A 143882-nucleotide genomic window follows, 5' to 3' on the forward strand; every position below is an offset into this window, starting at 1 on the left:
GCATCTTTGGCATGTGTGGGAGAAGAGCAGCTGAGGTTTAGGGTGAATACAACACTTGCAATGTGAGGAGAAGCCTCAGGTGGAGATAGCTTACTAACACTTTGATATTAGAGTTGCTCGTGGAACTGAGGAAACAGATCTTTGCTGTTGACGCCAACCCATCCTGGGACTTGCCTGTAGAAGCCTTGGCAAATCCACACAGGTTGATTTTGCTTATTATCATGTTCACAGGCTCCAACACTGAGTAGGTACTCAATCAATACATATTAACCAGTGAGGCGAAATGCTGGAATTTGGGTAGAGGTCACAGGTGTTGTTTTGAGTTTCCATCAGCTTCTTTCTTTGGTGTGCAGTCTCAGTCATCCAGAGCCCTGCCTTCTAGATTCAGGACCTAGAACATGGCTTCTCGCCACTGTGCCCTGGGATATTTACTATTTTAGGATGAGCATCGATTTGTGAACTGAAAGTTAGACATGAGGCATGGGGTGGGGGGGTGTCTAGAAGATTGTTTTTTTGGGGGGCTACATATGTGTGTATAGTGTAGTATATATGTGCATGTGCATGTGGGGACAACAGTCAATGTTACTCTCTCCCACTCTTGTTCTCCACCTTACCTTTTTGAGATGGGGGCTCTCATTGAACACATGGCTCACTGGTTGGCTAGACTGGCTGGCCAGCAAGCTCTAGGAATCCTCCTGTCTTCCTGTCACCCTAAGGTTAAGGTTACAGATGTGCACAACCACATGACTTTTACATGGCTATCTGGGATCTGAAAATAGGGTGTTCATGCTTACACAGCAGGTGACTTATGATTAGCGCCATCTCCCAGGCCCAGAAGAGAGGATTACCTCTCTAAAATAACTTGTTTATAAATTAGTTGTTTCTGTTTCTTAAGAAAACTTGAGAGAGGGCAAGTGTCTAAGGGAAGGTAGCGGTGATGTCTCCGGTGTGTTTCCTTACAGCTGCTTCCCAGTGGCATTTTTCCTTTAAACTATAATGTAACATGCCCCCCCCCCAGGACACAAGCTGTGCTTTAGTAATAGAATAGTTACATTAATTGGCCAGTCTAGTGTTAATTGATTTAATTATTTCTCCTATTGTTTTGGCATTTGTGTGTGTGTTTAGTTATAAACAATACTTCACCGAGTATCTTTGTATATCAAATATTTTCAGCATTTTGAATCATTTCTTTTATAGTGAGTCCCAAAGGTGTGATTTCTAAATGAAAGAGTATTGTCAGGGTCATTTACCAAAGGCCTTCATCCAAAAAGTCAAGTTTTATATTCCCACTGGCATAATGAGACCATGAATATCCTAAGGCTGTGGTGATCTGCCTGTCCCAGGAACAGGAACAGCAGAATTGTCTTCATACAACCAATGGATGGGGCATTGGTGGTGAGCTCTGAATCAGGGATGCTCTCACCTTTACCAGCATCATCCCACAATGCCCATTTGGAAACTGACCATCTTTGATGCCTATTCTTTGAAGGGATAGTGCTCCAAGGAGGGGGCTGGCCAACCTGCTTCCTTCTCCTTTCAGGACCTTCAGAGCATCACGTCATCTTTCTTTGGTTGCACCTCATCTCCCCCACTCTTGATTTCTCAATTTCCTTCTTAAGATCTTTCCAGAAATGGTCTTTGGCAGTTCGGAAATGAAAGCCACCTGGTAACGAAACAAACAGATACCATTATGCTTAGAAACCATTGTTTCCCAGAATGACCCCTTTCTTAAGTTACTTTTACTATTTCATTGGAAAGCTCCCATAACTCAGGGTTTTCCCCAGGAGACAACATTTAAAACTGCTAGAGCTTAGAGCACATGGGCCTTCACCTCTCACCAGACCCTCAGCTTCTCATCGGCAGGTCGATTCTTAGAGTAAGACCATTATGGACTTTGGGAAAGATCCAGTGAAGAAAGACAAGTAAGGCTGAAGCAGTAGCTAGGGTGTGCATATCTCTGGCATAGAGCCTTGCCCTATATAGGAGGCCAGTCCAGGGAGCAGGCACCCATCTGGTTCCTCAGCTTATGTCTTAGGACCCCAGGTGTTTACCTTCCTGGGGTACTTGTATGGAGCAGTCACCTTCTTCACATGCTCCTGGAGCTCCCGGGTCAGTGCTTCTGGGTCATGAGATGTGTAGGCTGGAGAAAGGACGATAAATGCCTTCACCACCTGCAGGGAGGGAACCCCAGAAGGCATCAAGCCCTCAGGAATGATGCTTTTCTTCTCAGGCTAGCCATGTGCATATGTGGCTACTTATACTATCCTATCAGGAGGGCTCCACTCGTTTCTACTGGTTCTGCTGTTGCTTGAGCACAGCCAGGGAAGTGAATGCCACCCATTTCCCTATTGTCTGCCTGTGAAGAATAAACTACTGAAGAGTTACTGGCTTTTGTGGGATCATTTTGGAGCCTCGTTTCCTGTGCTACTCGCCATACTTGTAATGACTCCATTAGGAGCCAGCGTGGATTCCCCTAAGATGCAAACCCACTGGGGGCCATAACTTTACAACATCAATGGCCATTTACTTCCAGATTTTCCTGTAGGAAGACAGAGGCACATGGGCTTGTCCAGGCAGAAGAAAACACAGGCCTGCTCAGGGGCTGCTGGGTCATTGGAGCATGCCTGTGCATTTCCCATCAGCAAGCATGGAGTTACACTGTTTCTGTTTCCGTCAGTCCAGCTGAGGTTCTGCACCTTGGTTTTGTCTGCCTAGGTTTCTCCTACAATTTGCCTCCTGATAAAGAGGCAACGATTGCTCAAAATGTAATTCCTTGGGCTGGAGGTGGCTCCGAGGGTAAGCACATTTGATGCTGAGCCAGATGACCTGAGCTCATCCATGGAGCCCACATAGTTTGTCCTCTGACCTCCATGCATGTGCTGTGACACACATGCACATTTATTCACACACACACACACACACACACACACACACACACACACACACACAAATAAATAAAATTTAAAGTGCCTTCAAATAGTGCCTCCTAATAATGTCAGAAATTACACCCACAAAGTCTCACCAATATGGCTGCCTCAACATGGGCTGAACAAGGATAACACCAATAGAAATGCCAAAGTGGATGGGGAAAAGCCACAGATGTCAACTCTACACAAACAACTACAGGCAACCAGGGAATTATGAGAATGGGAGAAATAGTCCTCCCTAGGGAAAATGATTGGTGTCGTCCAATACCAAATGGTCAGCCCTGAAAACATATATACAAGTAACATTTTACAGATGGAACAGGTTATATTTAGGAATATATATGTAGATACATATATACATGTAATAACAATTAATGGAAAAGAGGTCACAAATTTGAAAGAAGGCAAGAAGGCTTTGGAGGGAGGAAAGGAAAGGGAAAAATGTAATATTATAATCTCAAAAATAAAATAAAACAGTTTCTGATAGCAATGGAAGAGCCTAACAGGCACTTGGTTTCAGGTCTACACCAACATTCAACGACAAACTCTCTTTTGTTAAGGGATAGTGTCTTTGCACACTTCCAGAGGTGTAAACTCACTATCATTTTGTGTTCAGATAAATCTGGCTTTTAAGAAGAGCCGTCTCTTACCATGTTTACTATGAAACATTTATTGAGCACCTGTTATGTGCCAGACTGTGTTCCAAGTACTCCATAGGGAATCACTTGAGGGTGTCTGCTTATCAATGCTCTAGTTAACCCACAGTATTCATAGCCATGTATTCCTTTCCATGTCTGATTTCCCCAGTACATACATGAAAGTCACACTTCTCTCTTCCTATATCAAACTCAAATTTTAGTGAGGAGTTGCTTGGCAAAGGGTTTCAGGCCAAAGCTGGTGCTCTGGACCCCCTCTCCAAGCATTATGATTCAGCAGACCTGACTTGAAGCCTAAAAATCTGTATTTTAAAGAAGAACTTGAATAAAGCAACCATGAATCATTCTGGGACCAGACTTGGAGAATCGCTGGCCATAAAGTTTCCAAGAACACAGACTGATAAAACTCCAACTTTACAGAGAGACTGCTTCTCACTAGGACCATGCTGGAGCCATGGATCATGTTTGAATCTAAAATGTCTGCCACACACAGTTTGAATGCTTGTTGCCCAGCTCCTGGCACTATTTTGGGAGGTTCTGAAAACTTCAGGAGGTCGGGATTAGTTGGTGGAGGTACGACACTAAGACCATATATATATGGTCCCTTGGTTCCTGCCTGATTGTCTACTTCCTGGCCTGCTATAATATGAACAGCATCTACCACTCACTTACACCCCATCCCCAGTCAAACCATGGACTTCATTGCTCTGCTTTCCCTTCCCACTACAAAGAACTAAACACTATGACATTGGGAAACAACTAAGGCTTCCCTTCTTTTCGTTGTTTCTGTCAGATATTGTGGGTATAGCTGTGCCTAGAGTCTGCTCTTTCCTTTCTTTTGGGACCCACAGAAAAGGAGTTTGCTTTTGTCTTGTGAAAACTCATTAAATTTGGCTCATCTTTCTACCAAATCAAGGCCACTTAGAAACATTCTGTCATCCCTCAAGTTGGCCATCCCTTCCAGCTACAGCCCATCAGTAATGTTTAGTGAGCTTGCTAGGTCTTCACCTGAAAACAGAAAAGAAGTTTTTTTTTGTTTGTTTTTTTGTTTTTTTTTTACTGGAGAGGATTAATGGCAGTCTGTATCTTCCCTTCCACTGAGATCTCCTGATGAATCAGCAGCCTCATTTGGATTGTCTGGTGTCCAAGTAAAATTACACTTTATATTTTCCCATCTTGTCTTTGTAGAGTGCATCTACTATTTAAAGGTGGTTTAATCAGAAGCAATGAGTGGCTTCGGTTTTGTGATACCAGGGGTGGGGCTGAGACCAGAGGAGGGACCTAGCATTCCTGCTTGTCCACTGGGGGGGGGGGGGGGGCTACTAAGTAGAACACAATGCAGTTATGTTCTTGCCTGACTGCTTACCTCTCCCCGAATGGGATCTGGGCTGCTGACCACAGCACACTCAAGGACAGCTGGATGTTCCGCAAGGGCACTCTCTACCTCAACAGGCCCGATCCGGTAGCTGGAAGAGAAAAGAAGCTTTTCCAAATGGCTTTCCTTCCCCTGTAGAAACTTGAGAAAAGGAAAGAGCAAATTGCCGACCTTGAAGAGTTGATCACATCGTCATTTCTCCCTAAGAACCAAAAGTAGCCATCCTTGTCCATGTGGGCTCGGTCCCCAGTGATGTAAAAGTCTCCTTTCTCTGATGAGGCTGTCTTCTCAGGATTGTCCTTTAAGACAAGGGAAGACCATGAAGGATCATTTGGGCACAACCACTTAGGCCAGCCCCTGCCTGGGGATCCCACACTGGAGGCCAACAACCCTTCAACAGGTAGCCTATTGGTTCTCGAGACTCAAGCTGTCCAGAATTTCCTACAGGGCAGGAGGCTGGAGTCCTGAAGATTTGTGGCTTCCTCTCTTTTAATTGGATGAGAGCTTCCAGGTGGGATCTAGAGCAAATGCCAACGAGCACCCTTAGAAGAGTTGAATTCAAGGAGGACACACACGGGGCAATTGGCTCTGGATAAGCGAATACACTGAGAGTAGAAGATATGAAGTAATGGGTTGCCTTGAACCCCCATTGATAGGAGGCAAGGGTAGAGGGTAGAAAAAGTCAAGCCATGATTCTAAAAATTAGTGTGTGTGTGTGTGTGTGTGTGTGTGTGTGTGTGTGTGTATGAATATGGACACACTAGGGCCATGGCACATGTGCTGAAGTCAGAGGACAGCTTTTGCTGTCAGTTCTTTCCTTCTGCTTTGTTTGAGACAGGTCTTTCATTGTTTATGTGCACTGCATGCTCCAAGCTGTCTGGTCTTTCATTGTTTATGTACACTGCATGCTCCAAGCTGTCTGGTCTTTCAGTGTTTATGTACACTGCATGCTCCAAGCTGTCTGGTCTTTCAGTGTTTATGTACACTGCATGCTCCAAGCTGTCTGGTCTTTCATTGTTTATGTACACTGCATGCTCCAAGCTGTCTGGTCTTTCGTTGTTTATGTACACTGCATGCTCCAAGCTGTCTGGTCTTTCAGTGTTTATGTGCACTGCATGCTCCAAGCTAGCTGGCCTGTGAGCTTCTAGGGATTCTCCTATCTCCAACTCCTCTTAGGAGCTGGGATTTCAGACGCTCATGCTACTCTGGCCAGCTTTTGGCCAGTTCTGAGGATTCAAACTCAGGTCCTAACACTTGCATGGCAAATGCTTCATTCACAAAGCTGACTCTCCAGCACCAAATTTCCAAATAAATAAATAAATAAATAAATAAATAAATAAATAAAGGAAAATGTACTATTTGTTAATAGAAAGAAAAAAATTACTAATGCATGCAAAAATATGGGTGACTGGCAAATAAATTATCCTGAGTTTAAGATACACAAAAATGGATCTTTTATGACTCCACATATAGTTTTTAGAAAGGAAACAAAATTAGTATATAGTTGTTGTATACAGTATATAATTAATATATAGTATATGTAATGCTATATAGCAAGAACAATTTACCAACTGCCTGAGGTCTCAGGTAAAGAAGGTTGGATGTAAAGGATCTCACAGAATTCTTAGAGGTGATGACAATGTTGCCATCTTCACTGCAGTGGTGGCCACATAGGCACACACGGTTGCCAGAAGTCACTTGCCGTGGATGCAGTTTTTCACAAGTAAATATTATCTCCATTCAAAAGCACATTTTGAGGAAAGGCTAAGCTATTAATAAATATCTAAGAATGTATCTTAGCAAAGGTCTAAAAAGTAGAGCCACAGAAGTCTTACTAATCTATAGAACATTAGAGGAGAGAGAAACAAATTGAAAGATAGGAAGAATGAGTAGGAGCTGCTGAAATAGTGGGTAGTTGTGTATGCTACCAAGTCTGATGATCTGAGTTCAATCTACAAACCCACATGGAAAAAGGAGAGAACTGACTTCCCCAAGCTGTCCTTTGACCTCCACACATATCCTGGCGTGCATGTACACACACACACACACACACACACACACACACACACACACACAATTAATTAATAAAATTAGAAAGAATGGGTGAAGCATCAGCTTTCTCTGGGTTGATTTACAGACAAAGTAAAATCCAATTAAACTGCTGACAAATGTTTTTACGGATCTTGACAAGTTGATTCTAAAATGCACGTTCAGTCGGCTTAGTGTATGAATGGCATGGTATCTCTGTGAATGAGTGGTTCTCAATCCTTGGCTGCACTTTTGAGTTACTCAGAGGCTGGCCCTCATCATTCAGAAGTTTAGTTGATTTGGTTTAAGTGGTGTGTAGGCATCATAATAGTTGAAGCTTCCCGGGTGTTTCTGATGCACATCCTGGTTTGACAGTTTTATAGAAAAAAAAGTCTGAAGAGGCTCTAGCCAAAGTATGTCTGGAGGAGAGGTAATTACTGTCTTATTTTGGAACTTTGGACTGAAATTCCAGGGTACAAACCCAGCCAGCAAACCAGAAAGAAACACCCTGAAAACTTGGCTCTGATACAAATTTACAGTTGGCTCTTTGGTAAGAACTTTCACTTCCCTGAACCTAGTTTTCCCTATCCTTTGCCATTATGATTAAGTCGGCATGGGTTTGTGCTCTCAACACACTCTTTTTAAAGCCTACGACCTTGCATATTAGTTGCGTGACACTGGAGAAGTCATTATACCTTTGTAGCTTCCTTATCAACAACAGAGTTCCTGATCAATAACAATAGCAACCCACTTTCATGCAGTTACTTGCAAGGTTCAAATTATAGATATTTACAAAACGTGCTTCTCAAAGTTTGGCATGAATGATTGCTGAGACTTCTCATAACTGATCCCTACCTCTTACCAGATAACTGTTGAAGAAACAGAAGGGTCTGGTGGGTTTGATGCGGACAGCAACATTCCCCTCTTTTTCTGGAGGCAGGACATTGCCATCCTCATCTACAATCTGATGGAGAGATCGCATGGCATCAGAGCATCTTTTACACAGTTGTAGTACCCACCAGCCTACACTCCCCAGCACATTGAGGGCTCCATGCACAGGGGGCAGAGGCTGCCTACCTGCACATCGTAAGGTGGGCTTGCTTTCCCCATAGATCCAGACTTGATTATCGAGTCTCTTGAATTGCCGCAGATGAGGACCTGGAGAGAAATCAGTGTCCATGAGGGGGGCCTCATCCTCTTGTTTCCTGCTTCAGGCTTGCTCTTACTACCATCTATTCTTTTCTTTCTTCCACCATCATTCTTTCCCTCCCTCTCATCCTTTTCCCTCCTTTCCCTTAATTTTTCTTTATCTCCTTTCCATAGCCAACACATCTTTATGTGGAACTCTAATTAGTATTCATGGATAGAGACCAAATTATATCATTAAGTTCACAGACTCACTTACCCCCATATCTTGTCGAGATGGCTGAAGAGGTCATTGCTTAAGATTTTACTAAAAATACATCGTAGTCTATTCTTGGGATGATAATTTCCTTGAGCATTATGAGTATTACTCTTCATTGTCAACTGGATTGAATTTAGAATCATCTAGAAGGCTGGGTGTCTGAGAAGGGAAGACCATTCTGAACAATATCAAGATGGAACCTCTTCCATCATGGGCTTCCAGTGCCATAATGTTCTTCAAGATCAAGGGACCAAGTGATCACAACTGGACTCTCTAAAATTATGAGCCAATGCTACACAAAAGTAATCATGGTATCAGGAAGGCTGTTGTGCAGGCCATGGTGTATGTGAAATTAATTACCCAAGACTGCTTTTGAACCAAAAGGAAGAATGGCTAATGGCATCTCATTGCCAGTTTTCCCTAGAGCCAAGGCAATTTCTGGCAGGCATTGGGGAGAGGTGAGTAACTGCTATAGGTCAGTGATCCCCTCCGATGGGCTGAGGGCTCAGATGAGGTGGCCTGGGACACCAACTCACTGTTTCAGATTGTCCGTAGCCTTCATGGAGCTCCAGGCCTGTCTGGCTCTTCCACTTGTCCCTCACATCAGGGTTGAGGGCCTCTCCACCAGTCAAACAGTGTCTCAGGCTTTGAAACTTGTACCTTTCTCAAGTAGGAAGACAAGGACATCTATGTCACAAGCATTTCTACACACCCTCTGGCATTGCTAGAAGTTCAGAGCCCCAAAGACATTAGAGAACAAACTCCCTTCTGTACCACAGTCAGCTCCATGTGGGCCAACCTCTCTCTGCAGATATGGTCTACAGAACCAAATCATTAAAGCAAATCAATCCTATCTAAATTTGGGATAAAATCAATTGTCCAAATTAATTTACCTATAAAAATCTGATAGATAATAAATCAGTTAAGGTAATGATCTGACTCAAAGTAATAAATCAATTAAAAAATTCTAAGAGATTAAAAATAGTCTTCTAAGAATCCCCTAATTCTGAAGATTGGATCTAAAATTTCCAAAGATATTAAATAAATAACAAATCTGCCTCTCAGTTCAAAAATTATCCTAAGTATAAATACATTTTCAATAATTTTCTCCTCCTGGTTAGAGCTCACTGATTCAACTGAATTACTTAGTATTGCCAAGCAGCAATACTAATTGGTCTTCAAGAATTACCTCTAATTGGTCTTCAAGAATTACCCAAGGACTGCTTCTAGCCAGAATTACAATGTAGAGATATTCACAAGAATTGAATGGGATGTATTATTATATTTAAAGGAATACACTCAAAGCCATGTAAGTCCTCCCTTCTTTGGGGTATTCCATGGCCAGGGAGTGTGGTTAAGGAAGATGAGAGGATTTGAAGAGCATACCTTGGGAAAGGATAGAAAAGGGAGACATGGGTCAGGATTAGTAAGTTACTGACCGATGAGGGGATTCATCTAATACCCTAGCAAATAGTCTTGTCCAACTAGTGGCTATTGCTTTGGATTTGCCCAGGATAAGAGCCATCTACAGAGTGTTGTCACCTTCCTTTGGGTGTTCAAAGACAGATACCCAGGAATGCCTGGCTTGGGTTAATTTGCATGTGGAAGATATAGAGTATACTGTGGTAGAGCTTATTAGTCTAAGCAAATGAAATATCCTTGGCTACCAACCTCACTCTATAGATGGTCAGTAGAACTCCAACAATTTCTGTGACAGAAGTTACAGACACAATGTTAAGGTACTAACTAGCCTGTAGGTGTGGTATATGGTGGTGATGAAGTTTACCCCGAGTGTTGAAATTTTGGATTGCCTTAAATCCTTTCCATTTTCTTTGGGTATGAATTAAAATCATCTTTAAAAGCTTTATGTAAGGTATGTGGGAGTGTTTTGTGTGAAAGACAGAAGATAGTGACACAGAGAGACATATGAAGACCTAGAAAGAGACAGAGGTGACTCAAGAGAGTCATAGGAAGACAAAGATGAGAACCACGGGGAACAAGAGTTGGATTAAGAAGGTGGATTTGCACGTACATCCTCATATGGGAACCCCAGAAGTGCCAAGCAAAGGCTGTACCTTGTCAGATCCTCCTGTACAAGCAGCCGGAAGAGGGTTGGGACACAGCACAAGGTAGTTATTGGGAACTTGCAGAGAGTCTAAACAAAACAAGGGGTTTAGAGACACTCAGGTGTGATGGGATGGGTGAATTAGATATTTGTAGTCCCATTGACAAAGCAAGGAGTAGAAAACTAAGCATGGCATCCGTCAAGATGATCTCCATGACCTCTACCTGCTGGCATTTGTACCCTTATGGAGTCTCCTCTTACACTACACCAAGGTTGGCCTGTGGTACCAATAGCATCCTGTTGACCTGGTGTGAGTCACTTAAGATTAGATTACAGGAAGAGGAAAGCTTCTGTCTTAAATGCTCTCACTTCTCTCCCTCTTTCGAGTGACTCACTCTGGAGGAGACAAGGTACCAGACTTTGAGTACATTCTAACTGCCCTTGGGACGAGGGTACACAGTAGGCCAGTATTCAGTGCATACTGATAAAAACCACAATCCAGAAGTGAAACAGCTTACCCAGGCTTCACCCTACACTGAGAAGACTGCATTCCTAGATGATAGCTCTGTAAAAATTATTATTAAAGCTCATGGGAGATGGCTCAGCCAGTAAAGTGCTTACAGTATAAGCATAAGAGCCAAGTTTGCTCCCCAGAACACAACCCACGAGAAAGAGTCAAGTGTGGTAGTATATGCTTATAAACTCAGCACGAGGTGGCAGAGACAGGTAGATCCCCAAGACTCACTGACCAGCAGTCTAGCTCAATAAAAAAGCTTCAGGCCAAAGAGACCTTGCCTCAACATACAAGGTGAATGCCACCTGAGGAATGCCATTTGAAGATGACCACTGGCCTCCACACATAAATGTACAGTACATGTACACACACTCCTGCACACATTCATTTGCCTGCACTCATGTGAACACACAGAAACATAAATTATCCTTAGAGATATATGTCATACATTTCCTTATATCACTCACTTTGAAGGTGTTTTTACCATGTGGCACCATCCATCTCCAGAATTATTTCATCTTTCCAAATTGGACTGTGTCCCCATTATGTACTAAATTCCCATTACCTTCTTCCCAGACTCATGGTAACCACCATTCTTCATGAACATGACTATTCTAGGTACCTTATATAAATGGAGTCATGTAATATATGTCCTTTGTCCTGCCCTCTTTCACTTAGTATGAGGTCCTCCAGAATCATTACTCATATTGCAGAGTACCAGAATTGGCTTCCTTTTAAAGGATGACTAGTGTGTGTGTGTGTGTGTGTGTGTGTGTGTGTGTGTGTGTGTGTGTGAGAGAGAGAGAGAGAGAGAGAGAGAGAGAGAGAGAGAGAGAGAGAGCTGTATTTGGAATCTTGACCGCAATCTTACAAGGCTTCTTTTCTCCAAGACCACCTCATAAAGCTGTTCCCAGATTCCCAACCATAGAAATTTGTGAGATAATAAATGCTTGTGTTAAAGCTGCTAATTTTAATTTACAGTATAGCAACAGATCATGAATATAGTGCTATGACTTGGGACAGTGAAGAAATAAACTGCACATGTGGCCGACAAGTCCAACCTGAACAATGACGATGGGGAGTTAACAACAACGAATGCATTAGGGACCTCATTTCTTTCCATTATCATGACAACTGTATGAACTTTCCTTCAGAGATAAAGTAGGACTCAAAGAAGTCCAGAGACTAGGGTGAGAGTCCAAGTTTGACCAATGGTGAAGTCCATGCTTCTAGCCACATATAACCCAGCTTGTCTCAAAGAGATGGAATGGGGAGGTAGGCTCATTGATGTCTCAAGAACTCTCATTTAGAGGAGAGGATAGACCAAAGGTACTCAGTGTCTTCACTGGAGTGGTCAATCCTCCTACCTCATGAGAAGACTCCAGAGAAACAAGACAGGAGGGGCCAGGTGCATGGTAGGGTGGAAGCTCATGATAAGGTTTGGGGACAGCAGCACATGCTCCGGGGAGTAGACTTTTGATTTTACCTAAAGTCTTGACAAATAGCTTGTGCTTTGACAAGAACACAGGGAAGAAGATTGTGGAAGGAGAGGCATGGCATGTAGTAAAAGGCTTTGCTAAGGTTTGCAGAGATGAAATTCTCTAGTGCCTAGGGATTTATATTGAGCATGAGCAATGATTAAAGTTTGCCAGGTGGACAGGAACCAGATTACGGAAGGCTTTGAGTGAATTTGTCATCAGATTCATACATTTTTCTCATGCTACCTTAAAGCATATGTTTCACTCATCTCATTTACACCCAGGACACAAAAGGTGTTTCAGAGCTTGGCATGGTGGTATACACTTATAACCTCAACCCATGGGACTCAAATGCAGAAGACCTCTGGTTCAAGGTTGTTCTGGGTTATATAGTATGACTGTTTCAAAATGAGGGCTTAGTGATGGGGCATCTACTCAGTGTGTGCAAAGATCAGGATCCCAGCACTGGGATTTTTTTTCTTACATTTAGGATAGTTTTGGCATCAGCTCGGGGCAGCTCATGCACAAAAATGCAAGCTCCATTGGACCAGGCAGAGAAGAGAGTCCAGGCTGCCTTCACCCAACCAGTGTCAGTTGTGTTCCAGAAGATGTCAGATTCAGTCAAGGCCATCCACCTCCTGCCAAAAAAAAAAAAAAAAAAAAAAAATGAGAGGAAGTAAGAGCATCCTCGTCAATGTCTCCACCTTTAGAATGGATTTCATTATTCACGTAACATTATTTGGAGCTCAGACCACAGGAGGTACCACTCAAACTTGTCAAATTGACACAAGATCCATCAGCTCAACTACTATCTCAACAAACACTCATTCAACACTTTCTCTGCATTTGGTCCTAGGCTAAGAAGACAAAAGTAAAAGAACAGGTCCTGTACTTTCAAGGAGGTCACCATTTAGTGAGAGCATTTGCAAGGGAAAATTAATCTCAGTACATTCTGATAAGAGTGTTGTTTTCTATTCCATGCTCATTTAAATTAGTCTGGAGTTAGCCATAGGGATGTAGAAGTAAATAGTCATATTTTGAAAAGCTTATAGTTTAGTAAGTATAAGCATCCAAGAAATCCTGGGAGAGTACATTTTTAACTTTCTTTTCATGTATTCTTTGTGTCCTTCACATCATGCCTCTTGATCCCACCCATCTCCCCTATCACCCAAAAAAAATTAAGAGAAAAAGGTGGGGAAAAGGAAGAAAGGGAAAATCTTGTCATGGAAGCTGCAGTGTGACACAGTGAGTCATGCAGTAAACCCCTTTATCCATACATTTTTACATGCAGGCGTTCATCACAAAGAATCATTGCTCTGGTTTGAGGCTCCTAATCTCTGCTACACCATCAATGCCTCTTGCTTATCTCTGCAAGGGGTGAACTTGCCAGGGCAATGCTAGAGAGCTAATGGGCTGACCAACCCTGCAACTATCCAGGCCCAGAACCAGGGTTATGTGTTGTGCCACCCAAATATCCACCCCATCTGTGATCTACTGGAATTGTGGGAGGTGGTCAGTCCTGCAGATAGGGGCTGAAGGATCTCCACGACACAGGGCAGCAATGGATGTCCAGGAAGAATCTCAGTGAGGACCCAGTGTCAATGGGAGAGTACATTTCTAAGAGTTAAAATCAAAGTCTTGTACAATAACAGAATAAACACCTAACTCAGAGCAAGGAGACCATTATCTTGACAAATTCATCTTTTAAGATTTATTCCTGTTTTTCATGGGGTCCATAGTGAGAGTGGAGATGGGTCTGAGAAATGCTTCTGAAGTGGGAATAAATTTTGCATAGGCATCATTGATGTGTAGGAACCATGGTGGTAAAACAGAGGAGGAACATCATAGGGAAGGGACACAATGTCTGCAAACACAGGATATAGACAAGCTGTTGTGATTGCCTTTGGGTTCCAGGACATACTTTCTTCTGGTCCTCCTTATAAGTGGTTCCCCCTAAGTCAGCTTCTATTCCTCCCTTCACTGCAGAAATATTCTGCGTTCTCTTCAAATCTCACCCAGCCTCAACATATTAACTATCATCTGTATACTGGTACCCTGAGAGGAATCTCATTACCTCTGTATATGTACATCTATACTCTACCTCTATATCTCTACTTCAGTTAAGAGAATGGAGATGTTAAATAGACCCATTGAGTTTGCAATGCCAATGAATAACTCTGGGTTTTCCTTCCTCTGCCCAGCTTATTCCTTAGTTTCCTTACTATTATTCTTGGGAGAAAAAGCCACATAACACTCACTCCATATCAAACTGTCAGAAAGTTTCATTAGATCTGTGTTTAAATTGTTCATAATCTCTTCACTCTTGTCACCTCTATTTCCCAAGACAGGTCACTATGCCTTTTGTTCTAATGTAGTGTTCTCTTTCCTAACTCTGCTTCATTCCTTGATCCTTACTATTTACTATCAACCCAGCATCCTGAGGGGCCCTCTACAAACTAAATTGGATCATGTCACACCTCTGCTCAAAATATCCAATATTTCTTAAGTAAACCAAAACACTTAACATAGAATTGTCATATGACTGAGCAATTTTACTTCAGAGAGACAAAGAAGTAACCATGGGTACAATATAGAAGTAACCCATAACAGTTGAGTGTATCTACCAACAGTTGAGTGGATTTGAAAATGTATTATGTATACAATGGAATCCCTTTGAATCATAAAAGGTAGGGAGAATTCCCTGAAATTTTTATTTTTCTGTACAGTTGAATAAAATACCACTCTGAATATGTGTCACATTTTTTTATTAGCCATTCTTCTGTTGATGGGTGTATAGTCTGGTCCTGTTTCCTTGCTACCATGAATAAAATGGCAGGAAACATGGATGTGCAAAGTATTCCTGTGGTAGGATATGGAGTCTTTGAATATTTGCCCAGGAGAGGGATAACTAGGCCACGTGGCAAGAAAATGGATGGATTTGGAAAATATATTAAGTGAAGAGACTCAATCTCAGAAAGAGAGAACCCACATGTTTTCTCTCATATGTATTTCCTAGCCTGTGATGTATACATGTATACACATAAGTATATGTGAAACCTGCCAAACTAGAAATGACAACAAGAGGATCTAAGAACAAGTGACGAGGGGGGATGGGAGGTGGGCAAAAGGACCCACAGCCAGTGACAGGGTGTTGCAGAGGTAGCAGGGGTGGGGGAGGTGAGAGAGGAGGAGAATCTACTGAAACACACTGTGTTTGAAAAGGCCATCATGACATCCTGTACCTTGTAGGCCAATTAAAAAGTAAATGTAAGGAAAACTCAGAGAAAACGGATGAACCCTGAAGACGCTGTCCTGGAGAAAGGAGTAAATTTCAAAATCGTGCACTGCTCACAGGAGGTGTCTGGAGTACTCAGATTCATAGAGATGGAAAGCAGAACAGGAGTTCCAGGAAGGCAGGGGAGGGGGGGGATGGGAGCTTGTTATATAAGGGATCCAGATTCTCTGCTTGAAAAGATTGAAAGTTAGTTCTGCAGAAGAATGCTGGGGATGGGTGCACAAAAATGTGAGCGTGTAGAATGCTATTAGACGATACACTTAAACTGATGAGATGTCCTAAGAGAAAGGACCTCGAGGGTTTTATTTTACCACAGATAAAGGACCAGTCTTTGAGGACATGAGTAGTTTTACCATGACTTAAAGCCTGTATATCACATACACGTTTCAAACTGTCCCACGGTGTTCTATAACTAGGAACAATTTTTATATATCAGCTAGAAAGTTGTTTTTTTAAGAAAAATGATAAAAGAAAATGTGTTGTATATTTTGATATAATTTAAAAAATATCTAACAGTTTTTATCATCCTCAGAAGAAAGCCTTCAGGCCTTCCTGACTTACCCTCTGGTTGCCCTCTGACCTCCATTTCTAGCTCTTCCTCCTTCACTCCCTCCGCTTTGCTCACTCACCCACCTTGGTTTTGGACCTTCTAGACAAGTTGTACCAATACCTTCCACTGGCCACAAAACCCAATCCATAGCTGCACTGGGAATGTTCCACCATCTTGGGGGCCCCTGTGGTTCCACTGGTGAAGTAGATGGCCACAGGATCTCGGCTCTTGGTTCTCACACAGTTGTGCTCTGTAGATGCCTCTCTGGAAAATTCGAGAATACTAGGTCACACTGTTAATATGAAAACACCAAGCAGTGCCAAAGCTCTCGCAATGGCAGGACTGCCATTTCAACATGCCATGCATGAGGTGCTGTGTGAACACTATCTGCATACACCTTAATAGATAGACACTAGCTCTACAACAATTTTATAGCCAAGGAAATTGAGGCTCAAAATGCCCAAATGCCTCATTTGAAAGATCCACAAGGTTGGGTGAATAGTTCAGTCAGTACAGTACAAGGGGCAGACATGAGTTTAAATCCTTTGCACCCACATAAAAGCTGCTTGCATCTGCAATTTCAGACTTGGGAATGCAGAGGCAGAGGGTTCCTGGAGATCACTGGGCAACCATTCTGCCTAGCTGGTGAGCTCCAGGTTCAGTGAACTCTGTCTCAAAAATTAAGGTGGTGGAGAATGATAGAGGAAAATACCTGGTGGGAACCTCTGTCCTGCACATACGTGCACACACCTACATGAACAAGTACACACACACTCACATACATACCACATAATACAACAACACATATGTACACACACACACACACACACACACACACACACACACACACACACACACACACACACCAGATCCCTATATTCTTTGAGTGGGGTTGAGGAGTTTGTGGTAGAATACACACATTTTCATGTGTGTAATTCTGTTCATTTATGAATAGTCCTATCCCTAACTCAATTCTCAATGTAGAGATATTTTTCTAAATGTTTTCTCAAAAATTAGGGTTTTGAAATTAAGTGATTTCCCAGGTTCTGTGATTTGAAGACTCGGCTAGCTCATGGGTCTCAGCCCTGGCTGGGTCTTAAGATCTCTGAGTTAAATTTTAAAAGAAATTCCATTACTTGTGCTCCACCTTGGAAAAAATGAATCAGAACTCTGATTATTTTTTAACCTTGGGTAATTTTAATGACAACTGAAATTAAAAGGATGTATCTAGGTTAACCTGACTGCTCCCCATAATGTCATGGGCTGATCTTTAGAAATGAGGACTCCTCTGACATCAACCCATGCTATTGTTTGCATCTTGAAGTCCCCCAAAGGCACTGTTCTTGGTTCTCAACTTGGTTCTATCCAACCTAGTGTCAATCATTAGGAAGTGGACCTCATAGAAGGCCTTAGACCAGTGGGAACATGTCCTTGAAGGTGCTTGTAAGCTTTGTTCTTTTCCTCTCTCCTCCCCTTCTTGTTTCTTAGCTCTCATGATGTAACTGGTTTTGCAATGCCACATGCTTTGGCCATGATGAACTGCCTCCTCAAGGGGGCAGTCAATCATGGAATGAAACCTTTAAGACTGAGGCAAAATAAATCTTTTCTCTATGTAAGCGGGTGGGGGGGGGGATATGAGGACTCCTAGGATCCTGGTTCAGATCTGTCTGGCTAAGTAGGCCAGATGCTAGATTGCACAATTTGTATTTCAAATACTCAGGTCCATCTGGTCCATTCCAGGCTTAAGAGTCCAGCTCTCAGTGGCCTGTTTTGGATTATTCCTCTCTTATTTTGTTGTTCTTTTATTTTGTTTTGCAACAGGGTCTGGCTCTGTAGTTCAGGCTTGCTTCACACTCACAATCCCATCTCAGCCTCCCGAGTGCTAGGCTGACAGGGGTGAGTCACCAGGACAGGCATTCTGGTCTCTGATCAGGACAAAAATCTCAAACCCCCAGGTAAGTGTCTGCCACACCACGTCCCTGTCACAGGGCGGCAGTCTTGACCCCACCCTAATTCTCACTTTATTCTTTTTTGGCATTTCAGGTGAGTCGCTTCACTTTTCCAACACTGTTTTCTCACCGGTAAAAAGAAGATTACACCTTGCGGGGCTCCTTACAAGGATTAAACAAGGTGATGTCTTCCTTGCCACAGTGTCCTGTGCACCAAATCCCAGAGCACCAGTGTTCTGAAGCACAGAACAGGCCTTATTAAATCCTTCTCGCACACATGAATGTAGGCAAATGCTTATTCAGCACAGTGCCTGGCAGACAGCAAGCACTGATAAGAAGGCAGCTATTTCACTGTCCACAGCCTTTTGTGAACTAAATGTATCATAAAGTTTAGCTCACATGCTCTGACTAAGAATTCTAGCAATCTTTGCCAACATTTAGTAACGGAGTGACCTTGAACACTGAGGTGGTCACAGGATGATGTCTCTGGCCAGTATCTCTCTGATTCAGTCCCCTCATGCTCAATCCTGTTGATGAAAAGGAAAATACCCAAAGCCCATCTCATTGCTGCTCTCCTGGAGAGTCTCAGTTTACCGAAGGAGTTCCCGGAAATTGATCCAGCCCGGACGACTGGTGTCGGACACCAGAAGCTTGGTTTGGAGGGAGGGGCAGTCAGCACTGATGGCATCCACTTGAGGAGCGAGGGCGTCGCTGGTGATGATGGACTTGGCCCTGGCTGCCTGCAGCCGGTACCTGAGATCCTTTGCTGTCAGCTGGGAGACACCTGGAATCATGACCACACCTTGGGCCACACAGAGAAAGAAGGTTGTTAGAGAGGAGAATGATTCTAATGTAGAGGCCAGAGAAATGAGTGGCTGAAGAGGGTTGGAACATCTGAGGGAACAATAATAGTAACAACCAAATGAAAAAGATGTTGCCTAAGGTAAGAACTTTTCTGACATTATAACATTACTTCACTTAGTTCTCGTGATGCTCAGAAATGCATGCTATTGTGATAAATGCTCCGTACATTTGTAAAGAGTATGGGTCTTTAGACTTTTGTGCCTTAACTAAATCAAATGGTTTGCCTAAGAGTACATAGCTAATGTGTAATAAAGCCAGCACTGTGAAGCTAAAGCAGTGGTAAAACCTGTTCCGTCTTGGCTAGATTTAAGTCACCTTGACACAAGCTAGAGTCATCTGAAAGGAGGGAACCTCAGTTGAGAAAATGCCTCTATAAGATTCAACTGTAGGGCATTTTGTTAATTAGTGATTGATGTGGGAAGGCCCAGCCAGTTGTGAGTGGTGCCATTCCTGGGCTGGTGGTCCTGAGTTCTACAGGAAAGCAGGCTGAGCAAGCCATGATGAGCAAGCCAGGAGGCAGCACCTCTTCATGGCCTCTGCATCAGCTCCTGCCTCCAGGTTCCTGCCCTGCTTTAGTTCCTGTCCTGACTTCCTTCAGTGATGGACCACAATGTGGACATATAAGCCAAATAAACCCTTTCCTCCCCAAGTTGCTTTTGGTCATAGTGTTTCATCATAGCAATAGAAACCCTGACTAAGACACTGAGAGTCCATGATCTTAAATATATTATACTGTATTGCCTTAGCAACTCCGTAGTTCCATTGTTTTCTATGCCTTTTAAATAAAATTTTGCAATAAATCCTTTTGTTGTATGTGGATCACTTGCTGATAAAGGGGGTATAGCAGGCAGGGACTCCAGAGCCCCCACAGTGCTTCAACCAAAGCTGTGCTGAGGGTGGCAGGTTCCATTCACCTCCAAGGAATAAGGACTGGGCGGGGGGTGGGGTGGCAAACTTGACATTTGAAAGCCTTTGATATCTCATAACGCAAATTATTAGTATTTTCTCTCAAGTTTAAGGTACTCATCTCACAGAGGAAAACATCTAGTGAGAACAAGAGGCAGGGGGAAAGTTCAGTTCAGCACAACACCAGAGCCGAGCTCATGTTCTCACTGCTCCTTGCCCCATCTCCCAAACGCTTGCACAATTTAGTGTCCAGTGTGAGCACTCTGAGTTGGATGGTGTTCTTCATTTATGTGTGTTCATGTAAGTGTGGGTGGAATGTATGCACGTGTGTGTGGAGGATGTAAGAAGGCAACCTCAGGTGTCACTCTTCAAATGCCATCTATCCTGTTTTTGAGATAGGATCTCTCACCGCCTTGGAACTTGCCAAGTGTGCCAAGCTGGCTAGCTGTTGAGCCACCTGTCTTTGCCTCCCTATGAACATGATAAGATAAAAAGGTCAAGTATTGAATCTACTTTTAAAAACAAACTACTTGTTTTAAATAGGATAAGTAATGAAATTTTTTGTCTGAGTTTATCAAATGTTACTGGACTGGACATTGTTAATATATATAATGGAGTTTTTTGTCTGAATCTGTCAAATGTTAATGGACTAGACATTGTTAATATAATTCTTGACTGTATATATTGTATATACTTATTGGATATAGTTTTTCTTGTATTAGTTATAAGCTTGTATTAGTTACAAGCTTTTTTTAATTTTAGACAAAAAAAGGGGAGGAAATGTGGTGGTTTTGTGTTCCCCAAAATATTGTGCACTCTAATAAACTTATCTGGGGTCAGAGAACTGAACAACCACAATATTAAACATAGAGGTTAGGCGGTGGTAGCACACGCTTTTAATCCTAGCATTCCAGAGGCAGAGATCTGCCCGGATCTCTGTGAGTTCAATGCCACACTGGAAACAGCCAGGCATGGTGACTCAGGCCTTTAATCCCAGGAAGTGAACCTTTAATCCCAGGAAGTGATGGCAGAAAGCAGAAAGGTATGTAAGTCATGAGGACAAAGAACTAGAGGCTGGTTAAGCTTCTGGGCTTTTGAGCAGCAGTTCAGCTGAGACCCATTCAGATGAGGATTCAGAGGCTTCCAGTCTGAGGAAACAGGATCAGCTGAGGAATTGGCAAGGTGAGGTGGCTGTGGCTTGTTCTACTTCTCTGACCTTCCAGCATTTACCCCGATACCTGGCTTCAGGTTTGATTTTATTAATAAGACTCTTTAAGATTCATGCTACATCCCTATAGCTGAGATAAATATGAACCATCATACTTGGTACTTGGTATATATTAGCATGGCTTTTGGGGCTTTTTTTCTTTTTAATATGATTCTGGGGGTCAAACTCAGGTTTTTGTGAGATATTCCCGCAGCCCTGAAATGCTTCTTGATTACACTTCTCTGTTATCACATCCCATAGAAGTTAATCGTTGGTTATGATTTAGGGACTGTACTTAAGTTTGGAGTAGGTGTGGCCCTGTTGGAAGAAGTGTGTTACTGTGGAGGAGGGCTTTGGGGTCTCATATATGCTCAAGCTACTACTCAGTGTCTGAGTCCACTTCTTGTTGCCTGCATATCAAGATAATGCCAGCGCCATGTCTGCCTACACACCTCCATGTTTCTTGCCATGATGATAATGGACTGAACTTCTGAACTGTAAGCCACCTCAATTAGATGTTTTCCTTTATAAGAGTTGCCGTGGTCATGGTGTCTCTCTACAGTAATAGAAATCCTAACTAAGGCAGAAGATGATTGACAGCCAGAACTAGCAATAAGAGAAAGTCAATCACTATAACCTAACAAGTGCATATCAGAAAAATCTAGAGATGTAGGCCTGCATTGACTTCAGATTTGGTATCTTTTGCAGTGTTGGAGTGGAGGCTATACCTCACATCATAATGTGAAATGTAGTTGTGAGTTATTTTATTTGAGTATCAATAAAAGATATAGAGTATGCAAAAGTGAGATATTTGGTAGCAAAAATAAACAATACTTTAAACAAAGTTTTGATTATGAAAAATCTCTTAACACAGTGCCCAGCACATAGTAGGTGCTTTAAAAAAACTGCAAGGTCTCCTTACACGTCTATCCTTACTAAACAGTTGACTTCTTTTTAAGGTATTTTTTATGTAAAAGATTTTTTTATTCCATTTTACATACCAGCCACAGTTCCGCCTTCCACCTTCCCTCCTTCCCGCTCACCCCCGAAGTCCCCCCCCACTCCCATCCACTCCTCAGAGTGGGTAAGGCATCCTATGGGGAGTCAACAAAGTCTGGTATATCAAGTTGAGGCAGGACCAAGCCCCTCTCCCCTACATCGAGGCTGAGCAAGGTATCCCTCCATAGGGAATGGGCTCCAAAAAGCCAGTTGGGATAAATCCTGGTCCCACTGCCAGTGGCCCCACAAACTACCCAAGCCACACAATTGTCACCTACATTCAGAGGGCCTAGTTTTGTCTCCTGCAAGTTCCCCAGTTGTCAGTCCAGAGTCAAGATGCTTCAACTAACTCAGGTCAGCTGTCTCTGTGGGTTTTCCCATCATGATCTTGACCCCTTTTCTATATAATCCCTCCTCCCTCTCTGACTGGACTCCAGAAGCTCCACCCAGTGCTTAGCTGTGAATCTCTACATCTGCTGTGGATATCGCTCTGTATAAATAAAGCGCTGATTGGCTAGTAGCCAGGCAGGAAGTATAGGCGGGATAAGCAGAGAAGAGAATTCTGGGAAGTGGAAGGCTGAGGCAGAGAAATGCTACCAGCCACTGCCATGAGTACCAACATGTAAGATACTGGTAAGCCACGAGCCATGTGGCAAGATATAGATTTGTAGATATGGGTTGATTAAGATGTAAGAACTAGATACCTAGAAGCCTGAGCCATTAGACCAAACAGTTTAAATAATATGAGTCTGTGTGTTTATTTTATAAGTAGGCTGAGGGACTGCTAGGGCTTGGTGGGAGCTGGAGAGAAACTCTCCAGCTACATATATCTGTTTCTATCAGTTAACAGTTGACTTTTAATTATCATATCATTGTCTAGCCTTTGCAAGCAATCAGGTTTGTGACTGCTAGGCAAAGAAAAAGTAAACCCCCTATGGGGTTCTCTTTGTTCCATCCTCCAAATCTTGTGGGAACTGCCAAGCTCTGGTGGTCGGCACCAGTCCCACCAATGAGCCCTAACCTTGCTCACTGACCTGTTCGCATACAAGCCACGCTGCTCAGCCACCAATCTGGGAGTCGTGGAAGCACCAGCATCATTCTGTCTCCAGGCTTCAGGCCACACACACCCTCTAAGACATTTGCTGCCTTCCTGGACTGCTTCCCCAGCTCCTCAAAGGTCCACTTGACTTCTGCTCCTGAGCCATTCACCCACCAGAACGCAGGATTTGGTGGCCGGTTCCCTGCCTGGACAGTGGGTACAGCCAGGAAAAAAAAATAGAAGCCATTGTTGGGTGTTTTTGCTCATTTGTTTTTAAGAAATCATATTTTTATAATAGTTAGGTGTTCACCGAGTTCAAAAATTAAAATGATGGGCCAAGGATATAACTCAATCAATGAGTTCTTGTTTACATGCACAAAGCCCTGGGTTTAGTCCCAGGACTGAGTGAACCAAGTACTGTGTAGCATGCCTGTAACTACTCAGGACTTAGGAGATAGAAACAAGAGGATCAGAAAGGCAGGACCATCTTTAACTACATAATGAGCTTAAGGCCAGTCGTGTCTATATGAGACCCTCCCTCATAAAACTAAAAGCCAGCCAGCCAAACACGAAACCAAAGGCTCCCTCCTTGTACTTCGGAGAGTGGCCAGTTTTGTTATGACATATTCTCCCAGTGTTGAGTTAGGCAAACTTAAGCAAATTTCACATATCAACTTTTTGAACGTAAAAGGTAGGATGATTTACGCTGTCCTGTGTCTCTCCCTGTTTAATTAAAATGTTACTCACATCACCTGCTAATTACCACATAAAAGCACACAACACATTGGTCTTTAGTGTAGTCCCATAAGTTGTATAGCAGTATCACTTATCGTTGCTTTGATTAAAATATAAATGCCATGACATTTCCTTAAGGCATGCCTTCCTTAAGGCAACTTCAGGAAGAGTTCATTTTGACTTGATGTCTAATGTCGATGTCTATGATGGTGGGGAAGGCACGGTGGCAGGATCGCTGATCCAGGAGTGCACCTCATGCACAGAGAATACAAACTGGAAGTAGGCAAGGCCGTAAACCCTGAAAGCCTGCCCAGGGCTTTGTCATAGTTTTTTTCCGGCACATGCATGACCCTGGCAATGCTCGAGGATCTAATCCCACAGTTTCGGAGATGCTCTAGAGTGTACCGGAGCCTTTCAAAGCCCATGTGCCTTTCTCAAGCCTAGCCTTTCCTTTCTTTTGCTTCTCGGTTACTCTACTAGCTTTTGGCCTATTTTTCTTTTCCCATGTGGGCATCTAACACTTCCTCTGCTTCATGCAATCACAAAGTTAAACTATTTGCCTACAGTTGTTTTTTGACAAATGGCTTCCTGGGACTAGACTTTTCTTACTGGTTAAGTTCCAAGCTGTGTCAAATCTAGACAGCCTTGCAAAAGTAACAATAAGTCAGTTGGCTGTGCAATACCGGATGGTCACCCCTGAAAACATACATACAAGTAATACTGTGTAGACTGGGAAAGTTATATTTAGGAACATATGCATATACATATATGCATGTAACAATAAAAAAAGAGGATATGAGTTTGGAAGAGAGCAAGGAGGGATATATGGGAGGGTTTGGAGAGGATATGTAACTATATTATAATCTCAAAAGTAAAAGAACAAGATTGGAGGAGCAACCCCAAACAGTAATTATTGGAAATGAAGCTCTGAAAGAGCTCTGGCACCAATCTTCACCTTCTGAGGCTGCCAGGCCCCACTGGGGACAAGGGCTGCTGTTTTCCAGGGCTTCTGGGTGACTAGGAAGTTGGGTCAGGACAGGGAAGCTTAAAATGGCTCCAGGCTCCCTGTTCAGGCTGAGGTTCAGGGACTGCTCTAATGAACACGGGGTTGCCAGGGCTCCGCTGAGGTCTGGAGATGCAGATTCTTAGTCTTTCTCAGCATTGTGCTTGTCACTGTGGCTTTCAGGAAGCCGAGAGCGTTGGGAAACCCCATTTCCTTTTTATGACTTACTCCTGCATTTTTTGTTTTTATGCTCAGACAACCTCTAAGAGGTCAGGTATTGGGGCAGATAACTTTAATCTCAGCAACTGGGGAGTTAAGCCAAAGAATCGTTAATTCAAGGCCAGGCTGGGCTATGTAGCAAAAGTCCTGTCCCAAAGAAAACAAGACAAATGCCAAAACAAAACTCCAAATTCGAAAGCTAGATAAAACATTGGCCTAACAGGTGCAAGGCTCTTGACTTTACACTGGAAAAGAAAGGCAAAGAAGGGAAAGAAAAAAAAAAAAAAGAACTCACTCTTTGCAGATAGCTAAGGATGGAGCATTCTGGCTATGAGTCACAAACACGCCTCGTTTATCACTTGCTACAGCTTGGGGTAGCAGATGCCTTGATTCCTAGTTGCAGATGAGAAAGTCAAGGCCTAGAGATCTCAGGGACCTTGCCCAAGTGCACACATAAGTATGTGGATAATGTATGTGTGGTGACTTCAAAAGGCTGCTTCTGAGTCTCATTCATCCTCGCCCTGTGGTAAATTTACCGATTTACCATATTCAGTGGCAGTGTGGTATTCCTGCCTCTGGTGGTGGCAGAATTGACAAGGTTAAAAGTAACACAGGTAAGATAGGAACAGTGGATCATGCCTGTAATCGTGGCACCTGGGAGTCTGAGGCAGGAGGCTTGCTGTGAATTCAAGGCTAGGTTGAACTACAAGTTGGATATAGTTCCAGGCCAGCCTGAATTTCAGAATAAGACTATCTCAAAAACAAAGAAACACACTCTGGAGGCAGGCAGGCAGATCTCTGTCTGTTCAAGGCCAGCCTGGGCTATATAACAAGTTACAGGCCAGTCAGGGCTACATAGACCTGTTTTGTTATTATTGTTGTTTTTTATTTGTTTTTTTCTTTTTTAGAGCAAGCAAATAAAATTAACTCTAAAATTCCTTTAGAATCAAAATTTATATTCTCTTATTACCAATAAATCATTAGTATCAAATATAATACAGAGAGATATCCATAATAGGCACATATAGAAGAGAAAATAAAGAAGCGCGTGCAGATAAGACATACAATGAGCAGGGCGGTGGTGGTGCATACCTTTAATCCCGGCACTGGGGAGGCAGAGCCAGGCAGATCTCTGTGAGTTCGAGGCCAGTCTGGTCTACAGAGCAAGATCCAGGACAGGCAACAAAACGACACAGAGAAACCCTGTTTCGGGGTGGGGGTGGGGGGTGGGAAGACACACAATGGAATATGTTTGTTTATTTGTTTTTGTTCACATTTAGGTGAAAAGCTTTGACCTTGAGCTCCTGCTTCTCCTGCTCAGAAGGAAAGTGTGTATGAGTGAGAGTTGGAATATCATCAAAGCAGAGCCCCTTCTGCTTAGCGGATCCCCAGCAGGAGGATGAAGAAGCGTGACTGTCTGTGTGGTTTGAGCTCCGGAACCAGCGACACTTTAAGCCCTGTGCCAGGTGCGTCGGGTTCATACCACTCGGGTCGGATTTATTACCCTTAGGCTTCAGTGCTAACAATTCCGAGTTTTAGAACTCGCCAGGTTCCCAGGTCTCCACGTTGAAATGCTCCTGTCTTATAGCCTTGAGTCTCACTGCAGTGTTTGAGGGACTTCAGATGCCCGGGTGGGACACCAGGGCAGGGTGGGCCTCACCTTTTCCAGCCGACTCCACTCATCCAGCACATCGTGGGCAAAGTTGAAGTACTCAGGCACTGGCTGCCTCCCCAGGCTGATGGCTTCCCAGGTGGCCACAACCTCAGGGACAGGTGGGGTGGTGGCTGCCTGTGAATCCTGCAGACTCCCCAGGAACTCCTCAGAGCCTGGAGGACCAGGCCTCTCCGCCATAACCTCATGTCTTCTGTTGCCTCCTGCCTGTCACCAAAGAGGAGAGACTGTAGTCTTGAATTCTTGAATTTGGGTTGAGGTTTGTGACCAACCCTGAGAGGGGCATAGCTCATACCAGCTGTGGGACACATCATTGGCTTCATTCTGCTGTGACGGACATTGGCACAGTCTCCTCTCTGAACCGGAAGTCCCCTCCTACCTCTCTCTGTGTGGGGGTCTGCATGTATCTGAGGTCATCCGTTCAGAGGCCACTTCTCAAAACTCAGGCCTTCAAAGGGATCCCCCAATAGCAGTAATTTTGCTATTGTAATAAAAAAAACTTTAATGTGTATTTTGTGTGTTCAGGTGCACATATATGTTCAGGTACATGTGTTCATGTACATGCAGAAGCTGGAGGAAAACCCTGGCTGTTGTTCCTTAGCCCCTTTTGTTGTTGTTGGGACAAGGTCTCTCACTGGCTTATAACTCACCAGTTTGGCTAGGATGACTGGTCAGCACACCCTACGAACCCTCCATCTCCAGCTCTTCCATGTAGATTCTGGGGATCAGCTTAGGTCCTCATACTTCTAGGACAAGCACTTTATTGACTGAATTATCTCCCTAGCCCCTTCACAGGTATTTTAACTGTTTTAATTGATCTATAATTACACAGATTTAGGGAGCACACTGTGACATTTCAGCTCCTTTGTGCTGTGTGTGATGGTAGGTCAGTGTAATTAACATAGCTGTCACCTCAAACAGCCCAACACTGCCCAACAGAGACAAATTACTAGCCACACATGCAACTCACAGCTTTCTGCCACTTAGATGCAGAAAAGTAAAAAGAAACACGAGACATTAATTAGAGTGATATCTCTTACTTAACCAGCACATGAATAACATTATCGCTTCAACATGGCACTCCTGTAAGGAGAAATCATTTAGGAGATATTTGTATTTTGCACCAAGTGCAATGCAATATGCACTTCACACTAATATGCATAGCTAGGTTTAGCTCAGCTGTGTGTCAAGTGCCAGGAGCTGCCAGTGGGCAGTGCATGGGCCTTGAAACACAGGTGGTCTCCAGAGTCTGTGACAGATGTGGAGCCCCAGCTCACATCTGTGAGTGTGACTCTGCATGTTCCCAGGATGCCAGATATATCACCTGAGTGGTGACACTCCCGGTTTCGGTCCCTTGGGCCAAGTTCCTCTGGTGACAACACAACAGGGCAACATTAAACAATGACAATGTGTTTCAACAACAGGAGAAACCCATTCCCACAACCACTGAATGAATGATTGTTCTTATTTCACACCGATAGATTGCCCAAGCTTCTGGAACTAACCGTTCATGGTCCTGTAAGCAACCCTTATTAAACGCACGGGTTCCAGAAATAATAACTTAAAAGAACAAAAATGTCAGAGTGAGTAGTTGAGGAGAAGGGGATTGGTGGTGGCAGAGAGGGAGAAAAGGTGAGGATGGGGATGATTATTATGAAAAAGCATTTTATATGTGTCCGAAAAAGCTGTGGTGAAACCCATTATAATGTATAATAGCATATGCTTAGTCAACAATAAAAATTATAAAAAAGCTCTTCATTAAGCCTTATAGACAACTCTACCGAGAATGGTACTCTCTCCACAAGAGGAAAGGCGACTCCCAAGCCTCACTTTCCAGAAAAGCCTGAGTTCAGGCTCTGCATAGCTGCTAACCCTAGGTTTGGTGCTTAGCAATCCCCAACATCATCCCTGTGTTCTGTCCCACACATTTTCCTTTGGCTTCTTCCCTCCTTGGTGGCCAAACTCCAGACTCTCCAGGCCTTTCCCACACTTTCCTAAGGTCACTTCATGTTGTGCCTATCCTTGACTACATCACCAAAGACCTCTGGGCAAGTGACACCTGCCAGTGAAGAATTTCTTGTTCAGTTACCTTGATTTAAAATCCAAGGTATCTGTGTTCCTCTTCAGCAGCAGGGCAGACCTGAAGGCTCCTGAGAAGTTCACGCAGAGGCTGAAGAAAGGATTTTGACCCAGAGCTTTAGCCCCAAACACAGCCTGGGGAGAGGATTAGAAGTCAGCCAGGGACATGTAGTTTCAGCTTTCAACCAGTCAGGACATCGTGAACCAGTGAAAGCGGCTCCCTGCCAGTTTCCCTGGCACACAGTGCCGACAAGGCCGAACCCTGACCTGGACTCGGCCTCCTCAGGACTAGAACATTTACTCCCTGGAATTCAGGCCAACAGCCTGAAAATGGAATAAGAACTTTGCCCTGCTTTAACAGAAAGGACACAAAGCCAGACCCTGTCTGTTTCCTACTTGAAGACCTCCCCCCCCCCATCTCCAAGCTTAAAGATGGAAAGTGAATGAGCAGCCTTGCTAAGGATGAGAGCAGATTCTTTGAGTTAATGAAATGGCTCTTGGATGGGAGCCAGGGCAGCACAATTACATAAATTTGCTGAAAAAAGAAGAAGAAGAGAATTGGATCTTATCTAATAAAGCTGTTGAAATTAGATGAAAAGCCTTCTAAGGGTCTCTGTTTCTTCTGCAAGGATCAAAGCCAAAGTTGAGACATGGATGTACAGCGGGCTGTTTCCTTGAGAACAGCAGCAGAACCCGTCCTGATTCCCAGCCACTGAAAGGCAGATAGTGTAGCTGTCACCAGAATCTGCTTGAGAGGCTCCCAGATTCATCTGTGTCCCCGACTTCCCACTGTGAAGGTTCCTGCACGCCTATGTCTTCCTGCCCAACTATTCCTGCTACATCGGTGGTACTCAACCTTCCTAGTTTTCTAGCTCCTTGTGTTGTGGTGACCCCAGCCATAAAATTATTTCCATTGCTACTTCATAACTGTAATTGTGCTACCGTTACAAATGCTATGAATGTAAATGTCTGATATGCAGGATAGCTGATATGAGACCTCAAGGGGGTCATGACCCACAAGTTGAGAATTACTTTAAAAAAAAAAAAAAAACCTTGCTTGTCAAGGTCTTACTTGGAATGCCACAAGGCTCTCCCTCAGACTAGAACTGTCTCCTTCACCATCCTTCCCCACACCTCCTTTGACCACCATTTCTTGCTAGCTTTTCCTTTCTAGGGCAGACCACTTTTCTAACACCATATATTTTTAGTTATTTCACTCTGTTTATCTCCTTCACACATGAACTCCGTTCGGATGTGGGTTTGGGATCCTCTGCACTCCATAGACAACTGCACTCAGGACATTTGGGGGAGTTCATGATTATTCAATGAGTTTTTAAGTGGTAAAAGCAAGATTCATGCAATATTTTTTTCACTGCCAGATACTGTGCTGGGGCTTTCCATGAGGAATAGGTACAAATTGATTTCTGACATTATAGGTATGAAAAGGTGTGTTTTGCTTTTGTTTCTAGAATAACATCTAATCTGGTGAAGTCCCACAACCCCAGCACAGGGGGACCTTAGAGCATCTTCCTTAACACTAGAAGGGGACGAGGGGCTCTCCTAGAGAAAATGCTGGACCTCACACAGGGTATCTAGCATTAATGGTACCATCCTCCCATGTCTCATTTGTTGGTCAAGTCAACCTGGCCCACTTCCACAAGGGTAGCTTCTTTTTTTCCTGATCTAACTTGGCCACAGAATCTTTACTGGCCCTAGGCAATAAATTCATGTTTGAATTTGCAACAATTTCTAGAGATATGATCTTCATGCTCAGGTATATGACAAGTGAGCTGTCTTCAGGTGAGATAATTTTAGTATCTCTATCTCTGTCAGTATTTGATAAGAGCTAGGGCATCTAAGGCTGAAAACTCTGGCCATAACCATGTCATATTAATAATACAAATGGCTTTTATTTAACAGATATTTTCTGGGTGTCTAGCATATGCTAGGCAAAGGAAATGCATGTAATTTAGGAGGTGATGAATGCCCGAGATAGGGGTGAGGCTATCATCATTTTATACAAAGTGATTGGAAAAGGCTAATTGGCAAAGTGACACTTCACTCGACTTGAAGAAGCAAAGAGAATGAGTCTTGAGTATTCTTGGGTAAAGAGCTTCCTGACCGAGGAGAATGCAAGTGCAAAGGCCCTGAGGTAGGACCGTGGGTATCATATTTGAGGAAGAAGGAGGAGGTTGATGTGTCTGGAGGACAGTCAAGGAAAGGCACTATGAAGGCCTGGGGTGTGGCTCAGTGGTAAAATAAGAGGTAGAGTACTTGCTAAGTATATGAAAAGCCCTAGGTTTGATCCCCAGCACTTTAGAAGGGGAGGGGAGGAGAGCAGAGGGGAGGACTGAGAGGTGGGTAGCGGTGGAGATGGAAGAGGGTGCTTACTGCCTTCAGTACACTCAGCTGCTCATTTTGCACCTATCAGCTTGTTTAACCCTTCCCATATCCAATGAATTCCATATCATTGAACGGTAGAAGAAACCAAGCCTCAGAAAGAGTAAACAACATGTTTAAGGTCACACTGCTTAGGATGGTGCAGGGACTCAAACTCCAGTTCATAGGCACTCTACACCCTATAGCCAATTGGGCTTTAGGCCCCAAAGAAACTCTTGTCCCTGGTGACCATGGGTACATTCTTTCAGCAGGGCTGCTATGCCAGGCCCCTCTTACTCAACAATGGTCCATTCTCCTCCAGCCCCCCAGCCTGGCCCTCTAGAACCCCAGAACTCAGAACACTGCTTCAGAGGCAGCTGTGGCCTCCATGTGCTCAAGTAGGAACTTCATTTCTGCCCCTGGATTTCTCAGGAACACCCATTAGTAGACAGGTCCTGCTCTCATCACAAGGGGAAACATAAGGCCTGCTCTTCAGACTCCCATACCCCTCTGAAGTGCCACAGAGCTGACTGCCCCAGCTCAACGTGGCCCTACAGCCCAACAGCCAGAGAGTAATCCAGCTCCTTGCAGGTATGAACTTGCGGAACAAGACCACTTTGATTGACAGGTGGCTTTCCTTCTGTCGAGCATATCTTATATTTAAGATGGCTACGCATTAGGTTCAGTGCTATGGCTTTATAGGCTCAGCATAACCCTACCACAGACCTATTAAGTCAGAACCTGCTGGGTATGGACTCAAGCACTGGTACTTGTCAGAAACTCCTCCAGGAAACTGTACTGTGCAGTGGTAATTGAAAACTCACTCAAATAGGCCATGGACTTTGTTGTGGGGATTAAATGAGGCCATCCAATCACTCACCTGTCACTGAGCATCAAAACAGGTCCAGGCATGGTTCTAGGAGGTGGGAAAACAGCTACTAACAATTCTATTCATTTATATTTAACAACTTTAAAGATCCAGATGCGGTGGTGTATTATCTCAAATCTCAGCACTTGGGAAGTTGAGAAGGTGGGAAGATCAGGAATATCTAATCAGTCTGGGCTACAAAGTGAGTTCCAGACCAGCCTCAGCTACTTAGTGTGACCATGTCTTTAAAAAGAAAGTTCAAAAACGAAACAGGCAGTACCCAAGCAAACAAAAGTAAACTGAAATATGAAACAAACACTGGTGACTAGGAGGGCAGAGTGATACAGGTGGAGGTGAATGAGACCAAGTGGCCTTGGAAGCCTCCTCACCTGATAGCTGGTATGTGAGCTGGGTGACTCCTGGTGCCCATGGGTGAGTACTCTCAGCAGGGGGCTTCTATGTAGGAATCCAAAGGATCCTAAGACTCTCAAGAGGTGAGACAGACAAGTTGTGGGCAGAGGCAAAGTCCTAGAGTGGGGTGGGGAAGGGACCAAGGTCACAGGGCATTAAGGACAAGGTCTAGAAGCACTGGACCCAACAGAGTAACACACGCTTTGGATAACTCATACTGGCAGATCACAGGAACCTTTCCATAAAGAGAAGCCACTTGGCCTAGTTCCTACTAAAAATGGAGGTCTTTGACTGCTGTATGTGTGTCGGGGATTGAGGACTACAAAAAATAGAAGACCATCTGGATAAGAGGCCATGGTGATTGGAATCTGGGGGTCTTGGTGGAATCCTGATGAACAAAATCCCACAAAAGGGCTGCTTGGGAACACCCCTTTAGGGTCAGCTATTCTCATCCAGGAGGTTTCCATTCCAGTCACTTTCCCCTGAAGTGGGGACTGACATTGAATCTGAGTTTGGAATTTTTAGGACTGAGCAGGTGAGAGGGTAGTGAGAGGGCTCCAGGAGGGCCCACAAAGGATGCCAGCCACAGAAACAGGCAGGTATAGAACGAATGAGGTCCACACCCAGGTAAATGAATGGGCAAGGCACAGGCAGAGGACAACTGGGGGCACAGTACCAGCAAGGGTGCAGGGACGATGTAGAGGAAGCTTGGGTTTCAAGGGACTCTCAAAAGAGAGAGCAAGAGGGGTGGAAGTGATGGCTTGGAAGAGGGACTACTTCTTCTCCACTCCTAGAGAGTGTAAACAGTTCATTTGTTTGCTTCAGCCCCGTGTGCCCTGAACAAAGATTTCTACCACCACCCTGCTTTAAATGCTGAACTGTCCCCTTCCTCCATCACTTTTCAATCTTCCCTACTGGCTTTGTCCCTCAGCCCTTCTCAGCCTCCTCCTCTTTGTCTTATCTGCTTATTTCCCAGCAGAACACAAAGACTCTAGTCTGTTCTGTTCACTCTGTGTCTTCTGTGCTTAGAAGGGAAGGCAGCCTGCGTCATGACCTCAAAAATACTTAGTGAGTGAACAAATTGTTATTTATTAAGCACAATGTTATTTATTAAGCGGCGCTGTTTACCATGAGTGAGAAGCCAAGAGGCACAACAAAGCCCACTATAAGAGTTTATTAAGGGAAGGGAATAGAAGGGGTGTGCATAGGCCTATGGAATGATGGTGCAGGAAGAGAGGGAAGGAGTAGGTGGAACCCGCTTTTAAGATCCCCCTGCACATGCACATATGGGCTTACATAGCTATGCCACACATGCACGTAGATTACGTGATCACGCTATGCGCAGATTACGTGACTTCGCAGCACATGAATTATGTAGGACGTAAGGCCCTAGGATGACTAAGCATCTTGCCTGGCTACTGGACAGCACATGCGCAGTCATGTAGCTGGGGGAGTGGCTAGGAATTCTAACATTCCAGACTCTTTATTTTTTATAAAAAAAAATGGTAGGTGAACAGGAATGGGGATGCTGTGTCTCCCCAAACTGCTTCTAGCTGGCTTGGTGGGTGTTGGTGAACTTTTGAGGGTAGGGAAGGGGGCTTTTGAGGTAGCTGGACTTCCTGAGCCAGTTGATTGTTCTCTGCTGCTTTGGGAATCGTCCATCACCTTCTACTGCTTCGGACCCTGTGGAATTGCCCATCACTACTTGGATCTGACTGTTTGGTCTGACAAGATGCTAGAGAAGCAGAAGAGGAAGTTTAGAAAAAATTTACCTGGGGGGTCCCAGAGGAGTCCCAGGGGGGTCCCAGTACCAGGAAAGTTTGAATTATACTTATCTGAAGTGGATCTGACCTGTCCATGTAGATTCAAGATGGCTCTGGAGCTCAGAAGAATTTTTAAACATATTAAGAAACAGCCATAGGGAATTTAAAATCTTGAACTGGTAGCCATGATATTATAATGTTTAGTACTCTGCTATCAGAATTTTATTGGTTAGTGTTAGCAAGAGAGAGAGAGAGAGAGAGAGAGAGAGAGAGAGAGAGGAGGAGGGAGAGAGAGAGAGAGAGAGAGAGAGAGAGAGAGAGAGAGAGAGAGAGAGAGAGAGAGAGAGAGACCTGGAACATGCTTTTAATTTTTAATTTTTATTATTATTATCAATTAGGCTTCTTACTGAAAATATGGGTGGTGTTAAAAGGCAAAGAGGTTGGGCAAAGTAGCTTTTTTTTTTCTGAGAAGGTCAGAAATAATAGGCTTAAGTCCCCTAAGGCTCTGGAGGGAGAGAGGGTACTGAGCTTGGGTCATGTACCTGGTCGGGTCCTACAACTGGATAATAATAGGGGGATGGTGCCTAGCAATAGAAGGGTTCTGGGTGTCCCGGACTTTGGGGTCCACCTGAGAGGCTGGCAAGGGAAATGAAACGTTAGAGCTGGTAGGCTGGGTGGCAAGGAGGAGAAGGAGAGGTGCTGATGAGTCTGAGGTAAGGCAAACAGGAGGAGCAAGTGAAATAAAAGTCCTACCTTAGCTGGAAAACCTCTTCCCGTTAGGGGCACAGGGCAGGTTGGCACAACTAAAAATGTGTGGGTGAGAGGGATACCCATGAAAATACAATTAAGTAGTGAGGTCTAGTGAGGTGGCTAAGGCTGTCTCTCTACCCTGACAATAGGGAGACAAGAAGGAGGGATGGGACTACAAACCCCTTCAGGATTGAATAAGTGGCTCTGGTATCCAAAAGGAAGGAAATAGATCACCCTGATACTGTAATGGCTATCCTCAGTTCCCTGTGAGAGATGACTGGTTGGGCTGGGAACTGAACTGAGCACCTTCAATCCTCACCTCAATCCTATGGCCAAGCCTAGGAGATTGCCTGGAGGGTGGTCTTCAACTGATGTCCCCATGCCACTAGGTGCTTTGGGGCAATCAGCTGACCAGTGTCCCTCTTGGTGGCACTTTGGACAAGGCCCAGATGGTGGCCCACATGGGGCAGGGCAGGCACGAGCCCAGTGGCCTTCTCTACCACATTTAAAACAGGGACCTGGAGGCCTTCAGGTGGCTGGTCAGATAGGGTGTGCCAGAATTTGGTTGTTCTGTTTACAGGCTTTCTCATCTTGCCCATGGTACATCTTAAATGCCATGGCTAAGATTTCTTCCTGTGGAGTCAGAGGCCCTCTCTCCAAATGCTTAAGTTTAGTCCTAATGTTGGAAAAGCTTTGCAAGACAAAGTGGGTCATAAGGAGCTGTCTGCCCTCTGCGCTCTCAGGATCCAGACTAGTACATTGTAAGAGAGCCTTTGTAAGCCATTCTAAAAAAATTAGACAGCTTTTCTTCTTTATCTTGACTTTGTTTTTTTAGATTTTCATAGTTTACTGGTTTGAGGGCAGCCTTATGAAGACCTGCCAGGAGGCAGGTTATAAATTGATCCCTAGCTAGAGAGCCACCTGGGGTATTATAATCCTAATGTGGGTCCTGATTGGGAACCACCTCGGCCCCAGATGGTTGGGCAGCATTAGTTTGATGAACCTCGTCTGCATGTATCCTAGCCTGCTCCCAAACTCACCTGCACTCCTCAGGAAGTAGGTTATTAGAAAGTATCAAATATATATGAGGTTATAAGATTGAGTAATATATTGGAATTGTTTAACAAAGGAAGCAGAATTAGAGGTATAAGAGCCCAGTTGTTTTTTTTTTTTTTTTTTTCTGAGAGAGAGAAAGGGACGTGAACCTTAACCATCCACCCTGGCCACCTCTCACAAAGGGAGAATGGTTGCCGGGTTGGCATGGCTAGAATCAGGTTTCTTAGCAGGTTAAGAATGAGTGACAGGAGGAGCAAAGACTGGAGCCAGAGTTGGGTGGTTGGAGCAGCCTGATATTGGAGAGGAGGAGGAGGGTAGAGGAGGAGCCGATGCATAGGGGCAGCTGTCTGAGGAGCAGGATCGGGAGGTCAGATAGACGGAAGTTCATTGGCAGGGTTCAGAGCAGTAGTCAGAGATTCCTCAGGTTCAGGTTGCACATAGCTAGGAGCACGTGGGAAGGAGAGAAGGAATCAAGAAAAGAGGGTTTAGAGCTGAGGTTAAAAAAAAGCTCGGATATAAGGTAACTCTTTCCATTTGCCCATTCACTGGCAGAAGTTAGATAATTCCTGTAAAATATCAGAGTTCAGTGAGCCATTAGGTGGCCATTTTTTTATTGTTATCTAAGGGATATTTAGGCCATTTTTTTTAGTGCACAGGCAGACAAGCTTAGAGGTTTTTAAGTAAGGCATTAAGCTGAGAGGCTTGAGTTTCTAGAAGACATCCCAGAGGAGAGGTGGGACTAACAGGATTGGAAGCCTTTTTTCCCATGGCTGCAGCAAAGAGAAAAGAAAATAAAAAAATAAACATAATCCAAGGGCTATAATCTCAGGCATCCCTGAGATCAAGCAAGGATCGGCGATTGACACAAGTCATTCAAGGCTTCGGCAAGTGAGAGAATGAGGGCCAGGGTATATGCAGCCTGAGGACGAGCATCTGACAGCAAGAATGATATCTCAGACCACAGTCATGGGAAATGGCTAGAGATTTAGGCCTGTGATGGGGTCCAACTGTAGCCAATGAGGGCTGTGGATGGGGGTTTCCCCAGTCCCCAGGACACCAGAAGGATGCCAGATGATCTATGGTTGTTCCCACAGGTCCAGGGAACAGTTTATGCTGGCTGGTAAAGGTAAAACTCACCAATCAAAGCAGCCAGTGTTGTGCAAAGCATTCTGGTGGCTAGGCAAATGGAAAAGCGGGCAATTGTAGGTAGAGCAAACCCCGGTACAGGGTCCTGGTTGCAGGGTACTGGGAGGGCCCACTTTGTCTCAGCACCAGTATTATTTATTAAGCAGTGCTTTTTACCATGTGAGAGAAGCCATGAAGCACAACAAAACCCACTATAACAGTTTATTAAGGGAAGGGAATAGAAGGGGTGTGCATAGGCCTAAGGAATGATGGTGCAGGAAGAGAGGGAAGGAGCAGGTGGAACCCGCTTTTATAGGTTCCCCCCACACATGTGCATATGTGCTTATGTAGCTATGCCATGCATGCACATAGATTATGTGACCATGCTTCATGCAGATTATGTGATCACGCAGTGCATGGATTGTGTAGGACGTAAGGCCCTAGGATGACTAAGCATCTTGCCTGGCTACTGGACAGTGCATGCGTGGTCATGTAGCTAGGGGAGTGGCTAGGAATTCTAACACAAATGAATGAATGAATGTGGTAGTCTGAATAAAAATGGTCCCCATAGGCTCATAGGGAGTGGCACTAATAGGAGGTATGGCTTTATTAAAGTAGGTGTGGCCTTGTTGTGGGAAGTGTATCACTGGGCATGGATTTGGGGCTTCAAATGTTCAAGCCAGGTTCAGTGCCTACTGCCTATGGGTCCAGATGGAGAACCCTCAGCTACCTCTCCAGCACCATGGCAGCCTCAGTGCCACCACACTTCCCACCATGATGACAATGGACTAAATTTCTGAACTGTAAACCAGCCCCAATTAAACGTTTTCCTTTATAATAGTTGGCATGGTCATGGTGTCTCTTAACAGCTACAGAAGTCCTAAGTAAGACAGGGAATGAATGAATGAGACAGCAAGGTTGACATGGTGAAGGCTGATGATGGTTTGAATAAGAATGACCTACATAGGCTCATAGATTTGAATGCTTGGCCACCAGAGAGTGGCACTATTTGAAAGGATTAGTAGGTGTGGCCTTGATGGAGGAAGTGTGTCACTGGGGGTGGGCTTTCAAAAATTTCAAAAGCCCAAGCCAGACCTAGTGGCCCTCTCTCTTCCTGCTGGCTGTGGATTGAGATATAGAACTCTCAACTTCTCCAGCACCATGTCTGCCTGTGTGCTGCCAAGCTCCCTTCCATGATGATAATAAACTAAATTTCTAAAACTGTAAGCAAGCCCCAATTAAATGCTTTCCTTTATAAGAGTTACAGTGGTCATAGTGTCTCTTCACAGTAATAAAAGTCCCAACTAAAATAGAAGTTGGTACCAGGGACTGAGGTATTGCTATAGCAGGCCTAACCATGCTGCTTGTTGGGACTTTGAATTAGGAAAGCAATCAAATGTGTTAAGTGGGGCTTAATGGGCCATCCTAGAAGGAGCATGGAAGACAGTGTTTCTGAGGGTGATATGGAGCATGGGGGACCAACTTAAGAAGTTTCAGAGGAGAAGAATATTAGTAAGTGGCCTAGAGACTGTTCTTGTGATATTTTGGTAAAGAATGCAGCTGCTTTCTGCCCTTGTCCATAAAATCTGCCTGAGGCTAAATTGAAGAGTTTTGGATTAATGGCACTGGCAGAGGAGATTTTTTAAAACAGATTAGTATTGACTTTATCACTTGGTTATTACTGGTCAGTCTTTTGCAGATCTATAAAGAAAAGGTGCAAGCTGAGAAAGAAAAAATACAAAATGTACAGTTTGAGGAAAAAAGGAACATCAGATAGGGTAATGCAGCTAAATCCTGTGTTCTAGGAGATAAACAGATTAAGAAATGGAACAGCCGGGAGGTGGTGGCACACGCCTTTAATCCCAGCACTCGGGAGGCAAAGGCAGGCGAATCTCTGTGAGTTTGAGGCCAGCCTGGGCTACCAAGTGAGTTCCAGGAAAGGCGCAAAGCTACACAGAGAAACCCTGTCTCGAAAAAACCAAAAAAAAAAAAAAAAAATAAAAATAAATAAATAAATAAAAAATAAAAAAGAAATGGAACAAAGGGGGTGATGACTTCAGGGCAAGACCCCATCCAGCTAAGCTTCCAACTTATGAAAAAGAATTAAAGAAAAGCTTAAGCAATGAAAGAAACCACTGGATTCAGAAAATTGATGAAAATGTTTGAATGAGGGGGCCAAGTTCTAGCCCCATCAAGCAGCAGAACTTGATAGTTTCAGCCATGTGGTTCTGGCTTTAGAGTAGAGGATAGAAGAAAGGCATTATGGAACCTTTCTCTGAGACTAAAGAAAGCCGCTGAAGCCAGGCACATGTCAGGGGTGTCCTTCACAGCTTCACACAATGGAGGCTCAGAGAGGCCATTGTGTGAAGCTGTGAAGGTGAAGCCTGGATTGTGTTAGATACCCCAAGATGTTGGAGATGCCAGAGCTGTCCAATACCTTCCATGAAGAGCTACTAACTGTGAGTGGAACCAGTCCAAGAGAGAGACATGTGTTGCAATCAACAAAGCTGAAAGGAGCTGGAGATCTGAAGAGCTCTTTGATATCAGACATGGAGATGCAGAGTTGGGAATTTGCCCAGCTGGTTTTTGGTTTTATTTTGGTCCAGTATTTCCTTACTGTACTCCTTTTCCACCCTTTTGGAATGGTATTGTACATTTTGTGCCATTTTATGTTGAAAGTGAGTGATTTGCTTTTTTTGATTTTGATTTTACAGGGGGTTACAGTTAAGAGATTGTCATGAGTCTCAGAAGAGACTTTGCACTTTGGACTTTTAAATAGTTTTGGAACTGTTATCAACCATGGAGACTTTTGAAGCTGGACTGAACGTACTTTTACATTATGATGGCTACAAGCCTATGGGGGCCAGGGAGTGGAATGTGGTGGCTGAATAAGAATGGCTCCCATAGACTCATGTATTTGAATACTTAGTCATCAAGGAGTGGAACTATTTGAAAGGATTAGGAGGTGTGGTCTTGCTGGAGGAAGTGTGTCAATTGGGGGGCGGGGGTATTTGAGATTTCAGAAGTTCAAGCCAGGCACAGAGGCTTTCTCTTCCTGCTGCCTGTGGATCAAGATATAGAATTCTCAGCTACTTCTCCAACACCATGTTTGTCTACATCTTGCTCCCTACTATGATGATAATGGACTTAAACCTCTGAACCTGTAAGCCTGTTCCAATTAAATGTTTTCCTTTATAAGAGTTGGCATGGCCATGGTGTCTCTTCACAGCAATAGGACACTGGCTAAGATAGTGAGCTTGTCTTACCAGCTAGTAGGGTCTGTTCTCCATGATGTAGACCTGGGGCTTTGGAAGCAGCTATAGAGTACCTTCTTTAAGCAAGGTAGAAAGTAAGAAATGACACCTGAGGTTTTGTCTCTGACCTTCACATACAAATGATAGCTTGCACCCACCCACACATTCACACATATGTGTACAATACTACACACACACACACACACACACAATACACATACAAAAGTTCATGAGATTATCCAGAAAATTTGTACACTGCCTAGATAGTTGATGAAACAAAGATGTTATTATTTCATTAAACATGATAATCGTACTTTAAAAATTCCTTATCACTTATAAATTCACATTGAAATATTTATAGGTGATATATTGGATGCCTGAAAGATGAGCTTCACAGTAACTCAGCAGAGAGTTTATAAGACTATAAATGGAATAATTTGTGGTGCTATGAACCTTAGGAATGAGTGTCTTGAGGACACATAGTGCCATTTTCCCTAGTTTGTATGTGTTCAAAATTTCCCAAGTAAAGAGCTAAAACAACAACAAATGAAGAGCCATCTGGGAACCTTTGAAGTACATAAACATTTGAGTCCTGGGCTGGCTAGTTTTATGACAACTTGAAACAAGCTAGAGTTACTGAAGAGAAGGAGTCTTAACTGAGAAAATACCTCAATAAGATTGGGCTATAGTCAGGCCTGTAGGGCATTTTCTTAACTAGTGACTGATAGGGGAGGCTCCAGTCCATTGTGGGTGGGGCCATCCTGGTTTGGTGGTCCTGCATTCCATAAGAAAGACTGAGAAAGACATGGGAAGCAAGTCAGTAAACAGAACCACTCCATGACCTCTGTATCAGCTCCTGCCTCTAGGCTCATGTCCTGTTTGAGTTTCTGTTCTGACTTCCTTTGATGATGAACAGTGATATGGAAGTGTAAGTCAAATAAACCCTTTCCTTCCCAGCTTGCTTTTGGTCATGGTGTTTCATCATAGCAATAACTATAACTAAGACCAGTCCCATCCTGAGTAATTCTGAATTAATCTGAGTTTGGCTGGGGTGGGGTATCAGTCATGTCCTTTAAATTTTCCAGAGGATCCAGGGTTAAGAAAAGAGCATTGACATGGATTAGTAGGATTAGCATAGTAAAAATATCAATCTTACCAAAAGCAATCTACAGATTCAATGCAATATCAGTCAAAATTCCAACAGAATTCTTCATAGACCTCAAAAGAGTTGAGTACTGACTCAATATCATAGGGAAAAACAAAAAATCCTGGATAACTAAAACAATTCTGTTTAATAAAGGAACTTCAGGAGGTATCACCATCCCTGACTTCAACTCTGCTATAGAGCTATAGTAATAAAAACAGCCTCTTATTGGCATAAAAACAGACAGAATGATCAATGGAATTGAATCAATGACCCTGACTTAAATCCACACATCTATGACCACCTGATTTTTGTCAAAGAAGCCAAAATTATACAATGGAAAGAAGAAAGCATCTTCAACAAATGGTTCTGGCATAACTGGATGTTGGCATGTAGAAGAATGCAAATAGATCCATATCTATCGCTGTGAACAAAACTCAGATCCAAGTGTATTAAAGACCTCAACATAAGTCCAGTTACACTGAACCTGATAGAAGAGAGAATAGGAAGTAGTCTTGAATTCATTGGCACAGGAGACAACTTCCTGAATATAACACTGAGATCAACAACTAATAAATGGGACCTCCTGAAACTGAAAAGCTTCCGTAAAGCAAAGGACACTGTCAATAAGACAAAATGACAGCCTACAGAATGATCAAAGATCTACACCAACCCCACATCTGAAAAAAGGCTGATCTCCAAAATATATAAAGAACTCAAGAAACTAGACATCAAAATACCAAATAACCCAATTAAAAAATAGGCTACAGATCTAGACAGAGAATTCTCAACAAAAAAAAATCTCAAATGGCCAAGATACACATAAAGAATTGTTCAACATCCTTAGCTATCAGAGAAATGCAAATCAAAATGACTCTGAGATACCCATCTCACACCTATCAGAGCAGCTAAGATAAAAAAAAAAAAAGCTAATGACAGCCTATGTTGGAGAGGATATGGAGTAAGGGGAACACTCCTCCACTAGGGTGCAAACTTGTACAGTCACTTTGGAAATCAATAATTGATATGGTGGTTTCTCAGAAAATTGGGAATCAATCTACCTCAAGACCCAGCCATACCAATCTTGGGCATATGTCCAAAGGATGCTCAAACATACCACAAGAACACTTGCTCAACTATGTTCATAGCAGCATTTATTCATAATAGTCAGAACCTGGAAATAACCTAGATGCCCCTTAACCAAAGAATGGATAAAGAAAATTGGTACATTTACACAATGGAGTATTACTCAGTGGTAAAAAAACAACGACATCATGAAATTTGCAGGCAAATAAATAGAACCTGAAAAAAAAAAACATCCTGAGTGAGGTAATCCAGACCCAGAAAGACAAACATTGTATGTACTCATTCATGAGTGGATCTGTAAAATAAAAAACAGCCAGGCTACCATCCACTGCTCCAGAGAGGCTAGGTAACAAGGAGGGCCTAAAGAGGTATGCATGGATTTCCCTGGGAAGGGTAAATAGAAGAGATCTCCTGGGTAAACTGGGGGTGGGTGAGTGTGGGGGAGGATGGGAACATGAAGGAACAAGTTGGGTGGGTTGGGAATGGGATAGAGGGGGAGAAGTAATGAAAGAGATGTCTTGATGGGGGCTGCATGTAGGGATTAGGAAGAAACCTGGTACCACAGAAACTCCCAGGAATCCATGGGGATAACCCCAGCTAAGACTCCTAGCAACAGTGGAGAGGGTGCCTGAACCGGCCTTTTCCTGTAATCAGATTCGTGACTACCCTAACTGTCATCATAGAGCCTTCATCCAGTAACTGATGGAAGCAGATGCAGAGATCCACAGCCAGTTATTGAGTGGAGCTCCAGAAGTCCTGTTGAGGAGAGGGAAGAGAAATTGTATGAGCCAGGGGGTTCAAGGTCATGACAGGGAAACCCACAGAGACAGCTGACTTGAGCTCATGGGAGCTCACAGACTCTAGACGGACAGCTAGGGAACCTGCATGGGACAGACCTAGGTCCTCTCCATGTGGGTGACAGTGGGATTAGTGGCCCCTAGCAGTGGGATTAGGGCTTGTCCCTGGCACTTGAGTTGGCTTTTTGGAACCAATTCCTCATGATGGGAAGCCTCACCCAGACTTGATGCAGGGAGAGGAGCTTTGTTCTGCTTCAACTTGATATGCCATGCTTTGTTGACTCCCATGGGAGGCCTGACCCTTTCTGAAGGGAGACAGAGGAGGAGTGGATGGGGAGTAGATGGGAGGTGGGGGGAGGAAACAGAGCTGTGGTTGGCATATAAAATAAATGAAAAAATTAATAAAAAGAAAAGAGCATTGAACACTCAACAATATGTATAATCTTATTGTGTTTGTTTAAAAATATGCAACAGGTATTTTCAACATTAGTGGGGATTCATTACCAACGAACAGTTTTCTCCTCAGAGGGATCATAGGATAGATCTTTATTTTTCACTTGACAATTTGTGTTGTTGCTGTTTGTTTGAGACAGTATCATACCATGTAGCACAGGCTGGTCTGGAACTCACTACGTAGTCCAGTCTGTACTCTTGAGAACATTTCAGAGGCCAAATACAGTGTATATTACAAGGCAGTGGGCTGGGCAGAGTTGGAGGAGCAAGAAGCAGCATCAGTATCTGTCAAGGGGGCTGTGGGAGGGGACCAGTCAGAGGCTTGCTTTGGGGTTCTGGAGTGGGACTCATCTCTGCCAAGTTCTCACCAAGTGGCTGGGAAAACAGTGGGCTGCCTCTTTGATTCCAGGCCTTGGTGAGTGGGAGCTGTTCTAACTTCCCTTGCATTCAGTGCCCAGGGGCTGAGGCTGGCCAGACAACCTGTCTTTTGCTGTAGGACTGCTACCAAGCTGTGTGCATTGCAGAGTGCTGTGAGCCCTGCTCCTTCCCCTTTCCCCACAGGCAGAAGGAAGGATACAGGTTTAAGAGGGGCTCTGTGTCCTCCACTACCCTCTGCAGGCCAGCCATGGAACTGCTCTGGACACTACTGCTGATGGTGGCTGTTTGCCTCTCTGAGGTCCTTGGCTCACCAGGGATAGACACCAGCATCAACATTTCCCGGCCTGTGCACATCCTGGAGGATCATAACTTAATGGTGCTGACTCCTGCAGGCCTGACTCAGACACTGAATGAGACCCGTTTCCTAATGGTGATTTTCCGTGAGTATCCGGCTCTGACAATGAAGGGTGATGCTAGTCTCATTGATTTTGGGCACCGCAGGAGTTCTATATTCTATCAAACGCATAGAAAAACACAAAAATACTGTCAGCACTCACAGCTGGGGAAAGGCCTGTTCCCATAAGAATGCAAAGTTCTGTTCACTCATAGCTGTTTTTATCTCAGTGGAAGGCCAAGTTCATCTCTCCCGCTCCCGCTCCCTCTCCCGCTTGCTGTGGATATCGCTCTATATAAATAAAACACTGATGGCCAGTGACCAGACAGGAAGTATAGGTGGGACAAGGAAAGAGGAGAATTGGGGAAACAGGAAGAAGGAGGGAGGGACACTGCTGCCACCACCAGACCAAGCAGCATGTAAAGACGCCGGTAAGCCACCAGCCACGTGGCAAGGTATAGATTTATAGAAATGGGTTAATTTAAGATAAAAGAAGAGTTAGCAAGAAGCCTGCCACGGCCATACAGTTTATAAGTGATATAAGCATCTGAGTGATTATTTTATAAGTGGATTGTGGGACTGCGGGGCTTGGGGAACCTGGAGAGAAGCCCTCCAGCAACACCCGCTCCCACTCCTGTTCTCACCCTTAGCTCCTGCTTTTACATTTTTAATTACTCTGATAGCAACTAATAGGAACAATACAAAGTATCTGAATACTTCCCCTCACACCAGCAGAGATTTTTGTCATTGAAAAGAGACTCTAAATGAAACTCATTACATTTCCATTATTGATTTTGTCAATACACAATTGAATTCAAAATGAATTTTTGAAATCTGGTAGGCCTTCTAAAGTGGCCTCTGGGAAAATCGTCTTGGGGAAGGATTATAAATGTTTTCCTAAAAGGTAAAGGGTTTTTTGTTTTTTGTACGCGAGAGTTTTCAGGGGGCATCTCAGTGACTCTCAACTCCTTTTGGCGGGTCTCTCATCCTTCTGATGACTCCAGAACTCAAGGTTGATGCTCGGCGAGACCTTTCTTTCTCAGGTCTCAAATGCTGCCTGCATCTAAAACAAACTTCACTTTTTGGGATTTGGTTCTGGCCATCTGTTTCTTCTGACATCCTGTGTGTACTGACGACACCATCAAAGTCAGAAACCTCAAGTCATCCCCAAATTTGATGTAGTCTCATAAAGAATGTATCTCCATATCCTATGGGTTCTTCATCTCAAACTCTGTGGTCCCCAGTTCTCTCCACACCCTCTGTCACTGCCTCTGTTCCATTCTCACAATCCCGCACCTGAGACCAGAGGTAGGCATCTCCGTGGATTCCATGCTCTTTCCAATGTGTTCTCTGTAAAGCGTTCCGAGAGACTGGTCTCTAGACTGCAGCTCTACTCATCAGAATGGACTGTTCTGGCTCACATCTCTAGGTTTCCCTCATGCACTTTGCCCTGTAGCATCTCTCCTTCACGTTTGCACTTGGGCTGTGAGTTTAAGTTTCTTGTGAGGAAGCTTTCCCCCCATTTAGACTGGGTAGGAATCTTTCCCTGTCTTCTCAGGCTTTCATCTAGGTGCATTTGTCACATCATATGAAAAGCATTTCTAAACTTGCATGCTCCATGGGCTCGGGGCACAAACCTTACTATGTCTTGATCCCTGGATCTGACACTGTTGGAACATAGTAGGTCTCCACACATGTCAAGTGAATGAATGAATGAATGAATGAATGATATTTTCTTTGAATCCTCATTTTCACTGTGACAATTAACTTGGATGAGTCAAAGAGAGAAGGAAAGGCTATTTTTGGTAGAAAGTGACCAAGAAAAGATTAGTAGCTGTCATTAGGGCCATTTGCCACTTGTCCCTAAAGCAAAGGTGGCAAGAATCTGTCTTGGAATTACAGTAGGTATAGATAGTGATCATGATGAAGATGGTCATTAGGATTGGGATAATGATGATAATTGGTGATGATGGAGATAATAATAGAGATGGTGATGATGATAGATATAATAATGGCAATGGTGATAATTGTTCAGGTTAGCTTTGATTGCCAACTTGACTTAGCCTAGAGTCATCTGAAAGGAGAAGCCTCAGTTGAGAAATTGCTTAGGTCATGTTGGCCTGTGGGCCTGGCTCTAAGGTACTGTATTAACTATAAATTGATACAGGAGGGCTCAAACTACTGTGGAATGTATCACCATTCCTTGGACAGGTGGTGCTTGGCAAGCTTGTAAGCAGCATTTCTCCATGGTTTATGATTTGGTTTCTGTTTCAGTTCCTGCTCTGACTCCCCTCAATGATGGATTATGACCCAGAAGTATAAGGCAAGTAGTTTTTCTCCCAAGTTGCTTTTGGTCAGAGTGCTTTTAGTTATAGCAGCAAAAGCATAACTGATACAGATTAGAGATAATTATAGAGATAGTGATGCCGATGAAGACGAAGATGATGATCATGGAGATGATGGTAATGGTGATAAAGACCATGATGATAATTATGGAAATAGTGATAATAGATGATGATGGTGGTTGTGATAGAGATGCTGATGGGGATGATGACTGTGGTGATGAGCTGTTGATGACAGCTGTCATGTTTTTAGCTATGGCAATGTTGATTTTAATGGACATTTATCAAACACCTGCATTGCAAATATTGAACTCAGTACCATGGTTCCTGTCTCACTCATGAAACAAGTCTCAAAAAGGTTAGATAATTTGCCTAGAGTCACACAGTTGGTCTGAATTAAAACACCCAGTCTTCCACTCAAACTGCTGCTCAACCCATCCTACACCACTGCACTGATCTTCAGAAGATGTACTTACTTACTCATAAGTATTTATGGAGTGCTTGGTATGCCCCAGATGTATTCTCAGTACTGAGGTATGAGTGGTAAACTACATGGCCTTCCTGGAACTCATAGGCAGGAGAGGAGAGACAAATGCTAAGCAGATCCAGAAGTGAATTATGTGGTGTGTCTTGTGGCTAAAAGTGCTATGGAGAAAAGAGGGGGTGGGATGCGACAGAAGTGTGAGACGTCTTTGGCTGTGGCAACACGGTCTCCCTTACCTTTATTCCAGACTCCCCAGAACTCTTGGGATGTGTATGGAATCTCTAAATGCTCCACCATTGACAACCATTCCAATGCTTCTCTTGTCTGAGCATATGCATTCATAAACTCAGCAACCATGAGCCCAGCATGGCCAGGTCCTCAGGGAAGCTGGGAGAAGCCACAGAGCAGAGTGACTAGCAAAGAGGCCAGAGCTTGCTCCTGGTGATGGAGAGGTGTACTGAAGGTGGTGATGGTGATGAAGCAGACGAGAGAAGCATCGATCTGTGAGGGAGGCAGAAAGTCTTCGCTTCCCACCCACGTGTGGGGACCTTAATGAGAATGATCACTCACACTCAGGTTCCGCTGCTGAGCCAGTGACTGGCAACTGAGCCAGCACCAGCTGTCCCCGGGCCCAGCTTCCCTGGCTGAGCTTTATGAAGCATATCTGTCAGATGTGGCCTTGCCCACAGCCGGGAGGTGACCTGCACTCTCTCCAAGTGCTCCAGATGGACAGGGGTTTGGAAAGGATAAAACATTCTGGCTTAACAGAGAATCCATTTCCCGCAGCCCTGACAGCATACCAGTCTCGGACATGTGGCAGCAAGGACCTGAAACCTGGCAATGTCATCAGGAGGTTTGCTATTTCGGCTCCTCCCACTCCAGCTAGAATAGCCCATCCCCATGGCCAAAGTCTGGTCTCCGAGGCTGTTTTCAGTAAGGAGCCCCTACCTCACCTCACTACCCAGCTATGTGAACAACCAAGGATTCCAGAATATCAGACACTTTAACAGAGTACCGGGGTCTCTTTAGCTACCCCTTCCCAAGGTGGCTGGGTCAGAGAGGAGAGTGAGCATATAGTGTAACCTACCCACCTGCTCCTCACACCTCACCCACCTTTGTCTGAGAGTTCCCAGTCACCGCAGGAGGGGGTGCAATGACTGCTTAGTTCCAAAATATTCCACCAGGTGGCGCAAATGAGCCACATCACTTGCCCTTAATTTCCAACCAAAGAAAAATTTACACCATTAATAACAATAGCAATTAAAATGTACTATGTCCTTTTTTATGTAGCAGGTATTAATCTAAGTGTTTGTACATGCCTAGTGAGAGTTAAAAAACAAACAAACCAGGAGTTCTGCAGCCTGCTTGAGTACATTCTGTTATCAGGGCCTCGGGTAAGTATGTGGTTCTGTTGTGCCTCAGTTTCCCCATCTATAAAACAGAGATAAAATAATAATATCTACATCATAAAATTATTGAAAAGGACAATAGACTTAGTACCTGTAAAGCCCTCAGAAAATACTAAACACCATGTAACTGACTGCTAATTAATTTCGTTTGATTCTGGTCATCTCCCAAATTGTCCCATTTTATGACTCATTTGTCTCATCTCCTGTCACATTTCTGAAACCCACTCCTTAGCTGTGAACACAGGAAGAGCCAGGAGTTCCCAGGGCAAACAAAGACCAGAGGGCCACGAGGGAGAGGGACTCTGTAGTCTATCTTCATACTGGTTCTTTCAGACAATCCATCCTCGAAGCAGTCCAGGAAGCTGGCTGAGGAGCTGGGCAAAGCCGCAGAGATCGTCGGCAGGGGCAAGAATGGCTTGGGCTTTGGCAAAGTGGACATCACGGTGCAGACGGAGCTTAAGCGGGAGTTTGGCATCAAGCAGGCCCCGGAGTTGAAGCTGTTTTATGAGGGCAACAGGTCCGACCCCATCAGTTGCAAAGGTAATGGTGACTGGGGTTCGGGTTCATTTCATGCTCATGGAAAGCCTGCTTGGCAGTTCAAGGCTGGATGGGGGAGGCGCCGATCCACATGGCCTCTTAGTCATCCAGACTCTTTTCCATGGTGCCTCCGGCTTGCTTAGCTCTGGAGCCACCCGCTCTTTCCTCGATATCCAGAGGTAGGAGCTCACCGCAGGTTGTGTGCGTGGCTGCAGGGTGGCAAAATCACTCCTATTTGCCATCTGCTGGCTGGAATTCTGATCCATGACCCCACACAAATGCATGAGGGCTGAAACATATAGCTCAGGCCCGTGTCTAGAAGGAAAAAAATGGGACTTGGTGAATGTTTGCCTGCTTCTACCACGACTTCTCAGCTAGGGAGGGACATGGGTTTTAGACGACCAGACCAGAGGTTCTCTAACTCCAGTCTTCTACTGTAGAGGATCTTGACAGAAAAACACTACTGGGCCAAAGGGGAGACTGCAAGAGGACAGAGCTTGGGCGGTAAAATGCTTGCGGAGGACCTGGTTCGATTCCCCAGAACTCCTGTGGAAAATGCTAGGTTGGTGGTGCCTTCTCGCAATCCCAGAGCTGGGGAAGTGGAAATGGGCAGACGACTGGGGCTAGCAAGCCACCCAGGCTAACATATTTGGTAAGTTCTAGAGCAGTGAGAGGCCCTATTTGAGAAAAGAAAAAGATGGCGCCTACAGAACACCCATGCACGTACACAGAGACAAGCAAGAGAAAGAACAAAAGGTTAAAGTGGGTGTCTCTCCAGTGCCTTCCTTCACTCACACCATCTTTCATTGGTTCATTTGCTGACACAGCTATTCACGCGCCCACTCACTGACAGCTTACCCTGATATTGAAGCTGTCTGGAGAATTGCCTAGCTCGGTGTGAGACATGGCTGATCCTAAGTTTTCAGTGCAAACAGCTGTGGAACAGATGGATATGGGTATGGACAGGTGGATGGGCCGACTCACTGCTGGATGTTACAAAACTGGGGAGGCCCAAAGGGACTCAGCAGCGGGGTGCTGAGGTGGCTGGGTGCGGGAAGGCAGTTGCCTCCAAGACAGAACCTGGGTTCAACCCCTGTGACCCACATAGTGGAAGGGGACAACCAACGCCTGAGTGTTGTTCTCTGGCCTCCACAGGCCAGCTGTGGCATACACCCTTGATGGTTAATTCATCAATAAATGCAACAAAAGAACCTAGCCCATCCTCTACCATGCCAATAGACTGGTGCCGTGGTGGTGTATGTGTTGGATGGCAGAATAAGAAAACAGGCACTGCCTTTTACAGGCTTTGGCATTTCTAAGCTTTCTTCTAAGCAGTGAGCACAAGAAAAGCCCAAGAACTAAATGAGTCACACAAAGGATCCACTCCACCCCGGGAGATGGAGAGCAGGTAGGGGTTTTAGCTTTGAACAAACCTGATGGAATATTGCTGCAGGAGCCAAAGTGTTAGGAAGAGACTCCAGGAGCAAGAAATGAAAAAGTACCTTGCAGTTAACAAGATGCTCACAAGAGGGCGCGGGAGAGGCTGGCTGCGAAAGCGCTTCAGCGAGAAAACTTAGAGGACAGAGCAGGCAAGGGCTTCAGTGCCCCACAGTCCAAATGGAGGGTAGCATGTGCAAACCAGTGAGGAGACCTGGCAAGGGAGAGATGGGGATCTGATTGCTAGGAATTCTGAGGAATGATCCTCAACTATAGAGATCCATCTAACCCAAGCAAGGGGCCCTGGATGATGTGTTGCCTTCAGGAAGGACTGCGGAGGAGAAGCAGGCCTGGGTTACTTTGTGCGAGTCCATATCTGCTCCTGGCACGGCTCAGGGGCTGGCTTGCCCTTCCCTGTTGAAGGACAACTGAGATCTGATTCTATCAAGAGACAACAGGATGATTGTGTGGAGCTTCTACACCCTGTGTGATGTTGGTAGAGAAGATACTCAAGGGTTTCTGAGTCTTGGTGGTGGCCACGAGTGCGAGACCCGAGACCTCCTCTGCCATGCAGGAGGCTTCCCATCTCCCCTCCCAGGGAGTCTGCCCTGAGTGCGTAGGGCATGCAGCCTGATCCTCAGCTGTGTTCCGAGGGTATCTGTGCATCACGATCCAGACATTGCCTCACAGAATGCCTTCTGCTATCTAGTGTTTTTTACCAGCACCACAAGAGCAGAGGCTGCTCTATCCTCCGCTTTTGGGGTTCCCGTCTCTGCATCTACGTCCTCACCCCCCTGCCTCAGAAGCGCTCAATCCCTCTTGTCCAGCCTCAGTTTCTTCATCCGAAAATGGGGCATGTGAAAACTCCACGGCCCCCGACTGCTGAGAAAATAAAGCAGTGTTGGCAAGGCCCAAGCCCTGACAGATCCCCGCAGCTGGCACTGGCTTCCAGGTACTGCTTCTGCTCCACAGCAGCCTGGCATGGCAATTACCTTTACAGATGGAGCACGGAGAGTGGAGCAACTTCTACACAGCACCCTCGCTGGGGCTGGCAAACGGCTCAGCAGGTAAAGGTGCTTATGGCCACGCTTGGTAACCTGAGCTTTATCTCTGGAACCCACACGTTGGACTCCAGCAAGCTGTCCTCTGACCTTCAGACATGTTCCATGGTACCTGCACACCCACGCCCATAAATAAATAAACTGAAATACTGAACTTAAAAAAAAATGTTCCAGCTGTAAGCAGTAGAGTCAGGGAAGATTTTTTCTGGAAAGAGCTGTGTCATAGGAATTTTAGCCTGATGAGTTAACAAAAACGTGTCATAACTACCCACTCTGCTATGTAGAATGTGAACAGTCATGGATGGATTCCAATAAAGTTTTACTTATAAAACCGAACAGTTGGAAAGATTTGGTCCATGGACTACAGTTTGTTGAGCTCTGCTCTACATTGTGCTGTATATTAAATAAATAGATGTGTTTATTCACTATTAATTGCTTAAGCCTAGTCCAGTGCTTGGGACAATTACGTTCTTAATAGTTGTTTAATTTGAACAAGATGCAGTTACAAGAGCTCACCACAGGAAGGCACACAGGAAGACAACACACACTTGTGAGCTTATACATCTCCCTCTTTTTCAATGTTACTTCCCAAGCACAGAAAGAGGAAATGGGCTGCCAGGATGGAGCCTGGGACTCAATTCTCCAGAATTAGGAAGCACTCTGGCTCTGAGAACTTGAGCAAAGCTGTAGACCTTGGCTTACATTTGCTCATTCTAGATAGAATGGATAAAGGCGTACTTGACAGGGCCCTTTGGAGTTCCAAGCGGAGATACTTCTGTGCATGCCACCTGCAACGTGACTAATTTTGGAGCCCCACTCAGGACACAGGTGGGACATAGTCCTTGCTGGGTCAAAGCCTAGTCCTGTCCTCTAATATCCAGGGACTGATGGTGGGAGCCTTGGCCTTGTCTACCTCCCTGGAGGAAGGAGACTCAAATGGCCTCTGGGCCCTCTATTAGTGATGCATTCACAGCTTGTGCTTGGAATACGCAGCCAAGCTCTGGCCAAGTCAATCATTGACACAGCATTCACACCTGAGTTGTCACTGTGTCCTCTGGCACAGAGTCAAGAACCAGGGGAGGCACAATGTCTAGCAAGGGCAGTGGCCAAGTTGCAGGCACTGGGGATAAGATGTCAGTCAAGCTCAGAATTACCTGAGCTCCACAGGCTCCGGAGGGGCAAGCAGAGGTCATGTACCCTGGATGAGGAGGTCTGGGGGCAACTCCTCTCAAGGTGGCCTTTCGGGTGGTCCACTCCCTTCATTCCCTTTTCCTCCAGTGATTTCTTGAGCACCAAGTATGTGCCTGGCAGCTCACAGTGAACACGTTTACTCTAAACCGTACCAACAGTTTCAGAAAGTGATAGACTTACAGAAAAACAGATGAAGTCCTAAGACAATGACAGGACAGGGGAGGAGGTAAGACAGGGAGTGACTAGGGGCATGGAGGAGGTGAACGGGGAAACGGCTGGTGCAGGGGAAAATTGAGGCTGCAGCCATGGTTCTGATGATCTGAAGGTGAAGCTCATTTGGAGGCTTTCTTGATTATTTCTTTTTTTGTGCTTTGCTTCGTCGTGTTTGAGATGGGGTCACTGTGTAGTCCAGGCTGGCCTGGTTCTCTGGCTCTTCCTGTGTCAGTACTGAGTGTTAGGGTTATAGGCAAGCAGCATCACCCCTCACTCCAATCTTAATCGTATCTACTAAAGCCGAGCAGGACATCTTCTGTGCCCAGAAATGTTGCTCGTGACCCATCAGACTGATGGAAGTCAGTCACTGTGCTCCAGGTAAACATACTCTAGGAATCCAGCTGTGGGAAGTTAGGAACAGGTGAGCAGTGCATGCTATTAGAGGTTAAGAACACTGTTACCCCTAGATGTGGGGTGGGAGGCTTCAGTGGCACACTCAGCATTCAGATGTATTTGTGTGATTATCTTCTTCTACATACTAAGACTCCGAAGGACTGGCCAGGACCACACCCCATTTCTTCATCTGGGTAGCAGTTACACGCACATGTTTATTTTGTGAAAAGTCATCAAATGTACACAGTCATTTACTTCTACCTGTTTTTACCGCACAGGTCTAATGCACTCAGAAGAGTGGTTTTCAACCTGTGGGTCGGGACCCTTTGGAGTTGAATGACCCTTTCACAGGGGTTGCCTATTAGATATCCTGCATATCAGATATTTACATTATGATTCATAACATTAGCAAAATTACAGTTACGAAGTAGGAACAAAAAAATTTTATGGGTGGGTTCACCATAGGAAGCGAAACTGTACTGAAGGGTCACAGCATTAGGAAGGTTGAGAACCACTGTCTTAGGAGCTGTGATGGTTAATGCTGCCATCTCAAGCAGTCTAGCATCACCTGGCAGGTGGGTCTCTAGAAAGACCTGAAGAGGACTATCTCTACTGGTTAATTGATGTGGGAAGATCCATGTTAACGACCAGCAGAAGCCATCTCTCACTGGGTACTAGAGTGTAAGAAATGGCGAAGGCAGGCCTAGCACTGGCATGTACTGTTCAGTTTTTCACTTTGATGCCATGTGACTTGTGTCCAGCTCCTGCCTGCCGCTTTGACTTCCCTACTATGGCAGACTGGGCCTTGAACTCTGAACCCAAAGAAGCGCTTTCCTCTTACAATGCTTTTGCCAGGGCGCTTTGGTCACAGCAGCAGAATAGTAACGAAAACAAAAAAACATAAACTATGATACTGACAGCCTTTTGCAGTTGCCTCCGCAATTCCAGGTGGACTGGTCAGTCCCTGTGAGGCAGTCTGTCCTGCTTCAGGGCCTTAGCACAGGCTTTTTCTCATCTTGCTATCTCCTGCTTCCTTCCTGGGCATCTTTCAGATTTCAGCTTCTATATCATTGTCCCCAGGAAATCCTTCTTGACCTTGGCTTCTAGGTCAGGTCTTTTTTTTTTTTTTGCTATAAGCTCATATAACTTTGCTTTAAATACTTCCTTTGGGTGTGATGATACACTTATTTGTGCAATTAGTTGATTATTGTCTTCCCTAACACACTAAGGGGCTTTCAAAGTAGTGGTGATGTGTTTTATTTTCTGCTCACAATGATATCCTTAAGACTAAGTCTGACACCTTAATACTATGAGGGGAAGTCAATATATATATATGTCCAGTAAATGAAAAGTTAAAAGGAATTAATGAGTTATAACTAAGTTTTGCTTTATTTAAAGAATTATTTAAAAATTTCTCTCCCACCCTACACCAGATATTGACATAAACAGGAGCTTACCTCATTTTCTGTCTTATGAAACTGATGTTCCTGGGAAAGGCACATCTAACTGTACACAGATGTGTATGCCAACATGTCTTTCCAGATTGGGAATAGATGTCCTCATTTTAGAGGCCAGGACTTCTGAACTTGGGTACTCTCATGTAGTAGTTGCGTAAAGAAGTTGGGATTCTGGAACCTTAGGGGATATTTGGGTCTCAGTGAGAGCATTAGAATCATAGATACAGAAATGAGATGTTCTCTGAAGTTACAGAAATATGTGACCTTTTGACTTATATTTTAAGAAAGCCAATTATTTTCCTATCATCTTAGAGAAGGTTGGGACTTCTTCCTCTCAGGTTGGTTTCTCAGGTGGTCTGGTAAACCAGCTGTAGGCAAGCCGAACCTTGCTTTCCTCATCTGCAAAATGGGAAGACTGAGAACCCCCATTCCTTAGAGTTGCTGTGAATGTTTAATGCAAGCACAATACTCAGTACAGGGTCTTAGGTGTAGTGAAAGATTGGTGACATTTAGCTGCTGTTAATACAGTCATGTCTTGTAGTTTGGAAGAAAAAGAAAATGGAGATACTGCCTTTAGCCTGCAAAGGGTGGAATTCAAGACAAGAAATTTCTGTTCATTGAATTCAGGAAAGTTCTGATGGGATTCCTTTAACTGTCTCTCTTCAGATGTGGTTGAATCTACAGCTTTGGTTGTTTGGTTGAGAAGACAAATTCTCCACAAAGCACCTTTGTTCAACAACACTGAGGAAGTGACAAAGTTTGTGAAATCCAGGCCCTTGGTCATTGTTGGCTTCTTCCAGGTACTGGGATTAAGGGGTGGGAGGTAATTTTCACATGGTGAGTGTTGTGTGTGGAGGGTTTGGGGTAAGGAGGATTTCTGACTTGTATAGGGTCCTTGCTCGATTTTCCTATCCACTAAGCTGGTGTCCTGTGGGAGCTCCTGGTTTCAAGTGAAGAAAGAACACATGGAAGCTGAAATGTTAGAGATTGGTTAGAAGATGGGAAAAAATGGAGAGAATAAGAGATTGGCATCCATATTTAGTTGGTCTGAATGCTGTAACTGATCTTTGAGGGGTCTATTTAGAACATAAGAATAAGAGGATGTCTTTGTTTTCTGGTTTGAGGACTACTTTTGTGATGGCTCACAGAGGCTTCCTAGTGAGACCTTACTCAGGGTCAGAAAATCTGAGCTTGCTTTACCCAGCAGGGTTGCATAATGAGATGATTTGGTTATGGGCATGATTACCAGGTGTTTGGAGGGGTCTACACTTGGCTGTAAGGTGTGCTTTGATCTTGCAAGGGGGAGGTCTTTTGTCTCTCCCCTTGGCATATTATAAAAAGCCCTTTTGAATAAAGCTCTGGGCGGCTGGGTATCAACCCAGGGCCCTTCTGAAGCTATCCTGTGTTTCTGTTTTTCTCCTTGTTGTCTAGGTCTATATTTCCACCTAATATTTCCTCATTCCTCTCTCCTCCACCCAAGAACCCTTCAATAGGTGGGAACAAGTAGGAGCTGGGCTCCCTCAGACTCCCACATATTTTAACTATGATTCTAACAGGTGTTTGTTAGTCTGCTTAGGCTAAGCCAGTTTCTATTCATAAACTCTTTTCAAGCCTCCATATAAATTAGACTATCAACCCTGTAGCATGCACCATTGGAGGGTCAATCAATCCTCATCTAGATCAAGTGCAGGGAGATGCTTGGGATAGCTCATAAATAATTTAAATGTGGTTATGAAATGTCTTATGATCACTTTCTATTGATTTTATTCTTTATAGTTATAAATGTTACCAAGTATATTTGCTTGTAGAAAATGAGTTTTTCATGTGCCTTAACTGACTTACTTTAGGTCCACAATGCTTCATCTCTCAATAGATGTCAGTCTTTGCTATCATATTTACACGTGAGGAGAGTGCATGGCTCTTTCCTTTCTGCTTCCTCAAGAGTATTATTGGCCCACATATTCTTTCATGCTGAATTTTGAGTCTCAAAGGCCAAAAGAGCAACTGCATCTCAACACCAGTTCACGTTTGGTGTTACCTGCAGTCTTATCAATGGCTTCTTCTGAAATTGATGCAGGAATTAATTTTAGAAATATTCTTAATTCGCAGGTTAGAACAACCTTTATTTTAATAATAGGAAAAAGTAAAAATACGTGGTTCTCTTCATTGATCTCTGAGGATTTGCCTGTGTGGGGTTCAGTCATAGCTAGAGGAACATTCTAGGTGGGAAACATCCATAAAAGGGGACTTTGGCCACCCAGCAAAAACCCAGAACTTAGAAAAACAAAGGGAAAAATAGACTATTGTCTCTACCTTCCCCTCAAGCCGGGCACTGTTACCTCCTCCAGAGAATTACAGAGCATGCTTTTCCAAACAGGATTTAGAGGAAGAAGTGGCAGATTTGTTTTATAACTTCGTCAAGGACTTCCCAGAGCTTACGTTTGGAATGATAGAAATAAAAAATGCCTTTGGGGGTTTCCAAGTAATCCTTGACAGCATCCTGGTGTTTAAAAAGGTAGGTCTTCATCCTATATGATCATGAGGGCCTTTCACTTCACACTATGTGATGGCATTTGGGGACATGCTCTGTCTCCATTGCCTGTGAACTAAGTGTTCCTGGACTAGTTGACTTGTGAGAAATCTGTTTTCTGGACCCCCATCTCCCACCCCACCACATTTCCTGCTTCTCTGCCTCTGCCAGTATCTGTCATTCATCAAGACTCAATCCCACTAACTTTCTTTTTCTGGTTCATGTTTTCCTATCCATCTCTATCAACAATTAGCATCTCCATCTAGACTTCACTTAACTCCAGATTTTGGTATGTAGAACCAGATAGTTCATCATGGTTCATGTCAAAGTCATAATCTCCTCTCCAAGTTCTTTTAAGACTTGGAGAGTCACCAGGCATGGTGGCTCATGCTTTTAATCCCAGCACGTGGGAGGCAGAGGTAGCCAGATCTCTGTGAGTTCAAGGCCACCCTGGTCTTCAGAACCAGTTCCAGTCAGAGCTGTTACACAGAGAAACAAACAAACAAAAAAGACTTGGAGAGTAATAGTGAAGAGTGCCACCATCCCCTCATTTAGTGGAGGAAGCCAGAAATGCTAGGTTTCCTTCTAATATCCCCCATTTCTCCACCCCTCCATCACAACCAATCCAAATATTCACATGCAAGATGTCCCCAGGGTCTACCACTTCTCCACATCTCTACTGTGACCATCCTGGATAAAGTGACCACCATCTCCATTAGAACAGTCTTCAAACTGGTCTGCTCTGGTCTGCAGAAGAATATTCTTTCCAAAATTGAAATCTGATGGTCATGTTCTTCCTCCTCTCAGAAAGTCCTTTAATGCTTTGTGTAAGAAGGTGTGCATGGTGTATGTATGTATGGTACATGCATGTGATGTGTATCTGTGCACATGTGGAAGCTAGAGCAGGATATTGGTGTCCTCCTCTATTGTCTTGGGGCGGGAGTCTCTCACTGAACTGTGCTGTGGATGATTGATTGATAAATGAAACACTGATTGGCCAGTAGCCAGACAGGAAGTATAGATGGGACAAAGAGAGAGGAGAGGACTGGGAAGTGGAAGGCTGAGGCAGAGAGATGCTGTGCCACGATGAGGAGCAGGATGTAAAGTACCAGTAAGCCACGAGCTATGTGGCAAAGTATGGATTAATATATGGGTTAATTTAAGATATAAGAACAGCTAGCTAGAAGCCTGAGCCATTAGTCCAAACAGTTTAAATAATATAAGCATCTGTGTGTTTAGTTTATAAGTGGGCTTGGCGGACCCAGACAGAAAACTCTCCAGCTACAGAACTGGAAGCTCACTGATCCTTTGTTAGAAGAATAAAGACTCAAATTCTTAATCAGGTCTACAAGACCTTCCACAGCCTGAGCTCATTTAGTGATCCACCCCCCAGCCCTGAGATCTAGACCTGAGCTTTCCACGTGGTACCAGTAATCTTTAACTATATAGATGATTTGACTATTTAGATGAAAAGTAATTAAGTTAAAGTTTTAGTTTCTGTGTCAGATTTTTGTCCTTGAAATACTTGAGAAAAACAAGTCAGGGAGGAAATATTCACACTCATTGTTTTAATCTATCATTCCTGGGAGGACTGGTGGAGCAGAGTGCTCACGTCACAACAGTGGAAGCAGAGAGAGGGATGTCTGTGCTGCATGGCTTCTTCCTTTTTCCCCTCTTCTTCAGTCTGGATGCCTTGCCTGTGGAATGGTGCGGCCCACATTTGGGGACATCTTCTCCTTAGTTAATCCTCTCTGGAAACACCATACAGACACACCCAGAAAAGTCTTACTGATCTTCTAATCAAACTGATACTAGATAGGCTGCCAGAGTTCCTTGGCCATACAAGGCACATTTCCAGTACATTGGAGCCACTTGGGGCCAGTTGGCTGCTCTGCAAAATAGCACAGACACTAGAGCATTTTCCCCATTGCAGACCATTCTGTGGGACTTCAAGTCATGCCTTCTTGTCTCCCCACACAAAGTCAGATTTGTACAATAGCTATTTTACTTACAAATTAGTAAGTATCTGAGGCCACATTTGATATGTGGAGTGATGCTTCATGACCCTCAGAGGTGGCACTCAGCCTTATCTTTTTCTCTTGGGCCCATAGAAGTCATGGAAAAGGTTTTAAGATGGAGACTAAAAAGTCTTTTGAATGGGACAACATGGAGTCAGAATAGATCTGAATACATATAGAACTCTAATATATGGCAAAGATAATAATTGAGACTAGAAGAGAAAAGACTGTTATTAAATGTAGGGTGTTGAGAATAACCAGGTAGCAGAGTAGGGAAAACACTGAAGCTGTAGTCAGGCAGCACACTGTATGACCCCGATTCAAAACTGTAGCTTGTGAATATGTGACGGTATATGACAGTTTGCTTTCTTCATTTGTTATTGTTTGAATTTTATTTTACATACATGGGTGTTTAGCTTCTAGGTATATCTGAGCACCTTGGAGACCAGAATAGGGCATTGTATCTCCTGGAACTGGAATTACAGAAGGTTGTGAGCTACCATATGGGAATAGAACCCAGATCTTTTGGAAGAGCAGCTGGTGCTCCTAACCACTGAACCATCTCTCCAGCCCCAAGTTTGTTTCCTATACATTTTGTATAGGAATTTGGAGCCCCTTAACAAAGCATGGAGAAACCCTATTAAACTTCTGTTAAATGTGTACTGTTTACATGTCTACCTATCTAAAGTTTTGCAGAGTAAACCAATTACAAAATCAAAAGCCAAATAGCAACTATGAAAAATATATTCTAGGTATTTTTGTATTTATTATGATAAATGCATTTATTATTTGGATTCTGTATTATACCTACAAGTAGAGAGGTATTTTTTTATTAATTTTATTATAATGATTGTTACTTTTTTGTTTTTGTTTTTGTTTTCAAGACAGGGTTTCTCTGTGTAGTTTTGTACCTTTCCTGGAACTCATTTTGTAGACCAGGCTGGCTTTGAACTCACAGAGATCTGCCTGCCTCTGCCTCCTGGGTGCTGGGATTAAAGGCATGTGCCACCACCACCTGGCAATGATTGTTACTTTTAAAATTACAATTATACAATCCACCCCTTTGATTTCCTCCCTCCAACCCCTCCCATGAATCCTGTTCTCTCTCAAATTCATGGCCTCCTTTTCTTTAGTTGTTTAGACATATACACATATATCATAACTAAATACATAGATACAACCTCCTGAGTCTGAATAATGTTATAGGAAGGTATATCTTAAGCAGCTAAGAATGTGAACACTATGGTTAGACTGCCCATTTTTAAATCCTGGCTCTGGGGTTGGGGGTATGATTCAATGGTAGAGTATACGCTTAGTACATGTAAAGCTCAGGACTCAATCCTAGCACTAACTAGATAAGTAACTCCTGGGTCCATCTTTTACTTAGTAATTTCAGAGAGGTTATTTTACTTCTCTGTGCCATAGTTTTCTCACGTGCAAAGTGGGAGAGATGTGAATACAACAAAGAAAGAAAGAAAAAGAAGAAAGGGAAAAAGTGGGAGGGCAATATTAGAGCAGAGTTTGGGAGATACTGAGGACTAAGTAAACTGATGTGTATACTATGTTTGCAACTGTGGCTGGCACAGCACGAGCTCTCTAATCAGTATTGACTGCTGATATAACCAGTAAAGACACGGAACTTTATCCAGAGGATAACTTGGGGCCATAACACATTGAAGCAAGAAAACAATAACAAGAATCAGATTTGTGTTCTAACAACATCAGGCTAGTTGTTGTTGTTGTTGTTGGTGGTGGTGGTGGTGTGTGTATAGAATTCAGTAGGGGGAGCACTTTGAGAGTCTAGCTGAGAAATTTGTACCAAATTAGGACTGGTGGGGATGAAGAGAGCATGGAATACTCAGACTGTAAACAATCACATTACCCCCATGTTTATCCAGATCCTTCTGGAAGCTGTTATATAGCAGGATTAGATATGCCACCTGTTCATTAGGGGAATAAGCATAGAGGTGAGGTACTTAGAGAACCTTCAGACCACAGTGCAGGTGTGACCCTGTTGTAGTTAGGAATGCTGATAGATCACCTCTGATCAGAGGTACCTCTCAGGATCTCCCTGACCTGGGTTTGCCTTTGTAGCCCTGATGCCTTTGACCATTGTTTGGTGGCAAGGTGGCATGGTGTTCAGCAGTATTACATGTGTTTTGGTGGATTTTAGAGCACAACAGCTGGGATTGTCAGTCAGTCAGATTCCTTATCACATACCCACATTCAACACACAGATTGGTTTGCTCAATGTTCTTATTCATCAAGTACTTGGGTTATCTACTACACCTGCCGGCATCCTCAGTGTTTTACCTTCATCCTGGGTTTGGGGGGATGCTATTGACATTTGTTAGGTGTATATATTATGAAAGCTACTGCCCTCTAACATGCCTTTTCTTTGGCTCAAGGGAAAAATTGTGAAACGTCAAGAGCTTATTAATGACAATACCGACAAAGATTTTATCAATCAGGTTGTGAAACAGCAGCTCACAGAATTTGTGATTGAATATAACCCTGAGGTCAGTGGGCAAAGGGGTCCTGGGAGGACTTCAGGGACCCTTGTGTGTACTTTGAATGACATGTTTTCCTTGCAATTTCAGAATAAGGAACTGATTTATGAACTGAACATCTTGAATCACATGCTGCTCTTTATCTCCAAAAACTCAGAGCCGTACAGCGTCATAATCCGGCATTACAGAATGATTCCAAAGGAATTCCAGAACAAGGTTTGTAGAGCAACCTAGTGTTGTTGGAGACACTTGGATGGGCACACAGGAGCACCAGACTCTGAGGGTAGTTGTCTTTTCTACTCACTATAAATTAATTCAGGAATGATTTGTGTATAATTTGCATATATTTCATGATTTACATACCAACACTATATCATATTTACTATTTTATTTCAGATAACTCTGTTCCATTCTTTCTTTGCAGGGAGCCAAGCCTACAGTCTTTCACTCATCTTAATAAATACACTAAAGGTGTTCCTTCAACTTCTATGTTCTACATAAACTCTAACTTTAACCTAGAAAATTCACATCCCAAACAATGAGCTAAAGTAAACTTCCTGGTGCTGGTAATTGGTATCCTCACCCCCTATGCCCTATACCTATGTGTAGCTCACCTACTGGCAGCTGGACTATGAAAGATCTTTTTTCATTTAAAGTTATTCTGAAATTAAATGAAATAATAATCTTGAAATGTAAACGTGGAGTAAAGACTGAAGCATAAACACACTTAACAGGTATATTTTGTCCCAACACACTGGTTTTTCAGAAAGACACTTCTAATCACAGATACTTCTTGCAAATATTAATCTATCTTGTTTTTCATTTTTATACTTTTAGATATTTAATGTGACTGTGACCTGATGGCTCTTTTGACTTCTCACAAGCTATATTATCAATACTTAATCATATTTAATTAAAATATTATTAGTATATATATGTATATAAATGTACATGTGCATATGTATTCCACAACGTGTATGGAGGTCTGGGAACAGCTGTTCTCTCTTTCTACCATGTGGGTCCTGGAAATTTAACTCCAATTGTCAGGTTTGGTAGTAGGTATTTTTACCTGCTGAGCTATCTTTCTGGCTCTCAACTATATTTCCTCATTTTTTCCTTTAACCCTTTAGTGCAGCTGGAATTTATTTTGGGACAAATCGGGAGATGAAATTCTAAATTCTTATTGCCACAACCAGAGAGTGTTCCAAATGTCATTACTATCTGAGCTACAGATTAAGAGTTTGGCTGAAACTGTCCCACTAAACCTTATCTTATGTCCATCTTACCACCCACTGTACTCAAGCACCTGGAGTATAGAGATAAGTGGTACTTATTGGGTATGTTTAAGATGGTTTAACAGTCTGTTCTGGTTTTTGGAGTTTCCCTAGCATCCAGAAGACTGGAACATTGTCTTTTGTGGGCAAACTTTTGGATGGATGAATGATCTAAAAGTATGTGACAGCAGGTGTCTGCAGAGCCTCTAACTCATCTCCTTGCATCCACTCTTGCTTCTTTTCTGCAGTTATTCTTACTATTTGACAATTTCCACCATGACACTCTCTGGCTTGATTCCATCTTTATTCTGATCAAACCAGACCCAAGATTCTTGTTGGACTTCTGATCTCACTTTTCATTTTTATAGCATCAGATTTCATCTCCTATGATGCTCTCCATCATGGTGCTGATAGCTTACCTTTCTAGAACATTCTATTCTCTATGCTTTTTTGCTACTAAAGCTTTCCTTTGCATTGAGTTTCTACTTGCTGGATCACTGTCCCTGTTCTGTTTGCAAAAACAGATTCTTCTCCTGGCCCCCTAACTTTACTGAGCAGATGTCTCACCTCATCTGCATGGTTACTCTACCCCATCCCTCTATTGCGCTTTCCAATCTTTACTTGTCATTATTAAATGAACTTCTCATCCATTTCCTCCACTAGAATGTGAGTTCCACAGAGCAGAGAGTCCATCTTCTGTACAATACTGTGTCCCTAGTGTCCAGTTAAATGTGAATATTCAGTATGTGGATGTGTGAATAATGGACTTTGGGTTTCCTTCGTAGAGTAATTTTGAATTCGCATGTAGTAAATAAACCTTCTACCTGCCACTCACCAAATCAGGCCTTTGAACACATCCTTAAAGCAATCCTCTAAAGCAATATGATCAGAATCACCATTTTATAGACAAGGAAATCGAGGTATGGAACAAGGATGAATGCTCAGGCCAGCTTGCTCAATTCCTGAAGCTGTGTGGATTTTGCATAGCACAGGGAGGCTGGGGAGGCTGGTGGTCTGCTCCAGGTGTGGGAAGGAGTCTGCCTGGAGGCACTTTGGAGGCCTTGCTGTTTGAGTTTCCTTAGTTCCTAGCTTCTCAACTGTTCCTTCCCCTTGACAAGGGGTCCAGACTCATTTCAGGAATTTTTCCTTGATTTGGCAGATCCTTTTCATTCTTGTGAATTCGGATGAACCCAAAAACAAACGCGTCTTCGAGCACTTCCGGATCTCAACAGTCAATGTCCCATCTGTTCAAATCCTGAACATAACCTCTGATACCAGATACAAAATGCCCACAGATGATATAACCTACGAAAACCTCAAGAAATTCTGCCTCAGCTTCCTCAGCAAAACTGCCAAGGTAAGCTGACTCTCAGGTAAGTCGTGTCTAGAACCTCAGAACCTCCTAACAGTTTTGCTGGTTTCATTAACCAGCAAAGAAATAGAACGAAGACCATCCCAAGGTTCAATGTGGCACAGTCTCTGCATTTTCCACCTTCAATCACTGCAGCTTGTGGCTTCTTCTGAGGCTGGAAATTCACTACCAGTTCTTAAAATTCCCAGTAGAAGTTCAGATGTACTAGAAACTGACTTGTCTGCTGAAGGAGGCTTTAATCCTTCCTGCAGCCTCTTCTTGGAAAATCCACTTGACCTTGGGTTAGAGGAGAAGGAGATGAGGCAAATAGCAGCCAGGATTTGGCCTCAAGAGCTTCAGAGACTTTTAGGTTGTGTGGGGTGGAGAGACATCATCCATGCTGCTGAAAGGGTAGGTTCAGGAAGTTAACTATAAGCACACCTACTGAGTAACCATGTTTATTTTACAAACTGAAATATCTTTGAGAGTAAATGGAGAATCCTTCAAACATGTTCTAGATAATGACAGGAGTTCATGGCGAGTCTTCAGGTAACTCCACATCTCTGGAGACCTTACCTCTGGCTGCTTCCATTTCCTTTTGCCTATTCCATATTTCCATGTTTCCTCCTCTACATTCTTCTCAAGGAGAAGCTCTTCTCTGACTCACATGATTGTGAGGTCAAATGGAAAAGCTGGTGTCCTTCCTGGTACTTCCAAATCATTTCTCCTTCTAGTGTCTAACATCCGACAGTCTTTGCCTTTCATGCTTTGGGTATTGTACCACTTGCTTCCATCCCTTGTTGCTGTCCTCTGACCATCCCCTCCCCTCTCTCTGAGGATGAGGGGTCCTCAGTAGAGACTACCTCCATGCTGCTTCGTTTCATTCCCAGGCACTAATATCCAACATGTTTATCTCTGTTCTCTACAAGTTGGTAAGCATACAGCATTTCAGCCTTCTGCTCATGTGCTCATTACCTATAACTGGAAGTTCCTCCAAAGACCCCATTTCAAGCTTCTTCTCCTCTTAGTTCCCTTCTCCACTGACCACACTACTAAAGAGCCTCACCCAATGACCTTCAACATTTGGAACCTATTTCCATCTCTCTGGTACCTTCTCCATGAACTTGGAATCTATGGTTTATCACTCTGATAACTTCCTCATCCTTTCCACGTCTCACTTCTTCTATACCCTGAAGGTATAAAAGGCATATATACCTCCAAGCAGAAATCCAACTCCTGTTGAACCCATTTAAGTTCTGTACTACTTCTATAGTAACGCTGGAGAGGAGCAACTCTACCACGAGACTGACTGACCTTGTGGACACACCAACCAAACTTCCCTCTACCAAGAAATGCCTCAGCCTCTCTGTGTAAATCCCTCTAAAGATATTTATCTCATTACCTTTAGGTCAATTTCTCTTCCAGTCCCATTCCTACCTTCACTCTCAACTCAGCACTCTACCAATACATCATCAAGGAAAGAGAACCTCACTTTCCATGATCACATCCTCAACATGCCTGAGACTCTCCCTAGCCTCCTCTTCTCAATAGTTAGATGTAAGGTCTTTTTCCACCCTTCAAAGGACAACACATTCTCTTGTGCTCCTGGAATATAGATAAACATCCTCCACGTGACTAGCGATCTCTGTCTGATCTGCCTAGTCCTAATTCTTCGCTGTTTGCGTCATTGCTCATCTTCCATGTCCAGTCTCCCCCCACCCACATTTATGTGTCCAGTGAAAGAGCCTTGAAGTCATTTCTGGAGGTTATGAGGTAGAGGATGGATTTGGTACCACTAAAAAAAAGCTAAAGTTTGACAGAAGCCAGGCAGCAAGGACTTCATATGTACATTAAAGACTTGGCATCTCATATGCAAGGAGAAAACAGCTCTCCATGATCAAAATAGAGCCCTGACTGTAGAAAGTAAAGGCATGGAGTGGATTTGGAGAAGATGCAGGGGAATCCATGTGAGAAGCATGGGCTGTCTAGACTAAGATAGCCACAGGTAAAATGGAAAAGAGGGTATAGACTCAAGAGATACCCAGGAGTCAGTGGTATTATAGAAAAATATAAGATTTCTAAAACAATCTTTAAGCCAAAACAGCTGATGAATCCATTCTTTCTGTCCATTTAAAAATTCTTTACTGAGGTCTTTCTATGTGCTGACACTTGATGAGAAGGTCCTTTAAGGCACCCTCTAGCATGGTAGAAAAGGAATTGATAATGTTCTGAAGGTAACACAAGGGGACATTTCAAAGAACTCATCATCTTGAAGAACAAATTTGAGTTCACTAGATAGAGGAAGGAGAGTAGAGCTTGAAGAAGGCCTTCCAGGCTGTGGGAAGAACATACCAGCCTGAGGTGGAAGACAGTTAGGCTTTGGGGCCAACTGATTATCAGTACAGATAAAGAAAGCCAAGATGCAAAATGGTAATGAATTTGGGGGAGGCTGGCACAGAAATGCCTTGGTCTTGACTCTCACAGTTATTGGGGACAAGCGTTGTTTTCAAGCAGTCTAGTTGAGATGCTAATGGCGTAAGTTCTACTGTCATCTGAGAATCCTGAGAATCATAGATGTGGATAAATTGCAGCCCAGAGCTCTGACTCCCCCTTAGTGCTCTGATTCCCTTCAGCTCTCTGACCCCCTTGAGAACTCTGACTCCCCGCCCCCCCAGCTCTCTGACCCCTGTCTGCTCTGGACAATGCAGAGCTAACACTGAGTTTGTGATTATCGCTGCATTTCTAACTTTTCGAGAGTTTGCCTTTTGTTGTTTGTAATTGGGGGTGGGGACTCCAGCTGCTTGTTCTTTGCTGGAGTGAAGAGTGTTAGACGTCTTCAATTTGCTTCCTAGAAACACAAAACCAGTGAAGAGATTCCAAAATATTGGGACCAAGGGCCAGTTAAGAAGCTTGTGGGGAAGAACTTCAATGTGGTTGTCTTGGATAAGGAGAAGGACGTGTTTGTGATGTTCTGTAAGTATCTCTATGGAGACAATGAGAGATGAAGGGCCCCAATATTACTTTTCAAGTATTGCTTCTGAATTCTTGGGCGGTGCAGTCTCCAAACCCATAAACTCTGAAACCATGCTAAAGATTGTCTCCTCTCTCTCAAGATCAAGACACCAGCAGCCATAGGCAACTTGGTGCCCCCAAATTAATTCTTAGCATGTCTGACTGCTTTCCACATAATCCAGTCCTATGACAATTTGTAACAGAAACACTGGTGGCTAACATTAACATGGTTTTGTTGGATACAGCAGTACATTAGGACTCAGGCTTGAGTCATTGTATACCTATGTCATTTAATTCCCCACTACATCCTCTTAGAAGCAGCTCTTATGCCTCCCATGTATGGATCACTCAGCAGAATCTCAGTGAAGAAGCATTCCCAGTATCACTAAGTGTTGAGAATAGGAGTGGAACATTTTTAGTCTGGCTCCAGCACCTACATTCGTACTATCATCTAGCATTTCCCTACTTTGGGCCTTATGACTCATCTAATGGCCCCTGTGAAGCAGGGGCACACATGTTTCATATCAAGGAGTTTGTATAGTGTACAGCATGTTGTAAGCACTCTACAAGTGATGACTGCTGTTACTTCCATTATAATTATCCCCACTACTTGTCTAAGGACTACCACCCTTTCCCATCAGCTCTAATTTATATGCCAGCCCCCCAAACTGGAGCCTTCTCTCCATGAGACACTGGAGAAGGTGACTCCAAAGCTACTTCAGACAGGCAAAGGTACTACTTAGTGAGCTTGTACACTGAGCTAGGCTGAAGTGTAGCATGTGGTATATTACAGCAAGGCTGTGAGGAAGGCACAGTGGCGTTCTCCTTGACACAGGTCAAGGTCACTTGGTAAGTGCGAAGACCAAAAGGGAAGCCATTCCTGTGCTGCTTCCATCATGCACCTTGTCACAACCTCCACTGACAGCACTTCTGAGAGCTGTGCAGCTGAGTCACAGCAAACTGCTCCCTTTTATCACAGAGCTGGGGCAGCCTTTCTCTACTTACTTGACACACAGAGTTCTGAGAACACTCATTTGCTTTTGATAAAAGGCAAGACCAGCCTCGTTTTCTTGGAAGTAGGCCTGTTGGATTGCACCCTAGGGCTTCAGCTATTATCCCCTGTGTTCTTAGCCATCAGGCCCCAGGGGTTCTCTGGGTGCTATAGGCAGGAGGTTTGGTCACAGGGGGCACTTGGCTGGTAAATGGATAGATGGGCTTGCAGAAGTGTAATGTCAGGGCCTCTGGGGTCACTCCTCCCACAGAGTAAAACTCTTGAGTTCTGAGCTACAGACGAAGGCAAACCAGTGAGGTCTGGCTTTCCCTGTTTTGGATCTGTGCTCTGGTCTTTTTCCAAAGGGCCAGCTGTCTGGCCACTCACAGCTCAAGGAACTTTCCACAAGAAAGGCCAGTGTCCCTTGCCAAGGGTAGTTGTCACAATTTTAGAGCATACCTGTTCAGTATTTTGGGCATGTTCTCTTCCAAGGGACTGAAAGGCATGTTATATTATATATACATGTGTGTGTGTATGTATGTATGTATGTATGTATGTATGTATGTATGTATGTATTATGTAACATTATGCTATGCCATATTTGTAGTACAATCACACCCACGTGACCTGTCTTCAAGTCCTATTCCCTTTGCTTAATTTTCTGGATGACCTTGGTCAAGTAGCTTAACTTCTGTGCTATAAACACACACATTCTCTCTTAGACATAACAGCAGCATAAATATTTTCCCTTCAACTGGAGTGGAACACTATGTCAAAAGGAAGTTGTTTTTTTTTTTAAAGAACATATTAACACATCAGAAAATGTTAATGTCCAGGAAGAATAGGACTAGGCTGTTTATTATTCTTATTTACTTAATAGTGACCATATACTGAGATATACAATATGGCATGAGTGAAAGAGAGTGTGAGTTGCTGAGTAAATGCATGGTAAGAAGAACACAGTGGTGCTATGTAGCATCAGCTTTCAGAGTCCTGGACAAGAGGAGCTGAGCAAGAACCTTCTTTTCCAGATGCACCTTGGTCTGAGAAGTGCAAGGTACTGTTACCGCTGCTGGAAGAGTTGGGCATAAAGTATCAAAATCACTCCACAGTCATCATTGCCAAGATGGATATAACAGCAAATGACATTCAGCTGGAGAACCCAGATCAGTACCCGTTCTTTAGGCTTTTCCCTACCGACTCACAAGAGGTGAGGGGCTCTTAGGATCACATAATTGAAAATGTTATACCATCCCCAGGAACTCAGCTTCTCTCCAGCTCAGCCCTCTCCTGAACATTCTCAGCTCCAGTCCCTGTTCAGAGTATTTTCCAGCATATTCCACTGAAGTTCTGGGACTTGTTATAGTTGCACACTACTTGAGGCCATTGCTTATTGTTGACCAATTGCTGTGACAAATGGATGTGGATGTTTTGATTGGACAGTGATAAGTTTCCTCTAGTACTGAGGCTGAGCTCTCCACAAGCTACAGAGAATAAAGTAAGGACCTCTTTATAGGAATATTGGGGTGGAATGTTACCAAATTAAAGAATGTGTGCCAGACACCGACAATCCTCTTTACACCTGGGCATTCTGGTTCTTGTGCAACCATCACCAAGGCTGGTGGAACATACTCTCTATTGATGGAGAAGAGTATCAATCAAAGGAGCATGAGCCAAGGTCCTTGCTCCAGACAAGAGTGGATGACTGGGAGGCAAAGTCACAATGACATAGGTCCACCTATGCATGGAATGGGAGAGCAGAATCTGGAGGAGAGATATGGGTAAAGTCTCCATGCACACTTGGGACTCTGGAGAATGGTAGAGATTTAAATTAAAGGAGTGGTTATGAACGCTTTAAGTAGGATGTGTAACATGAGCGATGAGGTGGGCAGGATGTTCAGGGCACTGTGAGAAGCCATCCCAGTGCAGAAGGTACATGTAGAAAAGCTGTAGAAAATGATGTTAGATTGACAGGGTGAGGCTGTCACCAATCTTAAGTTCTACAGTAAAGAGCTTTAACAACCAGTGGGTAGTAAGTAGCTTTCTAATCCCCTTAAAGACCCACAAAGGAAAGGAAACTATTATGAATGCTGACCATGCAGTAGGTAAAATAACAGCTGTTTTTCTTATTCTTGTAATAACACTACTAATACCAGCTACTCGTAGGAGCAAATGGGTGTGGTAATTACCACAATCAACCAAATGCTGCTTTAAGCCCAAGTCCTATATTAGCTCATTTAATCCAACAACGCTGTGGGGAAGCTCCGGAAATTAACGCCATATGAGGAAACTGATTCATAAGTTCAGTAAGCAGGCCACACTGGTAAGTAATGCAGCCAAGGGTTAGACCTATAATGTGTGGCTTCATAGTTCATATGTGACCCTTTCCTCATACACTGATGAAAGAGTTTTTAACCTTATTTCAGAGGCAAGGCAAAGGAGGCTCAGAGAGACTAGGTGGTTTTTGGTAGGTCTAGATTGTCAGGAATTTGATCCTGAGTTTCTTTTTGTAACACTATATGAGCAACTTACAAGAGGAGGCTCCCATCCTAACCCTGCTTTGCTGTCTTCCTAGGCTGTCCCGTACAAAGGAGAACACACCATGAAGGGCTTCTGTGACTTCCTGGAACACCATGTCAAGATTAGGATCGAGGAAGAGGATGAGGTAAGGGGCACAGTTACAGGCTGGATCTTCTCTCCCACACACAATTCCCAGGAAGCCAAGGGCCCATCTGAAAACTATGCCTTGAGTTCTATCAGTTATTTCATTCTTCCCGGAGATGGTTTTGAGGCTGCAGGCACAACCATCCACTTTGAGTGAGCTCACTGGTTATTTTAAGGGATCTTGTCACAAGGCAGTAGAAATGGCAGTCACTAGAAAACAGACTCTGCATTAACATACAGCCTTCAAAACAGCCTGCTTGTCACTTTCCTGAGATGGTAATCAAATGTCTCATGGAAGTCTGCCCTTGACATCGCTGTACTGATGGATGTGACCACAGTTTCCCTTTTTTCCTAACCATGCCACAGTGAGCTACAAGGTGCCATTTTAATCAGTTAGGATGCTTTTTGTTGCTAATATAAAAGATACTCCTCACCTGCTTCAGCAGCAATGGGTGTTTCATCCCATTTACCTAGTAGGGCATTTGGCACAGATGGATCCAGAGGCTCACATCTGCTCTCTGTCTTCCCATGTGTTTTCTTCCGTCTTGGCAGTTTTCTCAAGCAGTCACTTCCCCATAAACAGTAACTATGAGCCTATGACTCCAAACTTACCTCCTCCCGGTTTAATAAGATCTACTTTTCAGTAGTTGCAACATGTAGGCTGGAGAGGGATCTTGCTAACTAACCCAAAGTCACCTGCTTTGTCTTGGCGTTAGGGGCTAGGTAGTCACACCTGTCATTGGGAGAAGTGTGCCCCCTGACGAAGGGGTCAAAACCACAGTTGGGCACTTTATCATCTCACTGTATCTATGAGGACACTTAAGCCAAACATGATTCTTTCTGGGCTCATGCAGAAGAGCCTTACCAATTGTCACCACAATGATCACACATATTTCTTTATTCCCCTTCCCCTTCCCTCTCTTGTTCCCACATGTTCTTTAACAGCTATTGTCCATTGAGCAAAATGAAGAGCTAGAGGAGGAAGTGATAGCTGAGCCAGAGACCCAGCTCACAGAGAAGTCGCCTGAGCAGCAGTTGCCCAAGCTGGAGGAGGCAGCCAAACAAGACAGGCAAGCGAAAGAGTCAGCCGTGCTGGAGAGCATGAGCAAGGCGGCAGAGTCAGTGGGAAGGAAGGAAACAGCTGAGCAGGAGGAGGAGGAGGCTCAAGGAAAGCCACCGCCTCCACCAGGGAGGAAGCTGGAAGTCAAAGAAGAGCTTTAGCTTCTCGGAATTCAGGACGGAAAGAGCCTAATCCTAGGCCCTGACATCAGTTTCTGAGCCAATCTACTCTGACAATGCCGTATATCATGTGGTAGGGTGGTTGGGTGGGTAGGGCTAGACAATAAAGTCCATGAATGTCTTTGATCTTCTTTACTCATTTTTCCTGATTAGTGCTAACTGGAAGAGCCACTTGGCCTGGAATTCAGCCAGGGCTGCAAGCGGAGCCATGATGGAAATATTGATTAATAGTTCTCAACTCCCCAACCTTTACCTCCATCACTAGAGGCCAGTTTCACTGCCCCATTTGCAGATGAGAAAATGGAGGCACAAAGAGATGAGTAATCATTCTGAATCACAAAGTTTGAGGACTGTTGAGAGTTGTATCTCTTTTTTTTTTTTTTTTGGTTTTTCGAGACAGGGTTTCTCTGTGTAGCTTTGCGCCTTTCCTGGGACTCACTTGGCAGCCCAGGCTGGCCTCGAACTCACAGAGATCCGCCTGGCTCTGCCTCCCGAGTGCTGGGATTAAAGGCGTGCGCCACCAACGCCCGGCCTATGAGAGTTGTATCTCTTACATCACTCTAGAGCTAGTCTGCTTCGTTACTTGCGCATACCACCTCCCACTCATTGGGCCCTTAGGAGTTTGGCTAAGTCTTGCAAATGAAGTGCATTGACCAGCTTATGGCACAATTTGGCACCATGAGAGATCCAACTCTAAGCTTGTTTCTAGATGTCTACATGCCAGTAAGTGACTTACTATCAAAATGTCTCATGACAGAATTATCCCCTGTGGTCCTTTCTCCTACTCCTATAAACTTGAAGATCCACATGATTTTACCTGTTTCCCCTCCGTGTGACTCCACATACTTCCTATGGGACTCCAGCCGCTTCCTTTCATGTGACTCACGCTGTTCTTTCTATGTGGCTCTGCTCACTTCTTTCCACACAGCTCCACCTAACTTCCCTGCATTGCTGAGAGCAGTCCACCATTTCTTGAGAGCAGAAGACTCAGAATTTATCTCTTTCCTGATACTCTACATACTCTCTCCATTTCCCCCTCACACCCCACATTCCTACAACTATGGAGACGTTTCCAAGCACCATAGCTCTCGGTGCTTACTGTGTCGGCCCCATCTCCATCCTCAGCTTCACAGCATTTAGACAATTTCCAACCTTTTTTTATTCCTGCGGTGTCTTGAGAGGCCCTGCAGATTGCTATTTCTCTCCAGTTCTCCCAGTTTCTATGCATCATCCACACTTCTTGTGTATTCTTTGAACACAACAAATTCTCTCCATAGGGTCGTTCCCTCTATCTGAGTGCATGTCCTCAGAATACCTTCCTCTGGTCCCCTTCCCCATCTTCACACAGCTGTGGTTTCATCATTCAGACCTTAAATGTTGCCATGTCTATGAGGCCCTCCAGGACACTAATATTTGAAAGCACTTTGCTATTTCATCAAGTAATTGCACAATGCCTGCTCCCACCCCACCATGACAGATCCATAAATACAGAGATACCACTTTCTTAGTGCCAGCTGTGTGTTCTGCGTGGTACATAGTAGATCCTCAATAAAAATGTCCTTGGAGCAAGTGGAATCATCATGTAGCACCCTCTCTCTGGGAGATACATTATTTCATAGTTGTCCCCAAGGAAGGAGGTAAGAATATTGTCCCCAGGCCCAGGCTGGTCTGCATTAACTGTTTCTAACATACTAATAACTAAGACTTAATGACATAAGACAACATGGACTTATTCTCAATTGGTTTGAGAGGCCAAAATCAGACATCAATTTCATGGGTTAGACTTGGTGCACACCTGTAAGTCCTGTGTTCAGGAGGCAGATACAGGGGGATTATGATTTATGATTCTGAGATGCCTAGTAAGATCCTATCTCAATTTTTTTTTCACACTGGGTTAAATATCAAGATTCATCAGGGTTGGTGCCCTCTGGAAGGAGCCTTTGCCTCGAAGTCTCCTGGGGGCTGCCTGTATGCCTTTGGCTTGTTCTTTATCCTGGAATCACTCTGACTTTATGTCTCAACCCTACATCTCATTCCTCTGCATCTATCTTCTAAGCACTGTTGCGATCACATCCAACCTTTAGGATTCCCGCCCCGTCTCTCTCTCCTCAACTTAACCACACCCACATAATACTTTTTATTCTGCAAAGCAATATTCACGGGTCCTAGGGATTAGGATGTCGGTATATTTATTTGGGGGTCATTATTTAGTCCTTTATATTCATATTGTTTATATGATTCATTTCATTGGGGGCTAATGGGACTTCTAGGGAGAAGTGAGGGGTATTATTATAGGGACTGTGCACTCTTAAAAGCCCTCTGGGCCGCCACTTTCCACCCATCTCACAAGGCAAAGTCTATTTGTATTTTTAGATCCCTGGAAGCCGTCCCCAACCCCCATACCTGACTTGCTCACATCCAGGTGAGGCAGGGAACAGCCTGGGGCCCTGGAACTCCGTGGAGCCAGATCCCCTATGGGGTTAGGTTTTAGTATTCAGGACACGGTGCAAGACTGACCTGCCTCCACCTCACAGCCATGTGGCTGCCGGTCAAAGGAGGGGTCCATGGGGACTGCTGAGATGAAATCATGTGTATCGGAGTCCAGGACAAGGAGTTAGATGGAGAGCAAGGCTGCAACATGCACGGTCCACAGGCGCACCTGGAGCCTCAGAGCTGGGGAGAGGAGAGACAGCCGAGAGATGGGGCACACATACCCCTCTGCTGGGAAGGGCTTCTCTCTTGGCTCATTTCCTGTTCCTTCCCAGTGAATCGACCTGTCACTTGAACCCCTTCTGTTTCGTCTACTCCGTTTCTCAAAAGCCACCATCCCCTCAATTCCAGCCTCCTGAAAAAGATGCACCCAGCTGTCACTCTAAGACCCTTCTGTGGCTGAGCATGGGACACTCTTTACCCTTCAGGAAACAAAGTTGGCCGAGGTGGTAAACCTGAACAGAATCCGGGCTGCAGTGTGCAGTGAGCACTAGCTAGCTCTGTAACCTTGGGAATTTACTCAGTTTCTCTGAACTTCAGTCTTCCCTCCTCTTTCACCGAGGCAACATTAAAGCAGTGTCTGGACATCTCTTGTCACCAAAGGAAGTTTCCAATACCAGGGATGAGTTACATCCAATCCAACTGTTGGCCAAAAGGGTCCTATGGGAAACTCCAAACAACCCATGCTATTACCAAGGCTTTGGGTGGCTCTCCACAAGCTGATAATAAGCCCTGTTTCAGAAGACAATACCTATACAACTCATTGAACATGGAGAAATCGAACTGGTGCCTGCAAAGAGCCTTCACCTCTACAGATGGGTATTCATGGTCCTAGAAGGTACTCTGTATTCCACCTTAGGAGAAAGGTCAACACCAACCCAGCCATAAATCCTTCAATCCACAAGAGTAACCTGCCTGCAAGATATGCTGCTGCAATAGTGGTATAGAGCTTGTGAGAGTAACCAAGCAATGTCTACTTTGAGTTAAGGCCCACTCCATAAGATGGAACACATACTCAATGGTGCTTGGGTGTCCAGGAACCTGAGGTCAGATAGGCTAGGGACCTAGGGGAAAACCTAATACTACTAAAAGGACTTAACAATAAATGACTCCTAATTCCATTCTGCTGTACTTAAGAACAGTGCCTTGCTCAGCCATCATCAGAGAAGCTTCCTCCCGCAGCAGATGGGAACAAATACAGAGACCCACAGCCAGACAATATGCAAAGAGTGAGAGAACTTGAAACACTCAACCCTGAAAGGGATGTCTCCAACAAATCCCTCCCCGTAGGGCTCAGGAAACCCTCAGAAGAGGAGGCAGAAAGAGTGTAAGAGCATCAAGAAGGGATGGAGGACACCCAAGAACCAAGGTCTTCCACTCAAGAATCAAGGCCTTCTAGATGCAACAGGGAGGGAGCACATGTGAACTCCCAGAGACCGTGGCAGCATGCACAGGGCCTGCACGGGTCTGCATCAGACGGATTCTAGAATTTAAAGGAGAAGTGGACACATGCCCCCACCCCTAACCCAGAAGCAGTCTCCAACTGACAATCTCTTGCACATGAAAATTAGTTTCCTCCAAGGGAGTTTCACTGGGTAAACAAACCACTCAAGTGCAGGCCCCATGCCCGGTATGAGATGGCCAACACAAAACGAACTCAATGTTATTTTGGGAGTTCTTTGTTTCATAATGTTAAGTCAAGGAGCTTTTTTTCCCTTCCTATCTCACAGGTCCTTTGCATATTTATTATGGTTTCCAGTTTGGGGTTTTCATGGGATTCCTGAGTGTGGGAATGTGCATGTGTCTGCACCTACATGTGTTTCCTGTGCTTTTTCTTTGGCTCTTTTTCTTATTTGGTTGTTTTGTCACTTTCTGATTTGTTTATTTTTGATGTATTTTATTATTATTCCTTAGAGGCCTGTTTGTTTACTAATGAGAGACAGAAACAGTGTGGACCTGGATGGGACAAGAAGTGGGAGGAATTGGCAGGAGCAGGGGAGAGGACTCCACAATCAAAGTATATTGTATATAAGAAAAAAACTATTTTTAATAAAAGAAAAAGCACTGTCTAACCCAAGAGAAGCACTTGGTAAACAATGGCTGTCACATCACTCAAATCAAATGCCCTGTCTATGTTGGTGAGTTAAGAGAGAAGAGTATTTCAGAGGACCCAAATCTCCTTTAAAACCAAGTATGATTGCATTTGGCAGCATGGATGTCTTTGGTGGCATGGAGTAATTTTAGTGGAGTTGGCACTTCAGAAAGCATACTGGTGTGAATTGGAGAGAGTATGTACATCCTTTGAGAAGTTTGGTCATAAAAAATAGGGTATAAAATAGCTTGGCAAGTGTGGGATCAAAGGAGTGTCACCAAAGGTTAGTCTATATAAGGAGAAGGGAATAAATGGAGATAAGGGAAGATATTGGAACACCTGAGGAGAGAGGGATCCCCCCAAGAAGTGAATGATGTGGCCTTTATCCCAAGGAGAAGAGATGCAGGTAGCCTGAGAAGATGAAGGTCCAACAGCATCCACGAAGGATGCCAGGAAGTCATCTAGTGTGTATAACTTACCAGAGGGGACAGGATTGAGGGAGGCAGGATGAGCAACAAAATGACTGATGGAGATACACCAAGGATGGTTCTTGTCTTAAATGTGGGTTTTGGCATTATGATGATAAGGCAAGGCCAAGGGCAGGGTGACACTGTCATCACGAAGGTATTTGTTATGTTCATGGATCCTAAGATAATGGGACATGGCATGCCATGGAGGCCAAGGGAATGGAGGAGGAAGGTATGTGCAGAAGTACCAGAGGAGTCAGGAAGAGAGTGGGAGGTATAGGTATACACAAGTCTTTGTTTTTTCTGTGTGTGTGTGTGTGTGTGTGTGTGTGTGTGTGTGATGTACTAGTGTGCATACATGTGTACATGAGCATGTAAAGGCCAGAGGCCAATCATGGGTACCATTCTTCAGGGCCTATCTACTTTGCTTTTGAGATAGGGTGTCTCACTGACCTGGAACTCATCAAGCAGGCTATACTGGCTGGCCAGCAAGCTTCAGGGATCTGCATGTCTCTGCCTCCCAGTGCTGGGATTACAATTGCACACCCTCACACCCAGAGTTTATGCGAGTGCTTGGGATTGAACACAAGTCCTTAAGCTTGTGTGGCAGACACTTTAGTGACTGAGTTACTTTCCTAGTACCCTACTTAGGTTTCTTCAGGTGGGAAAGGAGGGGTGGGCTAAGCAACTTTAGGACTGGTTGGTTTCATGAATTTCAGTGGGTTCTAGGAAATGGCAGCTGTATTCAGTTTTCTGGTTCCCAGCTGGCTTCCTGGGGTGATCAGAGCAGGGAACAGTAGCCCTGCCCAACAGCCCAACCAAGGAGACAGTACATACTCTCTCCAATTTGGACTAGAGGGTAGGTTATAAATTATTATTATTGTTGTTGTTATATTTTATTGTACTATTTGTGGCAGGGTCTCATGCATCTCAAGCTGTTCCAACTCACCATGTAGCTGACAATGGCTTTGAACTTCTGATCCTCTTGTCTCTACTCTCAAGGGCTCTGACTACACCACACCCAGTTTATGCTGTGCTAAGGACTGAGCCCAAGGTTTTGTGCATGCTAGGCAAGCATTCCAACAACTGCGCTACATCCTCAGGTCCTAACAATTCATTTTAAAAATATCATTGGGATGCTGTTTGAAAAGATATTATATAAATATATAAATAATTAAATATTTAATTTAATAAAATAAATAATTAAAATAATAAAAAGAATAATATTAATATTCTTAAAAGTACACACTGCTTTGATCCAGAACTTTCACTTGTAGGAAATTATGAAGAGGACAGAATAAAATATGTTCCAAGAAAGTCAATGTGTTGGTCATGGTTATGCTTCCTACATAGTCAAAGTGCACATGTATTGAATTTTTCTCAATATACTGACATCTATTCTACCAAGTTTTGGGTTGTCAACTGCATGGGACTGGGTCACAAGATGTGGCCTGTGGCTCCATCTCTAGTGACTTTATCTCTGTGACTCCGTATCAGCAAAGCATCTGTCACAGAATTGGCTTGAATCAAGTATCACCATATCTTTCCACTTGCATCATCTCTGTCAATCACCTCTGCTGCTCACAGGGAGGTGAAGAAAATGGTCTCGTGAAAGAGAAGAGCTAAATTCCCTGGGACAGAACTCAAGATGGACCCAGGCAACCTCAGCCCAAGGAAGCTCCACTGTTTGGACTTCAACCTTCTGGTCTGTCAGAGGATGTCCAGACGGTCTTGTGGTCTGCTGTCCTTCTCTGTGACTCTCTTGCTCCTATCTGGACTCTAGAGGACAGAGCTGATCTGAGGTGTGTGTTCCAGACTTCAAAGCAAGTATCCCTTTTATCCTAACACAGGGTGGCTTCAGATATTGTCTTCTGCCTGGCCCCTTGGGCTTGGGTCCCACCTCGTCCTTGCCCAAGACCAAGAAAAAGCCCAGCACCTTGGCACCGCTTTGCCAGTTAATGTCTAACTGAGGAATGTCTTGCTGCCAAAAGGTGAAAAACAGAGACCTTGTATTTCCAGGCAGAGGTGTGACCTCCAATGTCAATCATGTTGTGTCTCTAACTATTAGGGAAAAAATAACAACAGTCTCATGGCTTGGAAAAGGGGAACACTATGCCAAAGGAGAGAAAAATTCTACCCCCACAGAAACAATCCCAAGGAGCAGAAGCATAGAATAACTGGAGGAGAGAGTGCCAGCCAAGGGCAGATGTCTATATATTGATCAGAAGCACTTATGAATGGATCAGTCCTGTCCTCCTGGGTTCAGGTAAGGCTAGCTGGAGCAGTCATCTCCTGTATCCACTATCCACTTCTCCTCTATCTATTCCCATTCTCTTTCAGGGAGGTGGGAGAGGAATTTAGCATCTGGACACTGTGGTCAGAGCAGCAAGATCCATTACTCCACTGATTATCAACTTTGCGATCTGTGACATGTCAACTCCCTTCTCTGTGAGGCAAAGCTTTTGAAATATCATGCTAGCTATTTTTCCTTCTTTCAGTGGTATTCCGGAAGCATACACTCTGTGCTGGGTACTGGGGTTATGGCAGTGAGCAAAAGTATCTGCTATGTGTGGGGTCTTTGCTTACGCCATTTTAGTTAGCCACAGGAATGCTACAGTGCTTTTCAAACTACACCAGCGGGTTGTGAGATTGTGTATGTGGTTTCTATTAGAATTTTCTTCATTTAATAGACCATGTCAGCAAGCAACATACATTGTAAGGATAAGAGTTATCTTATAAAACTTTTACTTGTGTGTGTGTGTGTTTCTTATATCTCAGACTCAGAAGTCTAGAAAACATTTGTTTTTAAAAATATTTACTATCTTTATTTATGTTATTATGTGTGTAACTGAATGAATTTATGTGCAACATGTATGTGCGGGTACCCTCAGAGCTAGAGGCTGGTCGATCTCCTAAAACTGGAGTTACAGACAGTTAGGAGCTGCCTAATGTGGGTGCTGGGCACCCGATCCAGGTTCTCTGCAAGAGCAGTGATCACTCTTAACTACTGAGCCATATCCCCAACTCCGAGAGCATTTGTTCTTGCACATAGTTTCTTTGAGCACAGAACTAGGCCGGGCATTTCCGATATAGCAGCTGGTGGAAGAGGTGGTCCCTTACTGCACAGATGAGAAAACTAGAATGCATCATTCTAAACTAAACATCAAAAACTAGTGCTGTGATAGGTAACACCGGGACTGGGCTCTGTTTCAGCTCAGTTCCCAAGTGTTTACCTCTAACACCATCCTAGTCTGCTGTTGTAAAACTTAGGGTAATACTTATATCCACCTGGAATTATTTTTACCTCTTGCAATCACAACTGTAATATGCACTATTGTGAAATTAATCATCTCTGGAGTTCCTTATCTTGTGTCATTTCTTTACATGGCTTGTGTGAAGATGCGGACTGTATTCATGATTCTCCTTGGTATCTAGCTCCCTGTTTGGCACAGAGTAGCCCATCAATAAGTGTTTGTTGAATGAATAAGTAGGTGTTAGCAAATTGTAAGTTCAGATAATCAAGAACTGCCTATAAAAACCCAAAGCTGCCTCTAATAAGGTTGTGAGTACAGAGCACCACCCCATCTTGTGACTTTTTGCTCCAAACAAAAGATTCAGTTCTTCAAAATGTGCAGTACATGGAGCTTGGGAAGATGGGTATGGGGCATGGGTAAGGAGTATGGGTGTGTCCACAGAGGCTTCAGAAGCCCACCAAAGCTAGAGCTATAGCACTGCAGTTTTCCTGATCCATATAAATGGTGCACAACCAAAGCACCCATTCTGTCTGTGGGGAGGGGAGTTAGATCACACATATACTTCACTCATCTTTGTTCTTAGGATTTAAGGCATTGGAAACACAGGGGAAAGAACCTAACCCAACATTGCCTTTGGGCAGGTGTTTCCGGGACCAGAGGGAAGAGCAGGAAAGATGAGGCCGATGTTCTTCTTGACCTGGATGCTAGCGGTCATGGTGGTAACCCCTTGGCTCACGGTAGCTGGAGCCAGTAATTCATCAGAAACAAGTAAGTGTGAATGGGTGCATGCATGCGTGTGTGTGTGTGTGTGTGTGTGTGTGTGTGTGTGTGTGTGTGTATACATGTGTATGTAGCACTGTTTCCTGTGCTTAATTAAATCCTTAATTAAGTAAATCTTTAGTTAAGATTAAGCAATCTTAACCCCTGTTTTAGCACACTTGACATGATCTTTATTCTAAGCCCATCTCATGGGTTGTAATGTGTCCAGGACTCACTTAGAAGTTTTGCTAAGGTGCAAATTCTGCTTTAGTATTTCTAACAAGGGGCCCAGGACAATAACCAAGTTTGGGTGATGCTGATGTTGGGGCAAAGGGCTAAAACTTCTCAGAACCTTTCCTGCACTTCACTGTAAAGTCACGAACATGCCCAGCTCCACAGCAGATTTGAACAGCCCCGGTGGCTCCCAGGCACCTTTCCTTTAAGTGGGAGGTTATTCCATGGGGCTTCCATCCTGGAGTACTCACTAAATATAATTGTGGGGTCATGGTTAAAAGCACACATTCTGTGGTCATGCTGCGTGTCTATCATGTTTGCCAATTTGTGAGGGACTTATTCCTTCTGAACCTCAATGTTCATGTCTGTAAATAAAGATAAATTAAAATGGGGCCATTGGGAAGAATTCAGAAAGCTCCAGAATGAAAAGGGCACATGCTTTTAACAGACATGCAGTTAAGTGATGCTTAACAACAGCATTTTTCTTTTCACTGTTGAAAGCGATGCATGAGTATCCTGTCAAATGGGTTGGGAGCAGGCTTCAGAGAGAAGGGACACTGGGCAGGGTCTTGGTGAAGGCTGCACAGGCAGAGAAGAGGACCTGGGCAGAAGGGACTAACTGTTGAAAAGGCTGGGGAGGGGTAGCAGCTTAGTCACACATCCTCCCTCTACAGATATCAGAAATACCGTGTATTAAGCTCTTGGATGTGAGATATTGTGGACATTTAAAAGAAGGCAAAAAGGGAAGGCCATGCTTAGCTAGGTGAATAGAAGAATCTACTCAAGAGAGGTTGGATGGGTGTCTGTAAGGTGACAAGTCCTTTGAGAAGCAAGGAAGAATATGTGCTGGGCTTCTGAAGCTGGGTTCTTCTGTCCACAGGAAGGTGTTCTGAATGCCACAACAATGCTACCTGTATGCTGGATGGAGTGGTCACGACATGCTCCTGCCAGACGGGTTTCATTGGTGATGGACTGGTGTGCGAGGACATGAATGAGTGTGCCATCCCGGGAGCTCACAATTGCTCTGACAATGGCATCTGCTTGAACACACTGGGTTCCTATGAGTGTATCTGCCAGAATGGCTTCCGTCTGACCCCTGAGCTGGGCTGCACTGATGTGGATGAGTGCACAGAGCTGGGACTCAGTGACTGCCATGCCCTGGCCACCTGTGTCAACACGGAGGGCAACTACTCATGCGTGTGTCCCAAGGGCTATGAAGGGGATGGTTGGCACTGTGAGTGCTCCCCAGGCTCCTGTGGGCCAGGTCTGGACTGCTTGCCCCAGGGCCCAGGTGGAGCACTGGTGTGTGAGGACCCCTGCAATGCGTATGAGACCCTGTCTGAATACTGGCGCAGTTCTGAGTACGGTGCTGGCTACTCCTGTGACTCAAATTTGCATGGCTGGTACCGGTTCACAGGCCAGGGGGGCGTGCGCATGGCTGAGACCTGTGTGCCGGTCCTGCGATGCAACACGGCTGCACCCATGTGGCTCAATGGCTCACATCCTTCGAGCAGTGAGGGCATCGTTAGCCGCATGGCCTGTGCACACTGGAGCGGCCACTGCTGTCTGTGGTCCACAGAGGTCCAAGTGAAGGCCTGCAGAGGTGGTTACTATGTTTACAACCTGACTGCGCCCCCTGAATGCAATCTGGCTTACTGCACAGGTGAGCTGAGCAACGCCCTACATCCTTAGTCTGCAGGAGTCTTGAGGCACAAGCTGTTGACTGTGTGTCTTGATAATATTGCAGATCCTAGCTCCGTGGAGGGGACTTGCGAAGAGTGCAGGGTGGACGAAGACTGCATATTGGATGACGGCAGATGGGACTGCCAGTGTAAACTGAACTTTAACATCACAGGTGAGGCCCAGGGGGAGATTTGTTGAGAAAATAATCAGTGCTCAGGAGCGAGGCTCGTGCTTGTGTGGGCCTGTGACCAGAGGACACACATCCAATCAGTGAGAAAGAAAGGTCACTAAGAGCCTGGGCTCTTTGCACCTCCATCTCAATTGGCTCCAAAGGTCCCAGAGTCCAGGGACTGGAGGACCTCTTCCTACCCAGTTCCTTCTTTCTGAAGACCCTACACCATGGCAGGCACACCAGGTAACCAGAAGTAACCAGAAGCTACGGAGCCACCTGCCACATCAGAAACTGGGTGTGGCATTGGCCCTCTCTCAGCCTGTTTCCTCAGGGTGTCGTTGAAGATGGCTAAGACTTTTCCAGACTCGAGTCACCTGTTGTGCTGACAGTCTGATTCTGCTTGTATCCAAGTACTATCTGTGTGGTGAATGTTATAGCGATCACATTCCTCTCCAGTTTGGTGAGATTGCTTCCTTGAGCTTGATTCAGGGTGTGGGTGGTCACACTGCATTTGCAAGAAACACCTCACAAAGTTAACTGTAAAAAGGAACACAGCGGAAAGGAAGTCGTTACACTTCTACAGATGTGTGGCACTTCAGTAAAATACTTAAAAACACTAAAAATGAAAAATTAAGAAAAACTTCAAAATTTTTAAGAGTGTGTGTGTGTGTGTGTGTGTGTGTGTGTGTGTGTGATGTATATGTGAGGAGGGGCTCACACATATCTGCAGAGATTGGGGGGACAACTTGTGGGGCTTGGTTCTGTTTTTCTACCCTATAGGTCCTAGGAACTGAACTCAGGTGGTAGGGCTTGGCCACAAACACCTTTACCCACTCGGCTATCACACCTGCTCCCAAATACTTGGAAAATAAGGACAAATTCTAGCAATTCATCATTGCCTACTCCAAACTCTGAGCCTTCTCTTTGCCTAAGAGGGAAATTAGCTATCATATAGCATCAGAGTCATTGCCAGTGGGAGACTGTCACCTGCATGTAGCCAGGGTACCAAAGAAAGTCATTTAATGTTTTCTTTCATCTGGGTTTGATGTTTTTTAATGCTGGGCCAGTGAAAGACCCTCACACTACCTTAAATTTTATATACAATCCACTCTTAAGGGAACATGGAACTGGATGTTTGGTGGTTGGACCCACACACTGATGTTCATAATTCAATTTTGTCTGAGAGGGGACTGTGATTGACCCAAGGCATTTCAAGCAGAGGTACCATCTGGTGACCAGCCCAGCAAGCATGCTGGGTTCCTGGGGACATGCCTTGCCCTGGAGGAACAAGCTCCTAATCCTATTGTCCTTGGCCTTTTCAGATGTCTCCCTCCTGGAGCGCAGGCTGGAGTGTGGGGCCAATGACATCAAGATGTCCCTCAGCAAATGCCAGCTGCAGAGTCTGGGCTTTATGAAGGTCTTCATGTACCTGAGTGACAGCCAGTGCTCAGGCTTCAGTGAGAGCGGTGAACGAGACTGGATGTCCGTGGTGACCCCTGCCCGGGATGGCCCCTGTGGGACAGTGTTGAGAGTAAGTTCTTGCTTGTGGTGACATCAGGGTTGGAGTGGTTGGTGCCTATTTCAGTCCCAAGTCCACACCTTGTATGATCTTTGGGTGAGTTGTTTGACCCTGACTAAATAACTTCAACATGGAGGGACTGTTACTTCTCTGTAGGGATGTTATGTGTGAGCTTTATCTGTAAGGATGACTTCCCGTTCTACAGATAGGAAAGGAAGGACTAGGCTGTCAGTGGTGGCTTCTAACCATAAGGTTAACTCTGGAATCAGAAGCAAGCCTGTCTGTGTCCAGGGGTCCTGAGAAGAGCCCCAGAGGTTTCTGCTGAGATCAGCCATTAAATGTTCATGTGGCTGGCACCTAGCTTCCTCCTGCTCCTTCATCCCTGGAAAGAAAATGAGGAGGAGCAAAATGAAAGGAGGAAAGGAAGAAATTGCCACTGTCAAGGACAGCGTGAAATGTAATTAGTGATAGCTTGCATATGATTTTCAGTTTTGAGGAGGAAATCTGCAGTTTTGAAACTAGGCCAGGTTTTGTGGAGAATCTGTAGCCACCATTCAGGTTTTGTAGATCTCCTGCTCTGTATGGACATACTCAGTTCTTAGGGAACCGTGAACCTCCATCCCTTCATCCATGAGGCAGGGATTCAGGAGCCCTCCCACTTTAGGTCATTGGAAGCATCAGTAGAATGACTCAGGAGGAGAATGTAGCTCAGTATCTAGAACATGACACCTGCTCCTAAAGTTACTGCTATTGGAACACACAGACTGGGAGGGGAGCCTTCAGGAGTCCACAGACAAAACTCATTGGCTATGAAACCCTGCATAAGGTCTCATGTACTTTTTTCCTACTCCTCTTCACCCAACACAGACGAATGAAACCCATGCCACCTACAGCAACACCCTCTATCTGGCAAATGAGATCATCATTCGTGACATCATCATCAGAATCAACTTTGAATGCTCTTACCCCCTGGACATGAAAGTCAGCCTGAAGACATCCCTACAGCCCATGGTCAGGTGTGGTCATCAGGGGCTTCCAGTACTCCTGGGAGGCTTCACTCCTCAGCCTCAGCCCCTCAGCTCCTCAGCTCCTCAGCCCCTCAGCCCCTCAGCTCCTCAGCTCCTCAGCCCCTTAGCCCCTCAGCTCCTCAGCCCTCAGCCCTTAGCCCCTCAGCCATGAGATCTTCAGCTGCCTTGACAAGTGGGAGCTGGCTTTGGAGTCTGGGGGGCAGGACTGCTTAGTGGGGACACCTAGTGAGGAATCCCAGAACCTAGATTCTAACCCAGGCTCTGCCATATATTACCTGGATAGTTTTGGGAAGCCATAGCAACCGTCTAACTATTGCTCTCAGTTGCCAAGGGGCCTTAACAATACTTGCATTGCTTTTCTTAGGACAATGAGGTTCGGCAAAGGGGATCCAATACTAGTCTCCGCCTTTTCAGAAGGATTGGGTAGCCCTGCTTCTGGAGGGGACTCTGGACAATCATGTCTCATATTTAGACCCCAGCTTTCATCCTTCTCTGAATTGAATCCTATCTCTGATTAAAGAGGCCTTGTTTGGGTGGAAAGGTAGCTGGAGAGGTGAATCAGGGAAGCTCCATCCATTTTGGTGAAAAGTAGAATCCCATTACTAAGTAAAATTGGAAGTCTTTGAGTATGAGTCACAGGCCACTGATGCTCATGATGGGAAGGATAACAGTCACAATCACTAGTATTTTTGGAGCATTTGCTGTATGCCAGACATCACCTTAAGTGCTTTATATGAAATATCTCATAAGAGCCTTACAGTAGCCCAAGAAGATGCAAACTCAGGGAAGAGTGCTGGGCTGAGGTGCTGTGGGATGGTATGTATGTCAAATTACTCTGGTTGGTCAATAAATAAAACACTGATTGGCCAGTGGCTAGGCAGGAAGTATAGGTGGGACTAACAGAGAGGAGAAAAGAAAGAACAGGAAGGCGGAGGGAGTCACTGCCAGCCACCGCCATGACAAGCAGCATGTGAAGATGCCGGTAAGCCACAAACCACGTGGCAAGGTATAGATTTATGAAAATGGATTAATTTAAGCTACAAGAACAGTTAGCAAGAAGCCTGCCATGGCCATACAGTTTGTAAGCAATATAAGTCTCTGTGTTTACTTGGTTGGGTCTGAGCGGCTGTGGAACTGGTGGGTGACAAAGATTTGTCCTGACTGTGGGCAAGGCAGGAAAACTCTAGTTACACTGAGGTATCGGTGACTTGCTTATTTTGGGCTATTGGATGGAGTACTACTTGGCTAGGAAGTGCCCTGGAATGATGTGGCCATGTCCTAGGCCGACCTTCTGGGCACCAGAGAGCAACAGGTATGTGATCAAACCTCTCTGGGGCTCAAGGAAGTCTCAGCCTGTTCTCTACTACGACGTGGACCCCTGTATTACTGGGCATTTCTCATATGCCTTATTTTGTGTGATACCACTCTCTCTGTATACTGTGAGAGATCATACAGTGAAATTCACACCAGGGTTTTTAGATTAAAAGCAACCCATAAGACCCAATCTGATGTAGGTATTGGAAGGAACACTTTTGCAGATCCTTAGAACTTAAGTCCGTAGGGCTCCTGACAGCTCATCTCTTTTTACATGTTGAAGATTGAGACTCAAGAAGTCCAGGCAGGTCCCTCAAGAATTTATCCTATTTTGAAGGATGGTAGGAAGGGGGCACCAGCAGTGCCCTGGACCTGTGACTGAAGATAGGGCCTATGAATCTGTAACATCAGCATCAACAGGAGCTTTAGAAATGCAGATCCCTGAGTCCCACCACAGAACTATTCAGTCAGAGAGGACTTCTACCCAATACCCCTCACCTCCAAGTGCTCACAGAAATTTGCCAAGCAGTGGAGCAGGGTCCAGTCCTGCTACTGAATGAACCAGACAGATACCTGCAAGGAACTGTCGAAGAATGCTGATCGGAAAGGGGTAGTCATCTGTGAGTGTTCTCAATCTGGTTCTCTAACAGCTCTTCGTCCTCTGCAGTGCCCTGAACATCAGCTTGGGTGGAACAGGCATGTTCACCGTTCGGATGGCGCTGTTCCAGAGCCCTGCCTACACACAGCCCTACCAAGGTCCCTCTGTGATGCTGTCCACAGAGGCTTTTCTGTATGTGGGCACCATGCTGGATGGGGGGGACTTGTCCCGGTTTGTACTGCTAATGACCAACTGCTACGCCACACCCAGTAGCAACTCCACAGACCCTGTGAAATACTTCATTATCCAGGACAGGTAAAACAGTGGGTCCTATCTGGGGGCTCATGAATGGGGTTTGTGGATATGTCTTTAGAATTAATTGGGGAAAATACATCTTTATGTTCATGATCCTTTAGCTTAAATTTAGCATTCTTGCCTACCCTGAAGACAGAGATCTATCTATGCTATCCAGTAGTTTTTAGGTACCATTTCATTAGGATTCTCCCTAGATCTTATTACATAAATGCATTATCAAGTGCATTTTAGCAAGTATATAAAGCACATACCAAATGTTTTAACATTTTAAGAGGCATGCTTTGATTTAACTGATTTTCTTGAAATGTCTTATTTTTATACAATAGCATTATATTTGAAGAGGGTTGCATATGTTCACTGGAGGGCCAAGTGGGCAATCTGACTCAGAACATATAAGAAATCTGATGGCAGGCTCAGAGCAACAGGCAGCCCGGGCCTGGCTAAGAAGAGCAGGGGATGGACATGGTTAGCCAAGGAGCAGGTGAAACTGTGAGGGAGCAGACTCTCCCTTAAGAGGCTGTGGAGAAATTAAACAGATATTTTGCAAGTTTGCTCTTTCCAGACTTTGTGGGTACCATGGTGAAGAGAAGAGATGAAACCCTCTGCTCTCATACAACTTAAATTCTGAAGGCAAGACAGACAATTAAATGAAAGTGAAATATGCAGTGAGGAAAAGCCTCTTGGACAAATGCAGTGGGGGAGGGAGAGGTTTTGCAGCCTGTGGTGCAGGACCTGCCCAGAATGCCCGGTGCTCATGAGCTTCTTCTGCATGTCGGTTTGTTTTTCCTAGCAGATATGTTTGGATGCCACTGTGTGCAATGCAGATGGGTACACACACTGCGCTTGGCTCAGTGGCTGCCCGGACTCCCTGGTTTCTGCTATTATAGGCACATATTTGATAGCATAAAATAGTTAATGATTCTTGAATATATTTTCTTGGCAATGAAACGGACTTCTGGATTGTTCCAACTCTGTGGCTGAAGAATTTTTATCATTTTTCTTTAGCCCCAGACACAGACGGCACCTACTGTGTGCCTCATTCTGTTCTAAGCACTTTGAAAAAATAAATTAATCCTCACAATTACCATTTGACATTACTCCCATATGCCTATGGAGAAATTGAGGCACAGAGAGATTAAATGAGCTGCCCAAAGTCACACAGCTAACAGATGGTGATGTGCCGTTTAAGTCCAGGAAGCGGGGCTCCAGAGTCTTGACTTAACCAACAGCATCGTACGTCTTAATGTTCTCCATTCAGATGTCCGCACACAGAGGATACAACCATTCAGGTGATGGAGAATGGCGAGTCCCCTCAGGGCCGATTTTCTGTTCAGATGTTCCGGTTTGCAGGAAATTACGACCTGGTCTACCTGCACTGCGAGGTGTACCTGTGTGACTCTGTGAATGAACAGTGCAAACCTGTGAGTCATGCCCTCACCGCAACAGCCTGTTGGAATGCCCATCTCTATCACCAAGACATCTGGCCAAAAACATAAAGGAAGACACACATCTGTGGCATTTTCCTATTTTAATAACACACAGGCACAGAGCTGCAAGACAGAGTGGGCAGGGCCAGTCAGGACACCGGGTCTATCTGGCAGTCAGGAAGCAGTGGTGATCTCAGGGGGCTTGGCTGATAAATTAACCTTATTTGCAAGCTGCAAGCTTATCTCCCAAAACAAGAACGTAAACCTCCAGCGCTGTGTGCAACTCAGGGGTTTTAACATATTCAAGTTGCACAAAAATTCACTGGGGGCGGTGCTAGCTTATTTTCTCAACTGGAAAAGCTCAGAGAGCTTACTTGTCCACAATCCCAATAACAGGCAGGGCAGGGACATGATCTCCTATCTCCGGCATGAGGCAGGAAGATGCTCTTCTGAGCTGGCTGCCCACTTCTCATGCCGGGATCACATTCCACCTTCCTCTCCACCCATGAGTGATTTTCCATGTCACCCTTCCTCTGCAGACCTGCTCTGGTACTAAACTTAGAAGTGGGAACTCCATAGATCAGACCCGTGTCCTGAACTTGGGTCCCATCACTCGGCAAGGTGAGAGATCTGTTCTGTCATGTCACTGAATGGGGAAGAGGCAAGGTGGCAGAGACTGGCTTCTTAGGTCTTACTGGGAACTGAAGAGTGAGGTCCAATGGATTCTCTGGGCTATCTTCCTCTTTTACCAGTTCTAGTGCAATCATTCACCCACTCATTCATTCATTCATTCATTCATTCATTCATCCATCCATCCATCCATCCATCCATCCATCCATCCATCCATTGCAGAGACATGCTTTGGTGCTTCCTGTGGTTTAGTATATTGTGATAAGCATTGCCTTAGATCTTTGACAAGTAGGGGAAACGCTATCCAAACAGCATCATTTAGATGTATAGAACTGCGAGTGCCTTAAGTGCGGGAAGAAAAGTGTACACAGAGTTTGAAGATGTTCTGACAAAGGATGCAGACCCAGTCTTGGTAATGGGGAGGTAATGGGAAGACTAAGGAGAAGCTAGGTTGTCAGGAGAACTGAGGGGAGCTAGGCCAGTGGTAGTGAATAAACTGGTATAGGTGAGGCTAGCCCTGTGGGGCTTTGTAGATCCAGATAGGTTTTAAGTCTTTCTTCTGAAAGCAATGTGGGTGAGGCTTTATAAAGATTAGATGCAGGGGAGTGGTATGACCATATCTGGGCTTCAGAAAGATGATCCTGACTGCAAGAGGAAAGGATTGAGGGAGCTTGTCTCAGCCTCCTTGCAAGCTATGTGCTTCAATACTCATGGATCTTTCTGTTTCTTCCAAAGGTGTCCAGGCCTCTGAATCCAAGGCTGCTTCCAGCAACGTGAGTAAGTCTAGGTCCTTTCTGTATAGTTACCTGCTCCATGACACTCCCCTGGAGCTTCTATCTGGAGGTCTTAGTGGGCTGGAGGGCCTAGCCTTCAGAGCCTGAGCTGCCAAAAGGCAATTCATCTGAGACCTTGGCTGTACTCATGCACACATTTGTGCTATCTCATAATAGTGTGTGGGAACACAGGTGTGACCCAACAACCTGAGAGAATGCCATATCCAGGTTATGTTTGCACAGTTCATATCTTTATACAGATACCACATACATTTATATCTATATGCATACTTGTACATATCTGCCTACACATAGATCACACACATTCCTATCTGTATACACACACATACACACTCATATATGCATGCACATACTACACATGCTCATATCTGTACATAGATCACACACATGCATACACACAAACCATGGACACTCATATACACACATCACACACATTCACATCTGCACATATATTCATGGGCATACAGACCATACACACTCACATCTGCACATAGATCACCCACTTCAATCTACACACAGATCATACACACTCATATCTGTGAACAAACCATACATATTCATATCTGTGCACAGACTGTACACACTCATATCTGCATACAGATATGGATGGTTGAATCTCTCCTGCCCGCCTGTTCCCAAATAACCAGCCAGAGGTTTAATATTAATTATAGACTGCCCTATGACTCAGTCTTATTATTAGCTAGTTCTTACATTTTAAATTAACCAATTTCTATTAATTAACCCATTTCCATTAATCTATGTTGCCACATGGCCAGTGGCTTACCGGTACTTTCATATCTTGCTTCTTGGGCAGCTTACTGGCGTTTCCTTGACTCTACCCTCTTTTCCTTGTATCTCTGCTTGGATTTCCCATCTGGCTCTATTCTGCCTTGCCATAGGCCAAGGCAGTTTTACTTATTAACCAGTGTGAGCAACACATATTCAGAGTATAGAAAGACAACTCATAGCATACAAACCATACACACTCATATTTGCATTCATACCACAATACTCATATATGCGCATACAGATCATAAATGTTCATATATGCACATGCCAATCATACATTTGTATCTGTACACACAGATCACACATGCTCATGTCTTTATACACAGATATACACACAGTTGCAGTTGTATGCTTGCATGTTAGCTGCTCAGATATTCATATATATTTATTACAAACCTGTTCCCCAAGGACATGCACACCTGCCCCTTTTGGCACTTCCAGAAGCTGAGGCTCATCTCTAATACCTTCAGGAGGTGCTCCACAGGTTACAAATATTTGTCGAGGCCATTATTTGCCAAGAACCAAGCTTAGTAGTGCATTGAGCACAGCAGACAAACAAGAAACTACATTTTTTTTTCTTCTTTAAGCCTCAGACCACAAAAGCCAGGAACTGGTGACATTTTTGTGGCCCTTTTCTTATGCCTCCTGCCTTATTTGACACTCCAGATGAAAACTGAATCCACACAGTCATTGCTTTTCTTGGCTTGTGGAACCTGGGTGTGAGAAGGCTGCTATGATGTTTGGCATGAGTTCTGTACCCCTGAGCTCAGAGCTGGAAAGTCACGGCTCTCCCATGACATAGGCATGTCCTCTGTGAGGAGCCTCCAGGTTGCTAGGCTGTTTGGGTCTGTTAGGTGTTGCACGACATTGCACACCAGGTACCTCGGGAGACATTGCTGTCTTTTTCAGACTAGTCCACGTGGAATGGAGCCTTTATCCACTTCCCCATTCAGTGTAGACATCTTCGTTTGAACTTCCTCATCCAGAGAGGGTGCCCTCATTCTTGGTTAGTCTGTAGGAAAGCGTCTTACGTTACTTGGCACAAAAGCACAGCAGCACTTGCCACATCCCTATCATTGTTTATTTTTTAGGGCTCCTGAGCATCTGGATGCCTCTGTTTCTCTCAGCCACTTTGACCCTGATGTTTCACTGATGGACAGAAGAAAACCTAGTGTGGCTCCCAACTCACTTCTTGCTGGCCAGGAGGGGAGATGCAGGCTGGTTTCCAGCCAGAGCAGAGGGAGCTCACACTGCCTCCAGCTTGCACTTACTCTTCTTCCTTTAAGCCTCACTATCAAGACGCAGTTGTTCCCTTTCCATGCTGCTCTCTCTCCACATGGGACTTGTGATGCATCTGTATATGAAGCCCCTGTCTCCTTAAAGGATACTAATAATCATAAGTTTAAAACATCAGCTTTTGGAGTCATTAATTCAAATCTTTACTGAGCACACAGTCACTGTGGGCACTGTCTGCCATACTGTGCATCGCGTGGTAGAAATAAAACAGACTCTTTCCCTATCTTTATGGACTTCATAGTCACTCCAAGAAACTGGGCTCTTAAAACAAATGTTCTGCTGTGCTACCTTAGATAAGACACACAATGTGCCTGAATGTCACCTGACTATCCATTCACAGAAACAGCCATCCTTTCATTCAGTAAATATTTGCTGAGCTGCTACTGTGCCAGTTACTAAGCTATGCTGGGGATATGGCAGTGAGCACAGACAGTGAGCAAGGCAGGCACAAGCCATGCCTCGGAGCTTGAATATGCCATTCCAAAGGCTGCCAGGGACTCCAGAAATGGAGAGTTTAACACTCAACAGGAGGTGGCTGATTCTTTACAATGGGGGCAACCATGATGCCCTCATAGGGCACATTTGGTTTCCCACAGGTGGACTTTGAGGACTTCACATGTTCTAGGCCTACACTTGGATGCTAAGAAACATTGGCAGATGGGACAGAGCCAGTTCCTGCATTCAGGGATCTCAGGTTTTAGAGAAGAGCTGTAGAAGCAATGGCAAGTGTCTTATGTCTCCTTAGGGCTCCTGTTCACTGGGCTTTTACTTGCCAATCCCTAAAGCTGTAGATCTTTCCTCAGGTGTCAGCAGTAGAGGAAAGCACACCCACCCTTTTTCCATTGGTGGAGAGTTTTTGGGGGGCTTCATACATGGACAGGAACCAGATCCTTTCTATGCTCAGACACCCAGAGATTAACCAAAGGTCACTAGAAAAAAATGTCACCAGTGCTGATAAGAACACTTTTCTCTGAGGCACCTGGTTCCCTGGCCACCCACTGGGACTTTCCAGGGGAGGCCAAGGCCTCACATCAGGGAAAGCCACACGTGTGGCTTTGAAGCAAGGGCTGCTGGGACAGTGTGTCTTATGTTAAGAACTCTTATCACACACAGGCACATACAGAACGTGCAGGCCTCTTGCTGTTACTTAAGAACTGTGCAGATGGCCCAGAGGCTAGTCTAGTGCTGTCCCAACTACAATTAGTCTGTGGTCAGCTTGGGCTGAGTGACTCCATACAGAACTGTCTGTGTTGTGACTCGGGAGCCGCAGAACCTGAAGAGACGGTCTGGGCCCAGTGAAACAAGAGCAGAAGCTGACAAAGGCTGAGGAAGGGGCAGAGGAGAAATGTCGCAATGACATCTCTGCCCCTCTCACGTCTTTTCCTTTCTTGCTTTCTGTCTGCATAATGTACCCCGTAGCTATTAATTAATGAATATTAATTAGATACCAGATTAAATGCTAGATACCTTTATGGTAATGAGGAAACAGCAAATTACCAAAGAGAGCCATTTTGGTAAGCACGAGGCCTTGAAATAATAACCATGAGATGTGACAAGTGGTGACAACCCCTGGGGAGGGGGAAAGGCGAGGACAGCACGGTTGTGTGACAGGAGTGTTGGTTCACAGAGAATGATAGGGTACGCGCGCTCTGACGGGCAGAGGCTGAGAGAGTAAAGGAGTGAACCAGCCTGCTGGGGGCAGCTGGGGAAGAAGGTCATAGGTGGCTGGAATAGTAAGTGCAAAGGTCCTGAGGCAGAAACTTGTATCTTTCCGTCAAGGCTGGCCGACACCTGGACATTGGACACATTACTCATTAGAGAGGGCCTAGAATATACATTCGCTTTTGTCCATTTTTTTTTTATTAAAGATCAAAAGTGAAGATCAATATCCATGTCCTCAAAGCGCCTACAGACTTGACAGACTAGTTACCAGGCAAGTGAATGTGATTAGAGTTGTCCTGGCGGGACCTGGGGACAGAGCAGAGGACCAGACAGGATGTGCAGAGGCGATAAACAGGAAAAGGCTGAACATGGAGTGATCTAGGCAGGAGAAGGATTGTGCAATCATCTGGGGATGAGAAAGAGTTCACAGAATCTGGCATTGGCTGTAGCAGAGCTGGTACAGTGAAGTCAGAGCAGAAGTAGGAAGCATAAACAGGGTCAGATCCCTGGCGCATGGAGTGCTGGGAGCAGAAGGTAACACAGGCTACAGAAAAAAAACAGCAGAAACAAAGGAGGCAAGAATGAAAGCACAGAGAACCAGCGCTAAAATCACCGTCTCACAAGATGGCAACCCAAGTTTGGACTGATGAAGTGAAAATGAAGAAGAGCGGGTAGAGTCAAGAGGCACTGGAAATAAAGAAAGATGAGATGTGGAGCTTCCTGGAATTGAGGCCCGAGGAGGAAAGGAGAGAGTCGCATTTCGTCTCCAGTTTGGAAGACCGGTGAGCAGGGCTGCCATTGACCAAGATAGAAGGTAGACATGGGGAGAGGAGGGAAGCCAGGGTAGGTGATGAGTTCAGACTGGAAGCTGCTGTTTGAGTTCTACCAAAGGGAGAAGCTCAGAAGCATCTGAGGACCAGAAATGAGGCTCAGGAGAGTCTTCTAAGCTGGGACTCAGCCTGCAGGTGAATTTGAAATTGTGCTATAGTTTGGATCTGAGAAGGTCTTCACAGTCCCTTCTTTCCAGCATTTGCTCCCCAGCTGAGGGTGCTATCTGGGATGCTGTGGATCCTCTAAGAAGTGGGGTGCAGTTGGCAGAAGTCCAGCACTGGGGGCAGACCATTCAAGGTTAGGCCTGAGCTTACTTCCTATCTTGCTGTCCACTTCCTGGTCTTTGAAGATGTGAACAGCCTCTGCCACATGCTCCTGCTGCCATGGACTAAAGTATACTGTGCTCTTGGTCATCATGGACTGAAGCCCTCCATTCTGGCTGGTTTTCTGGCAACTTGATACAGGCTAGTGTTAAAAGAGGAACCTCAATTGAGAAAATGCTTCTGTAAATGTTGACTGGGAGAGGGAGAGTCCATCGTGTTTAAGAGCACAGCTCCTGGTAAGTCAACTTTACCCCAGGGACATCCACACATCAAAGAGTATTTGGGCAGTACAAATGGGCCTCAGGAGAAGAAGAAGACATTAGGTAAGGGACAATGGGGTTAGATCTTGGAAGACTTGGGGAAGGGGCTGGATATGACCTAACTTTTAAAGCCCTTTTCACAGTTCTGTGCTTTCCAATACCTAGGCTAGTCCACTTATTTTAAGGCCTTGGAGGTGAGGCTATACCGATGCTGACTTTGTCCAAAAGCCTTGGACATCTCTTTCCATTCAACAATTCACCATTTCTAAATAAGTCATTGGAAACTGGGTAAATTCTATGGGTTAGGAATGATAAGTTCTCAAACCCCATTCCTTGGTTCTCTCACGCTCCCTGGAACCAGGTGAACCAAGAGGAAGTGCTCTAATGCAATTAGCTAGGAACAGGCATTACACTGGACACATAGTAAGCAAACAAGCCTATTTGGTTTCTGTCTGCTTTCCTTGGGGCATTTTTGCTTCCTTCTTGTTAGTGTTTGTTCTGTGGGAATGAACATGGCATTGACTTTGTGAGTTTATTAGAGGATTAGATGGGAGAAATAATGATTGCAAGATATTGGCAACGTCTGAGGTAGCCAACCTTAAGTACATATTGCAATTGCTTACAGAGAAACATTTGTGTGGAATAGCACCTTCTGGAAGAGTTTCCATGCAGGTGGCACAAAAGCTCTTCTTTCACTACCCTTTACGGTAAATGGCTTATCTTACCTTCATCCAACAGGCACAAGTTCCTACTTCAGCACCAATCATGAAGAGCCACATGAGTGGGGAGTGTCCATATAAATGGAGCAGACAGCAGGTTATGTTCCCACGCTGGGCAGAGGAGGAAGGAGGCTCTGAGTTTTTCCCTTAAGGTAAGTTCTGCTCCAAGGCCCAGCGAGCTTTATCCTCACCTGCAGGTGAGTTTCACCCTCTTTACCTAATGGACTTGCTTGAGGCATCTGTAAACTTCCTGAACCCAGAAGTGACTCTGGATCATTGTCAAATGTTCCCCAAATCACTCAGCTCATGGTCCCAGTCACTTGCTGGCTCTGGCCAGCTTATATATGATATCCTTTTCCTTCCCACTAAGAAGACACAGGTGCCCACTTGGGCTGGCATATCTTAAAATCACAGTCCTGGGTGCTTCTCTGTCCCTGCTCTCTCATAATGGACTCATGATATCCTATCAGAAACAGGGTTCTAACTTGGACTTACATCTTTCAGAAGCTGCAAGAAATCACCTAGAGGTCCCCTTTCAGGGCACAGAAGGGTGAATGTCACCTGAAGTTGACAGACACGTGCCTATCTATTATTTACTTGCTTCTTTGCTTTGCTTATTCATTTATTTTTTATTAATTATTCCATCATGTAATTGTTTTACTGGGAGCCAGTGTATGCCCTCTTCTGTACTGGGAGAAAGGAGCTTAGAATTTAGTCTAACATGGCACTATGCTTGTGGAATCCCAGAGGGTCTTAGCAGGACCCAGTGCATGTAATCAAGACAGACAGCACTCTTGTCCATAGGTACCAGCAGGCTTTAGAATCTTTGCCTTCAATTTCTAGAAAGTGTCCAATTCCACTTGTGCAGGGACTTTCCAAATAGCACTCTAGGAAATTCTGCAGCACTCACCCACCTTTGACTTGCTTGTTACAGACTTCATCTTGGAAAGCCCCTAATCCTATCCCTCTCCATTTCTGTACAGCATGCCAGCAGTTTGGGTTCTGAAAACCTGGAGCTGATGTCGGGTCCATGTAATGTCCATAATCACACAGAGAAACAGCTATAGAGACATGATTTGGATTAACATACTCTTGAAATTCAACTTCACCCATAAAATGGGAAGCATAACAGTACCTTCCTTCCGTGGAGTTTAGTACTCTTGAAACTAAACTTCTTGACCTCAAAATGGGAACCATGGCAGCTTCTTCCTGTGGAATGGTTCAGAGACTTAAGTGAGGCAAACCGTGCAAGGGGCTTCAAGCAACCTTAGTCACATGATAGGTGCTGAACTGAATTTCAGCCTTACCCACAGACGCAGAGGTCTGCTGGCCTGACCTGATGCGAGCCTTTCCTTTTCCATAGTTGCATGGAGAGTCTGTAGGCTGCAGTGTGACCTGTCAGGCTCACTTTATGGAAAGGATGGTGGGCTGCAACTTGCTGTGGCTGGCTGTGGCCTCCTGCATTCTGACACTGGCATTTCCATCTACAATACAGCAAGGTGAGTGTCTGCTTTCCAGGGATCACAGATGCTCAGCAACACCTAGGGAGGGAGCAGAGGGAGGGAGCAGGAAAGGCCACTCAGGTTGGTTCCAGGAACAGGGAGTTGGGAGCAAAAACTCAGAGCTAGAGAGAGCAAGGGAAGCATCAATCCCTCAGAGCCTGAAAGGGCAGGGGAGCCAGTAACCTTAGCTTCTGCAACCCCTTTCTGGGGGTGATCAGAGATCACAGACTAGAAGATAAGAAAGATCACCCCATCTCCTCCTTTCTCCTCTTCTATCAAGTTGCTCCTCCTCTATCTGTAAACATGAAGGTACCAGATTTAACGATATTTCTGTCTTCCAAAGATCTAAGAGAGAGAGAATGTGTGTGTGTGAACACAAGCATGCGCATGCACATGTGGAATCTGAAGAATAACCTTAGATGCCATTCCTCCCATACCATCCACTTTGCTTTTTAAGACAGGGTTTCTCATTTCCACCATAGCTTAGGTTGGCTGGTTGCTGAGCCCCAAGGACCAGCCTATTCCCACTTCCCCAGCACTGGGATTAAAAGCTCATGCCACCGTGCCCAACTTCTTAAAGTGGGTTCTCTGTGATGGAACTCACATCTTCATGCTTACAAGGTGCTGTACTAACTGAGCTATCTCTTCAGTACTTATGGAATTCATGTTGAAAGAGAATCACTGAGAAAGATCTTTATAAGTCAGTTATAAAGAACACAGGTGAGCAAATGTTAGGACCTGGGACGTGGGACGAGAGTTTGGAACCCTTGAACTCTTGGGGTGGTATTGCATGATTAAGCTCAGGAGAGCTTAATCGATTTTCAAAGTCACCAGCCAGCAGGTCAGAGCTGCATTTAAGTCCCCTCTTCCAGGCTCTGCTCATCCCCTTCATCCCCTTCATCACTTCTCTGCCTCCTCACACATCATAGCTCACCCTCACCCCCAACCCCTAAAAGAAGAATCAGAACAGAAATGGTCCTGTTAGATGCTTGGTTTTCAGTGGAAGTGATTTCTGCTTTCTGGAACCACTGGAGATGCCTGGAGTCTTTAGAAGCAGCTACAGGCATTGGGTGGGTAGAGGCCAAGGACTTTATGATTCTATTTTGAAGGTGGTTGCACAATACTGAATAACACAGTCAATAATATAGCAATAACACTAAGCTTGGGAATGATTGACATGATTGATCTGTGGATGCCGGCCTGTGCTGTTACCTACTGATAGGGAACAATGTTGATTTTATAATAAGTTAAAGGTTGCAACCAATGTTTAAAAATTACTCTCTCTCTCTCTCTCTCTCTCTCTCTCTCTCTCTCTCTCTCTCTCTCTCTCTCTCTCTCTCTGTGTGTGTGTGTGTGTGTGTGTGTCTGTGTCTGTGTCTGTGTTCACACATATATGGGAGAATTCCAAGGGCTATACAACAAATTTGTGCTTACTTCTAGAGTTGGGTTCAACTTAGGACAACTTTCATTTTAAGACATATTTTGTCAAATCAAGCAATGTGACAATATTTATTTCTGCTTAATTCACTTTACTAACGTCTGAGGATTTTCTCAGGGAGTCTGAGAAAAACAAACATTGATTGAGTGAGACACACACAGTATCTTGCTGGTGGCCCACAGAGAGACTCTTTGAAACCCTGGGTGGGGCATTGGGGGGTCAGACAAGGTGGTGGCCCCGATGTCCTTGCTGCATGTAAAATACCATGGAAAGTCCTCACTGACCATTCTGGTGTTAACAACTGTCACGTGTACCTGTCAGCCTCATTGGGATCCTTAGGACATTCAAAGCAGAATGAGAGAGGATAAAAACCCTGAAGGCTGTGGAGTTGCTCAATAAACCCACATGCTCTCTGTTCTTCTCAGGTTATGGAAGCCCAAGAAACAGCAGCTCCAAAGGGCTGGACCTAGACTGTGGATCCCCTGGCACTCCAGAGGCTGGTGTCTGTTTTGACCCCTGCCAGAATTATACCGTCCTGGATGACCCCTCCAGAAGCATAGAGAACACGGAGCAAGCACACCAGTGTGACGATCATTTGCAAGGCTGGTACCGCTTTGTGGGTGAAGGAGGAGTGAAGATGCCAGAGGCCTGTGTGGAGATATACCGGTGCCATACCTCTGCTCCCATGTGGTTGGATGGGCCTCACCCCATCCTGGGAGATGGCATTGTCAGCCACACAGCCTGTGCCAACTGGAATGAAAATTGCTGCTTCTGGAGTACCGAGGTCCAGGTGAAGGCCTGCTCAGAAGAATCAGGAAGTTATCATGTGTACAAGTTACAGGGCACCCCTGAATGCAGCCTGAGATACTGCACAGGTAAGCAGCAGCGGCAGGACAGGGTGACCTTTAGTGCCCGGGACTCAGTGGAACCAGCAGAGGTGGTCCAGAGGAGATTGAGCAAAGCAGCCCCACTGGGTTCCTTTGAGAAATACACATGGAAACATAATTTGGGAGCTACCGGGCACAAGCCAGAAATTCATATTTGAATGTGAGATAGCCTCAATTATAAACGCATGTTGCATAATATCAGGCTAGTCAGAAGACTCAGTAGCTAAAAAGGGTTTGCTGAGTAAGTGTGAGGACTGTGGGGACAATCGCCAGCACTCATGTAAAAATCTGAACGCAACCGAGCATGCCTGTTACCCCAAGACCATGGGAAACAGACACAGAAGGCTGGGGCTTACTAGCTGCCGTCTAGACCCAGGTTCAGGGAGAGACCCTGCTTAAGGGAATAAGATGAAGAGTGGCTGAGTAGAGATACCTGATGTTCTCCTCAAGCCTCTGTGCACATGAGTGCCCATACCCATACATGCATGTACACCACAGACACACACACACAAACAATATCAAGAACCCAGACTCATTTGAATTTTACTTTTGTCAAATTTTACTCTTCTGAGAACCTATTTTCTGATCTGAAACAAAAGGGCAGAAGTAACGGCTCCCACTGCTCACACTGTACCTGCTTCTACTCTGCTTTAAACATATTGATGCACTGGATCTCCCTATTTAGTCCATGAAATGGGGTCTATGTCGTCGTTCATATTAGGATCTGGAGCACAGACAGGTCCAATAGCTCTCCCTGCATCACAGAGCTGCAATGTAGAAGGACCAGAATTTTAACCCCGGCCCTATAACCCTGGCAACTGTGGACTTAAAATCACTGGCCTGGCAGCTTCAGGGATGTAACTCACTCTGCTGGATTTGGGAATCAGGAAACATGAGTTGGAGGGATGGCTCTTCTGGAAAGCATCTTATATGTTTATAAAGACCGAAGGAACGAGACAGTTGGCTTGGGAGGACTCAGACCCACGCTGCTCTGCATCCTTATCCTCTCCCTCTGTCCCTCCCCTCTAGAACCCTCCCCTCCAGAACCCACGACGCCTGTACCCTCCCCTCCAGAACCCACGCTGCCACCCTCCCCTTCACCAGTGCTGTGTGAGATCCTTTGCCGTAATGAGGAGGAGTGTGTCCTGGAAGATGACAATTGGACCTGCGTCTGTAATCAGGGCCTCAATGTTTCTGGTGAGCAGCTCCTAGGGCTGAGTAGTCAGGGCAAAAGGAATGAGACTTAAGAGGGTCAGGATAAGGCAGGGACCAGAGTCAGGGGCCACGGAAGTGGCACTGGGGAAATCTTGAGATTTATTTGGGCCCCTTGTTATGAAGCCAGTAGGTTCTCAAGGGTGAGAGAGGGTAGGCCCAGACCAAACTTGCAGGTGGAACCAGACCAAACTTCCAGGTCAGCAGCTGGAACACTATCAACACTGTATCAACACAAGTGGCGCTAGCTTTGGTTTAGTGTAGAATACAGGACCACTTTGGTTCCCAAGAGTAGATAAGCCAAGCCTGTACCAGAGACACTTGAAAGTCTTCAATCCGAGACCTCTTTATCAGTCTGAGTGTGACTTCTTTTGGGGTCTCAGACCCCATCTAGTCTATTCTGCAACTTGATAGGCATGGTGGATTTGCCGCAAGGCAGAGAATGTAGATGCGCCTCACTGTTTCCAGTCCCCTGTCCACTCCACTGACCTCACTCTTGGCCTCCTAGATACTCAGAGTTTGCAGCCCCAGCTGGACTGTGGACCTGATGAGATCAAGGTGAAGCTGGACAAGTGTTTGCTGGGAGGTCTGGGTTTCAAGGAGGAGATTATTGCCTACCTGAATAACCGGAATTGCAGCAGAATCATGCAAAATGAGCCCAACAACTGGGTGTCCACAACCAGCCCTGTTGTGGCTAGTGACTGTGGGAACATTCTGGAGGTAAGTGGGTGGGATTTGAGCTAATAGGGGCATCTTCATAGCTGTGAGATTGTAGGCAAATATCTTAACCTCTTTTGGCCCCCAGGGTTATGGGAATTTACACGGTGGTCCATGTTAAAGAGCTTAGGCTGGACTTAACACATGAGCTTCATAAGGTCAGCTCTGATTATGATGATCTTAATTAGAGGTGGTGTGGGAAGAGCAAGCATGCCAGCCCCTGACTCTTCCCCAGGGTCAGTCATTTATTTTTCTAGGGTTTACTCTGGGCTTCCCATAAGTGCTAGCACTGCAGGAAAAAGAGGACCCATTATTCCTTCGGGGTCATAATTCTGGGTGGCTGCACAGCTGGGAACACTGACTATGGAATCAGACAGATCTGAGTTTGAGATGCACCTACACACATCTGTATAAACACATGTGGTTTCATTTTTATGCCGAAGAACAATGGGACCCATGCCATCTACAGAAACACCCTCTCTTTGGCCACTGATTTCATCATCAGGGACTTCATCGTCAATGTCAACTTCCAGTGTGCCTATCCACTGGACATGAAGATCAGCCTCCAAACTGCACTCGAGCCTATTGTAAGGTATGATCACACACACAATCCATGATGTCCACACAGTGCTACCACCCCACTTCAGGAGCTTCCACTCACTACATTTCTATATTATAGCTAAGAACATTCAGCATGATCAAGGCACTTGTGAAGAGTAAAAACTTTTACATGAACCAATGCTGTACCATGGGTCAGTGCTTAAAATGTGCTCAGGAAACAAAAACTTCAGACAAGTTCATTCACCTTGAGGAGAAAGGCAGCAAACAACTAATCATATCAATAGTCATAACTGGTAATCATTTACCAATCAGACAGTGCAATGTAGGAGAAAACTGGGGTGCTTCAGGTCAGTGGACATGGGTCCCAGACCTAATCTTTATGGGATAGAGATTGGAAGTGGTAAGGGAGGTTTTCCTGCAGGCTGGAGATTTAAGCCAAGTCTACCTTTGAATAAACAGCAACTATGCTCATGAGAAACAGAATGAAACAACAGTTTGGGTGTGATTGGATCTAGGCAAGGCTTTTGTTTGCATTTTGTTTATCACGGCACCTTTGTGCCTGGAATGAAGCTCATTAAACTAGGTTTTATACAACTCTAGAATTGCCAAGGGATTTTTCTAAACTGTCAGCCAGAAATCCAGGGTGCCTGTCCCATCCCCTGATTGCCTTCTGGGTTTAAGAATTGCAGATGAGAAGGATTAAAAATGTCAAAGTTCAAAGGTTTTCAGGCTGTGTCATGGAGCCTATGTTCATAAATATAAAAATGAAAGTCATTTATCTTGTTCAAACTGGATTCAGCTGAAGATTGTGGGTGGAGAGAGTATACATAAGGCTAAAAATTGTGATCTAGTAAGAGCTGATCCCAAGCCCCGTTGCCCAAGTGACAAGATGGTGCTGTATACTAACCCATGTTCCTTGAGTAAGAGCTTGATGTAGCTGCCACACAGGGGGAATGGGTGCAAATCCCAGAGACAGGCTTGCTAACCTGTCAAGTTCAGTGCTTAAATGCCAGTAAGTGCTCTGTTTCAATGGATTATCAGCTAGTTTATTTAGAGATCAGAGATGCATCTTTTTCTCCATAACATTATAATAGTGTAGGGCTTGATTTATTTTTTTTTTCTGGTCAAAGCCTGATGTTTCCACTCTTGTGGTTTTTCTTGTCTCAGTTCCCTGAATATTGATGTGGATGGGGCAGGAGAGTTCACTGTCAGAATGGCCCTCTTCCAAGACCAGAGCTACACACACCCTTATGAAGGGGCCAAAGTGGTGCTTCCAGTGGAGTCTATGCTCTACGTGGGTGCCATCTTGGAGACAGGAGATACCTCCAAGTTCAAGCTGTTGCTGAGGAACTGCTATGCTACACCCACAGAAGATAGGGATGACCCCTTGAAGTACTTCATCATCAGAGACAGGTATCAGGAGACCTGTTTTTGTTTGTTTTCATAGCTAAGTTTTGGTTAAAAATGTTATCTCCCCGATTGCTGGCAGAGGTGTAAATTGGTTCATTTCATTTGGAAATAATTTGCCATTACACATTATAAGCATCCTGTTTGATCTTGGAGTGTTACTCCTGATATTTTAGCCTAAAATATTAAAACAAACTGGATGAGTCGGGTAGAAATGCAAATCATTTTTCATTTAAGTATTCTTGATAACTTTTCCATTAAGTTTACTGTTAAAAATATAGCTCAACTGAGTAATGATGGACCATTATATAGATGTTTACATTGATTAAGGCGAACATGATATTACAAATATTATAAGACAAACTATTATTGATGTCATTTAATGATAAAACAAAGGAAATGCCTACCTGGAGGTCACAATGCAAATATTAATGGTACTTGGTAATATTCATCTTTGAGCAGAGCTGCGTGCCAAGCTCTGTAATGAGAAAATGCACACAGTGGCCTCACTAAGTTCTCGTATCAATTATATGAAATGGACATGACTGTCTCTGCTTTATAGCCAAGGGATACATGGGAGAACTAGGGGAAAATGGAAGGCATGATCACATTTCATTGTATACATGTATATAATTCTCAAGAATACAGAAAATTTAAAAAGAATGTGGTGGGGGGGAACAAACAAACTAGTCCTTGGAGGCACAATAAGAATGATTAACCAGGCCTGCATCACTTACCTAGAAATGGGGACTGGAATCTTCTGGCTCACCCCAGAAACTGTGCATCTCAAAACTTAAATGATACAAGCTTATTGAGGAAAGACCAACTAGAAAATGTCATGAAAGAATGATTGACAGAGCCTGGGGCTGAGAGCTCTTTAATGTTCTGCAGTGTTGGGTTAGAAGTTACATCTTTGCCCTTTTCATTCTTCCAGCTGCCCAAATCAACGTGACTCTACTATCCATGTGGAGGAGAATGGAGTGTCCTCGGAAAGTCGATTCTCAGTACAGATGTTCATGTTTGCTGGAAATTATGATATATTGTTCCTGCATTGTGAGGTTTACCTGTGTGACCCCATTAAGGAGCAGTGTGAACCAGTGAGTGTCTCCTTGGACTGGTACCCAGTTGGCTCTCCACATACATTTATTGGGTTCACAGATGGAGGCATGGATGGAAAGAAGGATGGATGAATGCATAGACAGAAGGAAGGAAGGGAGAAAGAGGAGCAGAAGTAGGGAGGGAAGAGGGGAGGGGAGGAAGAAAGAAAGTTGGTTGGATGGATGGATGGATGGATGATTGCTTGAAAAGGTGGAGAAACAGATGGGTGAGTGGCTGGATGCAAGGAAGAGAATGCAAGAGGATACAAGTAAAGAAGAAAGATGGACAGATAGACTCTGAGCATTCCCAGAGCCTACTTATGAGCAGTTATTGTCTCTTCACAATGCAGATTAGCTTTCCTTCATATAGCATCTATTATGAATTATTATGATATTACAGGTTGAGCATCATTGATTCAAAAATTTCAAACCCAAAAATGTCGCCAAAGTACTCTACAGAGGCGATTCTGTAGGAGCTGGCTACAATGAGTCAGAAAGCGCAAAGCTAAAGAAATGTTCGAAAAAAAACAAAAAAAAAAAAAAAAAAAAAAAAAGGTTTTAAGGACAAGATGAAGCTCATAAAGTTTCAGATTTGGGGAAATGTTGGGTGACAGATTCTCAGATTATAAATGACTAACTTGTAAAGACTGAATGTTCCAAAATCTGAGAAACTCCCAAATGCTGGATACTTCTGGACCTCAGGCTTTCAATGAGGCACAAATGTGATCCTGTGGTAAGACTGTTTCCATTCCTTCTCTGTGTCAGGCTCTGCACTAAAGCTCCCACATCTTCATGTACTTGAGCTCTCACAATGACCATTTAGTCAAGCCTCACTGTGCAGATAAAGAAATTGAGGCTCAGAGAACCTGACACACAGCCGCATACAGGGCTAGAGTATCAAAACTAGGATGTTCCCCATCTGAGCTATGACTCCAATGCCCATACTTTTAACCCTGATGGGCACTGTCTGAGTGGCTGGTATTCCTCGGGTGCTTACTTACAATGTGTCCATATGTTGCTGTTATACTTCATTTTAATGTTTAAAACCAGGGTGCAGGGCTGGGGAGATCTGGATGGTAAAGTGCTTGCTAGACAAGTCTGGGTACCCAAGTTTGGATCCCCAGAACCCATGTGAAAACCTGTGTGTTTGTAATCCAAGTCCTGGGGAGTAGAGAGAGGAGGATTCTGGGGTCTCACTAGTCCACCAGCCTAACCAAAAGGACAAGTTCTAGGTTCACTGAGAGACCTTGTATCAAAAAGTAAGATGACAGCAATATAGAATGACACTGGCCAATCCTTGGCCTCCTCACATGCTTGCCTGCATAAATGAATAAATGAATGAATGAATGAATGAATGAATAGCCAGCTAAATAAAACCAGATACAAACTATTTGATCATAGACAGATAAAGACGTTTGTCTCAATTATATGAGAAGGTAGAGATGAGAGTCAAACCCAGGTATGTTATGGCTGTATTCTCATGGTTGAAAGAAACCCCGGCATCAAAAAGAAGGCTATTTGGTGAGATATCCAAGTACTTAGGCCACAGGTCCACAGATGTCCATACCCATGGTAATCTACACATAGGGACCAGGTATTTAAATTTTGATATAACAAGAGTTCTCTGTCTCCACAGTCTTGTTCTACAAACCGGCTCCGCAGCAATGGGCCAGGCATCAACCTAGCCCAGGTTCTAGATTTAGGACCCATCACTAGGAGAGGTAAGTGAATGAGTCCTGGTGCAAGGACAGTTGGCCAAGTGCTGATAATTAACTATTGATACTTGGGGTCACCAGTGCCAGTCATGTGAGTGTTTCTGCCCTCTCACTCCACCTATCACTGATGAATGTGTCTTTCTATGAGGTGGAACGGTCTTGGCATTTATGGCGGTGCCTGTGTATTAGAAACCAGGTCTAACTCTCACATTCATCCGTCTACTTAATCCTCCCATGACTGTGTCCATCTAGTTGGTTAGAATCCACGGCTCAGAGACATTAATAGATTCACCCACGATCACTTGCTTATGAGTGGCAGAAGTTAGAATGAACCCAGATGAGTCTGATTCCACTGCCTTTCCCCACAGCTTACACAGGGTTCTGTAATTCAGCCCCACTAGGGTGAATGTGCCTTCTAAAGGAGATAGGACATGTGGGAAGCTATGCAACCACTCTGTAACTCTTCATTCATCCTACACAAGTGTGTATAGTACTGTTGTGGTTTTTATTTACACCACAAGAACCCTTCCTATCAAAAAAGAAAGAGCTTTCTGCCTTGAAAAGATTGAGATGCAATAATGTTAATTCTCCTCAAATAAATATTTTTTTACTTGCACTCTGTGCTGAACAGCTTTACACGTATCATGAGCTTGGCTGATCACGGCAGCCTTAGGAGGTCAGCCCTGTTCCCTCTTCCACCTCTGAGATGACCAAGCCGAGCTGTCTCATGGAGAAGGTCTGCCTTGAGTGGTCCTGTCCCCTTGCTGAACTGTTAACTTAAAGCCTGTGCAGTGTCACAGAACAACCTGAGATGGAGAGATTATGGGCATCCACAGTGGAGACAAACACACAGGTCTTGTTAGCTATCCATTGCGGTGACTAGACTGCTAAGGAAATGACTTAAAGAGGGAAGATCTATTTGGGCTCACAACTTCAGAGGTTTTGATCCACAGTGGCTTGCCTCCATGTTCTTGGGCCTCTAGCCAGGCAGAATGTTACAGAGAAGAATGAGGTAGAATAAAGCTGTTCAATTCATTGCAACCAGGAAGGGAAAAGGGGGGCAGGGAGAAGGGAGAGAGAGGGAGGGAGTCCATGGAGCTTTCACCTTCCCTCTTTAACCCACCAGTGTTACAGGCTATAGAGCAGTACACACACTTTTAGGGAAGTCTTTTACTCCTTAGTTGATCTCTGGAAAAATCCCTCACAGACACGCCCAGAACTGTACTTTGCCATCTCCTACGCACCTTTCAACCTTTTCTAGTTGACAATGGAAAGTAACCATCACACTGCAGTTAGTATCCCAGCTCTGATAGGGTCTGAAATGTCAACTTAGTGAGTTCCTGGATATCACTGAGACTCTGTCTTCCCACCAGCCAAATGGGAGATGAAGATACTTTCTTCACAAATCCACTAGGAAAATTAGGTGGAAGCTGCATAGAATGTGCTTAGATATGTGCCTGCCAGATAGCAGAGGCCCCCATGGTGATGATTGTTGGTGGAGCAGTGATCAGGTCCAGGAGGACTTGGAACAGTTATGGCTCCAGAACTGCAGTCATCAGAACCTGACCAAGGAGAGCCTCATCTTCTGCTCTTGCCCACAGGTGCTCAGACTCTTGATGCCTCAAGTGGGACTCCCAGCACTGCAGGTACATGGCTTCCTTATGCTTCTCACAGCACTGCCAAGTCTCTTTCCTTCCACCCTCCAACCCTCTGGACATCTACGCACACCCATCAATGTGCCGGCCCTCTTCTGGGGACCGTGGCCAGTGAAATGACGCTAACCAAGAGGGGGTCTATAATCTAGCAGAGGAGACAGTTGCTTAACAGCAAGTGTTTACCAAGTGCTACTCTGTGCTGGGAACTGATAACATGTTGCTGATCAAAGACAGGCCAGGTGCGTGCCCTTCCTAGAGCTTATGTTCCAGGGTGAGAAATGGACAATACAAAGCAAAAAATTATTCAATTAGAATAAAAGATGGGTGGCATGATAGGAAGCTATAGACACAAGTAATACAGTCTTAAATCAGAGAGAAGTTTATTTCTCTAACATAAGTGAAATCTTTGTGTAAGAAAATCTATGATTGGTGAGCAATCAAAGAGTCAAGCTTCTTTCAGCTTGCTTTTTCATGGGTAGCCATCATTTTTATGGTCCAAGAAACCAGCAGACTTCAAGATGGAAGAACATGAAGGAATTCAAAGAGTGTTATGGAATATTCTGAGGGCTGGCATCTCCCACCTCCATTTATATTTCATTGTTTATTTTCTTGCTACATGGCTATACCTGGCTGCAAAAGAACCTGGGAAATGGTATCTTTGTTTTGGATGGCCATGTGCCCAAACAATGTTTGATTGTTTAATAATCAAAATAGAAAGAGAGAGTGGGTCAGAACTGTTAGAGGAAATGATATTTGACCAAGAGCTAAAATGTCTCTGGATCAGGAAGTGTTAGGTGAATGGAACTCTACAGCAGTCAACAATAGCTGACTAAATAAATGAGACAGGGCATAAGCTGTTTAGTGACAAGCAGGTGGACAGAGCAGGGGTGCATAGAGACCTAATTAACCATACCAGAGACGGTCAAGAGAGTTTCACATGGCACAGATCTATCTAAGTGGGGTTTTGATGAATGACTTAGAATTTAAGACCAGAGACATTGAAGAATGTGTTTGGACAAGATGGAAAATATACTTTTCTATCCTCTGAAAGACAGATATTAGTGAACGCAGACAGAAAAATGTTCTTTGGCATTCAAACCCTCAACTTTGTGGCAGTCTAAATATTTCCCAAATAAGTACAGTTCAGTGGTAACTTCAGATGGTATTCAGAAAAGACAGTCTCATTGTGTGAAATGCATGGAACACAGAGTAAAAGTGCCTTGAAGTCAGGGACCTCAAGTCTCCTTTATTTCCACCTTCAGGTTAGCACAGTGATCAGAACTACTCAGGGTGGGATGCAGACTTTGGAGCCTTCTAAGGCTGAGGGAGGTGGAGCTAATGAGAGGGAACAAACTACCATAGAGGGCCCTGTGGCTCTCATACTTTGCAATCACTTGGGATCACTTTTGATGCTTCAGGATTAACTGATCAACCATCAAAGTTTTACTGTCAAAACTCTGCCATACATTTTGGGTTTCTGACAATCACACTTTCCCTTCCTGACTCTCTAGGGCATCATCAAGAGACTTTGAATTGTTGGGGATGAGGAGATGCTGTAATTTGGTGGTGATTTCAAAGGGGTTGACATGCTTATACAAGATGGCTGTCATCCAATAATTTCCCCCTCAACACTGAACATTAAATAGTGTGCAGAAGACACACACACACACACACACACACACACACACACACACACACACACACATCCTAGCTATCAAAGTCTAATTTTATTCCATTTCATTTTATTGAGACAGGGTTTCTCTATGTAGCTTTGGAGCCTGTCCTGGAACTCCCTCTGTAGACCAGGTTGGCCTTGAACTCACAGAGATCCATCCACCTGCCTCTGTCTCCTGAGTGCTGGGATTAAAAGCATGTGCCACCCCCCCCCAGCCAAAGTCTAATTTTCAAAAGTAACACTCACACAATACTTACCACATTCTAGGCCCACATATTTTATATTTTATCTTATGGCAGCATTAGAGATTGAACTTAAAACCACACATTTGCCATACAACCATATTGCCCCTAAGCTACAGTTCCCAGTCCACAAATGCTATACTAAATGCTTGATATGAATTGATTCATTTAAATCTTATGAAACCTGATAAATCAGTAAGTGCCATTAATAGTTACATTTTATACGTAGGGAAATTTGGGCCCAGGGAAGTGTAATGTCTTGTTCAGTTGTACCCAGGTAGTTGCAGAGCTAGGATTCCTAGCTAAATAATCAAGCCTCAGAGATAGTACATTCTAATCCTTCCTGCCTCTTCATTATTAGTCACTCTAAGTAATGCTAGATGCTATAACCAATAACCCGAAATTCTCTATGCTGTTGTGCTAGGAGATATAACTCTGATCTAGGAGGTCTTTAGAAAGCCAGGCTCCTTCTACCCTCTGGTAATTCCTAGTAACATCACTATCTTGGACACTTGGCAAAATGAAAGATCATGCTGGAGGCTTTCATGACTAGTCCTACAAATGGAATTTATAATTTCCATCCTTATTTCATTGACAAGATCTAGTCATATGGTACCAAAGAAGGCTGAGAAAACTGCCTTCCATGTGCCCAGAAGAAAATGGAAAAAGCAGTTGTTGTCCCAACCAAATCTAGGCCTATGTTGCCTCCCCCTTCTTTTACAGCAAGTGACAAGGAGGCCAGCTGGCATTGGCGGCTAAGCTCCAAAGCTCAACATTTGACTCATGTCTCTTGTGTTTCAGGGTTCTTGATGGTCTGGCCCACGTTCTTCCTGCCTGTCTTCCTGACTTGGCTGTTCTGAGAGGCCAGCTGGGCATCTGGCCTAGAAGCTCATGTTCTTCCCTCTGGCCATGGCTCATATCCACCCTTCAGTAGAGCTGGATTCCTCTGTGTATCATGTGAACAACCCTGGTTCAAGGGTAGATGGGGTTTGGAGAAAGGGAAGAGCATTCTCCTTTACGTTCCTCTTTTCCTCGTGCTGAGGCCCTACCAGCTTGTCCTGTGCCAACTTCCTCACTCATTAGTGAGGCTTGGAAAGAGAACCTAAACCCACTTGGTGCCTCTTTGTTATTAGTCATGAGTGGAAGTGCAATGGGTATTGATAACTCCTGGATAGAGGTGTTCTATTAGTAGGTGGGAAATCCATGATTCTTCCTAAATGTCTCCTGTCCTGACAGCTGGTGAATTGAAGCACATTGACTCTTGCATTCATTTTCTCTGATGTGTTTCTATTCTTGTCTAAACAGTCGCATGGGAACATGTAATTGTGGGGAGGGGGTTGAGGACTCTCAACGGGGAGACTGGTACCCTACTCCTCTATGCATTCCACCACTACAATGGTACCTAGAACTACACACATCTCTACACTTGGGTCCTGGATGCTGGAGGAACTGCTTTATTTTGATGCAGCACTGCCATCACTTTGGGGACCAGCACCTGCTGTTATCATTGTGGTGTGCTTGCTCTGGAGGACTAAGTGGGAGAAATCAGGCTGAAAACCAGGCATCAACCCTGGTGTGGGACTCTAGTGAGAAAACCTGGAAGATAGGTAATGTCCCTTCCTGAAGACTCTAAATGAATTATCACAAAGCACTTAACAAAGACTTGACCAATGAGGAATGCTTTCTTTCCTCACAGGTACACAAGAGGCCTCTCCAAGATGGCCTCTGGGAGAACAATAGAAACCAGAGTGAGAGCCTGGGTGCTAAGCATTCCTGTCTGTGGAGAGTTTTCAGTGCATGGCCTTGTTCAGACAGGATGTGGTTCCAAAACATTGAGACTCACTCCAACTAACTCAGGCAAAAGGGGAATAATTATAGGTATATCAGAGTCTAGCCTTACTAACTTATGATTTCTGAAGAGTATATTAAATAATGCAATGATATTGGAGCAAGAAGACCAGGGGCAAAGAGTAGATCCTAGTTGCACACACACCAAGTCAGATTGGAGAAGCCATGAGATGCTGCAGTTTGTCCATCTTTCTATCTGTCAGTCTTCCTGAAGCTACATCGCTGGTATACCTGCTTATCTTTGTGTGTCTCCTGCATCTCAGTTACACGTAACTTCCTAGTTCAGAGAGCAGCAGCAATGGTCTAGTATCTTGTTGTCCCACACTTGCACTGCCTTAGGACAATCCAACTTGCTGTTTAAGTCAGGATTTTTCCTAGATCCCCCCAGCTGAGACTGGGTAAGTAGGATCACCCAACACCAAGCAACCTATGAGACTAACTTCATGGGTGGGTCTCAACATCCCATAGGCCACTATGAGAACATCTAGTTCTCTGTAAGCTTTAAGATCCATGTCTACTGCATTCCAAGGGAGGTGGTATGGCAGGAACTGGCCTATAGCAGAGGTCTGGACATTATAAAAATCTCCCCCTCTCTATGTCCCAGTTTCTGTATTCAGTAGAATGAAAGGTTTGGGGCCAGAACTGTATAGTTTTGGTGCCTGTCCTGGATCTCACTCTGTAGACCAGGCTGGCCTTGAACTCAGAGATCTGCCTGGCTCTGCATCCCAAGTGCTGGGATTAAAGATGTGTACCACCACTGCCTAGCCTAGAACAAGGTTCTTAAATCTTTAAGTGATATAATTCTTCTTTTAAGTATAATTCTACATGAACCCCAATAGAGGTGAAAGCAAACAGACTCTTGTTGCTGTGAGGTAGGAGAGGTACCTTTTCTATCCGTGACTCCCTTTTCAGCAAGCCCTTGCAGCAAGCCCAAGATAACACATAAAGCTACCAGGAACAAAACACCGGGCTTTCTGGGAAATGTGAACTTGGGTGTCTCCTCCAGAAAAAGTCGACAGAATTTTACCCAACTAAAGCTAAACTTGGATGTACAAATACTGCTGTCTATATGTCTGTTGGTATCTATATCTATCATCTATCTTGCCCTCCCTCTCACCTACTTATCAACTTTATCCACCTATGTGTCATAAAGCTAGCTAGGTAACTACTTGTACCTGCTTTTTACTTTTCCAACAAATGAGCATGCTATTTGAACAGCAGTCTCTGATTAGTTCATTCACTTTGTTCATTTGGTCAATATAAATGTACCAAATATCTGCTAAAACTCAGGCCTGGGTTCTAGCTGAGATAATACATGAAGCACAGTTCTTTCCCTCAGATAGGTTCTGCTAGAACATCCTTAAGAATACCACACTCAAATGCATATATACCTGTCCTGTGCACCTCAATGCTTCTATCTATACTAACATACAATGCCTAATGGATACTCATACTAAGGTTGTTAAAGTCATGTGCCCAAGTCTGTATCTTCGCATATGGAAAGTTGTACCTAAGTCCTCCAAATCAGCCACTTACATATTTAGTACTAGCATGAATAATTTTATAATGATCAATATTTTTAACATGCACTATGGGCATCCTGCCTTCACATTAAATACCAAAGGTAGGTACAATTATTTTGTCTAATTTAAAGATGAGTAAACCATCTTTGTGGTGGGGAGATTATAGATTTTAAATGCTGAGGTCAAGGCTTATGCCCAGGTAGGCAGACTTTGGAGCACAGGCTCCTAGTTAAATCTGTGTTCTGCCTACATTAACACAGTACACACAGAATAGCACAGCTTCATATGACATATATGTACATACATATATTCTGTCATAGATGTATGTAACAATATAAAATGTGTGTATGTGTATGTGTTGACTGACATGTGTGAACAGATATATGAATTAGCAAACAGAAGCATGCATACAGGTGTTGATATTCAATGCTAACATGTATATTGTCATAATACTTAAATCATGCATTGCTCTTTAAGTACAAACACATACACAGACATATACTATACAGGGAGACTCACAGCTGATCCTCATGCATGAATGTGTATTTACAGACACACACACACACACACACACACACACACACACACACCTCACACACACCACACACCTACAAGACACAGGACCAAAATTCTGGATTCAGGTTCATGAGGCAGGCAGACTATAATCACAGCTCTTTCCCATCAACTTTCTTCTTCCTCCTGAACTCCAAGTGCTTCCCAGTGAGGCACTGAGTAAGAAAATGCCCAGTCCAGATGGCACAGTTAATAATGTGCTCTGTGTCCAGCATCTGGCAGCTCTGTAGTAGAGGGATGATGGGGATAAGAAGAGAAGAGCTGACTCACATTCATGAATACTGACAGTCCTGATGGAACCTCTACAGCTGGTGGAAGATACCAGGATACAGGGCATCAGGCACAGGGCACTGGACACAGGGCAGTCTTACCCTCTGAGGGTTCAGAGTCTCCTTAGCAAGACAGGGCATGCAGATTACAGGCAGCCAAAACTAAGTAAAACTGAGGCGAACTTGTTCATCTTGGGGAGGAGGAAAGGTCTCTGTCCCAGTAAGTCTAGTCCTTTCATTCTGTAGATGGGAACTGAGGGTCAGAAGAGAAGTGGTGTGTCCATTCTTTATCCCTTAGAAAATGTTCATGACAAGGTGGCTATAAAAGAAGCATGGACAGAGATACAGTTAGTGCCCTGGAGGAGATGTGCAATCAGGGCCTCAGAGCATCAGCTGCACACAGCCTACCCTATGTTGTAGTTCCCCTCATTCTTCTCTCTCCCCAGCCTCTTCCTCCTGGGAAGGGCTGGGATCAGCCTTTTGTTTCCCATTGCCTTAGAATCATCCACTCACTTTGTGCAGCATTGTGGACCTGCGCTTTCCCGGGCTACTGTCATCTCTTTCCTGGGACACAAATCACTTCCTAACTGGTCTTTCTCCAGCTTCCCCGCTTCCCATGCGCTCTCTACACTCCAGAAGCTCTAAAAACAAATTTACTTATTTCAATCTCTCCACCTTCTATGGAATGAGTGGGAAGAATTTTGCCTACTTGAAACAAAAGCCTGCCACCCGCTGAGCCCTTGCCCAACCCTCCTGACTGGCCTCTTATGTTCACGCCCTTCATAAACCACATTCTAACTACAGGTATTTTCCAGAGTTACCCTGTCTTAGTCCATCTTACTTTGCTAATGTTGTTCTTACTCCCTTCCCCACGCTGGAAGTGCCAACTTCATGATTTGACTTTGGAGTCCTTTGTCCTGTGTGATTTAGAGCTGGCACCTTGCTGTGTCTGTGACTCTATTTTCACAGTGTCATTTGCCCCCCACACTCCATCCTCCATCCTTGACTATTAGTTTCCTGAGGGCAGGGACTTTACCTATTCAAACACACTGGGCTGAACAAATGAAGAGGCAGGCTGCCTTCTTCCCTTCTTTGTGGACCTCCTAAATTATCATGCTGTCCTCTTCTGTAAGGAGGAGAAACAGCTGCACAGTTTAGTTTTAGAAATAAAGGAGACCTGCTCAATTAGATAATTATTGCCAAGAGCCAATTCAGAATTCTGGACTCTTTCAAAGGCCTTCATTCCACGTCTGCCTTATAGAAGGTGAATTTCCCTTTATCTCCCATCCACTGTGGCTTTGGGATTGCAGTTTGAGAGTGCTCTTAAAAACAAACAAACAAACAAAAAAACGTTTTACTTATTCTTTGACAATTTCCTACATGTATATAACACATTCTGGGCACACTTATCTCCATCCTCTTTTAGCCTCCCCCCCCCCCCCCGTCCCTCCTTCCTCTCATCAAGTCTCCACTCTACTTTCATGCCTCTTTTTTTTTTTTTAAATTCTGTTTTGTGACCCACTGGGTTTAAACCAGGCATGGGTATGAAGCACAAGTAACTCACTGGTAGCTACATCACTAAAGATAATAACTTCCTCACCCCCAGTAGCTCTCGGTCCACCATTACCTCCCCCAGGCAGGGCAAGCCTCAGGAGTCCTCCTCATCAGGGACTGAATCAGAGAAGAGTGGGTGAATAAGGAGGAAGGCTGTGCTCCTTTCTTATAATTGATTGAAGAGCACTTGAGGTTCAGACCAAAATAATAGTTATTGGTAGAGGGCCAGTCAAGAGGAACACAAAGGTGGTTATTATTTATTCGCAAAGTGGGGGAACGGTGGAGCGGGGGAGACTTAGTAAGAGTCTGGAAAACTTAAGTTTGGTCCAGAACTTAATGCATACAGCAGACACTCAGCAATCAAATATGGGAAGTATATAGTGATGCTTTTAGGCACACAAGTATCAGAAAAACACGTGGAGACTTGTAGCTCAGTGGTAGAGCACTTGTCTTGAATGCACAAGGCCATATATTCAATTAAAAAAATAAAAATATTTGTTATGGACCAAGTGACATATCAGATTCATAGCCTTGTTTCCATAAAATATCTTGTGAGTTGACCATGTTTGCAAGGGGTAGATGGGCCTGTTTGAATATATTTTATTCCAGTTTTTAAACTGGCTCTAGGTTTATTGAGAAGAGCTGATTTTAAGGGACTGAACCCTTGTCCTCTGGTCTCCAGGCTATCCATGCAAGTACTCCCTTCCTTATATCTAAGAAGGAACTAGCTGCAACTAGAAGGTTGCCAGAGACAAAGGAGACAAGCTGTGGTGTCTCTTGGCAACGAATCATGTGGAGAATAATGGCAGCATCACCACCATCAATCATCATGACTGTTGTAATTCTCATCAGAATGACTGACAGCAGCTTCTCACAACTCATTATTTACGCTTTTACCCCCTATATATGGCCAAAAGGCCATCCTTGAACATCAGTTTTCTAGGTCAGAAAGGAATCGAAGTTAGCACACCACAGAGCACTGTCTGCACACCTGTTTGTCGAGGCTGCACTATACACACTAGCCAAGCTGTAGAGAACCAGCCTATGTGTTTATCAGCAGTTGACTAGATGAAGGCTATGTGGTGTGTGTATACATAAGGGAGTTTTATTAAGCCATAAAGATAAAGTTGTGCTGTTTTCATGAAAATGGATGGCGCTGGAAACCATCATGTAAACAAAATAAGTCAGGGCCAGCAAGACAAATACCAATTATTTTCTCTCACATGTGGACCTGTGAATCATTTATACATGTGATATAAAATGAAAGTGCAACTTGTGGGGTAAGATGAGGGGCTAGCAAGAGGGGAACTCAAGTGAAGAAGCCATGATGAACCCGTCATCATGTACATTGAAGACCCTTTATGAACCCATCATTATGTACATTGTGGTTTCCTTTCTGTTGCTGTGATAAAATGCCCTGACAGAAGCATCTTTAAGAAAGTATTTATTTGGATGCTGTTCCAGGTCACAGTCCATCACTATGAGGAAGTCAAGGCAGGAACTTAAAGCTGCTGGTCACACCACATTTGTAGTCAAGCACAGAAAGAAGTGAATATATGTACACTTGTTAGTGCTCAGCTCACTCTCTCCCACTCTTTACAGTCACACAATTCAGGACCCCTTGCCTAGGGACTAGTGGCATCCAAAGTGGGCTGGGTTTTCTCACAAAGACTAGTATAATGAAGACAACCACCACCCTGCAGTCATGACCACAGGCCAACCTGATGCAGACAATCCTTCATAGCAACTCACTTCCCATTTGATGTCAGATTTTGTTGACAATCAACACTAACCATCATATATGCCAATTAAACTCCCTCTTCCTCCCAGATTGGGTTAGAACTAGAAAGCTGCAGGTTCTACATTGGACCTGTTTATAGAGGACAAATGGTGAGCTAATCACTGGCTCAGACATGCTCTTCAAGTGGTGCTTCACTTCCTAGGGTGGGTACCTCTTACCTCTTATAAGACGTGGTACGTGGTGTTATACAACAAAGAAAGTTCTGGGTGTGAGGGGGCAAAGCATACAGTCCACACTGACACCCGGCTCAGGGTGATTTTCTTCTTAATGAAAGTCATTACTGTTTCCTCCCTCCCCCAAGAGATTTTTCATCAGCAAATGGATGCTTCTTAGACAAGCATTGCATTTGACAATTATATTTTGAATTTTAAAAATCACATTTGTCACCATTTAACACATGAAACATAGTTTGTGAATGCTTAATATGTAAAAACAAGCCTGCAAAACATTATTTATTGTTTGACCAAGTCTTTGACTCAATCTTCACAACAGTCCTTTGACATGGGACTATTTTTCCATTTTATACAGGAAGAAATTGGGCAACAGAGAAAGTTAAGGGATAACTGCAATGTCATACAAATATCACATGCCTGCCACTTATTTGGTGCCTCTCTGTGGGACAGTACAGCAAAGGCCACCCTCTGCAGCTGAGACACGGGTTCAAGAGCATTGTGTCACTTGCCCAAGGCAGCGTAGTTCACAGGAGACCAACTATAAAGATATAACTCGGTTGATCTTCCTTGACACATTACCTCTCTGCATGACCCTTGATGGTCTATGATAGCAAAACCTTGCCTCAGAATTTTGCCAAGTTGTCTGTGTACGTACACATGTGCAGATACATGCACATACATCTTTGCATGCATGTACATGTGTGCCCATGTGCATGTGCATGTGTGTGGTGACAGCCACCAGTTCCGACAAGGCTGAAAAATATTAAAACCACTCTTCCTGAGGCAGCACTAAAAATCCCTTCACTCTCAGCAGGAACTCAGAAGAGGCATTGGACCTCAGAGACTCAGAAGAACATCACTGATGATCTAATCTAACCTCCTCTCTGTCCCCAAGGAGACTGACACCCTGAGTGCAATGGGACTGGGATATAGCAACTCATGCTCAGTATGATTTCCACTGATGTAAAAATTCAAACACACCCCTTGCCTTCCCCGGAGTCGACTGTAAAATGAAGATGCTTGACAATCTGACTCTGCCATTGACAAGCTGTGCATTTCAAACCTTCCTCCTCCAGCACAGCTCTCTTTAATCTGGTCCAGGGCTGCCCCAAGACCAAGTCTTTCCCCCACCCCCCTCCACCCCCACCAATAACCTTGATTTCGAACCCTCCAGTTAGATCAGAGCCTGAAAGGACACCCCTATAATCCTGAAAAGCCCAGGCAGAAAGAAGGTTCAAGGTCAGAGAGGAACAAAAAGAGGACTTGACCTTCCTTGATTCCTCTGGGCCTTAACCGAGGAACCCAGTGAGGCAGCGCATTGGTGAGTGGTTCCTCACTCTGCAGGTGCTCAGGTCAACTGACATGCCCTGGCATGCTCTCCCACCCAGCTGAGGCTCATGAGGCAGAAGATAAGCACTTAGGATCTCATCTTCAAACTTGCCATGTCTGTGTTATTCCTGCTGGTGGTGAAGCAGGCTTGACTGTGATGAACAAAGCAAGGTCAGTCTAAGCCACAGGATACCTTTGCTATGTTTTGTTGGCATAAAATACACATCTCATGCCCATGCCTCTCTGTGCAGTGAAGACTCCTGTCACTGATACCGGCTTTCTGAAATAAACCAGATGCAGTGATCCACGTTTGTAACTCTAGCCCAGTCGAACAGGAGAATCTCAAATTCAAAGCCAGTCTGGGCGGCATAGCAAAGTCCCGTCTCACAGAAAGTATACTAGAACAGTAGATGCTCCCCTGGAGTCATCCTTTACTCCTCTTTACACCTCCCCAGGCTAACCATTTTCTCCTATTATAGTTTGGTCTATTTTTTGAAATTTCTACAAAAGGAATCATACAATAGGGATCTTTGAGGCAGCTTTTTTATGTTCAAAATTACCTCTCTGTAAGTTTTGTACTGTTTGTTGTGTTTAATTACACTTCGATCATTCTAATTGCTGACATCTTTTTATTGGAAGAATAGAGCTCACTTTAGTGATGTTTATTGATCTGTTCTATTGTTGATGGGAATGTATGTTGTTTCCGGTTTTCAGCTATAGGAACTTATCAGACTCATTTGTGTTGTGGTGTGTATATTCAGCTTTAAATCTGTTGCCAAGCCATTCCCAAAAATGTTTGCTAGACGTGATGACCTGAGCATTCCAAGATTCACTAGCACCCAGTCATAACTGCAGATGCCATGCCCTTGGTTTCTTTGGATCCTCATATGAACAAGTCTTCATTCTGCAGCCTCATGGAGACACAACCTCTCCCAAGCAGGCCCTGGGATATTTATACACACCACTTTATAGACAGTAGCTAGTCTGGGAGTTCTTTGTTTCTAAGCAAATGTTAGCTTATACTGCTTTGATGCAATGGTCCTAAGTCTCTTTCCCTAAACTCCTGTGATTCTGGGAAGTCATTTTTCCCAGCTCTGATCTGGGGTTCTAAACTTCCCCACAGGAGGGGGGCAGCTGACAAGCTGATTTTCCACAGACCCCCCCCCCTAACAGACAACTTCTGAGATCTGTGTTGCTCCCGCTCTCTACTGAACGGTCAATAGAGGGCACTGTGAGAACACATCCACAGGAGGAGCACAGCCTTGGTACCAGTTCCACAACCGCCATTGCCAGAAGGTATTTGCAAAATCTATCTAGTTCCAAACCGTCATTTTACAGATGAGCAAACAGATACCCAGACAGGAGATATGACTTGCCCAAGGTCATATGGACTACTGTGTGGGGAGGCAATGACTCTTAGATCCTGGGCATTCCCCACTTTGAGGAGGAGTTGCCAAGCACCTAGTGAGACCGCTGCCCTGGAGCTGCAGCCTTGTGCCTGCCTCAGCCTCTGTTTCCAAGCCCCCAATGCCAAAGTGTTCACCTTCTTCCTAGTCCCTTCCTAGCAGGGAAAGGCACTAGCTGCTGCAGGCAGGACAGAGCAGACACTGCATCTTTGATTGCATGATTTTTGAGAAAGGGTTTTATTTTCTTGATTATGGGGAACATTTAAGGTCGCAGTACTGTGCTGTGTAGAATGATTTTTGAGACTTGATTACTATTTCCAGATTCACAGACTTCAGTCATTTCCTGTCCACCACCTCACCCATTTTACAGTCTCCTCAGTTCTGAACTTATTTTTATAATCACTCTGTTTATTCACTTGTCTACCTTTAGGTGACCTGCTCCAGTGCTTGTCTTCCAAGTCAGGTCCAAATTCTATGGAATAAGGGTCTGAATTAGACATACCTGAGTTCAAACTCCAGCTCACTGTGTGTTTACCAGCAACATGGCCTTCAATCATTCCCAGAAGCCATTCTCCCTTTGTAAAGTGAGGCTCCACGCTTAGCCTTAGGTATCTCTTGATTGCTTTGGTCTCTGGCTAATAAACCCAAGAGAGAAGGATACGTTTCATCTGTTGGAAGAAGAGTCAAGATGCTCTGAGGAGAGCTTCAGATGGGACACTGTGATGCAGTCTATACTTAGCATGAGTAAGACATTAGGTTCAATTCCCAGCACCCCTCTGCCAAATGATCTGAAATATTGAGAGGGGGCAAGGAGAATATATTGACATCACCTCTACTGTGAAGTTGCAGTTTTCTAGACATAAATGGAATAAAAAAAAAGAGAGAGAAAAGTGAGAAGACTCGATTCCAGGAGATGAGTTCCAGCATCTACATTGTTAACCATTACATTACCTCTTTTTTACTTTAATTGTTCCCCCCAAGTTCTCTGGTCTGGTGCATAGACAAGTAATTAAACTTTGACTTTAGCTGGATACATCAAGCACAGCATTACCCACTATGTTAGAGCTGAAGCAGACAAGCCTCAAAGAGGTTGCACTATTTTCTTATAGCTAGATACAGTTTGAAGAAAGCCTGGTTCTAAATCTCTAGCTGTTTTACTGTGGTTTGTTTTCACACCTGAAACAGCCAACCCTGCTCTCACTGACAGTCCCTGGGTTCTGGATGAAAAATTACCAATGTGCTGCCAAGGAGTCTTCAAACTCATGCAGAGGGACCCTGGAGGACAGGCTCCTGGGAGAGCTCCATCCACTTTGGATGTGTCTATGTGTCTACTTCCTGGTATCTTCTGGGGAGTTTTTCTGTACCCAAGCTAAATCCCAAGGCTGTCACTTCCCATTGTCTTGCTCTTCCTTGCAAACATGATCCCTGTGGCCCAGAAGTCCTTAGCCTCGGCAGCCAGGGCCAAAAATGGCTCATTGGCTTTTCACTTCCCATTAGCACTCAGCAAACAGATTACCATGGGTGAGTCCTTCTCCATACCTTTTAAAATTCACTGCTATGTTCTGCACTGAACCAAAATTATGTCTATGTGTCTCCCTACCTTTGTAAGTTGTAAACTCTTATAGAGTGAACCATCTGATTACCCTCAAGCATCTAGTATAGAATCTGACACTTAAAGATACTATATAAATCTTTCCCGAGAGGATAGGAAGATTGATGGGTGGATGAATGGGTGGGAAGGTAGATGGTTAAACAGATAAATGAACATACATGGGTAGGCAGATAAGGAATGTGTGGCATTCTAGTTACTTTTCTGTTGATATGGTAAACACCATGACCAAGTCAACTTGAGTAGGAAAGGGTCTCATCTTACATCCAAGGCAGGAACTAAAGGTAGGAGCTTAAAGCAGAAACTACGAGGGAATGCTGCTTATTGGCTTGTTACTTCTGGGTTTCTTAGCTTGCTTTCTTATGCAGCCCAGACCCACCTGCTTAGAACAGAGCCCTCCCATATCAATCATCAATCAAGACAATTTCCCACAGACATGTCTACAGGTTAATAATGGATACACTTCAACTGAGGTTCCCTTCTTGGGTGATCCTATTTTGTGTAAAGATAATAAAAATATAACTAGTATACTTTGATAGATAGATTGGTGGATAATTACATGGATATATGGATGAGATGGGTAAATGCTACATAAATAGCTGGATAAAGAACAAATAGGTAGGTGGAAGGGTAGGTGGTTATATAGGTGGATGGGCAAATGGATAGATCTATGAATAAATGGGTGGGGAATGGATGGACAGAGCAGTAGATATATGGATAGTTGAATTGGGGTGCATCGATAAATAGGTGAATGCACAGATAAGTGGATGATTGGATAATAGGGTAAGTGGATAAGGAATGTGTGGGTGGATAGCTGAAAGGATATGTGGTTGGGTGAATAAGTGGATAGATGGTAGATAGGTATGTGGATGGATTCATGAGAGGATGAATGGGTAGGTAAGTGATTATGCCAGATACTTATCCAAAGATTCATATCTCACCATGTCAGCTATGCCTCATCTCTGCTAATAGCTTCCCATCACTTTTAGAACAAAATCCAGGTCCCTTCCCAAAGCTTCTATGGCCCAGCAAGGTGTGGCATCTTTTGAGTATTTCAGCCTTAGTCCATGCCAGCTTCCTCTTCAGGCACGCTAGCCATCTTTCATTTTCCGGAATGAGTCCAGCTCTCCCCTGCCTCAGTACCTGTCTCAATGTCCTGTTTTCTGTCTAGGATGCAATTCCTCTGACTTCAAGTAGTGGACTCCTTTCTCCTTTGAAGTTTAGTTCCAAAAGAAATGAATTCTTGAGGAATCCTCTTCCCACATCTTCCATCTAAATCGTATCCTTCTCATCTTCTCCACAGCCCTTCTGTACCTTGTCCAAACTCATTACAACATTTGTTTGGACATTTGCAACATTATCAGTGGGTATCTTCCTGGTTGGTCTGTTAGCTTGAAGAGGGCAAGAGAGCAGGAGCATGTCTGTCTTGCTCATTGATGTATCCTTGGTATTTAGGAGATACTTCATGCTCGTATTTTAGCAGGGGGTTAGATAAATGGATGGTTGGTTGGATGAATGAATGGTTGGTTGGATGAGTGGATGGTTGAATGAATGAAGTCCTGGATATGTTCTGCCATCGTCAAGGTCTGATGAAACAGAGCTGGAGTACGGCACGGGCCACAGCTTAGCCTCTCTCCCGTCAATGACCATCACCAATGGACACCTTCAGGTACAGAATCATGTAGTCTGATAATTCTGGGAGTTGGTTATGATCTCTCTGATCAATAAATTCAATTCATTTTGCATTTGGAGAAATAACAAAACAAGAGTAGAAGGTGCCTGGGTGGAAGCGACAACCAGTGACATGATCAATCACCATTCTCTTCTTTATTCTTAAAAGAAGGGCCCATATTTTGTTGGTTGGTGGTGATAGGTCCAGGTTTAAAAACTAAACCAAAAGGGACCAGAGAGATGGCTCAGTGGTTAAGAGCACCTGAGGTTCTTTCAGAGTACCATGTACAGCTCACGACTGTCTGTAACTGTAGATTCAAGGGACCTGATGCCCATGGGCACCCTCAGGCATTAACATAAATAAAATAAAATACTTTAAACATTAAAATAAAGAAAAAAATTAACAAAACCTCATTTTCTCATCCTTTTCAGAGAGGGAGGAGTGTTATGATAAAGCTCCGAGCAGACACAACTTCCAGACCATCTCTTTCAGAGATACTCTGACTTCGGAAGCAGACCCTTTGCACCCCTTCCCTTCATGCTTCTGGAACACAATCCCGGGGATGAAAGCCCTGGTGGCCGTTCTGTGACCCTGAAGCAACGGTGATGGCAGAAGCCAATGAAGGATGCTAGAGAGAGTGGGAAGCCAAATTCTGAGTCTGGAATAATACTGGTGACGTCTGAACCCTACAGTAAGTTCTGCACCCCCAGCTCTGCTACCACCCAGCCCTGCACCACCCAGCTCTGCACCCCAGCTCTGCACCCCTCACCTCTGCACCTCCCAGCTCTCACCAACCAGCTCTGCACCACTCACCTCTGCACCTCCCAGCTCTGCACCACTCACCTCTGCACCACCCAGCTCTGCACCATCCAGCTCTGCACCTCCCAGCTCTGTACCCCCAGCTCTGCACCGCTCACCTCTACACCTCCCAGCTCTCACCACTCCAGCTCTCACCAACCAGCTCTGCACCACTCACCTCTGCACCTCCCAGCTCTCACCAACCAGCTCTGCACCCCTTCACCTCTGCACCCCTCACCTCTGCACCACCCAGCTCTGCACCACTCACCTCTGCACTATACAGCTCTGCACCACCCAGCTCTGCACCCCAGCTCTGCATCTCCCAGCTCTGCACCCCTCACCTCTGTACTACACAGCTCTGCACCACCCAGCTCTCACCACTCACCTCTGCATTTTATACCACCCTATTTTAAACAAGTCAGTGCCATTAGGATTTTCTATTATGTGCAGCCAACTTGATCCACATCTGCTGTAGTCACTAACAATTTGATTGGAACAGCTGGGGTTGGAAAACAAGTCCCCCATTCTCAATGCTCCTTTCATGAGGTGTCATGTGGTACATGACATCATGAGGTACATGTCACCTGTTACCAGCCTGTCCATCCACAACCTGCTCTTCCTGCTTTTCCCCTTAATGACTTCCTCTCTACCTTGATAGAAGAGACATTCACACATATATACATGTATTCATACATACATCCAAACACACACACACACACACACACACACACACACAGACAACAGAGAGAGAGAGAGAGAGAGAGAGAGAGAGAGAGAGAGAGAGAAGCTCTACTTTGCTTCAACCTTACAACTTCTTGCCATGTGCTCAGTAAGTCTGAGCCTTGGCGCTGACTTCATGGAGTTGTCATGGAGATTAAGTGAGTTAGTGTTTCTAAAACACCTAACCCAGAGCGCCATGCTGGATCCGCATCAGCATCGCCCAGGGACTTTATAAAACATACCGATGGCCAGGCCACCCCAGACCAATTGTGTAAGAATCAGCAGGGATGCAACCAGCACTCACATCAAAACAGACCAAAGAGAAATCTCTGCAGATCTTTCTAATGTGCAGCCAGGACAGAGAGCCTCTGACTTAGAGCCACAGTCCACACACACACACACACACACACACACACTACAAACACACATCATATACACACATACACACACCACACACATACACACACCCTACACATACACACCACATACACACCACACACACACATACACTACAAACACACATCATATACACACATACACACACCACACACATTCATACACATACACACCCAACACATATATACACACACATACACACACCACACACACATACACACCACACACACACACCACACACATACACTACAAACACACATCATATACACACATACACACACCACACACATTCATACACACACACACACACACACACGTACACACACCACACACATACACACACACACCACACACATATAGACACACCACACACATGGTGCTATTTTATTTGTACTGAAATGTGATTTTATTTATATGTTAATAAATAAAGTTGCCTGGGGGTCAGAGCTAATAGCAAGCCATAGCTGAAGCCGGGTGGTGGTGCACACCTTTAATCCAGATCACATGACAGATAGATCTCTGTGTGTTCAAGAATGCAGCCAGCATGGAGGCACACGCCTTTAATCTCAATACCAACCATAGAAGATCTGGAGGTCTGTATAGACAGGCAGTGACGAGGAGTTCATGTGTTTGGGTTTACAACCAATGAGAAGGCAGAACAGAAAGTCAATAAAAAGACAGATACACGGGAAGTAGGTCTCTTTCTGAGGGGAAGGATGACAGCGGCAGGAAGGGTAAGAAAGGCAGTTTTAAGTTTCAGCTCTCAGTGGCTGCTCTGACCTCTTGGGCTTTTAACTCTGCATTTGGCTCTGTGTTTCTTGTTTAATAAGACTGTTCATCTATACACACACACACACACACACCACACACACACATTCACACACACACATATACACATATACACATACACATACCACACACACATACACATATACCCCCCACACACATACACATACACACCGCACACATACACACACACATGCATATACACACATCACACACACACACATACACACCACACACATACACATACACACACACATACACACACACATATACACACATCACACACACACACCCCACACACACACACACCACATACACACACATACACTTACACACCACACACATACACACATCGCACACACCACATACACACACACACACACACACACACACGCATACAGATTCACACACCCCCATACACACATCACACACACACACACACACACACACACACACACACACACACACGCATGTGCATCTCTCTTCCAGATCTATCCTTTGTCTTAAATGGCACGCCTCTCCCGACAGCTGTCCCTCTAAGCCTCTGCTAGGGGCTTGAAACTTTCAAGTTCTTTCTCAGTCATTTCTAACAGAACCGACCACTTCTTCTTCAGGGTCCAAGAGTCACTGAGCAGAAGATATTACTGTCTGTGTGTCTGTCTCCTATGGCCTATATGCACTACCTTCTCTGGTGATGTTACTGATTTCCTCTACACCTTAGAGGGAAGGAGGGAAGAGAGGGACGGGGTGTACTTTTCAACTTTATGGTTTTCAAGAGCACAGAATGGTGTACAATTTATCATTGTGATTCTAATCCTTGGGGAAAATTAGACACATGATAATAACCTAACTAATTGACCAAAAATGAGAGGGTATGTGTCTATTGATCCACTATGTGTAAGACATACTACCACTGTCCTAAGACAAGAAACTATAGCGCTCAAGTCCAAATACCCCTGTGGTTCTCCCCTCATGATGAAAAGATAGATGCACAGGGAACACCACTGGGTTACCTCCAGCAAGTCGCGCCCTCTCCGAGCACTCTTTCCTCGTCTGTAATCTGAGATAACCATCTGACGACATCGACATCGTAGGACTGAGTTATGCACAGGAGGCACCAGTCCCTAGCTCATGCAAGCTGCTATTAGCACCTGATTTTGCACTCACCATAACCTAGTGAAGTGTTCACTATTCCTGTGTTTTCCATTTTAACAGAGGAATCCGTTCCCAGAAGTCTTTGCTTACAGGGAAATACAAAGCCAGTGAGTGGCAGCTCAGAGGTAGGGTCCAGGCCTGTCTGACTTTGGGATCTGTGCTCCTCCCTCTCCAGTTTTTTTTACAGGCAAAATGGCTCAGTGACAATGTGCTCTCTCCCCAAGGAGACTTGGGCCTGGGGAACACGGAACAAATGGACTTGCTGTGAGGTAGGGAACGGGCCTGACTTGTGATCTAGAGGAGATCCCATCCTCCCCATCCCTTGAATCTCTGTGGGGGTCCAGGAGACAGCCAGTAGGCTGCTACCACATGGGCCTGAGCCCCCATGACCTGGGAGATGGTGCAGGAAGAAGTGAGCCGTGGGGGCTTGTCAGGCCGCAGGAAAGGAAGAAAGAGCAGGGGTGAGGGAGAAGGGTCCAGTGACAGCAAAGGACAACCATCAGGGGCAGAAGGAAAGGCATCTGGGATTGTGGGGGGCAGGGAGCTAGGGGGTAAAGAGGGCCCATTGGTGCCCAGCTGATTTCTCCCCATGTGGAAGAGCTGTTGCTATGACAACATCAAGAGGCAGATCGATGCTTGGCTTTGGATGGAGCTCTCAGTCACTGCCAACTCCCTCCCTTTTCTCTCCCTGAAGTGGGGAGTGTGAGAGTGAGCAGGGGGGAGGGGAAGCCATGATTCCCAGAGCCCTCTGGGGCCACACCGTGGGGTCTCTGTAGCCCTGGCTAAGGCATACACGCCCTCTCTCCAGACTTAGGACATCTGAGACAGGATTCCTCTGCCTCCTGGCCCTTTGGCTTGAAAGAGATGGGATGGAGAACAGTTCTTCAGACCCTGAGAGCTGGGGAAGCTCCTGGCTGCTGTCACTAGGGTTGGAGGGCTCAGGAGCCAAGTGTCACCTTTCTTCCCTCAGTCACAGGAAAAGAGCGCTGTGAAGGGCTGCAAGGCAGGTCCTGAATCCTTTCCAGAACTCCTTCACATGGAAAACTGCAGCAAGGACACTTTCTCTGGCGGGAGGGGAACATTTTGGAACATAGCAAGGATGTCTGCTTTCATCGCTTTCCTCAGGAGACAGGGTCACAGGGAGGATCCCGTGGAGTCCCTCCCTGCCTTAATAACCAAACCTCCATTCAATGGCCATTTCTTTGAGCTTATAAAAATATAAGTACTGCAAGGCAGGACCACATGCTGACATCTTACCCAGGTGACAGGCAGGCAGGCAGGCTGGAGCTTCAGGGAAGGGAATCTGAGGACTCTGTTCTTTAGTCCTGGCGTGTTATTGAATTTCTGTTTGTGTTTGCATTTTGTTTTGGTTTGGTTTGTGTTTGACATTCTGAGATTGGGTCTTTGTAGCCCAGGTTGTCTTGGAACTCACTATGGACTGGAATTCATGGTGATCCTCCTGCCTTAACCTCCTGAGTGCTGGGATTACAGGCATGAATTGTCCCACCAAGCTTAAGTTCTGGGACTTTTTAATTTATTCCTCTGCAAAGTAGGTCTTGGAAGAATATTAATACCTGGGTTGCTGTTGACATTCCATGAGTTAAAAATAAGAATATACTTCAAGGCAGCTCTCGTGTAAGTAATGAATGTTGTCATCAGTCACACCTGAATGAACTGGCCTCACCTGGGCAAGGTCTTTTGAAAGCATGGAGAGGTAGGAGAAAGGCTTGAGTCCCATCGGGCACCAGGCACTGTGCTAGCACCATCCAGTTTGGGTTCCTCAGTAGTCCTGGAAATCAAGTCACCCTCATTTTTCAGATGGAAATTGAATCTTGGAGAGACCAAGTGTGTTTACCACCAAGGTCTCACTGAAGGCTAGCAATGGGCCTGAGATTTGAACGAGCTCAGGTCTCTCCTGGCTCCAGCTTGTTCATTGAAAATACATTTGCAGAGGCTTAGGGACCATCTTGGCATGAAGATATAAGTTTCCGCAAGGAAGGCGGTGGAGAGCAGGTTGGGGAGGCACTGGGACCGATTCTCCCCTGCAGGGGCACTATTAAGACATTTTCTCATTGAGCTCAAGTTCCAGAGGACAGACACATGGACTCTGGTGAATACCCTTGAGCAGTTTGCTACTGATTTCAGCTCAAGAAAGAAGGGAAAGGTAGATGAGAAAGACAAGCTGCTCCAGAGCAACAAGCCTCTCCATTCTCTACTCCAAGGCCAACAGACTTTCTCCGAAAGTTCCCATGAGCAATCGGGGACAGATCACCTCCCACCAGGCACTTCTGACTTCTCCGAGTCTGTCTTCATGGAGTGTCAGGTAAGGAGAGCGTTTCCCAGCAAGGCGGAAAGCTGACAGAGACTGGGGCTTTCCTGGGTGTGCACAGAGAAGGATCTTCAGGCAAAATGAATACACAGGTGCCAGAGGACCTAGGGAATTCCAGGAAGGGCGAAGCTGCCAGGCGGGAGCAATGTGCAGGAAGTCTGTGGGCAGGCACTGGCCCTGAGGCGAAGGAGAAGGGAACTTGGGGACAGGGATGCTACCAAGAAGACAGTGAGTTCTGCTAACAGTACCGGAAATGCAGCCTCTGCAGTCCTCTTTGGCTTGAAAATGGGTACAGTTTGAATTAACTAATTAATTGAGTGTGTGTGCTGCAGGTGTTCACGTGGGATGTGTATGTATGTGTGTGTTTGTGCGTGTTCATATGAGTGTGCACGTATGTGATCACGTGGAGGCCAGGAGAGGATGTCTGGTTTCTTCCTCTGTCACGCTTCCTCAGGACAGGAATTCTCACTAAACCAGAAGAAAGCTTGTCATTGGGCTAGGCTGGCTGGCCAGTGAGCTCCCTCAATGCACACACAACCATGCCAGCTTTTTCCATGGGTGCTGGGGATTTGAATGCTTGTACAGAAAGTGTTCCTACCCAGTGAGTCATCTCCTCAGCTTCTTAAAAGTAATTAGGTTTGTTTTTTACTTTGAAACTGAATTAGAAGAAATCCTGAGATTGGTTCCAGATCCAGTCTATTGTTATCTGTTTAAACCCCAGGTATTGGCACCATCCTCAAAACAGAAAATAAAAAAGGAGCTTCCTCCTTGGATGACTATAGAAAGATGGCATGATGTGTGAACAGGAAACAACTGAAGACAACCCTGGCATTTGACAGGCTTCATGAGGTTCCCGTTTCCCAGGAATAGGCTCTGAGGCACTCAAAGACCCACCACTAAGGCTGGGGAGAAAAGACTGAAGGAGATGGTGGTAGTCGTGATGTTCTGCAAGAGTGGAGTGTTCCCTTTCCATAGGTGAGGTGACATTAGCCCTATTTTACAGATGAGGACACTGAGGTAGAAACCAACAGAGCTACCCAAGTTCACCTGCTCCCTAAGTTATACCAAGTAGTGGAACCAGAATGCAAGGATGGGTATTTCACGTTCTAGTCCTACATGTCTGTTTTTTTTTTTTTTCTTACATGTTTCTATTTGGGTTTTTTTTTTTTTTTGAGAATTTTATACATTGTATTTTGAACATTTCATCCCCCTCCACATCCTCTACCAGATCCAATCCCGTTCTCTACTCACCCAACTTTGTGTCTTTTTTTTTTTTTTTTGTCCATAAAGTCCTATTAGGGCTGCCTAATATATTCTTAGGTGTGTGGCCATCTACTGGAGCATGTTAGATCTCCTGGAAGCTGTGCTCTTCAAGAAAACTATCTCACCCTCTTCCTGAAACCATTCATTACCACAGATCTTCAGCCAGGAGTGGGACCTCATGTCAACCGCACCCCTGCCTCACTCCATGCTGAGAGTTTTCTCTGGCTTGAGCTTACTCAGACTTCAGTGTCAAAAACCACTGAGTGTTCATCTGTGCCACTCCCCTGTGGTGTCTGCTGGCCTGCAGTCACCCACTGTCTCCGGCTCTTCCCGTCTTTCCACCCTCCTCTTCTGAAATGATCTCAGAGCCTTGAGAGGAGGGTGTGTGGTAGATTCTGTCCCCAGGGAGGGCAGCAGCTGATGACAGGCATGGCTGGAGACCGGATCTACCTTTGTACCCTCGGGCAAGAGGCTTTACCTCACTGGGTCTGTCTCTTTGCCTGCAAACTGAGGACTAGATACAATAATGGGTAGCAGAGACCCTCCCAATGTCAGGTATGGGAAACACACATTTTGGAGAGTTTGAATTCTAGTCTTATCCCTGACTGGGCTTGCTATGTGGCTGTTATGACTAGTTATAATTGTTAACTTGACACACTCTAGAATCACCTAGGAGTTCTGAGAAACATCTATGAGAGATTATCTTAATTATGTTAACTGATATGAGAAGATCTGTTCACTGTGGGTGGCATCATTCCCTAGGTAGGGGATATCCTGAACTGTATAAGAATGGGAGCTGAGCAGCAGCATGCGTACATTTACTGGCCCCTTCTTCTAGCCATGGACAGGTAACCAATTGCTTTGAGTTTCTGTTCCTTTGACTGTCTTGCTACGAAGGACTGTGATCTGGAGTTGTGAGCCAAAATAAATCCTTTCCCCACTAAAGTTACGTTTGTCAGAACACTGTCATAGTAATAGGGAATAGCACTAAGACATTAATCCTGGATAAGCCACAGCCTCTCTGGGCTTTAGCGCATCAGAATTACTAGAGAAAGACATGAGCCTCCCATCTGGAGATTCCGATTGATGGTCAGGAGGAAGCCTGAACATCTGTTTTCTTTTCAGCCCATTAGATACCCTGGATATACATTCAGAGTCAAAATGCCATGAGTGGTCCTCAGAGAAGGGTCCCTGAACCAGTGGCACCAGCACCACCTGGGAATTTTCTAGAAATGACACATCTTGGGGAAATCAGCAGTTTAAAAATATTTCAGAATGAAAAAAGCAATCTTTTGACAAGCCCTGTGTATATGGAATGTATTCAAATTTGAAAATCTTGGACCACAGAATTCAACCCTAAGTTCGATTGCTTTTTAGGTAGTAGGCAATGGAGAAGCAGATGAAGGAACTATGCAAGCACAGGAGAAGGTATGCATGGAACAGAAAAACAAGTGAGGTGGAGAAGATCCAAAGAATCAGCCAAGACCAAGTTCTTTCTGAGTGTATTGACTTGGGGCACTTATGAAACCTGATTTATATAAAATCAAAGTCTTAGGACTGGGAAGAAAACACAGTCTGTAAACTGCTTTTTTACATAAGCACAAGGAACTCGGTTTGATCCCCAAAGCCCACATAAAAAGCCAGGTGTGATGTATGTGTATGTGATGTACACACTTGTAATCTCTGCACCAGGGAAGTAGAGAGGCAGAACCTGGAGCTTACCGGCCAGCTACCTACCCCAGCCCACTGAGAAAGCTCCAGACCAGTGAGAAGCAACATCTCTGATGTGGATACGTGTACCCCCTTCTCCCCAACACACACACACACACACACACACACACACACACACACAATTTAAAGTCTTCTGAGGATCAGATCAGGGAGTGCAGCAGGAAAGGGTGATGGCACAGAAGAAGAATGGTGTGTCTTCCTGGAAAGTCAATTTACCAGAAGATGTTTTAGGAGGAAAAAAAGTTAAACGACTATGCCAATGAGCAACAGGAAACATGACAGTTAGATTAAAACCAACAGATGCATTAGGACACAGAACGCCACCTGCTTATACACGGCTGAGGCAGAAGAAAGGCCTCAGGGGCACTTTCTACTTGAAGTTGGGAGTTCTGGATTGCAGCCTTGGTCTCAAGTCCCTCTTCTCACCCTGTGGACTCCTCAGCGGAAAACATGGCCCTTAATGAGTGAATTAATGGACTGACTAATTCATCAGTTGCTTGACGGATCAGATAAATGTTTGAGCTCATAACGTATGCCAAATCTGTTATTGAGTCCAAAGAAATTTCTGAAACAAAAATATATAAAAGTTTCTGCCATGTCAAAGCTTACAGCTTAATGTGTGTTGGGGGGAGGGGATGGGCATGGACAGGCTGGGGCATTAACCCAGCTACCACACAGACAGATTCGTCATGGCAAGCTGAAGTGTTTCTAACAAGTGTTCTGAACAGCAAGGGAATATCGATGAGCAAGCGACGGGACAAAGCTTACGGTCAGGTCAGAAAGGGTTTTTTGGGGAAATGTCATCTGTATTCTGACTGGAGACACAGGAGAATCTTTGTGCCTGGGGTGTCAGGAGGTTGGTCTGATATTGTCCACTCTGGCTTCTCAGCCTTGAAGTTCCTGTCTACTCAATCTGTTAACACTGACCCTTGTTCAGGGTGCACACCTGGCCCAGCCTGACACCTTTGACCTCTTCACTCTCTGAACTTCCATGATGTACTCTTTCAGCACCTATTGTAATGATCAACTCCTGAATTCTGTCATTTGGGTCCCATCTACCAGCCTTCTATACCCAGGGAATAGCAACATCAGCCATGGCTTGATCATATTTTTCTGATTGTATTTGTAGACATTTTATTTTATTTTGAGATGATCTCACGTGGTCCAGATTGACCTCCCACTTACTCTATAGCTGAGGCTGGCCTTGTATTTCTCATCTTCATGCCTCTGCCTCTTGAGTGCCGAGATTGCAAGTGTGGGCCACCACACCTGCCAAGAACTGGATTTTAAAGGGAATTTTGATTCAATCTCTTCTAAGAAAACCATATACAATGTCGTAAGTGTGTCTATGTAAGAGGTAGCTAATAAAGCAAGTGCTTCCACTGGGCGGTTGTGGTGCACGACTTTGATCCCAGCACTTGGGAGGCAGAGGCAGGTGGATCTCTGTGAGTTTAAGGTCAGCCATGACTATGTGGTGAGAGCCTGTCTCAACAAAAGAAGGCAAGTGAGTGACACAGGGTATGGAAGGCATGTCAGAACTGAGACATCCTCCAGGACACATGAGATGAGTGAATATGAAACATGTTGTCTCATTGGCTTCTCTTGCTGTCTCTGTAGCATCTTAAATAACATCAAGGTCCACTATGGTGCACTATGTCACGGTCCGCCATAGTGCACTACATTTTTTTTTTTTGTGGCTATGGCTTGTGAAGGTTACATTTTATTGTTGTTGTTGCCTTGGGGAGGATGCCAGGGCTAACAAAACTGCAGAGTCTCTTGGGACAGAGCTCTCTGCCATCCCTGTAGCACTCACAGCAGCTGTTCTCATGGCTCTTAAAAGGAAGGTTCATTAACTCACCGTGCTTGTGTCCCATGAGTGCTGGGATCTGTTGAGTACTTAATCTCTTCTTTGCTCTCTGCTAAGTGCTCTACATGTTTTGCTTCCTTGAGTTCTCACTATGATACCTCTGGGGGCAGAGGTAGTCTTGTCCTTTCAATTCTACAGAAGAGACTGAGGGTCAAGACAGGGAAGAAAAACTTGAAGAGGTTTGTACAGAAAGGAAGAGGTAGGGCTGAGCCTTGAACTCACATCTAGGCACCGCTGTTCCTCGCTGTGGTCTTAGTCCATGCTCAAATGCTCATGGTCACTGCAAACAACTCAGCATCCAGACACTGCGAGTCTTGTCCAGGCCTGAGCCACAGACCTCTATTTTGAAGGACAATGCTCGCTTTCTCAGAGGGAACCCATGCCAAAGGACTATTACGAAAAGAAAATAAAAACATAGAAGTGAAAACAATGGAAAGAGATATGGCAAGAACTATAGAGTGCCAGTTAGTGAAGTTTATTACCAATGCTTCTCACTCCTTCAGCTCTTCGGTGACACCATTTCCTGCAGCGTGGGGCCAAACACTCACTTTTCATGTGTTGCCACGATAAGCTTTGCTGTCTGTTACTCATATGGTGATTAATATTAAAGAATTAGACTTTATTTTGAAGTCACGTACACACAAGAAAATGCAAGAACTATGAAGGAGGAAGGTGGCACAGTGCAGTTCAACTCACAAGTTCTTATTTTTGTTTGTTGTTTGTTTGTTTGTTTCGAGAAAGGGTTTCTCTGTGTTGTTTTGGTGCCTGTCCTGGATCTCGATCTGTAGACCAGGCTGGCCTTGAACTCACAGAGATCTGCCTGGCTCTGCCTCCTGAGTGCTGGGATTAAAGGCATGCACCACCACTGCCCGGCTCAACTCACAAGTTCTTGTCATGGTGTCAAAACAGTTTGCATTCAGCAAAAAGCAGACTTCATTTAAAAATATTTCTTAGGTATATGCCCAAGAGTGGTATGGCTGGGTCTTGAGGTAGTTCGATTCCCAATGTTCTGAGAAACCGCCATACTGATTTCCACAGTGGTCGTACAAGTTTGCATTCCCACCAACAGTGGAGGAGTGTTCCCTTTTCTCTGCATCCTCTCCAACATTGACTGTCATTAGTGTTTTTGATCATTGCCATTCTGACAGGTGTAAGGTGGTATCTCAGAGTCATTTTGATTTGCATTTCTCTGATGAGTAAGGATGTTGAGCATTTCTTTAAATGTCTTTCAGCCATTTGTGATTCTTCTTTTGTGAATTCTGACTATGTTCATAGCAGCACTATTTGTAATAGCCAGAACCTGGAAACAACCTAAATGCCCATCAACTGAAGAATGGATTAAGAAAATGTGGTACATATGCACAATGGAGTACTACTCAGCAGAGAAAAACAATGACAGCATGAAATTTGCAGGCAAATGGATGGAACTAGAAAAAATCATCCTGAGTGAGGTAACCCAGACCCATAAGGACAAACATGGTATATACTCACTCATAAGTGATTCTAGATATAAAGCAAAAACAATCAGACTGCAACCCACAGATCCAGGGAGGCTATATAGCAGGGGGGACCCTAGGATGACTATGGTTTATAATAAGTTTTGATTTTACTCAATTACTGAGCAAGCCTCAATGAAACATTTCACTATTAAGATAAGAATTTATACTGTATCAAGCTGATAATAGATAAATAAATAAATAAATGGAAAATATATTTCCTTCTTAATTTCCTTCCTTCTTTCTTCCTTTCCTTTCTTCTTTTCTTCATTTCTTTCTTTCTTCATTTCTCTCTTTCTTTTCCTTTCTTTCTTTCTTTTTCTTTCTTTCTTTCCTTTCTTATATGTGCACATGTGCCTCTGTGTGCACATGTGCCTGTGTATATGTCTGTACATGTGTGTGCCTGCATTCGTGTGTGTGTGTGTGTGTGTGTGTGTGTGTGTGTGTGTGTGTGTGTATGTGTGTGTATGTGTGCCTGAATGTGCCACAGTGTGCTTGTGTACATTAGAGGACAACTTGAAGAAGTCAGTTCTTTCCTCTCACTATGTGGGTTTTGGGAATCAAATTCATGTCGTCAAGCATGGTGGAAAGTGTCTTTACCCACTGACACATTTTGCTGTTTCCCAGGCTGGTGTTCTGTAGCCTGGCACCCTCCAGAGATGTTGGGCGGTGGTCCCAGCTGCAGTGCCCAGTGAACCACCTGACCTCCGATGCTCTACTGTGTACTGTGTCGCTATGATATAGCTCTCCATATGTTAAGTATGTTAAACACATTTTTACTTAACATTTTCAACTTGTGGTAGATTTAGAGAAACATCTGGAGAGCCAAATCACTCCCACCTACCCTGTCAATCAGGTCTCATTCCTGGGAAGAGCCACCCTTGTCAGTGTCTTGGCTGTCTTATGTTCTCATACATAAGCAAGCAAACACATTCATATGCATCACCCATGGTGGGAACTCCAGCCCCAAGTTCTGTCCCATCTGTCTTCTCCACCCACAGGCCTCAGGCAATCACTTGTCCGCACCCTGCCTCTATGTTGACCTACATATAGGTTTTGTTCTCATCTATCCAACTATAATTGCACATCATTGAGCCAATGTCTTCACATCCCTCTACCCCTTAATCTCCCAAGATTCATTCCCTCATTTTCTATTAAAAAGATCAACTAATACATTTTTATATGTACGTATGTGAATATGGTGTGTGTGTGTGTGTGTGTGTGTGTGTGTGTGTGTGTGTGTGTGTGGTGTGGTGTGGTGTGCCTCTCTGTGTACATGGAAGGATGGTGTTAGGTCCTGCAGTCACTCTTCCACCTTCTCCCTTGAGACAGGCTCTCTCACTGAACATGGAGCTAGACTGGCAGCCAGCATGCCCCAGAAATCCTCCACTGCTCCTGTCTCCGTGTCCTCACAGCACTGGAGTCAGGCCTGTATGTGTGACCATTTCCAGCTTTTAACATGGGTGTGGGGATTTGAACTCAAGTCCTCATGCTTGCACAGCAGGCACTTATATCCTTAGCAGTCTCTCCAGCTCTCTCTCCATTCCTACCTAGAACCCAAAACCCTTGTGTGGTGCAGAAGGCCCTAGGGACACGACGCTGCCTCTGGCTCTCTTGTTACTGCTTCTCCAGCCACACTGTCCTTCTTGTCACTCCTCAGGAACATAAACATGGCTTCATCACAGAGCTCTGCACCACCCACACCCCCATCTCTTCTTCTACCAGGTTATCAATGGTTCCCCATTTAAGGACTGCTCAGCTGCCATAACTTCCGGTTTTCACCAACTCCATCCTATGGGACCCTTGCTTTCCTGTCCCCCTCTCTTCAAAGAACATGTGCCATTCCAATTCAATATCGACTTCTGTCCTCTCCTCTCCCAAAGTACATGTCCCATGAGGACAGAGACATTATTTACAGTGTACCCCCAGTCCCAGAACTGGGTCTAGTATTTAATTGGTACTCAAAACATATTTTCTGAGTGATTGGCCAGCAAGACGGCTTGGCAGGTAGGGGCACTTGCTGCCAAGCTTGCTGACTCCAGTTGATCCCCGGAACCTGCTTGGTGGGAAGAGAGGTCTCACTCCTGCAAATCTTTCTCTGACCTCCACATGCATGCTCTGGGATGCATGCCTCACCCAGGATAAACAAATAAGAAACATAAACAGATAAACAGAAACATTTTCTGAGTGGTAAATGAAGAGCTAAAAACCCAAAATAGGGTTAGGGATAGCTACGCGGTTCAACAACAAACATTTGGGGGGTATTTGAAAGAGGGAGGCAAGAGGACAGAGGGGAAGATAGGGGAAGGGAAGGGAGGGGAGGGAGAAAGGAAAGGAAGGGAGGGGAGGAGAGGCGTGGTCTTGAGCATCATTTAAGAAAAGCATCCCACTTGCTCTGATATTCCACTTTGTTCTGATTGTAAAACCTTCACATATTGGGGGTTGACCTTCAGGTGGGAACCCAAAGGGTGGACTCTCTCAGCCACACTTCCTCATCTACATGAGAGGTGCGCACTGAGGTTCTGTCCTTAGAAATCTTTTGCAGCGTGAAATCGATATCAGTCCCAGGGTATAATTTTGGCTTCAACAGTCAATCCCTGATGTTCCTGACTTAACAATGCTTGATTTGAAGGGAAACAACAACAAAAAAAAAATAATAAAATAAAAATACTTCAGACTGCATGCAGAGCTTCTCAGCAATTGGAGTAAATAAATAGTCCTTTTAGGGGGCTCCTGCCTCTCTGCAAAGAAAAAGAACACTGAAAAATGATTGGCCAGGTGGGCAGACATTTTAGAATATGCTTGGTGTAATAGAGGTTCTAGCTGAGAAAATGGTAATTGAGGCTGCCTTGCAGGGGTGATGGGTTGGAAGGCTTGCAACTTCTTGATGACCCTTTGTGGAAATTGACTGATGGGAGTTGGGAACAGCGGGGAGGGAGAGGGGCCTCATGGCTGGGGAGCTGAGTCCTGAGGAAGGGGCCATCAAGGGGAAGGAGTCCTGGCAACACTGCTCTGATGCCTCAGGGACTGCCTCTACACTGTGTGCTGTTTTGACAGAATTCCTGGTGCTGACCAACGCCTAAGGGAAAGAGATTCTACTAGCTCAGTTCTAGAGGCTGAAAGCTCTTGATCAGAAGGCCTCAAATGACAAGTCATCTTGACTGTCAACTTGATGAGAGTTAGAGTCACCTGAAAACACACCTGTAGGCATGACTGTGAGGCTGTCTCTGGAAAAGGTTAACCAAGCCAGGAATTCCCATTCTGAATGCTGGCAGACCCATCCCATGGGCTGAGGTCCCAAGATGAGTAAAAAGGAGAAATGGACTGGGAACAAGGAAGTCCCCTACCACACCCATGTTGGGCTTTCTAGTTCCCAAACTCAGTTCTGCAGCTGTTGAGAGTCCTCCCTCTCCAACCATCTGAATGAGTTCATTAATCTAAGACTGGACATAATGGAAAGGGTTCTGATGTTTGTGCTGTCACTAAAGTATTATTGGAACACAGTCACACCCATTTGTCTATACCTCATCTCTAGCAGCATTCCTGTTACAATGACAGCATTATATAGTCACTACCAAAATGTAATGGCTTCAAGACTGGGGGGAAAGCCAGCTGGTCCTTTGCAGAGGAGTTTGCCTACTCTTCTTCTAAAGGATGAAGCCCCAAGGAAGTCTGGACACACAGCTTTCAGAAGGTGGGTGCACGGGAGACTTCTCAGGAAATGGGTGTAGGAGCGTGTTGGTGTGGGGCTTTCTGCATACTGTGACTCGGCCTTCTTATAGGGAATCTGAACCTCTTAGTGACTATGATCAAATGGAGATTGGCTTGGAGGCTCTTCACGGCGAATGACAGCTTCGCCCTGCATCTTGCTCATCCCCTGCCACCCGTTTATTTATTTATTTATTTATTTATTTATTTATTTATTTATTTATTTATTTATTTATTATTTATTGTGTACTCTAATAAATAATAAATTTATTAGAGTACACAATATTTTGAGGAACATAATGCCACCACATTTCCTCTCTTTTTGTCTAAAATTTAAAAAGCTTATAACTAATACAAGAAAAACTATCTTCAATAAGTATATGCAATATACAGTCAAGATTACATTCACAATGTCTAGTCCATTAACATTTGACAGATCCAGACAAAAAACTCCATTATATATATTAACAATGTCCAGTCCAGTAACATCTGATAAACTCAGACCAAAAAATTTTCATTACTTATCTTATTTAAAACAAGTAGTTCCTTTTTAAAAGTAGATTCCATAATCTCCCTTTTTATCTTATCATATCCGTATTTTCTCTTTTTTCTTTTCATAATAGATTCATTAGTCTACCTTTTGTCATTTTTATATCTTCCCCTTTTTCTTCAGTGTAGATTCAATGATCTACCTATTTATCCTATTATTTCTTTATCTTTTTTCTCAGAGTAGATTCGATGACCTATCTCATATCTATATTCTCTTTTTCTTTTTGCTTTCTATGGGTGAAGATATCTTTAGGGAATCTTGAAAGGAAAATTTTCGGGTTAATTGTCAAGTCCTGTATCATTTGTCCAGTCTTTGCATAAAAGTAAAGTTCAGGGCTTGTTTCAAGTCTTTGTTCAAGTAGTCTGTCAGGCTGGATCATCTCAGCTCCAGTTTGTAGATTTGCTGAAACATGCCTGCACAAACACATATGCACACATGGACACAGACAGACGATCCTTGCTATTTCTGGCCTTCTCGTCTATTCCTACCCATTCCTCATAGGCCAACTCCTTATGCAGTAAGCAAGCACAACTTTTACAGATCTTCAGTAAGGAGTCAGGCACAGGAGTCAGGCAGCTGCCATTCTTTGCAGTAAGGGGTAAACTAAGAGTATGCTCGGGTTTAGGGACGCCCAAAGCAGACCCTAACCTGACTCTGGGGCATCAGAGAAGTCTTTGTGGTGACAGAGATATCAGGACTAAGTCCCCAAACAGACCAGGAATGAACCATTATGTCAGATAAGGAGGCAGAAGGTCCTGTATGAAGAAGCGGCAAGTGCAGAGGCTGGGGGTGGGTCTAGAGGACAGAGTCCCAGGAACCAGCAGGGAGGCATGGTGTCAAGCTGTAGTACCGAGAACAACAGAGCTCCTGGGCAACTAAAGGATCCCTTCACAGATGGAATAATGATGAGCAAGAGGGACATGCGGGGCGTCTGTAAGTGACCCTGTTTGTGTTGTCTCATGGAGTCACTAGTACACTCTGAGAGTGGGGACCTAGTCTTTCCATCTCTGTACTCACAGCATACTCCGCCATTCCCTGCATGGCGGAGCACTCAGTTGGTGCTTATAGAATGTTGGAAAAAGCAGAAACTCTTCCATATCAAGATTCTGGTCCTCTTGGGCTTCTGCTGATCTGCTCCGGGACCCTGGCCAGGTTATGCCATCAATGCCCAGCATCCGCTGGGCCAGCAGAAGAAGGAAAAAGACACTGTCAACATCAAATATTAAGTTAGCAATAGAATCAGGCTGGAAACCATTTTCTCTGCTAAATCCAGTACCCCCTTTCCACCAGGGTTCTCAGAGGGCAGATCAATGAAGAATTTTGCTGTGTGGCTGACTGCACATCCTCTATCAAGCGTGCATATTCATCTTTAAGGAGCTGATCAATTCATTTCAAGACATCATTCTTCCAAAACAAAGCAGAGGCTGATAAACAACACTCCAATGGTGGCTTGGAAATGATATGAATCCTACATAAAAATGAGGACAATCCTATATGTAAGTGAAGAAACTGACCCTCCAACAGCTAAACTTACTTGTGTTCACAGACCTGGCAAGAAAAGCATAGAGTGCAGATGGAAACACAAGTCTTCCTGAATACCAAACCCATGCACTCACCCACCAACAA

At 44.5% G+C, this 143882-nt stretch overlaps 4 protein-coding genes and 1 long non-coding RNA gene across 9 annotated transcripts in view; 4 read left to right on the plus strand and 1 right to left on the minus strand.

Moving 5' to 3' along the window:
* Positions 1–1057: 1057 nt before the first annotated feature.
* On the minus strand, positions 1058–29223 carry Acsm5 (acyl-CoA synthetase medium chain family member 5). 2 transcript variants are annotated; one of them, XR_005092952.1, is made up of 14 exons: positions 28976–29223; positions 26875–27093; positions 23253–23463; positions 18837–19044; positions 16414–16557; positions 12933–13086; positions 10467–10546; positions 8928–9051; positions 8064–8144; positions 7849–7950; positions 5130–5257; positions 4950–5049; positions 2052–2140; positions 1058–1663 (listed from the first exon to the last, which is right to left on the minus strand). XR_005092952.1 is itself a non-coding variant. In XM_028867807.2 (14 exons), the coding sequence occupies exons 2-14, from the start codon at positions 27064–27066 to the stop codon at positions 1580–1582; spliced, it is 1728 nt and encodes a 575-aa protein (XP_028723640.1). In that variant the 5' UTR covers positions 27067–27093; positions 28976–29221; the 3' UTR covers positions 1058–1579. The 2 variants fall into 2 exon arrangements, 1 of the variants encoding a protein (XP_028723640.1); XM_028867807.2 differs by having other exon boundaries at positions 2052–2171; positions 28976–29221.
* Positions 29224–31677: 2454 nt separating this feature from the next.
* On the plus strand, positions 31678–73062 carry Pdilt (protein disulfide isomerase like, testis expressed). The gene is made up of 12 exons (XM_028867913.2): positions 31678–31935; positions 44670–44869; positions 49392–49598; positions 56014–56147; positions 57725–57862; positions 62304–62414; positions 62496–62621; positions 64839–65036; positions 67883–68003; positions 70065–70243; positions 71609–71698; positions 72643–73062. The coding sequence occupies exons 2-12, from the start codon at positions 44677–44679 to the stop codon at positions 72916–72918; spliced, it is 1773 nt and encodes a 590-aa protein (XP_028723746.1). The 5' UTR covers positions 31678–31935; positions 44670–44676; the 3' UTR covers positions 72919–73062.
* A 7038-nt stretch (positions 73063–80100) lies between these two features.
* Positions 80101–93914, plus strand: Umod (uromodulin). 4 transcript variants are annotated; one of them, XM_037211070.1, is made up of 12 exons: positions 80101–80251; positions 81881–82007; positions 83113–83895; positions 83980–84087; positions 85410–85618; positions 86474–86622; positions 88616–88861; positions 90120–90282; positions 90828–90909; positions 91654–91691; positions 93411–93507; positions 93593–93914. In XM_037211070.1, exons 1-11 carry the CDS (start codon positions 80219–80221, stop codon positions 93471–93473), a joined length of 2001 nt encoding a protein of 666 aa, XP_037066965.1. In that variant the 5' UTR covers positions 80101–80218; the 3' UTR covers positions 93474–93507; positions 93593–93914. The 4 variants fall into 4 exon arrangements, with proteins under 4 accessions (XP_037066965.1, XP_028723639.2, XP_037066970.1 ...); XM_037211073.1 differs by lacking the exon at positions 93411–93507 and adding an exon at positions 80326–80433 and having other exon boundaries at positions 80105–80251; positions 91654–91695; XM_028867806.2 differs by lacking the exon at positions 93411–93507 and having other exon boundaries at positions 80103–80251; positions 91654–91695.
* Positions 93915–94001: 87 nt separating this feature from the next.
* Positions 94002–112970, plus strand: Gp2 (glycoprotein 2). Its single transcript, XM_028867805.2, has 12 exons — positions 94002–96241; positions 97612–97744; positions 98956–99091; positions 100958–101407; positions 102449–102616; positions 103140–103351; positions 103792–103940; positions 105077–105322; positions 106251–106413; positions 108050–108134; positions 109730–109774; positions 112502–112970. The coding sequence occupies exons 3-12, from the start codon at positions 99004–99006 to the stop codon at positions 112558–112560; spliced, it is 1665 nt and encodes a 554-aa protein (XP_028723638.1). The 5' UTR covers positions 94002–96241; positions 97612–97744; positions 98956–99003; the 3' UTR covers positions 112561–112970.
* Positions 112971–141590: 28620 nt separating this feature from the next.
* LOC119087541 overlaps positions 141591–143882 on the plus strand; it is a 3303-nt gene continuing 1011 nt past the window's right edge. The window contains exons 1-2 of the long non-coding RNA XR_005091008.1: positions 141591–141692; positions 143547–143752. This is a non-coding gene — a long non-coding RNA (uncharacterized LOC119087541). The remainder of the gene's footprint in view (positions 141693–143546; positions 143753–143882) is intronic.

The sequence above is a fragment of the Peromyscus leucopus genome, chromosome 1 (assembly GCF_004664715.2).
Source record: "Peromyscus leucopus breed LL Stock chromosome 1, UCI_PerLeu_2.1, whole genome shotgun sequence".
Lineage (NCBI taxonomy): Eukaryota > Metazoa > Chordata > Mammalia > Rodentia > Cricetidae > Peromyscus > Peromyscus leucopus.

Coding starts and splice junctions, on each gene's coding strand:
- Acsm5 (XM_028867807.2), bottom strand. CDS start 27,066: ATGGCGGAGAGGCCTGGTCCTCCAGGCTCTGAGGAGTTCCTGGGGAGT. Junction 16,558..18,836: donor AATTTCCGGGAACTCCTTCG/GTAAACTGAGAC, acceptor CGAATTTTCCAG/AGAGGCATCTACAGAGCACA. Junction 8,145..8,927: donor GCTACGGACAATCTGAAACA/GTGAGTTGGTGT, acceptor ATTTCTCTCCAG/GTCCTCATCTGCGGCAATTC.
- Pdilt (XM_028867913.2), top strand. CDS start 44,677: ATGGAACTGCTCTGGACACTACTGCTGATGGTGGCTGTTTGCCTCTCT. Junction 56,148..57,724: donor TCATTGTTGGCTTCTTCCAG/GTACTGGGATTA, acceptor TTTTCCAAACAG/GATTTAGAGGAAGAAGTGGC. Junction 68,004..70,064: donor GGACGTGTTTGTGATGTTCT/GTAAGTATCTCT, acceptor CTTCTTTTCCAG/ATGCACCTTGGTCTGAGAAG.
- Umod (XM_028867806.2), top strand. CDS start 80,219: ATGAATGGATCAGTCCTGTCCTCCTGGGTTCAG. Junction 90,283..90,827: donor TGAATGAACAGTGCAAACCT/GTGAGTCATGCC, acceptor CTTCCTCTGCAG/ACCTGCTCTGGTACTAAACT. Junction 90,910..91,653: donor GGGTCCCATCACTCGGCAAG/GTGAGAGATCTG, acceptor TTTCTTCCAAAG/GTGTCCAGGCCTCTGAATCC.
- Gp2 (XM_028867805.2), top strand. CDS start 99,004: ATGGAAAGGATGGTGGGCTGCAACTTGCTGTGGCTGGCTGTGGCCTCC. Junction 101,408..102,448: donor CAGCCTGAGATACTGCACAG/GTAAGCAGCAGC, acceptor CCTCCCCTCTAG/AACCCTCCCCTCCAGAACCC. Junction 106,414..108,049: donor TTAAGGAGCAGTGTGAACCA/GTGAGTGTCTCC, acceptor CTGTCTCCACAG/TCTTGTTCTACAAACCGGCT.